Here is a 144,179-nt window from a genome sequence, read left to right as displayed (position 1 = left end):
TGACCAGAACCAAACTGTGTTCATCCACAGATGAAAATAGCCAAACAACTACGTCTAGTATAAAGCCACTCACTCAAAAGCTCCTTGCTATTTGAGACCTAGATGGTAGCAAATATATACTGGCATTTCAAAAAGATTACCAATGGACATCTAAGAAACTACAGTCTACTATGCCTTATAGCTCTACCAGCTAAATTGTTTTCAATAATAGAATCTGTAGGTATGCAACTAAATATGATATCATGCAGAAAAATCAACACCCTTATTGAAGTTATGCCTCACAACTGCATTGGGAGTTCTTCAGAAGAAAGAACAAGCACACGGACAAGGGAGGTCAAGGTGATACAGTTTACCTGGATTTCCAAAATGCTTGTAAACAAGCTCTCTCATCAAAAGCTCTTAAAGACACTAAGCTGCCTTGAAATAAGGGGGAAATTCTTCACAAGTCTTCTTCACTAATTAAAAGAACATAAAAAGAGAAAGTAGGAAAAATGGACAGTTCATAGTGGAGGGGAGCTATATGTGAAATCCTGTCCTGGGGTCCATGCTGTTCAACCTTTTCCTAAATGACCTGGAAAAAGGGTGAACAGAAAGAGTACAAAGTTTATGGATGATATTAAGCTGTGTGGAGTAATAACAAAACTCCTGACTGCCGAGTATTACAGAAGGACCTTACAGTACTGAGCAATCAGATGAAATCAATGGTAATTAATTCAGGATTGGTAAAATAATGCATCTGAGGAAAAAAAAAAGTATACATGAAGATATAAGCTCTGAGTTTATTGCTATTATTAGGGAATGAGGTTTTGGGATGACAGCACTTTCAAAACATCAGCTCAGCATTGGTAGAGGTCAAAAATCAAATCTTCAAGGAAGGAGACAAAATAAAACAGAAAATATTATGCCACTGTATAAATGAACGGGTCAACTACATTTTGGAAACTGGGTGAAATTCTGGTCCTCCAGTCCCTAAAACTATAGAACTAAAAAAGATACGGAGAGGACAGATGAGGGTAATTGAAGTCATAGGATGGTTTTCATATAATGAATAGGCTAAAACTGGTCAGTGTGGAAAAGAGAGCTGATATGTGAAGTAACAGATGCCTACAGTACATGAGCTACACAAAGAAGGTAAGTAGAGAACAGGATGAAGATGTGGGAGGTAATACAACAGTTTGGGAGCATCAAAAGGAAACTATAGTATGACAGTTCAAAGCAAACAAAAGAAAGTAGTTCTTCACAAAATATGTCATCAAGCTGTGAAAGTCCTTGCTGCAGTTACATATTCTAGAAGTTCACATGAGTTCAAAAGACAACTAGAGAAATTCATGGGGATAACAAAATATATCATGGTCTATTAAATACAAAGGATCACAGTATAACTTAGGTTGGAGGGAACCCCTGGAGGTCATCTAGATCATCCCCTTGCTCAAAGCAGGTTCAATTAGATCAAGTTGCTCAAGGCCTTGTAAAGTCAAGTTCCGAATATCTCCAAGGATCATATTCCACAACCTCTCTTGGCAACCCGTTCCAATATTTGATCATATTTGATCATATCTAATTGGAATTTCCTGTATTCCAAATTCTGTCCATTGCCTCTTGTCTTTGCCCTGTGCACCTTTGAGATGAGTCTGGCTTCATCTTCTCTATATATTCCCATTATATAGTTGACACAGAAATAATATCTCCTCTTAGCCTTCTATTCTTTAGGTTGAACAAGCCCATTTGTCTCAGCCTCTCCTTGTAGGCCACATGCTCCAACCTCTTAATCATCATGGTGGCCTCTCCGCTGGACTTGGGCCAGTATGTCAATATCTTTCTTGTAATGGGGAGCCTGAAACTGAACACAGTACTCCAGATGTGATCTCACAAGTGCCAAATAGAGAGGAAGAATTACTTACCTACACCTGCTGGCTACACTCTTCATAATGCAGTCTGGTATGCAGTTGGACTTCTTCACAACAAGGGTACACTGATGATTCATGTTCAACTTGCTGTCCACCAGGATACTCGGGTCCTTTTCTGCAAAGCTGAGTTTTAGCCAGTCAGTCCACAGCCTCTACTGCTGTACAGGATTATTTCATCCCAGGTGCAGGATGCTGCATCTGCCTTTGTCGGCCTTCATGAGGTTCCTATCAGCCCATTTCTCCAGCCTGTCAAGGTCGCTCTGAACAGCAGCTCTACCCTCCAACATATCAACCAAACTGGCATCATCCATTAACTCGCTAGGAGTGTTCTCTGAACCATTGTCAAGGTTGTTATTAAAGACATTAAACAGTATTGGCCATCGTAGTGATCCTTGAGGAACACTTCTAGTAACTGACTGCCAGTTGGATGTCATACACTGCTAATCACAACCCTTAGAACCTGATGGTCCAGTCAATTTTCCACCTGCCTTATTGTCCACTTACCCAATCCACATCTCAATAATCTGGCTACAAAGATGCTACAGGAGACTAGGTCAAAAGCCTTGCAAAGTCAAGATACACCATGTCCACTCCTCTCCACTTGTCCACACAGCTAGTCATCTCATCACAGAAGGCAATCAGGCCAGTCAGGCATGATTTGCCCTTGGTAAATCTGTGCTTGCTGTTCCCAGTCACCTTACCGTACTTCATGTGCTTGGCTTCCAGGAGGATTTGCTCCACAACCTTGCCAGGGACTGAGGTTAAGCTGACTGACCTGTAGTTCCCCAGATAGTCCTTCATAGTTCTCTTGGATGGGCAAGATGTTTGCCTTTTTTCAGTCACCAAACACCTCCTGCAGTTGCCACGACCTTTCTACGATGACAGAGCGCAGCCTCATAACAAACTGCACAGCTCCCTCAACACCCTCATTTAAATCCCATCTGGTCCCAAGAACTTTTGCATCTCCACTTGGCTTAAGTGCTCCATAATTCTGTCTTCCTTTGTTGTGGGCAATGCTTCACTCAGTCAGATTGCTGGTAGACTCATGGATCTGGGAGGCCTAAGGACAGACCTTACCATAAAAAAAAGCCTCTGGCTCAGGAAGTCCTTGAATCGTAAATCAATGGAGAGTGGAAAAGTGATTTATTCTAGTGTTTTTCCCTAGACATCCACTTTGGCCAGAGTGTGAAACTATTTCCTGGACTGGTTTCCCCGTCTTATCTTTACTCTAACTTCCTACAGTTATTCTTACATTCTTATCCCACTGACATAGTAGCCATTCAAGACTGTCTATCTCTAAATGCATTGTCCTTATAGTAATATTCTTCACACCAAATTCTCTATTTTATATTCAAATATTCACAGTCAGTAATTTTTAAACCTACACTGTCTTAACATAATACTTCAGAAATTTATGGAAACTTCTGCTAAAAAATATTCACCCAGCAATATTAATCATTTTCATTCCAACTCTCTGATGATGAGATGCAGGTAATAGAGACCACAACAATTTGTGGATTTGGCAACATGGCCAAGTAACATCTTAAAAATCCATTTGTTTGTAATCTTAATCACAATTTTTAAAAGTTTCAGATTGTATGTATTAAATCTTGCAGGAAAAACACATACATGTTAATAAATACAACTGTATAGTAAGGTATGCTAACACTATTAAAATAAAAATACTCCAGAGGGATTCAAAAAAAGTCTAAGAAATGACCAATAGTTGAGCAAAATCAAAGCTCTAGAGGCCAGGTCCTTTCCTCAAATGTACATTACCTAAGATGCAGATAATTTAACTATTTACAGATCCTTTCATTCAAAGAGTTCTTGTGGATTAACCAAGCCTGGATATCGGCTTAATGGGAAATAATCTTATTTATTGCTGTAACTTGAAATGGGTTTCAGACCACAGCTAAAGAGCAAAATCAATCTACAAATCAATCACTATTGGGGGCCAGCAGAACTTCCGGAAGTTTAGTAAAAGTGAGAAGTATGAACAGCAGCTGTTAAAAATGTCAGAGGAGTTTTTTTTTTTTTACCTCATTACTGCAAAGTTGACATTTTGTCTGTAGAATTAAACAGATATTTTTTCTTGGAAAATTTTATTCAGCTCTGTGGGGCTTTTTACCTGTATTTTTTTTAGTGTTTGGCGCTTGATTAAAAATATTCACACATTATTGCATTAATTTTGTCTTAAGACCTTATATTTTAACTTATTATATCTCCTGAAAATACTTTTTAGATACACTTGATCAGTGGTGATTCTAAGCCAATCTTTCATGTTAGTAAAAAGAAGTTACCTCTGAGAAGTGTGTTTTACCAACTGAGAGGCTGACAGAGCTATTAACATTCGTCACAGTTTGCACATGTTGCACTATGTTCCAGTGGTACACACATTATCTGCTGGTTTTGTGAAAAGAAGTCATTTGTCATCTCTATATTTTGACAATCAAAATGTCAAGAAGCAATTGGACAGAACAGGAAGGGAAGTGTTAGTCAAACTGAGATAAAACAAAGATGAAAGCAGGATATTCAGATTACTTCTGGGTTGGTTTTGTTTGTTTGGGGGATAATGGAGTGCTCAGATTTAACCTTTGATCCAGCAACCATATCAATTAAAATACAGCGTCTCTGTAGCCCTCCAGGACACTCCTCAGCGTGTGCTCTATCCACTAAATTATGTTGTCATTTTTTCTGTTTTTTTTCTGTCTGTTCCATATATCACATATTCTTGCTACACAGTGACCCAGCTGCATTAGGAGAAATAGTAAATACTCTCCCAGTCCTTCCCACAAAGAAAAGGCTGATAAATCTACTGGGACATTCTCTCAAGAAGTGGGAGATAAATATTTGAATGCCTTCAGGCCAAAGATGGAATCAAATCAGATCTCCTGTCTTCTACTCATAATGTTATTACTTTGCACTTTAAAAAGAAAGCAGCAATGCCAGCATTCTTCTTGTGCCAGTTACTATACCATTAAGCATGTCCTAAGGCCTTCCAGAACCTAAACACTGTACAAAGCTGGATTCAAGATCCCAGGGTGGCTTACAGTTGGGACAGGTATTTTAATTCTTCAGGTGGAAACAATTCTGGGCACACAACACACAACACTAATCACTTAAAGATCTTTTAGGTTAAAGGATGATAGAGCATGGAGAATTCAGGTATTTCAACCATTATCAGCCACAGCGAAGCTGCTCTATAATTCTTTCAATGTTTTCAAATTTCTACCACATCCATCCCTTGTCTTATGGTCCACATTACAGAAATACCAGTCTGTTACATGTGTTTGCATATGGATTTGATTGAAACTACTTGCGACTGCAGAGTCTCTACCAGAATCTGTATTCATACTGTGCAACAGAGATACTCTTCTTCATTTCACATTCTTCAAACACCTGCTTTTCTGAAACCATTTTGTGTTACTGCCTTTCATGCAGGTCTTCATTTATATATTGCTAGTGTTGCTGGTACTCCCAGCTTTAAATCCTTTTTATTTGTCTAAATAGCATTTAGCTTTTTTGTTCAGCTTTTTAACTCAGTTCAAATACTGCATGTTCTCTGCTATGCCAGTCAGAACACCAACAGCTTCAGTTAATATTAGAACATTCCCTCCTATCCTTAATTTTGCTTTTTCCTTCTTCTATTAGAGTGTCCATACTGTCTGTAAACACAAAAACAAGATAACCTAAAAGCTGAACTTGCAACATGCTAGCCCGATCACTCCCCAAAGACTTCAGTGAGTCAAGGGATTTCATCAGCATCTCACAAGCTCAGGTCACAAAAGCAAATGTGGACCTTTTTACTGCCCTTCTGGGCAATCACTGACATTATAAGGTTGAGTTTTCTATTATGTTGAAGCCTCCATTTCTGCAGAATGCAAGGTACTTAAATCGGTGTCTAAGTATGTACCATAAGTGGTCCCCTTTAAATCAATGTTTCTCATTAATAAAATCTTTATCATTAAAATTATCACAATTCCATCTCCATGAGTACTTCTCCATGTAATGTAATGTAAACCTATTAATATATATGTACCATATATATATTTACTAACTCACAATAATCCTATTGCTGCCTTAACAGAAGGCTATGCAATGTGTTTTATTCTTTCCAAATTCTCTCTCTGGACACTCTTTTTAATCTGTTCACTGATATTTTTCAACAATAAGAGGCACATTTAATCTTTACTTCATTTCAGGGTTTTAAATTACTGTATGCCTTTCAAATAAACAATAAAGTGCAAGTTTCAGGTGTCATATACTTCATATAGCTTCTGATTTTTTCCCCTTTCAGAGTAAAAATTCCTTGATTTGGTTGTTCTGTTAGTTACCATTTTATATATGGTGTCCTACTTCTTTTCTCCTTTCCTTCCCTTCTTCCTTCATTCCACTCCCCTATCCCACTCAAAACCCCTCAAATTCACATATTCTTGCTCTGATTTTTGAAAGAGAATTTCAGAAGAGTAGGGGAAGGTTTTGCACTGTTTCCTAACAACAGACAGACTCTTAATTTCTTTACAGTGCCTGGCTTGCTTTATGCAGATGGATCTTTTGGTCAAAAAATGCTTTACTAGGTAATACCATCCTAATTAAGCAGCTGCCATTGCCACCTGTTAAAATTTGCTTCCTAGTAGATATCAATTTAACCACAATTAGGTAACACAACATATTCAACATAAGAATACTCTGTAAATAAGTATTTAAATTTTCATCTGAAAGTACTTTTCCAATGTTTTCACAAGTCATGACTTCAAAAGAGGTAATTTACTTCATATTTTATTCTAAAACCATCCCTTTTGGCACATCTTGAGCATTCACTGGTATACTGTAAGTATCTTCTTTCTCCCTCCCTTTCTTTTTCGACTGTTGTTTTGTGTGTGTGCATGTGTCTCCATACAAAAAATATCTTTGCCAAACATTCTTTCCCCATCCCTCATGTTCTAGTAATTATACATCCAGAGAATCTCTCAGGAGAGATTTTTTCCATGCTATCTGGCTTGTGTGTGAGACAATAAGTCTAGGCCATGAGGAAGAAACTTTGTTCTCCCCTTTGGAGCGCTCACTATTCCTTCACGCTTTCCAGCAGCAGATAAATACAGTAATTTATTTTCTTAGAGCTGAATATTTCCAAAAAACATTACAAAACATCCCTCATTATAGCTCTCAAACTCTCAAATGTGGGAAATGAATGGCAATGTTTCTATTTTACTATGAGTTGGACAGAATAGCTTCCCCAACATCATGCAGCGTACTAGTATCAGATATAGGTAAATAGCCCCTGCACTTTGATTAGCAGATCAGAGTTTAACCCATGCCTCCACAGCGCTTCTCCAGCATCTTGTGATTTCTTCCTGAACTGTGACAGTAGTTTCTCAAATTCTCTTAAGCACAAGAAAGGTGAAAATCAAGAGAATCTACTTTGATTTCAACATTCCTAGCACTAGCAATGCTTAAAGCTACTCTAAGCATTGGACTACAAAGAAGTAGGACTACTTCTAACTCCTCTACTAGCAGAGCAAGAAGAAAGTCTATTATACTTCTACCCTGTTCACAAACATTTTTCCCACAGCAAAGGAACACTCTCCTGGGAATTTTCAGAGATAATACAACCTTATTTATTTCCTGCACAGTGCAAGTGGTCTACAGGTTCTAGCCTACTATCTTTTTATTTACACAGCACTTTTCTTCTTATCTCTACAATATGTGACAAAAGCAAACATATGTGTTTTCTGTTTAGAAGTAAGCAGATGTTAAGATCTGGAGCATTCTTCCTGAAAATCACTGACATTTTTGGATTCCAAGACTTGTTTAAGATATTTTGGTTCTGCTCTTTTATCATCACAAATTTTCCATGACTGGGCAAATCCCTAAAGTTCTCGTACCCAAGGCTGTCTTGCTAGCAATTAAAAGTGACAATATTTGCAGGTTAAGAAAATGTTTCAAACCTTCACAGACTATGATTGTAGAGAACTAAGGTCTGAAAAAAGAAATGATGAGAAGAAAATTCTCAGTCCTGTGTTAATTCCACCTAAAAAGGGCATTACTTGAAAATATAATCGCATTTACTTGATCCTAATTTTTGAGCAATTAACAGATACTGGCCAGCTGGAAATAATTCAAGAGACTGTAAAGTTTATCAGCATATTAGAATTACATGGACATATGCAGCACAAGGTTATGTAGATGAGGGATTTTTCAGCTTCACAAAAAGCTGATAAAAACTGAATGCCCCAAATGAAAAGCTGAGAAGTTCATAAATCTATCAGAACAACAATGTAACAATCAAAGACAGCTTTCATTTGGAACGTCTATCCTACACTACAGAAATTCTGTTCAATACCTGGCTAAAAACAATACTGAACAATTTCAAATAATACATACGATTTTTTCCTGTCCAGCTTGCCCTGTTACCGAGAAAGGACTACTAGATGTCCAATTTCAGAGTGTACACACAATACCACTTAGGAAGAGAATAAATCTGAAAAGTTTTAACCTCAAAAGTTTCAGGAAACTGAAAGACCAAATGAAAAAATGTAAAAGCTGATACATAACAGTAATTATATAATACCCTATGATGAAGGCCCCTCTGAAAGTCTCAGTTTAGAAATGTGTCATAGATTACTGAAGCCTGAACACATTATCAAGGTGGTATGCCATATAATTTGAACATAACATAAAAAATTGACAGTAACTAGTACAGATAATTATGTTATGAGATCATGAATGAATAATTCTTTCTACTTATGGAACATCTTAAAGTGTTTTCAGAAGAAAGTGAAACAGAATTATCTCCATTTGGCATTAGAGGAAAGTGAGAGACTTGTTCAAAAATATACAGCTAGTCAGTAACAGAACTAAGAACAGTATCCAAGAATTCCAACTCTGTTTTTATATCCACTGTTAAGAACAAATATCTTGCTAGAGATATTCTAGGTTTCTAGATTTGGAAAATAAAGCACCTAGTGTAAGACAGATCTGGTCAGAAAGCTACTGAAATCAACTGAAATTACTGCCAAGGCCTTCAAAATGTTTATGATGTCCTTTTCCAGTTCCAAATAGATCATCTATCTTTATATGTCACAGGACAATACTACTTCAATGCATTTAAGGAAATTTGCTGCCTGCTTCTTTAAATTTACACTGTCTTTTTATAGTTCATAGCCTCTACTCTTTCAAATTCTGTCTCTGCCAATCAAGAATTTAACCTCTGTAGTAAAATATATACATAAAGTCAACCCAGACTTCACAGAGTTACTTCCAAAGAAAAACTAAGCCATTACATTTATTTGAACATGGTGTTATATTAACACATTACACTAACACATGGGAATATATTTATCCCACGTTTAACACACAAGTCCTACAAAAAAAAACAGATACAAGTTTCTACAGTGTAAACACTTACATGTGGCTCTTTGGATTGCAATCTAGTCTATATATAGTAATTCTAAGGGATAAAATTTATTATTATTCCATCAAAATATAGTGTCATTGCTCTCCTAGAAAAACATACATGAGAATTCAGCTGCTGGAAGAGATTGTAAAAGGTTTTGGTATCTCTGTCTAATTACTTCTTGAGACATTAATACCTAGATGGGATAAAAACAAGAATGTACATAACATAAGCAGCAATGTAATATTGAATTAGGAAAAATCAGCAACTGCTACATTCTTTCTTAACACTTGCTCTGTCAATTGGGCTGCACTACATATATTACCCTCAGGCAAAGGGTAGAAGCTTCAGAAAAGACAAAAAGAAAAAACTAGCTAATTCAAGAAGATAACAAACTAACTCTTTTTAATCATTGTTAATAGAGATCCCCTTTTTTACCACTAAGTGCTTGGTAAAATTTAAGAGTATTACAATATATTTATGAGGGAAACAAGAGAAGATTGCAGCAGCCAAACAAGCTGTAATGTAATAATGTGCATTAATTTACCAGCTGTTTAAAGTTTTCAACTTTCATTGAGAAAGGTTTTTAAAAAATTCTCAGTGTGAAAATAATTCCTTCAGTCTCTGGAGAGCAAAATCAAATTCATATAAGAGAAAAGACTAACAGGCAATTTAATAACTACTTAACAGAAAACAAATGCAGACAAACTGAACATACATCAACACTTCTAATGACATCCACAGTGTTATTTTTACACTTAATCAAATGAGATTCAGACACTTTTTGAATATGGAAAAGACGATACACTGAATTCACATGCCAATTACTTGTCATGCCTTTGCTCAGAAAAGGACTAAGATTTTGATCACTTTAAACACTTGGCAATGACATCTCTGTTTACATAACTGTGTCATGGAGAAAACAGTGGGAGGATGTAAGCATCTCATTATTGATTGAAGAAAAATATTCATCTCACATTAAATTCAAGATCCAAAGAAGATCAGATACCTAAGAAACTATAGTACCTCTTCTGATTAAAAAAAAAAAAAAGACTCCACCCCAAATTTATATTTGCAAAATACAGAACAGAACATTTCAACAATTTAAATGCCATTCAAAAAAATATTTTGATACAGAAGATTATGTGTGCAGTTTATGTACTGACAAATCAGCATTTTCAGGTGAAAAAGTTTGTTTAAAAATTCTCATTCTGATGTCCTAGAGCATGCAGAAGAGCTAATCCACAGTAAGGAACTGAAGAGGAATACCAGCTGATCCAGGTACACGTCGAAAAGCCAAGTTACATCCTTTAGATAAAAGTACTAATTTTGGTCATCCATATTACCAAATGCAGGCCTACATCTGGATACATCATAGGAGACTGAACAAGTCATTTGATTTCTATATTAGGATTCATTTCTACTAACTTTAATTTCTAACTTTATGTTAGCATCTACTTGACTCACTAAAGAGAAAATGGAGAGAGAGGAATTTCCAAAGAATTTCCATCCTTCTCCACTGTGGATTTGAACTCATTCATCACACCTACTTGTAGCCATTGAAAAGTTTAGTTTCCAGGCCTCCTCTACAGGCAATGGAGAAAGTTGTCCTCTGAAAGCATCATCATTTTGTCTAGCCAAACAGAGGATGAAATATCCCACAGAGTTTCCTCCTTCCAATGCCCACAGAAGTAGCCTAGACATCTAACTGGCTACAAGTACAACAAATCTATTTAAATTCACAACATAAGCACAGAATGAGACTGTCATTCGTTTTTAGCTGTTGATGATAAATATTTACCAGTCTTTTTATACATCTAGCCAGCAATAGGGTTTATCCTGTTAAATTCCTCTCTTCTGTGAATCTCACAGGATCATGACCTGCCACTATCTCATTGCGTACTTACAATTCTACTGATTCCAGATTTACAACACCCTCACTTGATCACATGTCCTCTGGTACTCAGGAGAAACAGAATAAAAAGTTCTCATTATGCTCTCCATAACTTTGAGTAGATACTTAGTATTTTAAATGTTGATGAACCTTTCTATTACCACAAATTCTAGGATGAAAAAATCGTGACAAGCCTTCTCATGTAACAATTTAAAACGCCTTATTACTCATGTAACATGATGCTAGGGATCTAAAATTACAGTCCCTGCACTGAGGTCTAGAAAATGTGACATGAAAGGAAACATGAAAGATTAAGATTTACTTTGTCTTAAAAAGAGATGGCAGAGTAGATAAAGCACATAAAAAGCTTGCTGCATTTCATTAACTGCATTGTCCAACAGGTAAGTGATATTAATGAATATTAACCAAAATATTAAACATTTATCAGAATGTTAAAGAAATATATAATTGAGTTAAAAATGTGTATTCTGCATGTTTCTTCTTAATTCTACTGAGCGGATGTTAAAATCTGTTTTTACCATGAAATCTTAAACTCAGTATACACACACCATTCTGACAAAGCTACCTCATTTGTTGAAAAATATAAATGACATACCAACAGCTATGGATCAACTATTGTTGCTATCTTCAATGCTTTAAAAAAAAGGCTTTCCTCTAAATCTGACATATATGTGACATATTAAGTCTTATATCTGACAAACAAGGAACTATTTACTTTGTGCGGAAGCTGTAGCTGAAATTCAAAACGGTAGCAGACTACAGATTCATTCCATATCCTTTTTGTGGCTAGCATTGTTTTGGGTCCTACCTCTGGCGCAGATTCTTAGGAGGTGCTCAAAGATATGTTCAGCATGCAAAACATTTTGCTCTGTAAAAACTTTTTTTAAACACAATTTTGATGTCTTCCTATCTTTCAATAACAAAGAAATCATGGAAAGTCTATTTCATAGCAATGGAAATCCTGAAAGTTTATACAAACACACTTATTACAGTGCCAGCGTGAAAATATTCACAGCTAGCAGGGCTCTTTGCTGTTCCACTGACTGGGAAAAAAATCATCTAATTTCTCCCTTTGGAATCATATATATGTGAAGCAGCCAAAAGCTTTTTAATTTTTGCATAACAGAGAATTAAGGATAATTGGAGAGGGAAAGAAAGTCAAAGAAGCCAATGGAGTGGGAACCAATATATTAGAAAGTGTCAGGCTACTATGAGCAAGATTAACAGTAGTATCATGGAGAAAAGAGCTTAAGAAGATGGTGAGTAGAGAAAGTATACTAAGGATGACTGACTAGACTACCTCTGCGAAAGCTTAAGCACTGCTCATTTGGTTCCTCTCCTCATTTATTTTCACAAATCTTTATTTGCTTGCTTGCTTTCAGTCCTGCCTTCTCATTTTGCCCCCTTCAGATTTGCTCTGCAGCTTCACTTCTCTAACATGTTGTAGCACTTGTAGCCTCAATATATTCAGTCTTGTGAGTTTCAGTGAATTTGGTACTCACCTGATTGTCTAACATGACAGACACAGAACCCTTAGAGGATTTTGAGAGGAGTTAGAGCTTTCTGGCTTCAGTATAGCTGAATGTATGACAGCTCAAATGTGATGCAAGGCTGACTAACAGAATAATACCACCCATACATGCTATGTGCAGTGAGTGACAGCAGCTCTGAATATTTCAACTATACATTTCTTATATTAGAAAATTAAAAATAGTTTAGCTATGGGCCTGCCTAAGAGCCCTATCCAAATTCTATATATGATAAATGGGAACCTTTCCTTTGATATTAATGAGACTATGGAATATTTTTAGGTTGGCTGGAGTTTTTGTTTGTTATACAAGAAAGAGAGAAAGCATGCCTATTTTGCAAAGCAAGCATTTTTTAGTGCACCAGCCTTAAAATAGGTAAGCAAAAATAAAGGTGGAAGAAAAATCAACTAAAATCATTCTGAATGTATTCATGTCTTTCATTTCAGAGAGAAAAATCAAGCCTCTTAGTTTTGGCTTTTTGTTTAAACATTGATTATCTCAACAGTTTATTGCTCTGTGTACGTTACCAAACAGAGGTTCAACTTCCACATGTGACAACTGATCAAGCCACTGAGATGAGAAAAATCCTATAAGTCTGCACACAAGAATAAACTGAAAACTCATCCTTCCTGACATTATTAAAAACACACTCATGATATGGCAATGGGCTTTAGAGGGCTAAAATTCCAAGGCTCATGCACCAAGCAACGCTACTGTCAGACAATTTTATGTGCCAGATGTCTTAGAGGAAATGAGATCCTGGAAAGGAAAACCAGTAGAAAAGGGAAAAAAATAGTAGCTTTAGTTCGTGAAAATATGATCATGTTATTTAGAACAGAAAAAACTACAGGCCAAATGCTGCAGGTCTTAATTTGAGCAAAACTCCCACTGCAGTTAAGAGTTTTGATTGATTGGAAATCACATATTTTGGCTCAATGCAACGGGGGCAAGAAAGATCTGAAGCATTGTGTTGTTGCCTAAGAATTTTATATGCATAATACTACCACCACATTCCTCACAATAAGAAAGCTCATAAATACATTGAGAAGGGGAAAAGGAAAAAAAATAGTGAGTTTACTATTAGCTTTAGGGGGGTTCTAAAATAAAGCTGTATTTGACAAATGAAAGTGCTCTCAAAAAATTACTATGAAGAAGCAAAGCACATGGCAGAAACCAAGAATTAAAAAAAAAAAAAATCCATCCCTAAGTTTGTTTAATTAAAAAGAAAAATTGTTTACCTTTTTTAGAAAACTATGAATTAAGAAAAGTAAGGACAGGAAAGTCCACCACAGGGATGGAAACATGTTTAAACAGACTTGGCAAAAAAGAACTGTTTTGTATGTTTCCAAGCAGTAGTCAAGGACTTCCTGTGCTTCAGCACGAGAAAGAGTGCAATCACTGCAAAAAATTAGAGGAAAAAAGAGAATAAATTCTAACTATCTGGTAAATATTTTACAGTTAATTCAAGAATCAGAAAAAGAAAGTTATTATTGTTAATATCCCTGTTCTGTCCCCTGACAACATATGAAGGGGATATGCTTTACTGACCTCATTTCAGATTCTGTCAGAATACTGGGGAATGTACCAACAGCAAAAAGAAATGGAGTTCATATATCTTCGTTTTCAAATAAACAAGAAATAAAGTAAGGATGCAGTATCCCTAATCCTGAATGTTTAAGAAACCACAATACCTTGACTGATTTCATAATCATTTTATTTTTCACTTTTATCCCCTGCAATTTGCATAAAAGGATATTCAAATGATTCTTCTAAAGCACACTTCAATGGAAAAAATGTGTTTTCCTATTGATTTTCTTATGTTTTCATTTGTGTGTGTAAAGATTTGCAAGAAATAGACTGAAAGCCTCTTACCAATTTCTGTAAGACAAGATTCTAAGATGTTTGACCTGAATGAGACATTTCTCGAGTAAAAACCTGAATTAGAGACAAATTAAAGACAGAGTAAATATCTTAAGATTTAGCCTTTGCTGCCATATTGAGCCCCCAGTTTAATGCTTTTTGTCTGGTCCTTTCATTTGCAGTTCACATTTATTGTCCCTCACTGACTTTTATCTGTTGAAAGATAGTGCTGAGAGGACAGTTGTTAAGAACACAAACTTACAGTGTTTAATATGATAGGGAAATATTTATCCTAAGAAGATATAGATAATTCAGGGGCCAGCAATTTTGAAGAAGGGAAGTTAATTAAAAATATAATATAGTATCACTGGAAAAAAGGAAATAAATTAGGGAAAAACATAGATAGGTTCTGTCAATGGTTGAGCTGGAATTTTAAAACACTTGAATAAAAAAGCAATTCCATAAATATTCACTAACGGTGACAAATTTTAAGGGCCAAGGGAAAAGAACGTGATATAGTTACAATCAGCTGTGGCATAACTATAATAAAGTTATTTGCAATAAGACAAAATGTATCAATAAGGGAGTTAGAATAAACTTTAGAATGGTATTAGAAAAAATATAAACAACGGAGAAGTTTCCTCACCCTTCAAAAACAATTTCCAATTTCCAGTTACCTGACATATGGGGTGTGGCTAAAAGAGCTGGGAGTGTTTAACCTTGAGAAGAGAAGGCTCAAGGGAATCTTACCAGTGTGTATAAATAGCTCACGTGTGGGAGTAAAGAAGATCGAGTCAGACTCTTCTCAGTGGTATCCTGTGAAAGGACAAAAGTCAGTGGGCACAAATTTAAATACAGGAAATTCCACTCAAACAAACAAAAAAGTACTATGAGGGTGGTCAAACACTGGAACAGGATGACAAGAGAGGTTGTGAAATCTCCATCCTTGGAGAGGAGATACTCAAAATCTGACTGGACATGGCCCTGAGCAACCTGCCCTAGCTAAACCTGCTCGGAGCAGGGCTGGACTAGAGGATCTCCAGAGGACCCTTCCAACACTTTGGTAACTCTATGTTTCTATGACAACAGAACAAAATAAATGAGGTTCTCTGGGGAAAACTGGAGTTGCTAATTAAAGTATTTTCTCAAATTTCTATTTCCAAAAGGAAGGGCAATGAAATTACAGACACTTGAATGTTATGTTGATAAACGGAAAAAATCTTAACAGCAGAGTTTGCTGTCTCTTTCCAAAATCAGTCTCAGCCATTCTAAAAGAATTTTGAAAGCAAGAATCAGTTTGCATTTCTAGGTGTAATAAGTAGCACACAGATGTCAGTTTAAACCATTATCAAAGCAATTCAGGTGTATATTTGATTTCATCAGACTGTAGCAATTGTTAACATTATTTGCAAAGGGTTTGCCCTAAGTAAATGAAGAATGTGACAGAGCACTGAGATGATCTAGTAGTCTCATGTGCCATAGTGCCTGTACCACCATTTTTTACTTATTTTGAAATATTTAAGTTTATCATTTTGGATCTTTTATTCCCAAATTTTATGTTGAATTGTTATTAAAAAGAAGTTGATGAGTAGCTAACAGAATAGCTGTCTCTTCCTGATATTGAAATTTATTGATAAGCTTGCTGTAAAAATGGAATACCACTTATACATAGGAACAAACAAGCAAAGGACACACATATGGCATGATGCCTTCTAAACGGAAATGTCCACAACTTCTCACTTTTGATGCCAAGTTTCACATAAGTGTAGGCTGGTGGCTATCAAGTAACTCCAGCTTGTCCATCCTTTAGTATTGCAGAAGAATTAGAGGTAGCTAGAATGTGCCTGGATTTCTGTTTGAAGGTGACTTGTGTTATAACTGTGTAATTCTGGAGCGAAGTGTATTAAATGCAGACATTTCATGTCAGAAACCAAGATTTGAAGCAGGCAGTCGCACTTCTGGTAGCCCTATCAAAATCAAAATTATAAGAAAAACATTCTGTTGCTTCCAAGATTTTTCCCATTTGATCAACACAGACATTTCCATGGTGGATGAATCTTCCCACAATTTTTTAATATCTTACTTGACCTACATTTGAAAACAACATTGAAATACTCATATTTCTATGTTTTGAAAATTAAAAAAATTCTCTTGGAAGAAGTTTCTGGCCCAATGTCCTTGAAAGCACTTTGATGATGAAGAAAGCAGTAACCAGCTGCTGCTTCACAGATGCTGAAAAGCATGGAACAAATGATGCTGATTGTAATGATATGTTGCAAAAGCGAGAGCAGTGGAGCATTTCTGTTGAAGACAGCCTTCCTGTTAAACAGAAGACCAAGTACAGACTCTTCCTCTTGTTCTGTACAATATTACTGCTACAGATTGCAAATCTCAAAATGCCAACAGGGTTTCTGACTAAAACTGAAAAGAAATTAGAAGAAATCTAGCTAAGGACCAAACAATAAGAGCTGAGACTCCTGTGCTAGTGGAAATTACACAAAGCTTTAAGTTAACTAGTAGGAAATGGAAATAGGAACTGCAATCAGACAGCATCCAAGTACAGATTTCTTAAATTTAAATTATTTTACAAAAGTTATTTTATTTTCCTTAACTTCTGCTGCTTGAGACAAACTTCCAGTCACAGTAACAGAGCTTACTTTTAAATAAAGCTAACTTCCTCAGTTCTAGCAGGACTACCAATTCTGTTTAAAATATGAAAATACATTTGATTGAAAATTGGAGGTTTCCTCCTCTCCTCCATTGAAAATGTCAACAACAAAAAAGGAAAAACATCCAGGTAAAAGAAAAAAAATATATCAGTTCAACTTTCCAGGAATATAGCAATCTAGTCAAGAATCCATATTTCCATTAGAGAAAAGAAGAATGCAGATAAAAATGTTTGCTGGCCTAGACTGGAAGTGTAATTCTTCATGGCATTGAATAAACTCACACTAATCTTGGAGGAAATAGAGGATATTTATTCATCTCAGGAGAAATAAGTAATTTTAAGATTGAATCTCAGAGTTAAAATTTATCTATATGGGAACACTAACATTGATAGCAACCCTTTTAAAAAACTTTGAAAAGTTTAAACTTTTTTTTAACTTTAAAAAAAGATTAGTTGAATTGAACTAAACAGCTTTATGGCATCTCAAAATTCATCACTGTTTCATGTAGTGGTGATAAGTGCAGACAAATATTAACACTGCTGCTTTATGTGACAATTTTCTGAAGAAGCCTATAACCTATAGACTTGGAACAATGAAACAGATATGTTTCCAAACATTGATCTTATATTCTGTACAAAGCAAAACAAAGTTTTGAAGTGAACAACTGGCTAGGTGAATAGCTTTTTAAAAAAATTATTTTATTTTATTAAAACTATGACGCACCAGTTATTCCATGCATTCTTCTTAAATCCTACATGACTAGTCATTCTTGTTTCTTTCTTTTGGACTCTTTGGTCCACATTTTTCTTGAAAGGTACATCAAAAAGGTACATACACAAAAAAGCTGGCAGATACTATGAGAATAGAAGTTGAGCCTAAAGGCAATCTTAGAAATTAATTTCAGAGCTACACTTCCTTCTCATTCTTTAGAAATATTTGCAGACTTCAAAAATCCACCTCAAGGAGCTAAAAAATAGTCTTATGAAATCTATTTGCTATATTTTATCAGTACTACAAAACCATAATTTTTTGATGCTTAAGTAATAACAGAATGAGTTCCTTTGGTTCTGGAAATCCTTTCCCAAACTTTTAGAAACATATGCCTAAAATTAGATTCTCAAGTCTATGTTCAGGTACTTGTATGCATCCCTACACTAAAAAATTTTTACATGTTTGTATATACCAGAGTGGACCCATTGAAAAACTGCTCAGAAGCACCAGTGTAATTACATATATCAAATATAGCATATGGATTTAGAAGCTTCTGACCTTACCCAACTTATTGTATCTACTGTAATGAAAAAAGCAAGTATTTTAAAAGTGGACTCCTACTGCACTGGGTGAACAACAGAAAAGGGAATAGCTAGCCTGGGCAAGATTCAAGAAAAAATTTCAGGATATACATGAACTTAAACCTTCCTGAATAGCAGTACTTCCTTGAGTTAAGAAGTATAGTCCATCCATTACAGAAATACTGCCTAGAACCTATTTTTCATACCCATTCCTTCACAACACTTTTTGCATCACACTCAGAGAGGAACCCAGAAAATTCCATGAAAACAGGTAAGTTATTCCACTAATTACAAAATAACCAGACACAGTGCAAAGCTCTTCTGACTAGCTCCTCAGCGTTACATAAAAACAAAGAAAGATCTCACAAAAACTTGGAAAAAAGAAATTTCTCCTACTTCTAATTACCAAATTAAAAAATAAAAAAAAGTACTCATTTTTGTTACTATCAAAATGAGAATGCCTTTCATCATGCAAAGCAAACTTAAATAATCAGAAGGGAAAAATTCTGCCCTGCAGAAAAAGAGATTCATCACCTAGATCAAGTAGACTCACAGTCATGTAAGTCTTAGCTGGAACTTTCAAAACAGAGCTGGTTGGGATTTTCCATTTAGACAGCTGAAACTACAGCTGAGTTTTTCTAAGGAATAAGTATTGGGTTTTTGTGCTCAGTCTTCTAATAGTCTTTTAGACTTCTGACAGTCTTCCAGATTCACTAGAAGAAAGCAGCAAACAGCTACAGAGAAGTAAAATCCCTTCTTGCAGAGCAATGTGTTTAAAAATCTTGGTAACTATAGTAGGAATATTTATGCTTTCAAGTGCTATGAGTTTAACAAAGTTCCAAAGGCAGTTTTCTGGACTACAATTAAACATTCAAGAGATTTGGACCTCAGTTTAGATCCAGTCTAAATTTATATTTACACTGCTCTGGCCTTCCCAAAGTACACTAGTTCGAGCTGATTTAGTCAGGGTTGGGGGTTTTTGTGGGTTTTATGGTTTTGCTTGGTTTCAGTGTTTTAACCAATCAAAATGTATTTTAAAATGAAATCAGCACATGAACATGTTGTAAAAAATGTTACAATATTATAAATTCTTAAGGTTTTTTTTTTTAAGTGTTTATGCTAAGAATAGATTTGCCAGGTGTTAGGACCTTGTACAAATATACAAAGCTATCCTGTTGTCTCCACTTGGCAGCTAGATCAGTTGGTCCTAAAAGTTCTCTCTCAGACAGAAGAATTCTGCATGAAAAACTCTAGCAATATGTATGGTGAGGGACAAGTTTACGCTAAGCTTTATTCTGCACTGCAATTTGCCTCTGACAAAAGTTGCTCTCTGGTATGTTACTTTTGTTATATAGAAGATGGAAATCCCACCCTAAAAAGCATCGTAACATCTTGAATTGTACTAAAACGATGTTCTTTAATAAAATCTAATTAAGAACTCATCTAATAACCTTTGACAGAAGGATATGCAAAGGAATCAATAGCATAATAAGCAAGAAACTTTGTTTGTGATATTTTTTGTAAAACACTAATGAATCTAATAAATGACTGCATTTTCCTTATTAAAATATGTTTATTCTTGTTTCATACAGAAATAAATCTTCTGCAGTTATGCTCTTTGGCTACATGAAACAGTGCATCTGTCTCTTCCTAAAAACTTTGAAGTGGCTGCAAGTTTCAAGAAATTTGTTAAGGTGCAAAGGTATCAGAGACACTAAGTTCCTACAAGCTTTATGTAATCAATAGCTAGGTAGAAGAATGAGAGCCTCTTAACCCTCCCACAGGAAGAAGGGCTGTATTATGAATTCTTATTTGACATCAGACAGCCCAAATCAGAGATGGCCCTCAAGAAATATGCATGGGGAAAGGATTCAGTCATTCCCTGCTCAAATAAAAGCTTTTTTAGTAGTATGTTTCACAAGCATAGCTGGGAATAAGGAATTTCTCCTATTTCTGGGATTTTTTTTTTTTAATAAAATGTTAGTAAAAAGAAACATCAAATTTCTTATTATCAGATCACATATTTAAACATAAATTTCTATAGGGATCTATAGGGAATATTACTACTAATCCTTCAAATTGAACTTTAATATATTTATGAGATACAAGGGAAAAGGACTATATGTACCAGTAATAGAAAGCTATAAAAGTCAGGAAAAAAAATAATCAGAGCAACATGAAATTTTAACATGACTAGAAAACCATTATTCTATGCAGCAGACTTTGGAAGCAAACAGTTGTGAACAAGTGTCTCTTTTCCTGAACTTCCATTGTGGTAAGATTTATACTGCATTTCAAGCTCCCCTAAACTGCTTTTAACCAAGAGAAAGGTTCTATATACACTACACGTGGCCCAGACATTCGTGGTTAAACAATACCACTTACTGTTAGTTTTGTTGTGGCATTCATTTTGGTTTTGCAGCTTTTTAGACAGAAGTGACATTACAATTGAACAAGATTCACAATAGTCTAAAAGGCTCATATCTAGCAATTACTAGACACCAAATATCTTTCCCATTACAAACAAAATGAAGTAACCACACCTATTATCTCAACCTCTACCATTATTTTGCAACAATGGTATTCGAAAACAATAATCAGAGAGTATGCCTATATCTTAAATAGATTTGCTTTGTACTTGAATTAGAACTACACAGAGAATCAAGACCGGTTCAAATGGTATGATTTAACATTTAAATGAATTAACAGCCATGCATAATTCTTTGGTGCTATCCAGTATAGAGGGAAAGTTTTTACAGAGCAATTTTTTTTCCTGCATAGTCTACAATATTGATGAGTCATCATGATATTATTGTTAAAATACAAAGTAGGCACCAGTATCTTTTTTTATTCTAGACTGCTAAATTTAAATTTTTAAATATCTGTCTTTTAAAGGACACATGCTTTCCCAGCATTACATCTTTTTTCTTCAAAAGCATTTAAGGTACAGGTTTTAAACTGGAGGTATGGCTAGTATTTCTTTATTTGAATTTTAGGAGTGTCTATGTACCCTCCAGCCATGTGTGCTTTCTGGCAAAAAAATTAAATAAAGCTGTCCAAATGTACTTTCTCCTTCTACCAAATGCTTATGAAGTGCTTATGCCTAAGAAAAATATCACATCAGTCAAAAATCAGTGTAAAATACATAGTAACATCATTATAAGCAGTATCATTGTATATCACAACTGTAGAATACAAAAGCCTGAGCAAATATGTAGATCCAGTGATGTTATCACCACTGAATCCACAAAGTCAATGCTGGACTCTAACAGTGCTAGTTCTAGTAGACAGAGCCTCCCAGCAGGAGGGTTCGATAGCAGCCTCTCCCATTACTGTGCAGCCTGATGAACCTGTGCTAAAAAAGTTGGTACTACTCCCTCCGTTTCATGCTCCATATGACTATAAACACAAGCAGTCTCCAGGTGTAGCAGGAAAAAAAAGGACAGGGTTAAAAAGGGTTAAAATTGTGGCAAGTGGGGGGATTTCCTCAAAGCTTTTCCACAAGAGGTGGAACACTGAAAAACCCCACCATGTAAATAAAACTTCTACCACTCAGAAGGATTGTGTTAATTTTACTGTAGGGTAATCAAACCCTATGACCCTGCCAAAAGAAGTTATTTTATCTGTATATTCACCTAATTAGTCAATTAACAGAATCTATATTTCCATTAGATAAACACTAAATTAAGTGATTTTCTCCCAGAAAATGAAATCACATCATCTCTTCCACTTCTTCAGCTCTGAATTACAGCTTTTTTTTTTCTTTGAAATATTCCTACATGAAGAAACTATATAGGTAGTAAATTCTGAAGAAAGATCTGCTGTGGCTTACAAAGCAGTAGAAGTTACACTTTTTATATTCCAAGTTAAGACAGCCTAAGAAGCAAACAGTAAGTCAGAAATAAAAATATGCCCAGTCTCCTTAAAGTTGCTATCTGGCCTCTTAAAGTCACTAGGGGTTAATGATGACTAACTTTTTTTGATCGCCTGCTAAAATTCCCCTCCTCAGCTATTCAGCTACCAGTCCCTTTCACATAATCAATAGCCCATTAAGAGCAACAGAACTCAGGCCTATAAGCGTAACACCAGTAAAGGTGTCAAATGCCAATTCTGTGTGTGACATTGACAAGAGAATCACATTCCAATTTTGACATGCAAGCCAGAAGTTTGCACCACTGCTCTACAGTCATATTTAAGGCACACAGTTGAATCGTGGGGAAGATCACACTGCTGCTGTCTGTGCTGTGTCTGCTCAAAGACAGAGAGTAATCTCTTCAAAAGTCTCTGTTAGCATCAACACTAAATTCATATTTTGATAAAACAAACTATAAAAAGGCAATTCAAATCTCTGATCAGAATATGCTCATTCAGATGCAGTACTCTAGGCAAACTATTTTTTTTCCCCTTCAGGCTGTAATTCCTTCTGTCGCTAAGTTTTTAGTGACTCACACCATCATGTTGTACCAACAAAGTTCTCAAAATGCAAATTGATAATGACTTTTCTTAGGCCTGTATAAATCTGGGAAACGTGCAGTTCAGTGCAGCATTTCCAGGAGCAGCATAAATATCTTTCCACATATGTCTAAAATAATGGCAATCAAAGCTTTATTTCATGCCTAAAGCTACTGCAATACTGAATAGACATGAAGCAACATTTGGAAAATACTGGCATTCTTGCATATGGCACACTACTTCACAGAGTTAACGTACCTGTTATGTGTTTGAATGGGTATCAACAGAACATCGATTTTTTCTTTTTGTTATACTCTTTCTAGTATTTTTCGGACGTTAGTGTTCTGTAATACTGACCTTACTAATTGTGTCATGTATTAATTGTGCAACAACAAAAATCATATTTGAATTTTCAGGTTCAAAGTTTCAGATATATTAAGCCCCCCCCCCCCACTAATAAACCAAGTAACAGCATAGCAATGAAATACACAATGTGAAAGAATTCCCTAAGTTTATAACGACAAGCTGTATTTTGGTACAAGGTTTTGAAGTTTAAACTTCTATGCTTAGCACAAAGGACATAAAATTGCTGTTTTGCAGGCTATGTTATGACATTAATATATGTAATTTATGTAGTTAATTATAGATTTTACATTAGATACTGAACTATATAAACCTAACCAATTTAGTTCAACAAAGGAGGTTAATAGGTGACTTATTTTTTTCCCAGGTAGAAAGATTGAGTTTTAATACTAGTTTTTTTTGTTTGTTTTTTTTTTCCAACAAGCAGCCAACAGACATTAAAACTGATGATCAGAAACAGAAACTAGCTAACTTCAGATGAGAAATAAGGAGCACAGTTTCAGACAGAGGGAGGCTTCTCCTTTAATTTAAATCTTCAAACTAGAATATAGATGATTTTTAAGACACTTATTGGAGGTCAACTGTAGATGTATCTGGCACATAAATCTCTACATGAAGTTCTATAGGCTAGGATATCTATGAACTATTGTGGCTTTAAATATTTATGAATAATTAAGAAATTGCCACTGAAAGCATAATTATTTTATCTGTTAAACTCTCCTCTCCCTAGTCTTCCATATATAGATATATGAAAACTCAATAAATATGACAAGAATGATTGTTGTATGTCAACCACTGACAAATATATCTAACTAGCTACCTATTAGTGCATAAATGACATATCAAATAAAATTAAGATTTTTGGAAATAAGTGAGATTATAACTTTTACTTGGGTAAAACTTTCAAAAGTATCTAAGCAATACAGAAAACTAAGAACCATTTTCAGAAGCGACTCAAGCTCCTAGCTCTCAGGAGAAATTGGATACAAGAGTCAAAGACAGTTTTATAAATGGGCTGGAAAGTAAAATTTTCAAGAGTACCTAGACCTAGGTCTTCTTGTTTTATTTAAAACTTCAAGAGCTAGGAAAGAGGGAAAAAAAAAAAAAGACCTAAAGCTTTTCAGTTCTCCTCCCACTTCTTGTGCAACAACTATGAAATATATATTAATACACATATTACATGCATATTTTCATGAGAATTTCAGATTTCACAGCATTGTCATTTGAACACAGTTCATAGGATTTTTTCCTCTTAAAACATGCAGACTTTGTTTCTTTAACATGACAGGGTATATTTTTTACACAACAAAACTACCCAATGCACAACATTTCTCTGTTTCTTTGATTCCAAATATATAAGCATATTGACCAAATAAATACCTACATTTTATGTTTTGGTAGCCCCTGTAAACTGAAATAGATCATTTGTCAAAAGTTCATATACTACTCATATTTGTTAATTTTAAAACTTCTGAGACAAACCCTCATTTATAACTTCTTGGAACTGCTCAAACACAATATAAAGGACAAAAACAACAACATTCAGCCTGGACAATGACAAGAGCAGCTTACCACACAAGAATAATCTCATCCTTTTGCTCAGCTGACCTCCCAAAAACAGACCTCCAAAATATAAATCAAGTGGGGAAAAACTTTATAAATACAGTTAGTTAACAATAAAGCTTAACATATTTTACTATTCCAAAAACATTAGTGTATGCAAACCTACCACATTCCTATAAAGTAGATGCAGTTACTTCTGTGAAAAGAAAAATAGTATTTATGAACATATATCAGACAGTGGCAAACAAGAGATAACACAAATTCCATTAATATTTTAGATTGTACATCAGATACTCCATTATGAGAGCTGCTAGCAAAAGCTCATTTTGATGTTGGTGACTATAATCATTCCTGTCTTAAGCTTAAGCTGGGGGCGGGAAGGGGGGAAGAGTCAGGAAAAGTAACTGTCCAGTGTCGTAGAGTAAACCATTGGGAGAGCTGGGATACTCATTTTTCTAAATCCTGCTGCATCAACTGGTACTCGGTTTCAACCTACACAAATAGTTCCATGACTATTTGAACTAACGCAGCTTGGTTTCCTTCAAACTTTTGTCATGGGCTCCAGTTGAAGCTTTTCCTATATTTGGGACTCTCATCCACATCAATTCTCTGGAGTCTAAAAAAGTCTGAACCCAGACACAGAAGCTTGTCCTTCACTTGGGAAACTTAATGAGTTCCCCTTCTCCTAGACACTTATTTTAATGAAACTTACAGGGATTTATTTATCTCTAACAACCTTACTTCTCCCCACTCCCAGCAAATTTAGCTGAAATTGGCAGAGTTAGTAAATTACTAAGACAGAAGAGGCAAAAGCCGACAAGACGCTCTCACAAAATCTACACACAATGTGATTTTCTAAGTCTCATTTCTTTAAGAAATCAGGCTTAGAAAATCATTAGGTATATGTGTGGGAACAAGAGAGAATTCAGGGAGAAAGATAAGGGGGCACACGGGAAAAACAGTACGTGGCAGCCAAAGCACACCACCCTTTTGCAACATGAGTAACGAACTAGCTGGTGAAGGCCAGACAGTTTGTTCCAGCTGCACCGCGGAGGAGGGAGCGATACGGAGGTATCACGGTCCACCCCTGACCACAAAGGGTTGCATCCCAAAAAATAATTGCTGCTCACAGACTAACTGTTGACCTATAGTACCCCCAGCCTCATTTTCCCTGCTTACCATATTAGAAATCACGCCCTTTGCTGCATAATGATATGTAAATAAGGGGGGCATACCCCCAACAACCGTGCAAATGGCAATCTGGCCAATGAAGTATGTCTGCCGCGCTTCCACATCCCACCTTCAGCAACTATAAAACAGCAGATAGCTCACTAAAGTTTTTGGAAGGGAAGAAAATTGAACCGCTGACCTGTTCACCGGAGATTGCTGACGAGCGAGCCTCCTTCTCCCCTCCCCCAAACAGGGACGCCTCTTTGGTAAGACTTGCGCCTCCGACAAACGTCGGACGTTACCCGGGAAAATGTATTGTTATTGAAAGCGCTTAATTGTTAGTTTGAGCTCATAGAAAGAAAATTTGTAGCAGCCAGTGCATTTATCAACGGCAATTCCGAACCTGTTGTATCTGTCGCTTTAATAAAATCTTATTCTTTTTACTTTGCGAAACTGACCCAGGGAAAGTCCTCAAACAGGGGTGCTCTGGCAGGCAAACATAAATTATAAAGATAAGGAAGGGCCTTCCGTCCCTCCCTTTCACATGACAATATGTCAGAAGTTTTAACATTCCTTATTGGGTCAGAAGACAGTGAATTTCTTGTGGAACGTGCTTCTTGCGCTCTGTCAACACCAAGTTTGTTTCATTCCACCACTATATACATGGATCTTGAGGGGAGAATGGGAGAAGCCAAAGTCAGCTGTACTACTTCAGTCAGTGAAAAATAAAGATGCTCTGTCAGCAACACACTGCACGCAGTTTGCCTGACCATTGGGCCGTGGATAGGAGGATTGCATCATAGTAGTTTGGGGAATTTTGCCCCGTATTCCCAAATCAGCTGAGGTTATTTAATAAATTTAGCCTTTACTCAGAAACAATACTAAGCCACAAGCATATTTCTCAGTGAATAATTTACAGGTGAAAAAAATTATATATACCTAGGGAGGCACATGTAAAATATGCAGTGCAAATGCTCTTCCTTCTCATCAATTTATGGAGCTGCCCAAATATAAAACTAAGAATTGAATGGGATGGTATATCGTGTCAGAGATAAGCATACAGCGCTTGTTCCCCAGCACGCTGCTAAAGAATAATTCTTTAGAAACCAGTGTAGGATTATATTATAGTTGAATTACACTGATACAATTGTCTCATTTGGGGGTAAAATTAAATGACAGTAACCAGAGCTGATACTCCTCATCATCTTAGTAAATTTCCCTAATCGCGCGGGATATCACCAAACTGGAACTGGGAAAGAGCTATTATAATGCTACCAGCAATCCTCCGGTAGTGCACTAACCGCACCAGTTATGCAACAGCAGTTGATGAATAGATATGCAGTGTTGTTAAAAATATTTTAGAAGCATGGATGGCAACAGAACAGTGTGATCATTTAGACAATAACACAGGGCCAGTGCTGCAAAGTGAAAGTTGCCTAAATTAATCATTGGCGATATACTGCTGACATGCTTCAATTAGACATGGGTTTAAGTGCTGTGTTGATATAAGGCCATTTTTCTTTTTATTCTCGGAGCAGGATGAAGCATTATTTATGAAGTCTTATTTGCAGCAGGGGGTTGTCACCCCTTCCTTGAATAGTATTGCTGCTACCAGGAGTCTCTCACTTTCAGAAGCACTTAGCACAAACATACTTCCCCAGAAAAAATTCGTAACAAAAGGTATTTTTGTGGCTGCATGTACATGTATTTTACATAAGAGGTCACAGTATAACAACTGTTCTTGTTAAAATGTGATAATTGTATACCTGTGAAAGTTTCACACAAGCACTTCTATGTGCTTACCTAACACATTTCACTTCTGAAAGTGATGAATAAAACCCATGAATAAATTGTACAAAATCCAGTTATATTATGTACCCAACATAGATCCAAAATCACCATACAGAGAAGTGATACTTAAAGGATGAGGTTATAGGATTTGGCTCAAAACTTGTCTCATTAGCTAATGCTAGCTCCAGCTTCTCTTTTCCATTTATCACTTAAACTGCAACATTGCCTCATGATTTTAACTACTATCCATTGCCTCATGATTTTAAAAGGCCAAATTCTCCTAGTCACCAGTGTTGCAAAGCTGGATCATTTTTAAGGACTACAGAAGAGTTATTTAGATAAGCTCTAATTAACAAAGAATAGAATGTGCTCCATAATTTCCTAATTTTTTTTTTGTCAAAGGACCCTCCAAACTCTCTTTATATCTGTTGCAATTACTCTTTAAAAATGATCTTAATATTTTTAACCTTTGTTCCTTAAAACTTAAAAACAGATATAATATAAATAGGCAACTATAGAAAACCTGCATTTTACCATTAACCTATAGCTAAAAAGAATCTAATCTATATTTTAAGAATTTTGAAAGTGACTTTGAAGTGCACTGATTAAATAGTAAGTTACTAGAGCAGATACACAAATTGCTTAGAGAATTATGCAGCCTCTGTTATAGGCAAAAAGCCAGAAATTATCAGGAACCCTTAAAAGCACAATGCTTCTTATAATAAGTGCAAGGATATTGTATTGGTGGATGGAGAGGGCGCCCTAATTTTAAGTTATACAGGAATGGCAGAGCATTTTACACGAATGGAGGAGGGATAACACATATTAAAGAAAGATCAAACTGCAAAAGTTAATGAATGGTTCATAACATCTGAAAGCTTATTTATGAATGTTATATGCCTGAAAAAGATATGCAAAAATTCTGTGGAAAATCCTGTGGAAAAATAATACTTTTTGCAAACTCACCTGTGGCAGCAGACAACATTAAAAACAGGATACAGGTTGTTACCGTTACGATTAAAAATATAGCTTCCTTTCTCTTTACTCCAAAGTTTCTTAGTTATATAGAAGATCAAATACTGGCCTCAGTCACACTCACAGGTCTGTGTGCAGGGACCTACTTAACAGCACACATTTTTCGAAGGCTGAATGTATACAGTCAGTCATGCTTAAATATGATTGTTCAGGCAACTATGGTACAGTTGCAGTTTCCTGATCTTAATACAGCCCTGCAGATAGTGCATACGGAACTGCAGAGACTGAAGAAGAATGGTCTTTCATTAAAGTTTTGTAACTGTCATAAACACCATATACATAACTGTATATAACATACTCCAGGATGACCCAAGCTTTGTACAGCAAAAGAGAGGAAAGATTTGTATTCCTTTGTGTACATTTTTAATTTTAGGCATTGCAACTGATTCATTATTTATTTACACATTAAACTTCCTTCCTGATTTGAAAACTTAAAGGAACAGGAGGTTCACAATTTGTCACAGTTGTCTGTATGAACTTGTGATTAAACTGTGACTTATCTACCAAGGAAAGAACTGATATCTCACCTATTCCCCAAAGCATGGAGCTTTAATTCATCTTCCATTTTCAATTCAATGTCACTTCACACAATGCTTTCTTTTTACAGGTTCTGCAAACAGAATATGATTAAACAAAATATAGTTTCATTGATACTGGTGCTAATAAACATGCTTAATTTTAATTTCCAGACTGACCATGCATTTTAAGAAAGGATGCGCAATTTAAAAACAAGTTATGCTTATATAAAAATAAAAATATTTCAGGAAAGTGAATGAGGATGATAATTTTTGAGACAGTGAAAAAAGAGGAGTCATGGTCCTCTTTTCAACTGCTAGAATGATGTTAGGATTAAAGGCAGGTAAAAGTTACTACTGGTAGACAGAGTTACTTCTATATGTCCAGCATATAAGGGTCACATCAAGAAAGGAACAGTAGCCACAAAAGAACATAAAAATTTAGTGGTAATGAAAGAAATTACTTCTACTCAAATAAGCAAAACATAAGCACTCTTCTCCACATAGGATACAGCACACAATCAGCTTGAAATGGAAAAAGCTACATGTAGCTCAGAACATGCCCTTTCCTCATCAGTAAGACCTACAAATCCCTGTAAATCACACCACAGTCATACACTCTTTTGACTTGTCACTCTCCTCCTCTGCCAGCTGGCTGTAGTGAACTTCTAGCCTCCAAGGGTGTATGTTCTTCTGCCCAGGGCAGCATATGTACCCCTCTTCTCTTTTGCACAGTAGAGCTCTCACTGTTAGGATTAATATACACATATACACCTGGCTTTCTTACTCTTCTCTTCTTATAAAAGTAGACAGCTGTTTCCAAGATCCAGTATTGCCAGGCATTTCAAGGTGATGCCATATCACAAAACTGACCTTTGACTGCATTACCTGCCCTTCGTAACCATCTTTCCAAGACTAACATGCATAGCATTTGGAGATGTCAACAAGATGCCTTTTATTATTAGTGTCATTAGTATTATAAATAACCTGACAGAGAAATATTTACATTTCTCCATTTGAATTTCCCCCTGCAAATACCAGACTGATGCTTAGGCTGAGTTTTAAGCAGTCTTATGCCAACAACAACTTTTTAAGTTTGTGACATTTTAACATGCAAGATCATGCAAAAATCTCACTAAGACCCATTTCCTAGTCCCAGAACATTCAAAGATAACTATGCTTTTGTTTATGTCTACATTTACACAGATAAATCTACTTTAATGAAAAGCTATTGTAGGTCAGCATGTCATAAATTCATCATTCCTGGGAGCATAAAACCTCAAACTCCCACTTATGAAAGTCCTATATAATAGAACCATTATGTTTTCAAATTATTGCATATCCATGCTCACACACACAGGTAACAAAACATTTCATTTTCATTTGCAAGGGGATTTCAATATATATGATGATGTGTTTCATTATTTATTTTGAAAAGTAAGATATATAAACTGCTTTTCTCTTTATATTAAAAACTATAATTAACAAACACTTTTGATATGTAATGACCTGCTTTCCATTTTACTACAGTTTCACTATTCTGGTTCTTTAGGTGATAGTCAAATTCTGCTATTTCTTAAAACAAGTAAATGCATGTCTAATTATATGATTAACTTCAGAGATCACCTCTGGTTGCTAAAATGTTTTATGATTTAACAAGTCATCTCTAAATGACTACAACACAGAGAAGAAGTTGCAAGTTCATGTTTAAATGGGAAAGAAATGTAATATGAGCTTCTTTTGATAATTAAAAACTGATTTTTCATTAAGCACAACAGCTCTCTCAAAAATATATAAAGCTAATGACAGTACCTAGCAAACTATAGAGCTTTCCTATATCTACTGAAAAAAATATTTAAAGGACTTCAATTAAATACATCATTGGAAGCAAGATCTTGCACCATCATCATTTGGCAAATACTGCAGGGACAATCTTATTCAATATAATCAATGTCATATAAAACTATTTAGCTTTTGTATGCATTTTGGTATGCTGAGGATAAACAGCTTTCTTACCATTCTAGAAATGTTTGCCTGTTGATGAATGAAAGTTCAGCACAGGAAAAAAATTCAGATGATTGCAATTTGTATGTTTTTCTTATATCAAAACACTGTTGGCTGTTAAGACCATCTATGCCTTCATCTACAAAAATATTTCAAAAGATTGTGTAATCAGAGAGGATGGGGCAAGGAGAGTTCCAAACAGGGACAAATACATTGAGTGTCCAGTACACAAGTGCTCTTATGCACCAGTTTACTATAACAATACCATAATAATTGCATGAAACTTTTCTTTTCTTAGAACTAATTTTTATTTGCATTTACATACATGGGGAGAAGCGAATGAACCAACTGGGCATCTGTCCTAGATATCTTAATATCTTACCACATAGTTCTTCATATATTATTCTGTGCTTTCTAAAGCACACATATCCAGTTTGAAGCCAGTGTTAGGTATTATACATGTATCAGACATTAAGCCTTATTCGGAAGGTTTTTTTGCACCATGTTGTCAAAAAGGATGAAATTATATCACCTGGCTGATTTCTCTGTATTTTTCTCAGACTTTTGTTTCTATTCATGCTTAATGATCCTATAGCAAATAACATGCATGTGTTGCTCATTGATTAAATATGAACAAGACAATGGCTGTCCATCACTTGCCACTAGTGAACAATAAATATAAAGTTTCCATAATCAAAAGTCATGTACCACATTTTCTGGAATGTTCTATGGCTCTATTTAATATATTAACACATTAATGTAACTTTTATTTTAAAATAAAAGTCATGATAAATGTGTACTGATTTAGAAGTCATGCATATCAACATTTAGAAAAGTTAATGATTAGAAGTTGTGATATCCTGAAAGACAGAAAGAACAATCAAGTACATCACTTGCAGTTAAAAATATTTATAGTAAATGTTAAGCACCAATTCATTTATTAAGCAAAAGCAAGTTGAAGAACAACTTTCACTAGAAGAAGTAAGAAAGAAAAATGAGTTCACTCTGAACTAACAGATCATGCTGTTATTAAATACATTTCCACTCAAATTTATATCCTGAAGAAAGCGTTTCTATTTATCATCCAGATTTTTTGGTAGATGAACAATAAATCAGGTAGACAATTCAACGTTAAATATACATCTGCTGGAGCACAGGAGATATTAATTACGCATAAAAAAACCGCAAGATAATATCATACCGATGTTTAGGAAAATACTAACAAATTTAACAAACATGAGACTTCACTGTGAGGTAAAAATGAATTCAGAATTATAAATCATGGAGTCATTGAGGCTGGAAGGGACTGTGGAGACAGTTGAGTCCAACACCCCTGCTCAAACCAGGGTCAAGTACAGCCAGTTGCTCAGTGCCATGTCCAGTCTGGTTACGGGTATCTTCAGGGACGGAGACTCCACAGTGTCCGCAATGCCTCTGGGCAACCTGTTCCAATGTTTGACCACCCCTCACAGTAAGAGAGCCTTCTCTTATATTTAAATCAATTTTTTTGTGTTCCAATTTGTGCCCATTGCCTCTTGTCCTTTCACTGGATACCACCGAGAAGAGTCTGGCTCCATCTTCTTTATTCCCTCCCACTGGTACTTACACAAATTGATAAGATTCCTCCCCTACCCCCCGAGGCTTCTCTTCTCAAGGCTAAACAGTCCCAGCTCTTTCAGACTCTCCTTGTCTAAGAGATGTTCCAGTTCTTTAATCATCTTGTGGCCCTTCACTGGGCTTGCTCCAATATGTCCATGTCTCTTTTGTACCAGGGAATCCAGAACTGGACACAGCACTCCACATGTGGTCTCACCAGTGCTGAGTAGAGGGGAAGGATCACCTCCCTTGACCTGCTGGCAACACTCTGCCTCGCAGTGCAGCCCAGGATGCCACTGGCCTACTTTGCTGCAAGGGCACATTCCTGACCCATGGCCAACTTGTTGTCCGCTAGGACCCCCAGGGCCTTCCCTGCAAAGCTGCTTTCCAGCTGGTCAGCCCCTGCCTGTACTGGTGCCTGAGGTTATTCCTTCCCAGGTGCAGGACTTTGCATTTCCCTGTGTTGAACTTCATGAGGTTCCTGTCAGCCCATTTCTCCAGCCTCTTGAGGTCCCTCTGAACATCAGCACAACCATCTGGTGTACCAGCTGCTCCTCCCAGTTTTGCATCCTCTGCAAACTTGCTGAGGGCACACTCTGTCCCATCACCTAGGTCATTAACGAAGATGTTAAACAGTATTAGCCCCAGTATCAACCCCTGGAGTACACCACTAATGACTGGCCTCCAGCAAGACTTCATGCTGCTGATCACAGCCCTTTGAGGCCAGCTGTTCAGCTAGTTTTCAGTCCATCTCACTGCCCACTTATCTAGTCCATACTTCATCAGTTTGTCTATGAGAACATTATGGGACACAGGTTCAAAAGCCTTGCTACAATCAAGTATCAACTGTTCTCCCTTCATCCACTGAGCAACTCATCTCACTGTAGAAGGCTGTTAGGTTGGTCAGGAACAATTTCCCCCTTGTATATCCAGGCTGACTGCTCCCAGTCATTTTCTTGTCCGCCATATGTTTGAAAAAGGTTTCCAGGACAATCTGCTTCATCACTTTCTCAGGGATAGACGTGAGATTGACCATCCTATAGTTCCCTGGATCTTCCTCCTTGCCCTTCTTGAATATAGGGGTGACATTTGCTCTCTCCCAGTCCTCTGCAACCTTTCCCATTTGCCATGACCTTTCAAAGACAATCGAGAGGGGCCCCACAATGACACTGGCCAGCTACCTCGGCACTAGAGGTTGCATGTCATCAGGTCCCATTGACATGTGCATGCCAGTTTGTTTAAACATTCCCTAACCTGATCCTTCTCTACTGAAGGTAAGCTTGTATTGCTGTAGACTCTTCATCTGGTCTCAGGGCCCTGGGATTCCTGAAGGCAAATCCAAATAGTAGAGACAGATGCAAAGAAGGCATCAAGTACCTGAACCTTATTCATATCCTGTCACCAGGTCCTCCATCCCATACAGCAGTGGGCCCACAATTTCCCTAGACTTCCTTTTGCTTCTGATATACCTGTAAAAGCTCTTGTTACCCTTCACATACTTCACCAGATTCAATTCCAGGTGGACTTTGGTTTTCCTAACCCAGTCTTGGCATTCTCAGACAGTGTGTCTGTATTCCTCCCAGGAATGTTAACTGAATCCAGAATTTCAAGAGGACTGTCTCTTAATTTATAAGCTCAGTCAAGGCTGGACAAACAGAAAACATTGTTGAAAGGATCAAACCATTATTGACCTATGAGTAAACTATGTGTAACAGAATACAGAAAGTCAGGGATTAATACGTGCAAGAAAGTAAATATCTTCCTTGAATAGCTGTATTTACATGTACATTTTCAGATTTAATGAATTTCTCTTCTTTCATAACATTATTAACGGAACCTCAGAACAACTGCTGGTCCACTTCTATTTGCGTATCAGTCTGCTAATTAACTTTTTTATGGCATCACTGTATGCATTCACAGTAATTCTGAACATGTAAGAGACATTACTCTTCCTTTATGCAGAAAAGGCAAGACAAGGAGAAAACACTCAGTCATATCCTTTGAAAAGGTCAGAGAGAATTACTGGCCAGAGAATTAGTTTTGTGAATCCTTTCTCACCAGGTCATCTTCCCTCATTCTTCATTTTATACATCTGTGAGACACTGAAGAAGAAACAACTATTGTTTTAAAATGACTGTGACTTTCAAATATATTTCCCATAGGTATATTACAGTGTTGATGCATTCATGTTCCAAACACAACATACGGATTTGGGGAAGGAGTAGGAGGAGGGGAAACAACAAAGAACAAGCGATTCCACATCAAAGTTTCAATGAGGGTAAGTCCCACTTATTACAGTATACACCCAACTCAAGTTTTTTTCCCCTACATAATTTTGCCCTGCGTTCACTTCTCAAAGTTAAGACCTGTTGGGGTCTGATCTGGATAAACAAATAACACAGCCAACCCTAAAAGAGGTTAGAAGACAGAATATCTTCAACACTTTTGAAGCACAAAGCTTAGTTTCCAAAAATTTGGAATTAAGCTTGGGTTAAGTGATAGGTAGATGTAATCTCCATCTTCTGTTTTGGTCAAGAAAAACACCCACCAAAAACCTAGATGAGGGCCCAAGATTGTATCATCATTATAATACTAAATAAGATAGTGCTGGGGACTTTGAATGCACTGTTACCTGTTACCTGTACTATGCATTGAATGCATCGGAAGGTTACTTTGAAGGGCAAGCTGCTTTGAAAAGAATACTGTACACAGGTTCAACAGATAGTCTGGAACAAACAGTCTTATCACTGAATTCAGATCCCCAGTAGAACAACACTACCAAACCACTATACATCCAAAAAGAATCAATTACAGTTGAAGCTGTAATCTATGTTGGTTCTATCGTATGTTCACATGTAACATTTTCATTTTAGAAAAAGTAACATCGTGTACATAAGTAACCTGTGCAGTCTGCTGCCTCATACCCACAACATATGGCATAAAGGGCAAGTGTACCTTTGTTCCCTTCGATTTCATTTACAATTCAATATTCAGAGCAGACAAAGCCAGCAAAAAATGAAAACAAAATATGTTATGGGATACAGGCTGACAACATTTCAAAGAATCAAATGCACTGTTGGACATGTAATTATTCTTTGAATGTGAATCAATGTGGATTAATTACAAATGGCAGACAGTATCCCCCCAAATGGTGAGACTGAGAAGTTTCAGCCACAAACAGTACTTTTATCCAAAACTTGACATCTAAATAAATAGCCAAGTCAAAAATCAATATTTGGCAAAGGTTATTGTGGCAGTACATCTCCTCTTGTTTTCCCAAAGAAGATAGATGATGTTGTCTGCCCACTGGCAAAATGACCCTCTATGTTCAAAACATGAGGTATACCAAACAAATGCCAAACACAAGGATATACTAGGCTAACCATTTTTATTTCTTGCTGCCAAATGAACCGACTCTTACAAAATATGTCTGTCTAAAAAGAGGCAGAGAGGGCCAAACCTTTCACAATTCCATATCAATATAAATAATTCTCCTTGATGATTCACTGACAACAATTCTAAATTCCACGAGAAAACACTGCTGTTCAAAACAGCACTAGTTCACAGCTAAAATCAGATAATTTTAAATTAAGCTGTTTGATAAGCAGTATCTACATGAAATTAACTGAAGTTTGGTTTAATTCTTTATCTTGTGGCATTGATCTTTGTAGACCTTGATGCTCGCTTGTCCGATGGCCTGCTGCCACAGTTAACAATACCGGCGCCAGTGCTTATAGACTTGTTAAAAGCTTGCTGAAAGCACTGGATAACAACAATCCACCCATTTGGATTGTCAACACTATGGAAGCAGACGTCTGCCAGAGTAATTTGGCTGACTCCAAAAGGCTCTCATTTATGGGAATTACAAGGCATCCTGGCATAGAGTTACATAATATGTCCAGAAACTTATGTGATTTCTCCTGGACAGTTTCCACTGGAGTCTCCAGTGTGACTGCCATTATGTGCAGTAACTCTTGAAAGCTCTTACAAATATCTGGCTGTACTTTTGAATATTCGTGGTAGCACAGTCTCATCTGCAGACAAAGCTAATACAGTGCAGAAACTGCATGATTAACAGCCTGCAACTCCTCTTCCTCAAAGCCTGTGAGACAGATGTTTTAATCACCTACAAAGTTCACTTGTTTGGGATGAAAAAAAGACCTGACTGTAACTGACATAACAGAAGCAGATGCAACATGACTAGGTTGCTGGCAGAGATAATGTTCAAGAGAAAGTGTTGCAACAATACAATAATCACTAAGTCATAATGTCACTCCTGAATCTTGAATAACAATCATGAGCATTGGAATTTGTTTCTGAGCAACAGGGATCAAAAGGTCCAAGAAGCGATCTTAGAACAAAGAATCATTTTCTACTGTTTGAACAAGGAAAGAGAAGGAATGCAAGCAGTTCCAATCAGGTGTTAAGGCAAACCTTCAGCATATCTTAATACTGTAACACAGATATGCTCTATGCTCTGTACTAAAGAGGGAATAACAGTTGGTACTTCCAGAAAAGCTTGATAATAACCTACTGCTCTAATTAAGGGGTCACAAACACTGTGATCTCAAAGCCTTTGTAAGCTTTGAGTTTCACTTCACAGTAACAAAATGAAAAGATACCTGCTTCCTAGTGCTAGGAACCAGAAGAGACTCAGACCTATGCCTTAGGTGTATGACTCAGCCTGCCACATGGAGTTTACTAGAGCATTTCTGTGTTCTCTTTCAGCATCACAGCTTCTTGTAAACACCTCTGATCTTTGTGTTCATTTCAAGAATGACTTACAAAATAGCGCATCTCAGGAATGTATGTCATGTCCAAAGCACTGTAAAAATACTTTGTGGAATCATCATAATGCAATGTTATTGCTTCACAGGAAGAAAGGTTCTTAAAACTTGAGGTTTATACTCTGTCATAAGAATAAAATCTTAGCAGAAAAAAAAACTCAGAGGAAAAAGCTATTCTTTATTAAAGGAAATGAAATAAAAAGAGAACTAAATCAAAAAATTTAACATTACTGATAAAATTTTCATGTAACAAACCGTGTTTGGATTCTTACAAAGTGCTGGTATACTATATGCCTGGTTGTGAAAAAAAATTGTGGTAGAGCTGGATTCATTTATCTTTTAACCCCATGTGGGCAATATGTCAATTCTCATAGTGTAAACATTCAGAAGATTCATCTCACTAAAAGAATGCAAACTCAAGCACATGGAACATGGAAGTACTCCTTCAGTAGAATTTAAGGATAAATGAAAGAACTGTGAAAATACTGGTAATAATATTCCTTCACCTTAATCAGAACTGCTGCTGCTCTCAAATCAAAGCCATGATCAGTCTTAAGATATATCAACTTATATATCAGCAACAGTTTTCACTGCCCTTTATAGCACTTTAGCCGCTAATGGTTCCAGTAACATGGGTCCAGACCACTGCCTTCAAGAGGCAAAATTTCTGAAGAATTTCTCCTACCTCAGTGGCAGTTGTCCAAGACAAATGACTTACTTCAGCACTACCAAAACTGTACAAATGGTGAAGAGTAGAAATCATAGGAATCCTAACAGACTTGTACAGGATAGCCAATTTCACAGCCTCTCCCAGATATCATGTATTCAAAGGTAGTCCAGAATCTCAGTTGCATTGCTTGCTTTTTCCTGTATTTTCTTCCTAGCTGAAGTTCTCCCATCTCCCTACAAGGAAAAAGGAGCCTCAGTCTTGCTTAGCCTTTTTAGCTAGCTAGCCTATAAGGAACCTCTTGCTGTTGCTTTCACACAAACTGACTATGGCTCGCTCATCCAAAGTAATTGTGTGCACTTGGGACTTCTCTCAAATCCTCACCTAACAGACTAATTCAACTTTTAACAGAACAAAAACAAAAGAGCAAAGATGGGTATATAAAATATAGTTTGCTTGATGAGGTACAGCTGACTGAAGAGAAGCCAAATTGACTAAAAAGCTATGAAGACACACCCAAAACCCAGGGATTCTGGCAGACATAACAAATCCTTCTAAAGACAGACTGAGGTTAACAAAGTTGAAAAAAGAAAGAAAGAAAAAAGACATATGGATTTCATCTACACCCTCAAGTCTAAAGCTCCTCCTTGGATTAGGAGACTAACAAGCTCCTCCGCTTACAGATTTATCTTAAATCTAACAGCAGATAAAAGCTTATTTCAATCTGTTGTAATCAACAGCTCAATATTTATAATTCTGCCATTCAATCTTTGCCTAGTAGTCTAGCTTTTATACAGCATGTTCATCATCATAGAACAGAAAATAGACCATATTAAACTGAATCCTTACTCATTTTTTGTCTAGGAAGAAGCCAATATTCATTGAGGAAAACTCCTCTTTTTGCATTCATTCAGAGTCCCTTAAAAGAGAGGGACTATTTTGCAAAAGGTCTTTCAGAATAAAAAGCTTAGTGTTTTGTTTTGTTTAACCAACAGTGAAAAGAATAATTCACTTAATTTTAAGCATAGTGCATTGGCAAATTATTCACTAGAGTCCACACCATTTTATTAGTTGGGAAGAATCCTAAAAAAGAAAGGACACAAAGTAACAAGTGTGTCTTTCATTATAACCTGAAAAATTCAAAGTCTAATTACTCTTTATGTGAAGTTGCCTAAGCCTTTAACATAGAGTATACATTAAATAAAGACTTATCTATTTTCTATTTACTCTCCAAATTGCAATTTCAGAAGGTAGAATATATCTGACATATGCTTAGTCTACTCATCTGTTAAATCATCCTCCAAAATCTATGTTTTAACATTTAGTAAGAGACAGATTATCAGCTTTATTAAGACTTGACCAGACCGTTCTTGCCACAGAGTAAGGCTTTTAAAAATAAGGTAGGTTTATTTCATCTTTTAAGAATCATTATGCTAAATCTCTAAATGTTAAAACTGCAAAGAAAATCTTCAAAGACAGCTTAATCATTTTAAGAACTTTTCAGTCTTATTTGAGCAGCACCTCACTTTGGCCCTACAAATGGGCAGCAATTGTGGAACATACCACTGAATTTTATCACCACATATAGTCAAAAAGCTGTCTCAGCAGGCATAAAGCTTCTTTAGCATTTTATATATAAGAACATATAATACGAATTTATACAAACAACTAGTAATTTTAGCTTTTACATGAATATTTTTTATTCAAATCCTCCGATTTCAGAATGTGGAAATTGCTGCTATGCACCCATACACTTGTCCTGGCACATCTCTAAAGTTATTGTCATCCAAAAATCTTAATTCTCATAGTAAAGACTTGTCAAGAAAATGTAAAAATATGAACAGAACATTAACTCCTACAGAGAAGGATCTGCAAGTCCTGCACAATGGCTTTGAAAGGTTTAAACTGGGTCATTGGTCTCAGTGAGGTACTACTTATTCAAGGATAATTTAAGCGTCAACATTTAAATAACCTCATTACTATAGAATAAAGGCAAGGAAGGATGACTGACTTGAATTTAGTGTGACATATCAGATTGTAATTAAGTTCCAGAAGTGGAAACAGTTTACATCAAGTCTGTCAATTAAAAAGAAACTAAATCCGTATGACCTTGCTGAGCAGGCAAGGTTGGTAACTAAAGGTAAAATTTGATTTTGGAAACTCAGAAGGACAGAGATTAATTGTGGACAAAAAAAGAATCAGTACTGCTGAAAGAAATACTGGAAAGAGTAATCAAATTAACCATCTGAAGGCACATGGATGAAAACATGAACAATATTCCACATGGATTTGTCAACAACAAATCAAGTCAACCTGAGTAATTTCCTATTCTGATAGGGTTATATCTTTTGAATAGTGAAAAGCAATACATATACTTCTAGACTTCAGCAAGGTATTCACATTTTCATGCAACACATAGCATAAACTAGACAGTAAAATAATGGTCAATACAGGAGAAAATATTTGCTGGGTATAAAACACGTTGGAGAAAACAGACTAATTATCAACAGTTCACTGACAAATTGGAGTGATGCAGAAGGCAAGGTTAAGAACCTGTCCTGGGTCAGGCACTATTTAAACTTTTTGATAATGATCACAATAGGATAGAGAATATGCTTATTACACTTACAGATGACATAACATTACAAAATGATGCTTGGAACTCTTTGGAAAAAGAGGATTTAAATTCAGTCCAAAATGATCTTGACTGCTCTGGAAAAATAAGTCTAAATAGGGTGCCAGGCTGTACAGCTAAACAGAAAAGTAATTGCATAAATACAAGATGGGAAACTACAGGCTTCATAGCAGGTATGTACAAAAATGATCTGGAAGTCCGAGTAGATCACAAGTTAGATGTGAGTCAAGAAATGTCAGCCTATTGGGGAAATAAAGACAATCATCATAGTAGGGCATATAAGCAAAAAACACAGACTGTAAGAATTACAAATCAATTCTTGCAGCCTTCAGCATTAGTAAGGCCTAAGCTAGAATATGCTAGCCTTGGGCACTGAACATCAAGAAACAGATGGAACAAAGTCCAGATGTAAGCAAAAAAAAAAAAAAAATTAGATGTGTAGAAAATACAACCTATGAGAAAAGACTGAAAGTACTAGGAGTAGTTATTCCAGATTCTTCTGCAAGTTTTCTTCTTACGATAACAATCATCAAATACGCAATATGCCTGTTGCAAAGAAAAGAATAATCTTTTTTCCTTAGTCTGTTTTCTATGATCATGTATGAAACGAAAAATAGTAACGTACTTAAATTACAGAAAAAGATTCAGATCCAATAGTATGAAAACACTTTTTTTTAAGCAATAAGAGTAGTTAAGCACTGTAACAGACTGCCCATGGAGGTAATGGAATCTATCATGGAAATGAAGAACAGGTTAGAAAATATCTGTCAGGAATAACACAGGCATAAATGATCAGGCCATCCAAAGTATTTCTTGCTCAGTGAATATCAAGGTCCCTTCCGGCTGTATTTTCTATGATTCTATGATTTTATACCTATTTAACAAAAATGTGCAAAAGTGTGGGGGGGGGTTGTTTGTTTTGTTTTGTTTTTTAAATCATGCTTGGCTGAACTAGACTCCATAAGAGCTGTTTATGGCAAGAGATCTGACTACCTTTTAGGTTTCTATGATGTGATAATCGTGAAGGGTGGGGGTTTTCTGCTTTTGTTTTGTTTTCCATAGAATATGGAGACCATCTCTCAAATAAGACAAACAAAAAGCTGCCAAAACCATGTAGAAGTATACACCACCCAATTGTTTTCAATAATTATGCATTGAATAAGCACTATTGAAAAGTGACAGGTTAATTTGTATAACAGAAGGAATCTTGACTGGATCAGAGAAGAATACATAATAACATGAGCATATATGCATAGACATGGACAAAACAAGATTTAGACCAAGCAGACCTATGTGTAATCATTTGCAGCAAACTATTGCCACTCCCAGAAACAGTCATCTAGCCTGGATAACAATAAATCTATTTAGAAAGGAAAGAGAGACTTCAGTATGAAGATCACTTATGGAAAAAGAAAAAGCTCTCACTGAAGGCTCAGATGCATTCGAGTAAGGGGGACATAGGTAATGGTCTAAAATAATTCATGCTAAGTAGGGAGTTACCCGAGCAGTAACACTAGGAAAAGAGTATATATATCAGTCAGACTAAAAGTAGTACCAGACCCTTTTGACTTGGCTCTGTTTGCAAACTTTCTGATCTAAGCAGATTCACAGCAAGATGGCTTAAATTTCCATGAAGTTCTGAAACAAGAGGTCCATCAAACCTAGCAGTAAGGAAAATAGCAAACAACAGTGAGAAGGCAGACAAGTAGAAAGTCTTGCAAGGCCTACTTGCATTGGATTTCTTTCAAAACTAAGAGATTAAAAAAATTTTCCTTTGCTTGAAACTTCCTGCATTCTTCAGCAGCTGTGAAGATTCTCCATTAGTAACTACACCAGACAAAAATCAGTAGAAGAAACTCTACATATGGTATACCTTACTTCTTCTGTTATACAATTTCCTTCTTATGAAATACATGTATTTATCTGCAGTTCCTCCAAACGAAATTCTGAAACTCCTTTCAAAATAACAAACAGCACAAAAAATTTGAAAGTTTTCCCAACAGTGAAACCTCTACTTGTAACACGAACAAATGCAACATTTCATTCAATAAAGACATAGGTTATAATTCAACAGTGGACTGAAAAGGCCATTCTGGATCTTGAACAGAAATTCAGTAAAAGTCCCCCAGTTTGGGAACTGACTCATCCTCATCCTCTCCCTCAACACTCACCTGTCACTCACCTGTCACATAAGCAGAAGGCGGCTCTAAGTTCTCTAAATAATTAGTGCTGTGCTCCTGCACAAATCCAGATCTGTTCCATCACAAGCAGCACAGTGTCTACATCATGCTAAGTCAACTTATCCATTCTAGGTGACTACTGATTCAACAGGGAGGAACAAGGAATCAACACTAGACAGAAATATTATTTTCCTATGCAATCAGCAATGAAGAGTGTTAACTGCCTCTCTTATGCCCTACGAACTGCTGCTCAGAAGTTCTTTCCATTAACAAACAGTACAAGGAATCTACACTTCCAGCACCTGCTTGGTGTTTTTTTTTTTTTTTTTGGGGGGGGGGGAGGAGGAGGGCAGAGCAAGCTGGCACTAAAATACTTATGTTAGGTATTTAAGATAGACTGTCTATGTAGTGAGCTGCTAAGACAGCAAAAGAAACAGTGAGTGTCTACCTTCAAGAGAAAGTTCCAGGCTCTGGATCCAAAATAAACAAATGCAAGGGTGAGTGCAAGTGATGCAGCTAATCCCAAGGAAGGCGTTGAGATTTCAGATACAGCTCATCCTCATCACGTCCTTCTGTCGAGCTGTAGCCAGCTTCTTGACAAAAGTGCTTGCGAGATCTGATTTACATTCTGCTTTGAAGGGAAAGAACTGGCGACCCCCAAAACCATATAGAAATTCTAGGATTCTTTTTCACAGATTAAGTGGAAAGTAGGAACTGCTGTTTTTAAGCAACTAAATCCTTTCTGACATTTTTTTGACCTACACTTTGCATTTGTATCAGCACTAAATAAGCCACAAATCAATTAAGAATACCAGCCTATTCTTTTCAATCTGTCCAAGATTACAAGAAAAAAGATCATGAAAAAAATCCATGTCTGAGAAATTAAAACAGATTCAGCTAAATGCTTAACACAGTGCTCAATGTATACTGTTTAAAATGCATCGTCCAACAGAATAAATACCAGAGATTTCATTTTTTAAAAATATCTAATATATTTAGTTAGTTATCAAGGTAAGAAAATGTCATTTTGTTACTTAAAACTACCCAAATGTATTGCATGGCCTCAAGATACTTGTCTCATGCACACAGCTCCATGCTTTCACATTCTCTAAGGCTAAGACAGACAGTCTGTTATCGCCTCTGCTATTAGACAATCACACAGACGAACAAGTGCATTATGAAGGGTTTGATTTCATTTTTAAAGCAGTCTTCCAAGCCTCAAGATGTGCAACTCAGTTCAACTGACAGCTTCTATGTGTGCTTGAATAGGACTGAACTACAGCTATCTGTATAAAATTTACAAAAAAAAAAAAAAAAGCACCACATTTTAAAACCAGAACTAGTATGCTACTGGGGAAATCATCACCAACCATGTACTTTTGTGCTCTTCTAATATTTAGTAAAAATGATCTACAGTTCTTTCAATACTCCCTCTTGCATTGTGAAGTACTTCCACTCTGTTAATACTACAAAAATCTAGCTTTATATACAAGATATACCTATTTATTTATTGCTCAACAGCCAACACTAAACATTAGGTTCAAAGGTCAGACATGAAAATTACAGTAGTAACCAAGCTAAGTAAAACTGCTATAACTGTTTAGCAACCCATTTCTAGAAGAATTCAAAATGAGCAGAAGACATTCCATGCATATTAAGTATCACCACCTAGATTTTATTTACCTATACATATCACATCAGATTTCAGGTGTTAATAGTTCATATTTCATGGTAACAAGGTTTCATGCAGAAGCAAGAAGAGTTTCTTAAAATAACTGATTGCTCTGTAATCAGCACTATTACTTATTATATAAATAGCCAATTTTATAAACAATGCAAAAATGTAGATGCTAGTATATTAATAATAAGGTGACTACCGTAAAACATTTTTTTTTCTCCACTAAAACTCAAAACTGTCAAGAGGAAAATAAAAAAATGCAGACATCTTATTAGACTATTAGGATTCCCAGAGACATTGCAAAGAGGTGTGCACAATGCATTGTAAATCTGCATTATCTGCTGCTCTGAACAAGCAAAAAAGCCGAATCCACTCTCTCCAGAATCTGCAATAACCAGTTCATTATTCTACATGACTTTACAGAAATACTGTGCTACTGATTTCTTAGCAGCTTCATCAGGAGGTTTTCTACCAGTTATCGCTAGAGCCACCTCAGATCTTCAACAATTATAACAATTAACAGCCAGTTAAAGAAGCACCAGAAGCTACTGGAGAGAGTATCATGTTTGCCTTGTTCTTACATTCTTCCACGGGCATCAGTTTACAGATGCAGCAGATGACTACACAGACACTGTAGATGGACTTTTCAATTGATCCAGGTCAGTCACTCCTATTTTAACTCTTTTGTATACAAAATGAAACAGAAGCATTTGAGAGCAATAGCATATATTTGTAATATATGCTGCATACCTGTGGGTACTAACTCCAAATAAGCAGATCTCCTCACAGACAGAATTACTGGGTGGATAGCATGTTCCTCAACTCCTAAATCATATACCAACATACAGACAAAAAAGTTTGCTGCCAATGGCAGCTCCAGACCAGTCCTCCTGATTTACCCAGGCTGAGCTAAATGAAAAGCTATACCATTTCAGTTCGAAAATGGTTTTTTGCTTTATTAATTGAACAAAACTGTACAAACACTGAATGTAGAGGGAAGTGTACAAATTAACAAAAGGAGGTTGGCTGAGAAAGTACAAAACTATGCACACTTGGCTTTCAAAATTGTTTCCTCCGTAGCCAAGCAATTACAGTCAAAGAAAGTAAACCACTTCAGTTGCCCTGTGGCCAGTACATAGGAGGAAAATGAAAACAATGAGAAGTTATAAACCTGTTTTTGAGAGATGATCTCTCTTGAAAGGATTAATGCACTTTCCTCATCTGGGGAAGACTATTCATACCAAAATGTCTCCTAGACACAATCTGCTCAGTCCAGTAGGGTATACTCTCTCATGAAAGGCCTTACCAGTAAGTTACTTTAGCAAGGCAGCCTGTTTTTCCAGGAAGTTTAGCAGTGAGCACTGCTTAAAAATACCACAATTCCAGCAACTCTGTTCAGTTCTTCCACGTGACATTCTCAATCTGTGGAAAAGTGCTGTAACACTGCCCACTTTCAGCGGGAAGAGTTATTCTTCTTACTGCATTTCCCTACAAATACGCAACATTTCTCAGCAACACCCATATTTCCTTTTTGTACTTCTTTTTACACCTCCAAGAGTGCCCAAAGAAAGGTGTTGATTTTTAAGAGCAGCAAGCAAAAACCAAGTTAGGATAGGGTGGATCTAAGCTAATTTGAAGCTTATGTAGGGTAGAAAGGAGGAAAGAAACACCTGAAGCAGTGTTTCTCAATTATTGAAGCTAAGAAAAGTGAAAAGAAAAGTGAAAGCAGCAAAGCAAGGTAGGCTACAACTTGGAAGAATCAACACACGTATCGGGTAGGAGAACAGACAGACAAACCCAGCACCAGTCTAACATTTTAACTTGTATCTGTTTGGGGTTTGTGGGTTTTTTGTTGTTGTTGTTGTTTCCCTCCCACCCCCCAGTCCTAAAGTGCCAAGGAAATGATTATGACACTTTTTGGATTTGTGTCACATACCCAGAAAAATTTTGATCCAAAATAAAATTTGATTGAAAAATCCAAATATACACAGAAGAGTTCCAGTAAGTCAGTCTGTCCCTCTAGGAAAATGCTGCTGTAACAACAATAATATAGCATCAAATAATAATGCCTATTCTTTGGTGTAAATTAAATTAACAAGGAGCAAAACAGCAAACAAGCTTCAACATTATGTTTTTAGGTAACATACTAAAAATACAGTGCTCTTCCATCCCTGAGCAGTCCTGCACAGATTGCCCCTCAGCCACTTGTGAGCCAAATAAATACTCTGATGCCTCTGTGTACAGAGAAATATGCACAGAATCTTGCAGAAATGTGCCAGGCTAGATGCTAGCCAGTCTCCAGAGCATAGATATTCAGTGAATTATAAGTTGATTACTTTTTGTTTGTTTAAAAGGCAATATTGCTCAATTCCCTCATTTTCTCCTTTCCCAAAGTTCTTTGTTCTATACTCCCTTGTTATTCCTTTCTTTCCACTGTTGCAAGTGCAAATAAACTCCATGAAGATTGTGCTTTTAGGCATTAACAGATATGATTACATAATTCAGACCAAGAAGAGACATCTGTAATTTTGAAGCATGCCTGAACCTAAATAGCTGGACTGGCACTCAAACACATAAATCAGAGTTTTCATTTTTCAGGATTGTAATGGATATAAAGACAAAATGCATACTTGCTGTCTGAGACTACCATTGATGTCTAGACTATTAAATATTAGTTTAGTTTTCTCCATCATACCACATCAGCAGTAGGTGTCAGTGAAGACCTTGAGAAGATAAGTACAAAAAAGAGAACCAGTGCAAGAAACCATTACTACTACTAAAAAAAAAAAAAAGAAAAAAAAAAGAAAAGTTTCTAGTGGATGAAAGTACAGAGGAAAATCAGGAAATGCAAAAAAGAAAGCAAGAGGTAGGGAAGCAAGGGGGACAGCTGCTCTTTCTGCCTAGTCAGTTTCTTGGTCAGTTTCCAAGAGGTTTGCCCTCACTAGCAGGATGCTTGGTCTTGATTCTGTGCATTAATCCCAATGGTTGAAATAAACATGAGTTTAGGGATTGGAACCAGCTCAGAGGCACACAATCACTGAATAAGGTGGCGTGCATCACTGACATTAAGAGATTAGCTAGATTTGAATTGGTCTCATTTGCTTTCCTGATGAAGTAAAAAAGCATGTTATGCAGAAACTCTACATTTCTTTCCACAAGATAATAGGTAAGCCTTCAGAGCCTTTTCTAATGAAAAGCTGAAGTTTCATTTTCTTTCTACATTCTTAGCAAACATATCTGACTATATAATATTTGTAGCTGGGTAACGTTTTACTTTCAGAAAGAAAATGCTGACAAATATAATTATTTGGGTGTTAATAAGGATTTCTAGAGATGGGCTCTTTGCACAAGGTAACCTGACAGAATGGACACAGATATAAAAATTAATGACTTCGGCTCTAACACAGTAGTACTCCAAGCCACTGTTATGTTTCAAGTATTTCAACTCTTCGCTAAATCCATTTTGTTTAAGTACTATAATAAGTTAAGATTGACACCTTTACAACAGTCTTGCTTACTTAGGTAAATTAGTTCTTTTTCTCAAATTGCCTTAAACGGAAATGAAGCTTTATAAAGAACACAAACGGACATTACTATTTCTTGTGAACTTTGCTATACTGATCCATCAGAAGGAACTATTAATCTGTACTGTTCTAAAAACATACAAAGAAACAAATTATCCATGCTGAAGAAACATTTAAGTAGTTCTAAACAATATATGGGATTAAAAGGATTATACAAAAGGTTACTCTCTTTAATATGAGTCATTTAAAAAGAGTGAACTCATCAGCCATTGAAGTAGTTTCCATTCACTCTGTAAAATATATAAAGCAGGTACAGATGTACAGCATGTTAGTTTACAGCTGAAGCTCTTAAAATTTGAAAACTGCTTAACTTCTATGCAAACATTAAGTAACCAAGAATGTGTATCTCATCATACATGTTAATACTCTGTCTTTTTTCTCAAGGTTTTCTAATCTCAGTGTCAAAATCTCTGCAAAAGGTAGAAGATAAAGATATGTTGCTGAACACATTTAGTCTAGGAAGAACTCTTCGAAATGGAGATAGAAGAGAAAACAGAGGAGCTACACCTTTGCTCAAGCATTATAAGACTGAAGACAGTAGCTTTTTGGATGAAGAGGAAGACAGAAACTCAAAGTTCTTTGTGAGTTTTCAGTTTTACATGCTTGGCTTAATTGTAAAATGGAAGTTTTCTTTATAGTCCTTTAGAAGACAAGTGCAATAATTGAAAGCGATAACCTGGTGAAAACATACAAAATTCAATTCAGCATAATATATTCAAGGATGAAATTTTCAACTACAAGTATCTAATCCCAAAATTTGAAATAAGTAATTTAGGCACTTGAATAAAAGAAATCTGATTTTAAATCAGAACTATAGGTAGTCAAAACCTGTGGGGGGAAAAAGGCCTATGTTTGTGTTTGTTTCTGCATGTCACTATATGCAACGACAGGTTTTCAACTTTACCAAATAAGAGATGCATATTATATTAACAGGTGCTTTACTGTAAAACCATTTTAGCCAAAGATGTAATGCAGGGCATTGCTTACATTTAAATGGTTATGTTCAATCCCAATACTTCCATTGATAATTTAAAAAGTCAACACAATTAATTAAAATTTTTAAAGATTAACTGCTACTCTTCCTTAAAACAGGACATGGGCTCCAGACTTGATTTCCTAAACCAAGGCATGGCAATCAACTTAGGTGCAAAGCAGCTACCTTATCTTGCACTGAAGGAAGCCATGGCTTTTCCAGCTGACACTGAAATTCAGAATATTGAATCAGTACAGGAAAGAAGAGATACTGGGGATGAAGAAAATTCAGCTAAATTCCCTATAGGAAGAAGAGATTTTGACAGTAAGTATACTTTCATTCTTACACACAAATGATTTCATTCTTGTAAAGTGTAATGCAATATCTATACAGCCATTTGATAAAGGTTCTCTTAGAAACTACATGTCATATTTAGGATTTGCTAGGGCTGATGAAATGCTCTATTTTCAGTTTACATTTAATGTAATTTTTTTTTCCAGTTAACAGTATTTCCAGAGGCAATAAAGAATCCTAGTTCTTTTATGATTTAAACTTTCAGAATTTTTTTCCTTTAGTGCTCAGGTGTATGTTGGGAAGAGTCTATCGACCTTGTTGGCAAATCTGAAAACTACTGGTCTACACCACCTTCTTTGAAGAAGATCAAACGTTTCATTATGAATTTAATGTAACTTGAAGTTACTGTGTATTGCTACAAACTGTGTACTGCTACAAACATGCATCTACAAATACTTTCACATTGCAATGTAGAGGGAAACATGATTCACTGCCAAAAATAACTTAGCTGTAATTACTAATGATGTATTGTTACCAAAAATAAAGACATCTGCATAATCCAGATTTGTAAATATTTGTCTAATTCTACACAAGCAACTTTCACTTAGAGTATGAAGGGAAGCAATTCATGAATCTCACCTTTTTCTTGAAAAACTACAACTTCTGAAAAAAGTCAACATACCATGTATTTGAAAATAAAAACAAGACTTATAGTCGAAAAAAGTGAGTTAATTTTGCCTGACCAGCAATCAATTTATTCTTGACTGCAGTTCTGCTGCTTTTTCCTGCCCCACCAACTTTGCTGTCCAGTTTCTTCTGTGGATTGTTTGAAACCTTAGGTCTTTTAGCATTTTTTGGCAGAGATAGATCACTTTCCTTATCACAGATTATTTTGTCATTATTCAAATCCGTCTGTTCATTCTTGGAGTTTTTGTTTCTTGGCTGACAACTCAGTTTTCCCATTTCTGTTTTACTTCTATTCCGGTGAACATTTTCAGAAATAGTTCCAAGCGCTGGTATGTCAAGACATGAATTCATACCTTGTCATGTAAAAATATCAAAAAAATATGGGAAGAAATAAAAAGTTACCTGGGATTGTTTGTCCTTTTTCTATCACAGGACTGTCATGTGATTTTTATCACAACTAGTGCTTTGTAAATAAAACAAAACTACTCTGGTCATTACAGTTACATTTGCTGTTTGTTAATCAGTTAATCAGTGTACTGTTATTTTCAAGTGACATTGCTCAAAAACATACAATACCAAATACCTTACAGAAGTAGATTATTAACCGTAAGATGTTGGGAAGGTTGCTTAAATTGTTTAAAAATTATATATATGATACAGCTTACAGTGGATAGGTAAAACAAATGATTTTTTTGAATGATAAAAAATAAATTTCACTTAACTTTTGTGGAATAAGAAAAAATTGCACAAATATAAAGTTTTCTTTTTAACCTTATGATGACATCAATGCACCTTTCAAATGGAATTATGTTTTCAAAGCATTAGCATTAAAATTATAATGCAAAGACATTTGACTGATCATAGGATATTCAAAGCAATGAAACATGCCTGTTTTTTTCTTGAAAAACATTTATATTTGAGTTTTACTAAAGTTTACTGCGATAACATCTGAAATATTAGCTATGACATTCACTTATTCAATCCTAGCACAGCTTACCTGCAAGAGATTCATCTTTTAAAAGTTGCTTTGGTGCAGGATGTATGCTACTTTTGAGGAAGTGCTGACCCTTCCTTTCACTCAACGCATCTTTATATGTACATGCAAACTGGGATTTGATTGAAGGTTGCTTCATCTGCAAGTAGTGATTGGTATCAGCTTTAATTATTTACAAGAATTAAAACAGAATGTCTGTCAGATTAGTGAAATAAGTTTCCTTTCTTCTGTCTCATGTTTATAAATCATCTAAAATACCAGAAAAATAAATACACTCACATCAAGTATTTAAATAAATTGTTCATACATTTACAAAGGATAAAGGCTTTCTAGAAATAATTACAGAAGAATTCTAAAATAAATTTTTAAATATATTTTCATCTCTTGTAGAAAGTTGCATATAAATTTTTAAAGTTTCATCCACCTAAGATTTTCTGTCAAAGTTATCTCCCTCTTTTGATATACTGTAGACACTACCATTTTGAACAGCTGTCATAGCTACTACAGTTATCATATTTCTACAGGCCATCATCTTTGAAATGTCTGTTCATAAATGCCAATTATAGGATAAGTCTCCCAATCCAATCAATGTATATACAGAGGAAAGCATACTATCAACACAAAGAAATGATAAATAGTATAAATTAAGCTTCAATATACCTAAATCTAAAACTGAAATATAAAAATATTATTTCAGCTCTCAGGTAAATTTTGGATTTCTCATTTGTTCAGAAAATAAAGCCAGCTCCATACTGAATGCAAAGGTCAGGAGAAAAATTCTCTACATGTACTGTTCTGCACATTTTTCAAAATATATCCATATAGCCTAAGTTACCAGAAGTCTACAGTATTGGAGAGCACTACTATATCTAGTTCTGCATGCTCATCTCCACCTACTAGTCTCTGAAGGAAGAAGCCTAGCCCCATATCACAGCTTAAACAAAATGTGTAGATCAGCTACAAAAATTAAACAAAAGTTATAATATAGCTTTTATATCCATAGTTCCTGGAATCAATGGTTCCAGGTTCAAATTTCTGCAGTCTACACTTAAGTTACAGTTTCTCCAACTATTACATCATAGAATTTGAGGGTCAAGCTTTGTCTTTTCTCACTAATTTATCACAAATACAGCAGATTATGTGAAATAAGTTCTGCACTCCATTTCATTTGAAAGTCTACTAAATTATACAAAAGAGATTGAGAGGTATGGTGTAGAACAGAATACCATGTATTAGAATTTCTAGCTAATAACTCTATTAAATGTCACAAGTAAATTCAAATAAGTTTGAGCTAAACTGGTGCCTCAGTACTAATACTAGGAAAAACAAAATGTAAGAAATGTTGTTATTAGAGAAATACTGCTTTTTAAATATACAAAGGGACTAGCTTTGTGGAATAAGAGGATTACTGCCACTTTCCAGATTAAAAAATTTGCAGTTTGCAGTATACCAGTCAACTCTTCTTAACAGAAGCCTGTTTAAATCTTATAGTTCAGGCTTGACCCTTATAGATTTTTTTGTTCCAGAAAAATCTCAGGTTTAGACAGAATGACAGAAGACAACACATTCCCAAAAGTCTGCTTTCACAGGGGTCTTCACCCACCAAATTCACTGTCACAGCTTATGCCACTTTCATCAGATACTGCTTTCATCCATATAAGCCAACAGACTCTAGCTTTTTATCATTAAGATGCAACCTGAGTATCTCTGCATGGCGCTGCAGTTGGCCAGTGAACAAACCTACAATCTTTTCAGGGGGAAAAAGAAAAAAAAAAAAAAGATTTATTCACAAAAATGTAGTTCTTTTCTCTATGACTTAATATGCCTGTACAAAACAGTCTTACTTAAAGCTCAGTATGACCTTCAAGAATTAGAAAGGCCCAATTTTCCCAACTGTCAATCACTCCCAAACTAATTTCTCTGTGCTAGGCAACAGCCTGAGAAAGGCAGAATCCATAGAGAGAACTGGTCAGCATTCTTCTTAACAATGCTATTGTTCTCTAAGGGTTAATCTCCTACGCATTGACCACATTTATCATAAAGTAAGACCATATATAGACATTTATTAAGTTTTGTATGCTGCAAGTTTGTATCTAATCTCTCTGAGTCATTAACTGTGTTTATACTCTTTTCAGAAAAATGTTTTGAAGGATAAATAAGCTATACCCAGAGAACCATAAAAGTAATTCAGATTAAGCGCAACTCAAACCTAGTTTAAATAAACTTCATCAACATCCTAGGTATACAATTACAATATGCAGAATACAAGGGGCTTTAATTTCTTTAGCTTAAGGCCACAGTAATACTAAATAAAAATATTTTCCAATATTTTCTATGTTCCTTCAATTCTTTATCTTGATCCTTTAAAATTCACTCAATTCTTAACTATTGTTCAGCAAATGTCACACATTAAAAAAAACTATGCAACAATAACTTGCACACAGATCTATCACATGTTCTTCATATTGTATAAGGCAAATAAACTATAATTTGTGCTGAACTGATAAAGATACAATAAACAAAGAATATCAAATCTGGGCAAGTAAGCCTGTTCATTACCATTTTATAACCAACAAAAGCATTCAGTTGTGTTTTGGGGCATCAGGATTTCTTTTCACCCAAGGTCACTTCACTAAGTCAGTTTGCAGAGATTAGAGTATGTGGAGTCAGAGGACAGAACTCAAGCTCAAGCACTGAAAAGCTTGCAGCACAACAAACACATCTGTCTTAAGTTCCACTTCACTGAAGCTTGAAATATGCCTCAAAACTTAACTCTCCATTGCATCACATGCCATTTAGTCATTTACAAACAACATGCAAAGCTGTAGCTGTTAATACAGCTGTTTCAACTGATGCTAGTACTAATCTAAAGGGCATACGTGAATGCAGAGTGCAAGACTATGTAAATTTGTTGAAGCAGTCAAACTTCCCAGCTGCTCTTGGAATGTATTTGTTAGTAAGACAATTATATTACATTGAGTGAGTTAACAATAAGAAAATCTAAATAGCCTGAAAGCAGAAAGAGAACACAAGGCCAGTGCTGAATTAAAAAGTAAAGTTCTCTGTATTGTTTTTAAAGAAAAAAAGAACAACTTCAAATGTGATTGAAGCACATATAATGAAGCCTGTCAACAACTTGAAATAGCTCTTAAACACCAATTCCCTGAACTCTGCTGATTTGAGGGCCTCACCACCAACATCCCAATGACCCACAGCTCCGGGAAAGGGAAATGATGTTGGGAGCTCAACTTGCTAATCAAATAGTTGCATACAAATGGTGTAAAACAAAGTCAGGCTTGCTGCCCCCTCTCCTCTTCACAAGAGAGTGTCATTGCTGTTATTCCTATGTAAAGAAAGAGTTTCTCCTGCGTTTCAGACAAAGGGGTTCACTGTTAACACTCTCCAGCTGGGAGAAAGTACAATAGAATAAAAGACATCTTGTGTTTCAGTGCATGTAGGTCAGTTAGTGGACCTAATGAGTAGATTAAGTAGCACATTCTCCCATCCTGACTTTTTTTTTTAATCTAAAAAGTTTCAGTTGTTTGAAATGTGAATATAAAACATTCGCATTTGTATGAAATATTAATGGTGCATGCTCTATTTATTTCTAAAAGTTAGTTGATAATCTATTCCAGATCTCCTTCCAGCATCTGCATACAGACAGTACTGCCAACATTTAGTCAGTAAGAATGCTCAGATTGGGTTTTTATACACTGGAATGGCATAATAGAATTTGAAAACCTACATCAGTAACAACAAACATATGTTTTTATTTTCCAGCCAAATAATTAGAGTACTATTTGGAAGAGGAAAAGAGAGATAAAAAGGAAGAGAAAACTTCTCTTCTCCACCCTTACCCCTGTTCTTTTGGAAAAAATAGGAAGGGTAAACTGAAAGAGAAATTTTAAAAAAAGGGAAGGGAGCAGAGAGGGAAGAGAAAGAAAACAATAAGTGGTAAATGTCATTGCCAAACCAAAGTATCACGTTGTTCAAACACAAAAAATTTTCTGGCTAATAGCTCAGGTAAGAGTGAGCTTTTACTGTACCAAATCTATCAAAATTTTTAGCATGACATTGTACCAGTCTCTCTATATCCTAAATTAACCTACTACTGTTTCAAGAATATTCAGCCTCGAATCACCTCATTATTTGGTTTTGAGCGCAATCAAAACTCACAGCTAGAGATCCTAGGAAAATAGGTTAGAGGTTGTGTAGAAACAGAAATGGTATTTTCCACACAAGCATGGTTTATCAATTAACTGGCATTTTTAAAAAGCAATAAAGTCTGTCTCCAGATTTTGTGCTGAACTTTTTCTCCCATCCCCCTTTCTCATCCAGCTAGTCATTTTTTTTGGCACGCTCCATAAACTTTGAAACAAGCAATCAGTTTCGTGTTCTCCATAATTCTATTCCACTTCGAAATAAACATTTCTTGCTACAGTAGACAAGACTACTACCCGAGGAAGATTGCTTTCTCTATTACTGTGAAGCTTCTCTTCACAAGTATAGTGGTCATACAGAAAAATCTTGTTAACTTCCTGTTGATAGTTTTCCAACTCACAATTTATTTGTACTGGAATCACAAATAGGCAAAACAATTCTCTCAAGCAACAGCATTTTGGGAACTAAACAATGAAGAATAACAGCAGTGCACAAAGCTAGATATTAAGTCATTTTATATAGGCATGATCAAGTCACATGAGAAAGGCAGACTGGAATTTTCTGCTTTGTGGACCTTTTTTCTTGGAAGAATTTCCATACACAGTAAAATTACAATGAACTTCAAACTTGCCAAGATTTGGTAGAGCTCCTTAGCCATAAATTCTTTAAAAAGTAAAACTACAGTTATGTTCCCAATTGGAGGAAAATAGTACCATATAGGAAAGGTTTTCTCCAGGTATATTAAGAAAAAATATATACGCCAAACTACTGAAAAGTCCTTACAGCTGTTGTGGGACAAATATGTTAACAATGCAGCACAACTTTGAAAATAATATTACATTTCAATGCATCAAAAGGCCAAAACAATCCTAAATTAAAAAAAAAACAAAAAACAGTTACTGTCTCATACACTGTACGCTCACAGTCTAATAGCTTTTGTTCCTTCCTTCTCTACTCCTAAATATTCTGTTTCACTCAACCCCACTAGCTCAGTTACAGTATTTCACCTACAACTAGACACTTCAATTAAATCTTTTCTGGTGCAACATCCAAAGAAGAGATAAGATGATCTTTACTACACAAAGTGTTTGTTGTCTTAAGCTGCTCTAGCACCTAATCAAAGCAGGTGACTGCAACAGCCCTCCATCCATTCCCCTCTCACACCAATAAACAAATATTTATATACCCCACTGACATCAGCAAAAATAAGTCAAATAATGGGGTACCTACCCACTTCAAATTAACAGAAATAGGATTCAAAGTATCAGACATAAGGTTGGATTAATCCTTTTTAGGTAAAAATACCTCTCCTGCCCAGTTAAGCTTTCTATATTTTTATAAATCAGAAAGGAGCAAAGAGGACAACTGGCAACAAATAGAGGCTTAAGTTAATAGATGTCCTGTAGACCTTTCTAAATTAAAGATCCCTTCCACAAAATACCATTCACCAGAAAAGGCTTCCCTATAACTATATATAGCAAATTGAAACATGACCCATTTCTAATTTTCCTCTCAAAGGAAGATGAAATGAAATTGAGTTTCTCTTTATTACTCTTACCTGCTTTTGCTGGAGGGGATGAAAAGGTGGAACATGCTAGTTCCCCAAACTTCTTCCTCTTCAAGGGATAAAGAACGATAGCTTTGCCTCCTAACAAATGCCTTTATAGTTGGGTGGTCTTTCTGCATATCTCTTCCAATATTTAACGAGCAATGAAAGATGAAATATTTCTTTCTGTGTCTTTCACCCTTGCCCTGAATTTCAAAGCAGCTATGGGGCTGACATTTTCCAGAAAGTACTACATTATTCATCATGCTTTCACTCATACTTTACTGGCTCATTAATCTGAAGTTTGTTTTGGCACAATGGAAATACCCACAGATTTATTTTATTTTTAAACATGAATTCCAATTCATAGTTACCTGTTTATTTTGTCCACTCTCCATATTTTTAAGTTAGATATTAAACACACAGGCATGACATTGTGCCCTAGGTTTAAATATTATCAATCTGCAGTCCTCCACATAACACTGTGGATGCGAGAGATCAGTTCCTGTCATGGAAGGTGGAAGCATAATGATTTTTTAATATAGTGAAGTGCCCCATTCTCCTTTTACTTCCTAGATTTTCCTAGATTTCTGTATTCAACACATCCTCTTGATGGGACTCAGCATAGAATCAAACTAATCATCATTACTGTGTTCCCTCCCACCTCCCCAAATATCATGGAAAAGGAGACTTTTCCAGGACAAGTTCTAATGAGAGATCACGACTTTTTCCTACAGGCTACCATCTAACCATACATCAATCCATACATCATACTGCAGACTACCATCTAACCATATCAGGCAGCAGGAAAAAAGGTCCTTAGGACAATTTTATGGAACTTACATCACATACTGTATCAGAAACTTCTCAGAAGAATCACTGATGTTGAGAAAAAACATCAAGCCACTACTGACTTATTTGAAATTTATGTATGGTATCTCTTCCCAGACAACGATACTAAGAATTGTTTAAAAATCATGCATAACATAACTTAGAAGCGTGAATTTTATGAGAAACCTTTACACATTTTAAGCCAGTTGTCTGAAAAAAACAGGGAAGACTAGTGCTGTGTGTAAGAAGGTGATAAACATTACTATAGCACTTGAGAGCTATGGTCACAGACAAGGAATTCATTGTGCTAGATGCTGCACATTAAAGACAGAACAAAACCAAATGATTTCTACCAAGCGACATTACAATCTAAGACAGGAAATATATGGATTCATAGAGAAAGTAACCCAAATTAGTCATTATAATGAGCATCTGTCTCAATATATAAAGCACATAAGTTGGGTTGTTTTTTTTTTTTGGGGGGGGGGGTGCCAGGTTGATTTAAAGGCATTGAAAAAAGTTTTAAAGGAGGATAATGTGTTCTGCAGGTGTCTATGGGAAATCTCTTCAACCATAACAAACAGGATCAAATGGACAAAGCTGAAAGAGCTAGTCTGAAAATTAACAAATGAACAATGAAAACTGGTATTGCAGGCTGAATGTGAGTAAGGACAGATATCTCAAAGCTGCAAATCAGATGTAATCAATGGAGTTGGGATGGATTAAAACAAATAGCTAATATCTGCTACAGCTTAAAGAAACAGATTGATATACAAACAGAAGAGTGACATTTAATATGTAATCACTTGGAAAATAACCTTTTGCACAGCTATCTTGGTGAAGAAAGACAGGCCAGAGTTGCATCTATCAAGTCCATGAGAAATATAAGGCAGTAATCAAAAAGCAAGATGAACCTTTAACAAGTTATAGCTGAGTGGACAAATGGATAGAGAATACATTCCAGTGGTGCTATGCAGCAACTGTGTCATATTATATAACCTTAATACAACGAAGGAAAAAAAATAAGATAGGATACCATCCTCAATGCTAAATGTACCAAGAAAGATGGAACTAGGAACTCAAATTTAACCATACCAGCTCAAGATCAAGAGTTGGCCATTCACAGGAAAGTATAGAAAAAGTCATTAAAGATGTTAGTTTGGACAGAAGAGACATTTAGGTTAGGTGTAGATTTGTGAACTGTTCATATAAAGATAATAGCTGAATTTGTGGATGTATTTATACACAAAGAAGGTACAGAAAGAGAAAAAGAAGGGAAACAAAGACAAGGTCCTATAAAGTCTTCATAAGAAAAAGAAAGAAAAAAACAGAGGAGAATCACGCAACCGACTGTAGAGATTATTGGAAAGGTATAAAGACAACCAGGAAAGGACAAAATCATGAAAGTCAAAGACAGTCAATGTTTCAAGAAGAAAAGCAGGGTTTTCTATGAGAGTGGAGATCAAAGATGAATATTCAGAGTACTAGCTCTGAGTTTCAGTTAGAAAACATTTACTAGTTATTTGGCAACAGCAATTTTAGTGGACTGCAGGAAAAGCAAGACTAAAGTACGCATGGGAACACCAGAAGAATAACTCCAGACTAACAGGACTACAGTTTAGTTTAGATTGCAATGTTTGGCTTAAACACAGGAAAAGAGAATTAAAGACTATGTGAAACATTCAGGCATCATATCCTGGGTAAGAGGACTTTCTATGCTGACATATCATTGAAGACCATTTACACTGTGAACTGTATGAATTTTCTTTTCACTTTTTAATATGAGGCCAAAACATCTCAAGATGTTTTTCCAATTCCATGATGTTCTTTGTCTCTCTAGTACAATAGGGTGTGCTGGAAGAAAGCCATGAAGAAGAGTGATGATTACAAGAGGCAGTTCAGCCTCAATATTGCTCTAAGATATATCAGATATGTAGCTCCAAGAAGTCTTTCACAGTTTAACACATTAGTCACACATAATTTACCATTCCCTTTGCTAAAGTAAGAGAAGAGTCAGCCATCACAGATTTAATCTACAAGAGATAACACTTTAGACAAGCTTTACAGTCTAAGATGCCAAAGAAAGTTTAGAAGGGCCAACAGAAGTCTTTAGACCTGTTGCTTGTTCACTCTGAATTTTGGTTTTCATAAAATGTCTTTGTATTAGGCACCAGACAAGCATCAAAGTCAGTTTTAGAAGTTGTTTGAAAGACCTCAGAAATTATTGTCTAAAAAACCCTAGATGTTTCATTCTATTTTGCTACAGCCCCATTTTGTTTCAACAATCTTGGTGAAACAAGGCTAGGATGAGAGTTCCACAAAAGATAAGCTCTTGTACTGTGTTAACAAGGCACACAGGAGTCACAGCACCCTTATCAGAGTCCAGCTCTACAAAAACAGCACAGGAAAGCACCACCATGAATCTTGGCATTACAGTACAACAGTTCCTGCTCCTGAAGTAGAACTCATTCAATTATTCAGACCCTTTGACAAGAACTACCATAAATGCAGAAATTTTCTATGGGAGGTAATCTCATATTTTTGATTAGCAAAGAAGTGCTTTCCAAACGAGTAAAAATGGTTTCATAACATGAATCAGCCTCAAGATTTGTATTTTTGATAGTTTGTGCTGGAAACCTAATTCCTAGCCACCTTTGTAAGTTTCCAGAAAAGGTCTCGAATGTGGCAGAGATAATAAATTCTTTGTACTTTGATATTAACATAGTTTTCTTATCCAAATAGAGTCTCTGTAACTGGATTCATGAACAGCTATCTATTTCAATGTATTATACAAACAGTACATCACATTTGTGCTATTTGATGAATACAGCTGCAATTTAAATGCACTGTTTATAGCAAAACTAATGTCATGAAGGTCATTTGTTAGCTCCCATCTTTTCATAATTTGCATAGTAGTTTAAAGCTAAATTTTGCTCCGGTATTTACCATAACTAGTAACCCCCATCACAATGTTAATGAAACTGGAGTATATTTTAAAATATATTCTGGAAACAATGATAGAGCAATTCATTTTAATTCCCTTTAATGACTTTCTACTTCTCAGATACATAACATGTTAAAATTCCCTTCACCTTCAGTGGCAGAAAGACACTTTTCATTGTGCTGTTCTAGGATTAACTCTGATGACTTACAACACCTCTGCTCTCTTCCTCATATATTAATCATGTTTGTGTTTTTAACCTGTTATCAGAACTAAGTTTGCAAAAACTAGTAAATAAGCACTTTTATGTAACTCTCTGTTGAAAAGCTGTGGAAGATACAACTTCTCTCTTTCTATAGTCCCAACACAATACTGAAATTTGACTATTAAAAAAAAAAAAGAAAAGCCTTATGTGAAATGCAGTACAAGACACTGCAATTTTCAGGAATATTAAAGATGTTCCTTTAATAAAAGTGTAGTGTCACTTACAATCCCAACATGCTGCTGCAATGTTCTATTTCTTCTAAAAAGTAACAAGCATCTGCACTAACATGCTTTATTTTCTTGTTCACTGAGAAATGTTACGGAAATGTCTTAGGTGTGTGACAAATAAAAAAACCTGAAAAAATACATTAAAAAAAATCATTATTGCACTTTGAGAATGCCAATATTATCTGAACTAAAATTAGATGCCTGTATTCAGGGTTTGTTTTTTTTGTTTGTTTTTTTGCTTTCACATAACATCAATTTTATTTTTACAGTTCTGAAATACACAAATTGTTATAGATTAACTCAGTGTCTTCATTAAGATACCTTCATTAGTAAATACTTTTGAGTAAGTTTAAAGCCTTTTTTGGGGGGGTATTAGATATTTTCATTCATATTACATCAATGTGAGTTTAATCACAACTACACTTTATCTATGGAGTAGCTTTTAGCGAAGTATTTGAGAATTTTAGCATTATTATTTCAGTATATCCATAAACACGTATCAATTTCCATTCAGTACCTTAATTTTTTTTTCATCCATCAATTTCTGAATACGCTGTCTAAGAGGTTTTGGAGATGTTCCCCTGGATTGTACTGGAGATCTATATTAAAAAGAAGTAATTAAATCACGTGAATGCAATTAGTTAAGAAAAATAAGTGCCATATCAAGCTCTTCAGAAACAGGAAGGAAAGGAAGCTAAATTCATCTCCCTCCAGCCTTACTTTTTCTCCCCTCCTAAGTAACCACATGTACTTTGACAACTGAGGACAGCATAATGAAACCAGACTTACAGTTTCAATTACTGGTATCATTTTACAGTTTATGTTTACAATATTGTAATTGTGCAACCACAGTGTTATTCTTTGCAATGCTGGTGGTGAGTTACCAAGTCACCATTCTACCTCCACCCCCTTGAATAGCATCTGGTTGACATCCAGAATAATTTTCCTCCTATTTACATACTTTTCAATAGAAGTATTCATACAACCAACTGAATGCTTCCACTTTCCTATATTTCAGTATGTGAATAGTTGCATACATTGATGAAAAAATCTGATGCATATAAAAGGGCTTTTTTGCTCTTGAAATAAAAAGATCTAATCTGTGTTTCTGTAAACAACAACTTCCAAGTTTATCCTCACAGTAGGCCAGTGTGCATATGAACACAGTTGCTTCATTTCAAAAGAAACTTTGTAGGTGCCTCAGTAAAAAGTTTGTTCTTTATTTTATTTACTTCCATTTTTCTGTGGTGCGAAATTTCTGTAGCACCTTACAAAGCTTTTGCCATTTAAATTGACAAATATGTAACTTCTCTAGTTCATCATGCTTCCTTCTGTTTTTCTCTCATGAGTCCTCTTTGAAACCCATAACAACAGAATCCTCTGCATCCCATTTTTTCAACATCTGATTTACCCAATCTAAAAGTTTATTAAGACAAATGAGAGTTAAAAACAAGTAAAAAATTCTCTGAACTGCCAAATTTTAGGAGAAGAGATGCTCTAATTTAACCTCAGTCTTCATCTGAAAAGTAACAATGACTCTCTCAAAATGACCAGATCCCAGACAAAACTGGCCACAAACTTTAAGCATATCTTGGGATTCTCAGTAATTAACTCTCTAGAGACAACAGATAGTAGTTATTGTTTTATGGTTTTTGATCACATGGTAGTTACTTTACTGTTTGTGGATTTTTCACAATACTATGTGATGTGATCAACTATCTGATACACAAAACCTTAAATTAGCAAAAAAAATTTGAAAAACACTGTGAAGTTTACTGCCAAATGTACTGCCATTTATCCTGTAAACTGTTCCAGATTTATTATTAACAATATAGATCGTCCAAAGATGGAAAGCTTTGTAGATCAAGTATTTGAGAGAGAAGCATTAATAAAAAAAAGTGCTGTACTTCAGAGGTGCCTGTACTTCGGGGAAAAACAAAGCAACACCTCAAACACCATTCTATATAATATTAAGACGTTCAGCACATGCAAAGCAATTGGAGCCACGGAGTAAGTCTGCTATAGACATGTAGAACATTAAAATATTTGACAAAAATTAAGAAAAGATATTAAGTTTGCAAATTTCCTTATTTCATCTCAGTTTTTGCAAAGTTTTTGTTTCTCCTAAAACAATTATTTAGGATCATAAATTCAAAACTTTGAATAAATTACTTCTAAATTGATATTTTTAATTGCAATCACACAAACCATATTAAATATATGATATACTGGAAAATAAAAACTAAAATCAAATTGACCACTAAGATATATTAAGGAAAACACATGAATTTGTTTAAATTATAATATAAATTCCCAGATATCAGTACCTCCTTACATCTAAAAGGAGAAGATTTTAAATGAAACAAACAATTTATCCATATGGGGAAAATTCAAGAAAACTAATTCAACTGAAAAATAAAATGAGTTAAGTAATACTAAAACACTCAGTGGGCACTCTTATTCAAAGATAAGTCATTTTAAATCCATTTCAAATTAAAAAGAGCTGCTTAAGAAGACAAATCAAGATCTCTAGCTCTAAATAATAGCTGTGCTTAATTCAGAAAAAAAACTCCCACAAACTCAGGTGGGCCTTGAGTCCTTTCACATAGTACATTAATCTAAATTGATAAAGCTTTTTTTCATTCTGATAAAAACACATCCAGAGCATGGTTTATTAAAGAAAAAATTTTAAAAGTAATTTGAAATTAATTTTCCTGAAACTCAAATAATGGAAGAATAAGAGAGACTGAAAGCATGGTTATTTTAATCTTGTTACATAATGAAATAGAAATGCATAGCTACAGCTATCCATAAATATTTGGGACATGAAAAAGCATTCCTCAATTAAAAAAAAAAATTAAAGGGTTATCTAGAATTCTTATTAGTAAAATTAATTGTCTTCAATTTTATTAGAATGTGCTTGTTCCTTTGGTTTCATGAAAAATGAAGAACTGTAAGTAGTATGGAATCCCTAAGTTCTTCTACTTTTGGGGTCCTCCATCTTCTAGCTTAGGACCCATACACACAGGTGATAACATTCTTTTAAAAAAAAAAAAGAAAAAAAAAAAGAGTAATCTACTATTGCACAGTAGCTTAGGTGCTTTAATCTTCTGTATTGCTAAAGGCCTTATAGCTGCAACCCTCTTGCCTGCTCTCCACTCACAGTTCTCTATCTTTTCACCCAAGCTGCTGGGGCAGTGTTTTCAGAGATTCTGGGGCAGTATTTTCCCCTACTGCTTTCACTCCTCCTTCCCCACTTTTCCAGTCCTCTGGTTGTAGCCTTTGGTTTATGTTAGGGAACCCAGTAAGGTGTGTGCACAGAGCTCAAAATGCACCTGGTCATGCAGCCCCTGCCCTGTTCAAAGCATGCTCCAATCAGCACTAACAGCACAGTAAACAGGGAGAACCAAGAGCAGGTTTGAGCAAGCCCTGAGGAAAACTGTATAGTTACTCTGAGAAAAGTATTATTGGGGAACCAACTGCTGCAGTGCAGAGGATGCCCAGGAGAGGATACTTGTCTGGTTGCAACTCTGGTTGCTTCTCTTCCCACCTGGTCCCAGGAAGAGCTCTCCTCCTCTCCTCTCGCTCTCCTCTCTCTCCTTCTCTCTCCTCCCCTCCCATCCCTCCTCTCTCATATCAATGGTTTGTCAGTCATTCAGTACAAGGCCCTTTCCAAAAAAACAAAACCAAAATACCTTCCAGTACTCACCTGAAGAGTGTCAAAACAGAGGTAATTCCAAACAAACTTAAGTTTTCATCATCATATAACAGTTCTGTTTTATTTTGGGTAGGAGGATTGGCAGCTTCTTCATCCAGAAGAACTAGTAAGACCTTTACAGTATCTCTGCCACAATATACAGTGCCATGGTTTATGGAATGTAATTTTGGCTGAAAATAAATAAAATTAAAAGGAACATACAAGAGGAAAAGTCAATAAGCCAGACTCACCTCCAGAAGCAACCTATACCACCAGAAGGTGCAAGAATCCCCTCCTCCCTTTTCCCAGTAAACATTTATGGAGTAATTTGCTCATAGGGAAGTTTCTTCCTCATCTCAAGCAATTAGAGTTCAGATGATTGCCAGCTGGAGGCATAAACTCATTGCCAGCTGGAGGCATACACTGAAGAGCAAGTCACACAGATAAATATTCAAATCTGTGATGAAATCATGCTGCAGAAATTAATGTATTATTTCCTCACAACAAATTTGAGCGCTGGGGGGCACACAAGCACATTACAGTGAAGTCCAACTCCTCTGACTAACTGAATCTCCAAAAACAACTGGTTAAAAGTGAGATTTCCACCAAGATTTGACAAGAGAGGTACTTGGCACAACCACCTCGTGGTGGAACAGAATGAATTCCTCACGATTTTCCACAAGAATAAAGAAGTCCTTAAAGAAAATAATAATCCACATCTGGAAATGCTCAATGCTACAGTGAGCAGCACAGATGTAGAACTTCATAGCCACTGTGGGACTGCAAGATTTGCAGAAGTTTGCTACATTTTTCTTTAAAAGTACTAGAAGTTCTGTAGAGCAATTTAGTCCTTAATATACAGTAGTAGATTAAAAACTACAGGCTGTCTTATTTACCCATACACAAAAACATTCAGTAGCCTAAATTTGTTCAGAAGGACAAGACAAGCAACAATCTACATTTAACTAATCAGTTAACTGCTTTTAAACATAGTCTTGAAAAGATCAAATTCTATTTTTCTCTCTATTAGATTACATCAATTAGCGTATGTAGCTTTCAAGAAACCATAGCAACATGTCACTCAGATACTATAAGTTATAATCAATAGCTAGAAATAGCAATTACAGAAATGGTTGTTACATAGTTTTACAGAATTGGCCTATTTCAGTACCATTTAATTTCCTCAAAATTTATTCTGAACCATTTCAGTCATTACATCACCACATTATAGACTTCTATAAAATGTCGTGTGTGTCATGGTAAATTTTTGTCTTAATGAAAAAAAAAAAAGAAATATGGCATTATCTTCACTGATTAAGTACAAAGCAAAAAAAACAAAAAAAACAAAAACAAAAACAACACACGCAGGAAAACACACACATAGAAAAACCAAACCCCCCAAACTTTAGAATACAACATACCCTCTTAATTGCCAAAAGATGACCAGAAACCTCACAACAGTGGCTTGGTATGCTGATCATGAAGCAAAACCCTATTGTCCAAGGCACCACAAAAACTTTGGATAAAATGACAATTCCTGCCACAAAAAGGTTGCTGCTTAAACTTAACTTCATGTTTCAAAATATTTTTTCAGGAAAACTGTTGATTAGTCTTTCAAGCGTAGTGACCATTAGCTACTCCAGACTATTCTGGTCAATTCCAGAAACGCTGACCAGATTTCATTTACAATAATAAGTTTCTCAGGAAGAAATTAATCACAATTCCTATTAGTCATTCATGCAGGCTTCACCAAAATGTAGTCCCTCCTCCTACATAATATAATTATTTTTTTCTAGAGCTCTGGATTCCTATGAGATAGATACTTGCAGAAAAACTGAGCAATGGTGGAAGATAAGTGCCAGAAGAAAAGAAAATATTTTTCCAACAAAGAAACTGTTTTCAGGTACATTGTATGAGGAAGCAGCCCTCTCAGTAGCTAGTGGAGGCATCATTTTCAGCTCTATAATTAAGATCAAATTTTAAATTTGCATTTAAAGAAATTATTCAATCTCTTACATATGAAAAAATATAACATCCTGTCAAAAACATAACTTATTCTGAGTACAGAATGATTTTTCTGAAAAATTACAGCATCAGAGTTTGGGGGGGGGGGGTTTAAAGAAAAAAAAGCACCAAATTCTATACAAAAGTCGGCTCGGAACATTAGATTTTTGCTGTCCTATGGGATCTTAACAGAATAATACAGATGCTCCAAATTTCCTACATAGCTCAAATTCATTCTTAAAAACTTATGGAAAAAATATTTTGAAAATCATTAAGGGAAACCTATCTCTCTATATGCTTAGTAAAATCTTCCTCTACAGAAAGCTCCACCAAAATCTGTAAATTGATATCTAACATTTGTCTATATTCTGTCTTTGAGTGAGCATTAGCTATCTCAAGCCAACCAGCACACCAGTCACATCCAGACTGTAAGCATCTCTGATGGCACTCAGTTACATCCATACTGTGGCAGATATGGTGGGTATGGACAAGTTTTTAAAAGTTTCCTAGACAAAAGATATACATGACATTAGCCGACATAATTTTATATATTGACAAATAATGTAAAACAAAATACTTAACCTCATTGGTGTTTTATCACAAAAAAAGGTCGTAATGCAAACCTGAGTAGACTGAAAGTACAGAAATCGGAAATAAAAAGCATGCATTCTGCTCTCCACTCCTGACTCTTAAAGAATTTAAAACTTTGATTCCTTCCCTAGTAGTAAAAGCATTAATTACAATAGTTTCATTGCTGTCTTGAAACACAAAAGAGAAACCTAAACTGATTTTTTAATATTATTACATCTTCCCCCCATATTTTATCATGTGTTGGACTTTTTTCACATTTAACTTTACTTTGAATTTCTTACCTTTAGATATCTGATTCTGAGTTAAAACCAATCTAAATTACCAATACACATTCTCAAATCCTAATTCCACTTTCACGGGGTTTTTTGTTCAGAAATTTGTTACAGTTCTACTGTCTTCAAAGTAGTGGCAAACCAGACAGTTATAAGTATTTACATCTAGAACAGCTGCAAGAACAAATTACATTCTGAAGAGTATATTATTTACAATTTTGATGTACTAAGTTTAGTTTAAATAAATCAGCTTTTTGAAATCCACACTATAATCCTCAAGTATCCAAGTCTTTCAACAAGTTAAAAACCACAGTGTAGAGGAAATAACACTGCTCGGAATTATTAGGAAAATACTATACTCCATTTAAAGTCCTTTAAGAAAAGAAAAATAAAACAACAATACAAAAGAAAGACATTTGCTTTCTTGTAAAGCTAAGTAGTAAAAAGAACAAAAGAAATCCCCATTACCCGTGCTGGACTAACTCCAGTGGTGCTGGCAGTCAAGACGTCATATTGTGAATCGATAATATTTTTAATCTTCAAATCCCAATCTTGTACAACTTCCTCTACCGCTCGACAGAAAGGATCCCCATTGCTTCGGCCTTTTATCAAATGCATCTTCACTGTTGACAGAATTCGCTCCCCTGCGATTCTGAAAATAGGCATGGGGTCATCTCCACATTAATCTTGGCACTACTTTAGTATACCCTATTAGCGTTGAACATAGCCTGTCTTCACAGTTAATCAAAACTCTTCAGAGAATAGCTTTGATCTTTTAAATTAAACAGCAGTGTAGAAGTATTGTCCAACATAATAGTTTACTAAAAAAATAAAGATTATGAAAAAGGTAATGAATTCAGCATTTAGTAATACTCTGAGCTACAAAATAAAATCAACTCTTCCATAAGAGTTGAAAGAAAAGTTCCTCCTTTAAACCTGTATGTTACTGTGTTGCTCATAAGCCATGAGTGTGAATGAAAGGTTTTGGCAGAACTCAGATTCTAATTTAACAACCTAGTAGTTTTTTTCAAGTCTTTTGTGCTTCAAAGTGCTTCAAAATATCAATCTGCTTTCAATTTTATTAAAATAGATAGCAATTAGACTAAATGAACCATTGCTATTTGCCATAAAGGCATATAGTATTAATCTCTTTTTTCATCAACTAGAAGAAATACCTACAGAAAAGATCATATACAAATGTACTAGTTTAATTATGAAATGTTCATATAGTCTGACATCAAAATTATGCAGAATTGAATTTAATTGATACAGGGGCTCTATTTTAACTGTTCTAATGGAAAGATGAGAAGGCATTTATGAATGCAGCTAAACTATCAGTTTGGACTGTTCATTTCTTTTCATGGTCCTGTACCTTGGATCATCCGCATTATGTGCATCATAGATTACTTTTGGGATTGCTTGTGGATTAAAACTACCAAGTCTCTCCCCAGCATAGCCCTGGAGCAACCAGCAGTTGTAGTAGTACAGAGGATGCTCCAATAGGTAATACAGAGAGAACTATATCATGTCTCATTCCCTCAGACTTGTAAGTCTCATATCATCTATAAAAATGAAATATGGTAGGCTGTCATGTAGACCTCTCATTATCCTGGGCATGTAAAAACATATCCATTCTTGAAGAATCACAAGAAAAACCAAAGTTCTTAGGCCCAAAGAATGGCCACAGGAGACCAAAATGAGCCCAAGGCCCATATGACAGTGTGCATTAAAATACCCCAGACCTGGAAAACAGGGAGAAGCAGTTTAATTCCAAACATTTTGCTGGCATCTTTCCACTCAGGGGCTGAAAATGCTGCCTTGAGCAATGCTACTCAAAATAAATAAAATAACTTAAAGCTTATAATGACAGTTAGCATGGTCACATCACAAGAAAGGAGAAAATAAGTGTTATGAGTGAATAATGTGTGGAAACAAACAAAACTAAAATATTAAATGAAGGCTTAAAAGAATCTAGAAGATATCTCCAGAGGGCAAAAGATTGAAATTAAGTAAGAGACTGTTTTACCACTACTTGTGTCTGGGCAAATAAGAAAGCATTACAAGGACACATTTTTTAGAAAACAATTTGTACAGAAAACTTATCCCTCCCCACCTCCCAAAAAAGGCAGAACTCCACATGTTGAGAAAATATACCCAACCGAAATTAGGAGACTGAGACAACACTTGGGAGAAGTATCATATAACATTTGCTATGTTGTTATAGGGCACCTATTTATTGCCAGTGCCGGAGACAAGATGCTTTGTTCGACAAGCACTTTTTCACAATTTTTTAAAAAAATGTAGATTCTATGCAAGAACAGTAGAGACTCGCAAAAAACAAAACAAAACCAGTTTTCCAGTCACCACTTTCTTGACAAAAAATCTCCAATGCAGGCCTTTTAAACTTGTGATGCTAAGTTCAGCTAAGACATTGATTTCCTGTCAGAGCTGCTTGCCTTTTTTTTTTTTTTTTTTTTTTTTTTTTTTTTTTTAAGCCCTTGTGTATGTGATTCCTTGCTAGGTGCAAAAGCAGTTGCTGTTTTCCTGACTCAGGACAGGATTGCCACCTCGTACACAACTCTTTCAAGTTACAGTTTTATAAAGCATAAGTATAATGTCAGCAAAAGCAATTCTGTTCATCTAGAGCTCCTGCTCTAAGAATTCTTCCTCTACAGTCATCCCACTTCAAGATCTGTTGCAATAATTTATCTTCCTTCTCTAATTAACCTACAGTTTCTTTCTCAGACTTGAGGAAACACTACCCATGTTCCTGCAACAAATAGTCATTGTACAGGATGGCCAAACTTAAATCCCATCATCTGAAAAGAAAGAAGTAGCCTGTTAAATCTTGCATGTAACTTCAGAATTACTGATGTTTTACTTTGTTTTTCTACAGTTAGGTTTATAATCCAAATAAAAGCAGAAATGCAGCATTTTAAGTATAGCCTAACTCCAATCTATCTAGTTCAGACACCAATAGTATTGGTGTTACTGTACCACAGACTAAAAAACCACTCCGTATTTGTTCACACATCCTGAAGTCTGAGTTGCTATTGGCACTTAAGGAAGAAATTTCAGGTGAGTCTATGATGCTGCAAATCACACCTCTGCCAAACAAAACAAAACAAAAGCACTCAACAGTGCTAATGCCGTTGATGCTTTAGGTGACATAGGCAAGAGTGAGATGATTGCTAGTATTTCAACTTCCTCCATGCTCAGTAGCTCTTGCCTGCTACTTCTAAAAGGATATCACGTGAACTCAAAGACAACTATGTTTTGTACATATTAAAACCTGAAGAGGATTTCTAGAATTCCAGCTACAACTGTCTCCATCAAATGGAACTCTGCCTATCTAGATTCATACCCCAAAATGTAAAATAAAGGGGCAGGGCAAGGGAAGGACAGGGACTGAGTCAATATAGGAAAACTGGTTTGTTTATACTGTTTTCTGTTAAATTACATGGAGGGAATGAGGCCAGAGATCTTGCTGTTTTGGGTTATTCTGGCTGAACAAAACTCCTGTAAATAAATTAGAAACTCCGAAGCTAACTTGAAACTTCTTTGGCTTTTTCCAGGTACTCAGACCCAACTATTGCCACACAATTCTCAGTTTCATCTTTTAAAGATTATTCATTTAATAATAGTAAAATACAATCCAATTCACATTAGATTTGTGGGATCAGTTAAATAGAAAAAGATTCTGTTTTGCAAAAGTTTAAGCATAATGCATGCAGTTAGCCAAAAGAACAGTTGCTATGTGAAGTCTCTCTGCACGCAGGTCAAGAACTATCTCATCTTAGAAAGGATAGTATTAAAAAAAAAAAAAGAAGAAGAAAAAAAAAAAGAAAAAGAAGTGATGCTGGTGTGCCACTGCTCCAAAAAACACAGTTCAGTCTAACCACAAGAGAATGAAAAGTTCAAGGGGGGAAAAAAAGCATGCAGTGCAAGCTGTCAAGAGGTAAGAAGAGAGTATTGCTGAAGAAATTTCTGAAGAAATTTGTCTCAGAGATACACACAGGAACTGTAGCCAAGGCTCCTGATACTTCTTGCCAAACTGCTTTATTTCCCTCTGCCCTTAACTGACACTTTCCAAAATAATACCCTCAAATAAGAGAAGTATTGTATTAACTAAGCAGCATCTGCTCCACAAAAACTGCATTAAACCTAGAACTCAGCAAGGCAAACAAGCAGGTGAAGGGATTGACTGAAGGTAACTAATTTTGCAAGCCAGTCCTTTCTGTCTACAGAAATCGGGAACTTATGCACATTATAATTTCCACACATTTTTATATAAGTAGCCTAGAAGAATACAGATTATTCTATACACTGCTGGGCATTAGTTAATTCATGTAAACATGCCCTTAATTTAAGCACTATGTAGCATATGCAATTTTTGATTACACTGTAGCTTTTCACCAAGGAAAAAATCTTGATAAAAACACATTCTCTATGTTTATTTTTTTGCCTCTACTACCCAATGCCAACTGAGGATATTTGCTATTAGAAGTAAAGTTCATTTAATCTCTTTCTTCCCATATTCCTTCTTCTTTTCCAGGAAAGAGTTCCAGTTGCCCATCAGATATACACAGTACTAGCTGGAGCAAAGAAAAGGAAAAGTTTATTCATACTTCAGCTAGAATTCATATAAACAGGCCAAGGCATAAAATGCTGATCTAATGTGTGTGTGGATTAGTATTGAAACACTGTGCCATTTTACACCAGGATATAACAGAATATGCTATGATGTGAGATTTGATTTTATTAAAGGCTTGAATATATTTATAAAAATGTTGAATCCACTTCATTTGTGTTATGTCGTAAATATTTCAAAGCTCTTTTAGAAAACCCTAACTAATCAGTCTTATAGTTTGAAAACGTACAGTCAATCCAGTCTGAATAGGAGAGGTATTCAACAGTTATATATGCCATCTACAGCACACAAGGAGATGGCTAGGGCACTGTCCAAGTTCATATTGTCCTTTCTGTGGCAGCGGAATATCATGTGTTTCCCAGAAAAGACAATTCACTGCATCAAAAAACTTAAGAAATAAGTACCTTAAAGATGGAATTAAACTAATTCAACAGTAAAAATAATAGTTATATTTAAAATAATAAGTGACCTGAGCAACTACCAATCCACTTGTAGGACCTCATCGTTAGTGAGGTTTAAAGGAAGATCAACTAAAAGCATAGAGATGAAAGGAAAATGTGATTAAAAAAATGCAACTCGTATTTAATAAAAGTAGACATTATGCCAGATTACTCTGATACATTGCTCTTTTATATGTTTACATTACCTAGACAATCAGTTAATCAGCTGAATTTAACTGGACTGTAAATATTTGACATAGTGCTATATAGTAATTTTTTATATGAACTGAAGAAGGTGGAAAACTTATCCACCTTACAATTCCTAACAGCTATGAGAGCAGCAAAGATTTATTCTGAATATGGAATTACATGGATGAAGTTATCTGCCTTTAGATTGATCTGACTATTTTCATCAGTCAGACTGATGCAAAAATTAAGAATTTTAATTCTTCTTAATTCTGAAAAAGGAGCAAGAAACAATTGAATTCAAGAACCAACTTGGTACATTAATAGAAGCAGTGACGTTTGTCTAAGGCAATAGAGAACGGGCTGCTGACATGAAATATTCTAGGAGAAAGTGCTTCATTCTCACCTCCTTGGGCTTTTGAGGCATACAGAAGGAGGACTCCTATCAAATCCAGTTAGCAGTAAATATCTGTCAGTTACCAATATAACAGATGTTATAAGATAGCAGGGGTTTTTTGTTTGTTTGTTTTTAAACACCAGGAAATGTTCTTCTCTTTTGAATCATGTGCAAGAATATTTCCTTGTTCAAGAGGTATGAACTGAAAGAAGCCTCAACTGGAAAACCCACAGCTATCCTTATCTATGATAGAAATAACCAAAGAACCTGCTTTAGAATAATTATAAAGCTTACCAACAAAACAAAACAAAACACACTTTAAAGTTACCATCTGCCACCTACTGGCAAGGAATGTTCAGACCCAAAGCCTGGATCTGACAGCACAGTGGTTATCTTCCACTGAGTGGACTCAACCAAGTCCAACAGTGGCCAGCAGTGGCTCATCCAGGATTGCCCAGTAAATCTGTGGCAGAAGAGCTAGAACCAAGTACTCCTCCCCTTTTGCAATGCCACAATCCAACTCCTGAAACAAATGAAGAAAGGGTCCAACAAACACCACTGTCCATTACACAATCCTGATTTATTCTTCATTTATTTTATTATATTTATTTTCCATCCCATTTTGCATTGTATTTATTTTCCATTACTTTCCTGATTTATTCTCTTATTTTCTATCCACAAAATAAGGCAGGACTGCTGGGTGGGTCAGGTGAAGGGGTGACATGTGACCACACAATTCAAGACTATTTTAATGCATGGTTCTCAGGAGACTGAAATAAGACTTCACAGACAGTCTCCAAGTGTTTAACTTTACAGACTTAATGTTCTGTTAACTTTTTTTTTAATTAATCATTCCCAAATATTTTAGACCAGCTGATCACTGTCACCCATTGGCCACTTTTGGCCATCACTGACCCTTACCATCAATTTTTTTTTTTTTTTTTTAAACTGGAAAGACCTATAGAAATAACCTAAATGACACATTTGTTTGACTCATTCTTATGAACAGCTCCAGATCATAATTTGGGAAATACTAAATTAACAAGTCACACTTCTGTAGCTTTTGACAGCAGAGAGGACAGCATACACCAAAAACTTACTAAGTTTCCCTATTCCCTTGTAAGCATCCTCATGCCATCCTTCTCTCACTGATTTTCTGCAACCTCTCTCAGACTGAGGAACCTCTGTGCCATCTCTCTTCTACCCTGCCAGGGTGACTGTTTGGAAAGTCTGTTTAGGAACAATTATCCAAGAACGAGGCTCTGAAATAAGACACTTCTTACCTTCCGGATTCTATCTCTTTTAAGTATCCTTGTTTTTCAGTGAAGTTAAATCTAAAAGACTTACGACATTTAAGCTTTGATAAGAATTGACTGAAGGAATGGCTAACTATCCTCAGAGTGAACCAGCACTAAAAGAAGAGTAGACAGTTCAGGTGGGATTCATCTCACTGTCCTCCAGCCAGAGAAAAACAGATGCCTACATTAAGATAAAATCACATCCTAGAAATACCTTGTTTTCACCATTGATTCTAATGGGAGTTTAAAAAACTAGTTCAATGTAAAACTCTACCTAATATTAAGCATTATAAGTCATAAGTCATCTTCTGTCACTGAGTGCCTCTATTAAAAAACAAAGAAACAAAAAAACCTCAGAGCTCATGCCTGTTTGCGCTCTTTTACCTTACAGCATTTGTGTTCCAGTTTTCCTTATCAACCTAGCCTGTTTCTTATGTTAAGGGCCACTGATTTATATAAGAGATTAACTGCATGCCTTGTAGATCTTGCTCTTACTGAGATTATCACATAAACAAGCTCTTCTGTCTACCTAGAATCTAACCGACATCATCAAGAACTCTTCTTACAGACTGGGGCCTAAGTGTGCAATGTTAATATGAGGCAGAAGCATTTTTACTTATTTTCTGGGAATAAATCTTTTGTGAAAAAATACTAAAGTAGCATATAGAAAAAGAGCTGAGAATGTGGACAATATTCAAAACCTGATAAAAAGCAGAACAGACTCCTGAAGCCCATTCCAAGAACAGAAAAGAATATATCAAAATTCTATTATACTAGGGTCAGCATTTTTATTTTTTCATTCCAATTTCTCCAACAGAGGGGAAAAAATATATGACATATAGTTATGTAAGCTATGCAGTGGGAAAAAGTGTCTTAAAACAGATTATAAACATCAAGTCATCACATTAGCTACATCTGTCACAGGCAAAAAACCCACAGCTTTCTTCTTCATTATAGATTTGGTAAGCAGTTTATTTTAGAACCTAATAAGAACTGAACTGGACAGATACCCAGTTTTTTAATTTGGAATTATATGAAGAGATTAGCAGTCTAATTCTATTCTCAAATAGAAAGTCTTCTTAAAACAACTCCAGTCTCAGAATGCTCTGAATCACAAACCCTTGATCTCACCGGGGACTTTATTCTCCCTGACATTTGTTGGAAGAGCATCATGGTGGGATGCAAGCAGTCCAGTTAATTTCAGACGGTGCGAAGGATAACTTCTTGGTACAGGTACTGAATGGGCCAACCAGGGTGACATGCAGCTGGGTCTGCTAGTCACTAATAAGAAGGAAGTGTTTGGGTATGTGAAAAATCAATGGTAGACTTGGCTGCAGTGGCCATGAAATAGTAGAGTTCAAGATCCTAGGGGAGTGAGGAAGGCAAAGCAGCAGAGTATAGACCATGGACTTCAGGAGAGCGACTTCAGCTTATTCAGCGAACTGGCAAGTGGGATCCCATGGGAGGCATCTCTGAAGGGCAAAGGAGCTCAGGAAAGCCAGCATATCTTTAAGGACAGCATATCACAAGCACAAGAACAGTTTGTTGTAATACTCAAGAAAATGTGTAGACATACAAGGACACCAGCTTGGTTAAACATGGAATGGATGATGAAGCTCCAATGCAAAAAGGTAATATACAGGACAGGGAAACAGGGAAACAGGGACAGGCTACAAAGGAAGAATTCAGAAACACTGCTCAGGCATGGAAGGATGGTGTCAGGAAAGCCAAAGCTCACTTAGAGTTGAGATTTATGGGAAATGGTAAAGGCAAGAGCTTCTATTGCTATGTCAGCGTTACAAGGCTGAAGAAGGAAAATGAGGGGCTGTTGTTGAATGAAGCAAGTGATTTAATGACAGTGGACAGATAAAACTGAGGCACTTGATACCTCAGTCTTCTCCAGCAAAGCCTCCCAGGCCTCTATGCTTACAGAAAGATTTCACAAAGGAGAAGAACTACCAGCAGTAGATGACGATCAAGTCAGAGATTACTGAGAAAACACATACAAGTCCATGGGACCAGACAGGCTGCATCCAAGAGTGCTAATAAAACTGGCTGATGTCCTTGTAAGGCCACACTCTATCATCTTTCAAAGGTCATGCAGATTAGGGGAGGTCTCCAACAACTGGAGAAAAGCAGATGTTGCACCCATCTTCAAAAATGGCAAAAAGGACAATCTGGGAAACAACAAATCTGTCAAGCCTCACTTCAGTCCCTGGCAAAATCATGGAGCAAGTTCCCTTAGAAGACATTCCTGGGAATGTAAAGAAGAAGATAGTGACTGGTAACAGCATGGATTTATCGAGCTTCAATCATGCCCAACTAACCTGTTTGCCTTCTATAACAAAATGATTGGATTTGGGGACACAGGAAGGACAGCAGATGACATAGACTTTAAGCAAGCCTTTCAGCACCTTTCAACATCTCAAACAGTATTCTCACATCCAAGTTCAGATGCTACAGTCTGGCTGGATGGACAACTAGATGAGTAAAATCTGGTTGTACAAACAGATTCAGAGGGTAGCAGTTAACATGTTGTACTGTATTGGGTGGCTGATAAATGGAGTACCGCAGGGGTCTATCCTGGGACCTGTCCCATTTAATAACTTTATTAGTGACCTGAAAGCAGTGACCAAGTGCATGCTCATCAAGTTTGCAGATGACACCAACTTGGGTGGAACAGTTAATATGCTCGAGGGCTGCCATTCAGTGGGACCTGGACAGACTGGAGGAATGGACTGACAGGAACTATATGAAATTCAACAGGACATGCAAAGTCTTGCACTCAGAAATGGATCTTTTAAGTGGTACAGGCTGGGGACTAACTCTGTAGAAAAGGACCTGGGGGTCTTGGTGAACAGCAAGCCGAATGTGAGCTAGCAGTGTTTCTCTGGCAGCAAAGCAAGCCAACAGTATCCTTGCCTGCATTGACAGCAGCACAGCCAGTAGTTTGAGGAGTGTGATAATCCCTCTCTAATCACAGAATTTAGACAATTTAGAATACTGCATCCAGTTTGGGGCCCCCCAGTCTGGGAAAGACACTGATAAACTGGAGCAAGTGAACAGAGGGCCACCAAAAGGGTCAGGGGACTGATGCACATGCCCTGTGAGGGGAGGCTAAGGGATCAGCTTGTTCAGCTTGGAGAAGAAAAGGCTTGGGGGGGGGGGGCCAGAGACAGACACACGCACACACCTACTAGCAGCCTTCCAGTAGAGGATGGATGGATGGATATAGGCTCTTTAGGAAGGACAGAACAGGAAGCTGAGGAAGGGGAGTTGCCCTTTATGAGAGAGACCAGCTGGAATTCATGGAGCTCTGCCTGCAGATAAAGCATGAGCCATCTGAGAACTGATGGGTCAGGATTAGGAGGCAGACCAACATGGCTAAAGTTGTGCTATAGACTTCCTCATCAGGAAAAAGAAGTAGAGGAGGCCATCTTCAGACAACTGGAAGAAGCTGCATGTTCATAGGCCCTGGTCCTCATAGGGGACTTTAACCACCCTGCTATTTACTGGACAGACAACACAGCAGGGCACAAGCAATCTAAGAGGTTTCCAGAGTGCACTGATGACAACTTCCTAACACAGGTGTTTAAGGCACCAGCAAGGAAAGGTGCTCTGCTGGACCTCAGGCTTACAAAGGAAGGACGGACTGGTTGGGGATATGAAAGTCAAGGGCAGCCTTGGCTGCAGGGACCATGAGACAGTGGAGTTCAGGATCCTGAAAGGAGGGAGCAGGAAAAAAAGCAGGATCATAACCACGGATTTTGGCCTCTTCAGGGAGCTGCTTGGAAGAATTCTGTGGGATACAGCCCTGGAGACAAGGGTGGGGGCAGTCCAGGAGAGCTGGTTGACATTTCAAAGATTACCTCCTTCAAGCTCAAGAACTGTCCAGCCCAATCAGCAGAAAATCAAGCAAAGGCAGCAGGAGGCCTGCATAGATGAAAGAAGCTCCTGACAAAACTTAAACAAAGAGGAAGCACACAAGAGGTGGAAGGAGGGGCAGGTGACCTGGAGAGAAATAGAGAGACACTGTCCAAGTGTGCAGGTACCAGGTTAGGAAAGCCAAAGCCCACCTGGAGTTGAATCTGGCAAGGAACACGAAGGGCAACAAGAGCTTCTACAAGCACATAAGTAACAAAAGCAAAACTAGGGAAAATGTGGGCCTGCTGCTGAATGGGGTAGAGGATTGGGTAACAAAGGACATGAAAAAGGAAAAGGTACTCAATGTCTTCTACACCTCAGTCTTTACTGGTAAGACTGACCTTCAGGAATCCCAGGCCCCTGAGAACAGAGGGAAAGTACGGAGGAAGAGAGACTTGCCCTCAGTTGAGGAGCATGAGGTTAGGGAACATTTGAACTAATTGGACATACAGAAATCCATGATTTGTACATGCTGATGGGATGCATCCACAGGTGCTAAGGAAGTTGGCTGATGTCATTGCAAGGCCACTCTTGATCATCTTTGAAAGGTCATGTCAATGAGGAAAGGACCCAGAGGCCTGGGAGAAAGCAAAAGTCACTTCTATCTTCCAGAAAGGCAAGGAGGAGGATCTGGGGAATTATAGGTAAGTCAGGCTCACCTTGACCCCTGGGAAGGTGTGGAGTAACTCATCCTGGGAATCATTTCCAGACACATGAGGACAAGAAGGTGATTGCGAGTAGTCAACATTGATTTACACAGGGAAAAATCATACTTCACCAGCCTAATAGTCTTCCATGAAGAAATGACTGACTTGGTAGATGAGGAGAGAGCAGGAGATGCTGTTTATCTTGAGTTTACTAAGGATTTTGACACTGTCTCCCATAACATTCTCAGACAAACTGATGAAGTACAAGCTAAATATGGGGATGGTGAGGTAGCTTGAAAACTGGCTGAACTGCCGGACTCAGAAGGTTGCGATCAGTGGCAAAAAGTCTTGCTGGAGTCCAGTCACTAGTGGGGTATCATAGGTGTGGATTCTGGGGCTAATACTGTTTAACCTCTTCATTAATGACCTGGGTGATGGGACAGAGTGCACCCTCAGCAAGTTTGCAGAGGATGCAAAACTGGGAGGAGCAGCTGGTACACCAGATGGTTGTGCTGATGTTCAGAGGGACCTCAAGAGGCTGGAGAAATGGGCTGACAGGAACCTCATGAAGTTCAACACAGGGAAATGCAAAGTCCTGCACCTGGGAAGGAATAACCTCAGGCACCAGTACAGGCAGGGGCTGACCAGCTGGAAAGCAGCTTTGCAGGGAAGGCCCTGGGGGTCCTAGCGGACAACAAGTTGACCATGGGTCAGGAATGTGCCCTTGCAGCAAAGTAGGCCAACAACATCCAGGTTAAGGGAGGCAATCCTTCCCCTCTACTCAACACTAGTGAGACCACATGTGAAGTGCTCTGTCAAGCTCTGGGCTCCCCAGTACAAGACAGACATGGACCTACTGGCACAGGTCCAGCGAAGGGCCACAAAGACAGTTAGGGACCTGGAGGATCTCCCATATGAGGAGAAGCTGAGAGAGCTGGGATGGTTTATCCTGGAGAAGGCAGCTTGGGGGGGGGGGGGAGGGGACAGAATCCAATCAGTGTGTATAAATATCTGATAGACAGGAGTAAAGATGACAGACTTTTCTCAGTAATATCCAGTAACTGAACAAGAAGTAGTGAGCACAAATTGAAACACAGGAAATTCCATCTGAACATAAGAAAACATTTCTTTACTGTTAGTGCCGCTGAATGCTGGAACAGGTTGCCCAGAGACGTTATGGAGTCTCCATCCCTGGACACTATTCAGAACCGACCAGACACAGTCCTGGAGACACAGGAGCACACTCCTGCTCTAGTTGACACTGCTTTGAGCAGGGCAGGGGGGTTGGGCTAGACAATATCCAGATGTCCCTTCCTACCTCAACTATTGTATGATTCTGTAAATACCTACAAGGAAGTAATCAAGATGATGGAGCCAGGCTCCTCACAGTGGTGCTTGGTGGGAGGACAAGAGATAACAGGCATAAATTGAAACAAGAGAGGTCCCAGCTGGATATAAGGAAAACTTTTTACCATGAGGACATGCAAGCAGTGGAACAGGTTGCCCAAAAGAGATTATGCAGTCTCCATTCTTGGCGGTTTGCAAGACTCAACCAGATAAAGCCCTGAGTAACCTAGTCTGACCTCATAACTGACGCTGCTGCAAAGATGTTCGACTTGAGACTTCCTGAGGTCCCTCCCAGCCTGAATTATTCTATGATCCTAAATTCAAAGAGTGCTATCTATATACACTGCTTTGCACGTGCACATATCCAGAGTTACAGCTTCAGGATGCAAGACTAAGGCTTTGTGAATGTTATCCAATTAACCCAAACATTCAGCACAAGACCATATAAAGTCTCATATGCTTTCTTTCCCAAAGCAGTATTATATCTTCGGATGTAATCACAACTTCACAAAGGCAAAACACAAGAAAAATGTCATTTCCCCTATCAGAGAAAGCTCAATGCACTAATCCACGTGAATGCCCAAGTCAAACTGTATAACTTCTAAAACTAACTGTGAAAGACTGCTCACGGGCCTGACATGAAGACCCACTCCAAAGCGTCATACTCACTCCTTTAGGCTTAAACTGCTACTAATGTGAGCTGTGCAATAGTGTCACCTAGCGGTTAGTGCTTACAACGAAGTCAGAGCCCAAATCGGGGTGGGGCGGGGGGGGGGGAGTACCAAAGTACCCACAAGTGCAGCCACCAATAGGACAAATGCCTTTCCATCACTTTGTTTTAAATCATATATAGATTTTGCAAACTTCACAGAAATGCCATTCCAGAAGAGTTCTTTCTGGATGCAAGAAGCATTACTATCTGGTCTGAAAGAGAAGGACTTCCAGAATGATGGATGAATACTGCACTTTTTCATTTATACCATTAGAAATGTCCAGATCCTAAGGTGTATGACAATCATCCACTTCATTGACAATGCAATATCGATATGTTTCTTGTCAAGAAACAGGTACAAAAAGTAGATTATACAAGCTCTCCATTTATTACATAAAGCTTGTCCAAGCAAGTCTACTTAGAATCTGTAAATAGCTGCAGGGTTACAAGTCTTATAACACCCCAAAACTTCAAGGAACACTCATGCTACTGACTCTTGAAATTTTATCTCTTTCTTCAAAACTTACACATCTGTAGAGTGAGGTGAGGCAAACTTCAGCTAGCTCAAAATTCCAGAGAATTGTAAATATATGTGTTCTGCTCAGTGAATACTCCCTGAAACTACTGAAGTTTGTTGTACCTTTGTAAGCAAACTTTGAAGTAGGAGAAGTGCACTTTGTGCCACATTTGAATCAAATCATTGTACTTTCATTAAATTTCCACTCTTTACTACAGCTTTCACTCATCTACTGTTCAGTTTCTTCTTTAGGCAAATGACTGGAGGACAATAAAAAAATCTTTTTACTCTCAGCAGATCAGCACACACTTGGTTGCATTATATCTGTTATGTTCAAACTATTCTTAAGCATAGTCCATCATTGTCCAATATCCTCAATTAAATTTCTAAGTTTTTAAAGCAAAAGAACATGATTCAAGTAGATGAAGGAAAGCGTCTTTTTGACATACAGACCATTCCCACTCATGTGGCTTACTAAACACTTCAGAGGGAAAAATGTAGTGGTTTATTTTTGTTCATCAGTGTCATGATTCCTTAAGGTTTCTAAGCCATATCCTAGTCCTACAGTCTTTGAGAACTTCAGCATACTAATGAAGATTCTTTCAAGAAAGACAAAGACAGTCAACTGAATGCTGTATTACTCTAACCACTGAGCTACTACATATAAAATAAAAAAATAATACAGCATTTCACATCTTGCGGTTATAAAACCTGTACAGAGCCCAGCAACAGATACTAGAAACAGCACAGAAGTTCAGCTGACTTCTGTTCTTGGTCAGTGATGCAACCAATGACAACTAAACATACATGTGCAACCTAATGAATGTGCCAGAATCTGATGCTGAAAAGATTTATATCCCAAAGGGAGACAGACTGTTGTACTATCTAAATCAAATGACAATAGGAACTAGGACTTTGAAGAAAAGGACAGCAGGTACAGCAACAGAAATAAAAAAAGGAAGCAGCAGAATAAATAGCTCAATGCTTAAAAGAATTTCCAAACTCTAGACAATTCTCCCAATTCAAAACTGATAATTACCAACAACTATCTTACTCTGATTTTCTTCACATGCCTTAAACAGAAGGGTAGTTAACAAGATATAGCATTATATGTTATCCTTTGTTTAACTGTAGGTGCCTGGAAAAAAAATGGTCTTCCTGCCCCAAAAAAGATAAATTGATGCACATAGATGTTTTTCTATTTCTTATCTTTATAAATGTATAGTGTGCGAGACATGATTTAAACAAAGAAAAAGCATACATCAGATGTTGGGTCAAAAAATTTCTTTAATCACAAACACAGACAGCACATCTCTAGCATCCAGGAGGTTCGAATGAAAGAACAAAAAAGCAGAAGGAAAAAAAAATGAAAAAAAATAAGAAAATACTTCCCACTTACAGCTTCAGAGCAAGCTAAACAGTAATTTATGTAATGCTTATGGTTTGCTTATAACATTTGGTTTTGAACTGCATGTGGATTAGACTCAGTTCAAGCTAAAAAAAATTCTTTAGGATTGAGGACAGGACTATTACAGCTCATTCTCTATAGTGCTTAAGAAAAATTCGTCTTTCTTTTTGTCCTAATGCCAATGCCAGCACTTACTATTTGGAATGACTATCCTGTACTCATGCTTCTCTTTGTAATTAATGTAACATTTATGAGGCATCCTAAAAGACTAACCTCAGGTCTTCAAAAATACTCAAAACCAGTAATTTCACCACAGCCTTCCCAAGAAAATTCTTATACTTGGTATATGTAGTTAAAAATAAAAGGGAAAAAAGGCTAGATAACAAATATAATTGTCAGTTCTTAATATCAAGGAAAGAGGAGCAGCAAAGACGACCCCTTTGTATAAGTACAGCGAGATTACGAAAAGGAGTCAATTATGTGTAAGTAACAAACATATCAATTTATGTATTTATCTAACCCATAAGTCTGATATCTTTTGGAGGTTCATTTACAATTAGGGAATGAAGCAAATACAGGCACTGATTTGCTAAACATTTAAGATAAAGAATAACCTAAAAAATCTAAAAGTTTACACCAATTGATCCTCAAAATATTTATATTTTCTAATAAGAAGGTTTAAGATGTAGAAAGTTACTGTGAAATAGTCTGTAAGTAAATAATTAGATTTTACTCTCTTTCTCCTCACCCAGACATATGCACACGGGAAAAAAAAAGGTAAATAAAGCACTCAACAGGACAGACAAATTCTATTACCTTGGATCCAAGACTTCACCAACAACTTCTTCCAACTTGTCAATAAAATTAACAAAGTCTGTAAGCCCCTTTACATGGCTTCTTAAAGGATCAAATAATGAAGTTACATAGCCTTTTCCTCCAAGTTCTACAGTTCTGATAAAAGATGTTGCCATCTGTCAACAGAAAAATATGTAGAAATATGAAACAGTAGTCCTACCCAAAACATATGTATTTTGAAAAAGTGATCCTCTCCTGTGAATGTACAAATAATGTATGAGAGCTAGTTGACAGCAGAGGTAATCTGAAACCAATAGAACGTCTCTTAGTGATAAGTTTTGTACATCTCACCATAAATAGTTGCAAGATTAATACTTATTAGTGCAGCAGTACACAAAACCCACAAAACAAAATGAAAATGACCCAACCAATTTGATATTTTACATTGGCCTTTTGCCAATTCAGAGAAAACTTTATTAGTACAGGGTATAATTTTTATTTTGCTGTTTAAATGCACATGCTGACCTCACAAAAGCTATTCTCACATTCAGAGGATAGCCCATGGCCTGAGAATGTTTTTCAAGGTGAGCATATAGAAGTTGACATCAGTAGTGTAGGGGTTTTTTTGTTTTGTTTTTTAGAGGTGCAAATAAAATTAATATATACTCAAAACTTCTGAAAAATTAGGACAGTTAAGGCTCCTATCATCACAGGTACTCAGTTCTGAAAGCTTCCATACATTTTATATAGTATTACAACCCTGAAAACAAGAGACCTCCCCAAACCAGAATAACTTAAAGCATACCACTTCAAATTTTAAGGCAACAGTCAGAATAGCCAGCTTAGTGTTTCTCTAGAAAAATGAAAGTAGAGGTAATAATCCATTTTGCTTGACACAGATGCAGTAATATCAATTCTGCAAATAAATTTTACTTTCCGACTATACAGCTAAATTACAAAGCTCTTAGGACTGGAAAGAGTACAACTGGAATTACTCTAGCAAAGAAAGTAAACCTGCCAGTATTCCTGCCTTGTGTTAAAGATTTCCTGTGGATAAAGTACAGTTCATAGGATCTTGCTTTCCCAATGGAAAATATTTTGGCTTTGCAAGACTCTCCATGATACAGATGCCAGAAAAGAAGGCTTTTTTACACGGTAGAGAAGCTTCCCCTTTGGCAGCTCTGAGGAAGAGGTAAGAAATCCAGTCCAAACACAAACCTTCTTTTACACAACATTAATAGAGCATCAGGAGCTAAAACAATTAATCCTGGAATTGAGATTTCACAAATTTTCCATATTTATTCAACCACAAAATCTGAGAATGCAGTTGCTTCAGCAACAGTTACATATCTGAACTTTTTTCCTTGGACTGCTGTTGTCTATTACACACAGCCCACTGTGCATGCAAAATTTGATTCTTTTGAATATCAGAGACTACATGGGTTCTTTGAGAATTCTTACTCATCTAATTCTGACTATTTTTGAGATAGCACTGTGCTGACTCCAACTACTTTAAGTACAAATGCCCCTCATGCCAAACTAGATTCTTCTAGCAAGTTTCATTTGATACACATACCAGAAAAATGGACATTTTTCTCTTCCGTGAAGCGTGCTTCAGGTTAGTGAAGGCTTCTCTACCAAGTACTCTATCAGGAACATTTAGAATATGAGCCAATGCCAGATCATTCTTAGAATTCACCAACAAGCTTAAATATGAATAAACAAACTTCTTCGCCAAGTGTGTCACCTGCATAACAAAGCATCACACTAATTAGTCCTCACACTGCTAAATTATGTTCTTTTTTTTAAAAAAAAGCTAATTAAATACATACTAATAAGACTTTTGGAAAAGTAAGAATTTCACCTTGCTTAATTTCAAATTAATTCTCTATGTATGAGGATTCTAGAAACATTGATCAAAGCAAGCATGATGAATATGTGTTAAAAATTACATATACTATACTTGAGTATTCACAAAGTATTTGGATGATCTCTAACTACTAAAATTGGCTGTCAATTTCTATTTTGAATTTTCTACTTAGAACAATCTTCACAGATATTCCTTTTCTATCCTAAGGCAAAATATTAGCACCATTAAACCACATAAGGATTTGCCATTAACTTCAACTAGGACAAGATTTTAAACATTCCTCCAGCTACACCTCAGATTCACTATTTTTCTTTCCCCTCAACACCCATGGGATTTTAATCACAAAACCTCCACTAACTGAGGATTTGTCAGAAATCGTAACCCAGCTCCACCCACAAAACTCCACTCCACCAAACATAACATTAAAATTACTTTTGTTGTACAGGGTGCAAAACATTGTCAAACAACAGTCCCAGAACTGAAGAATTACAGTTTTGTCACACACACACACACGACCATTTATGAAAGGAAAGATAATCCGAAAACCTATGTCTCACTCAACAGAGAATATAGGTCAAAAGTGTAGACAGTCAAAAATATGTTGGTATGAGGTCTGAGAAAACAGAGTCAAGAGAAGGAAAAAAGGGCAAGAAATATTTTTACCACACATGGCAAAGTTCTATCACTAAGGAAACCATATATTGGTGGTAGAATGGCTATCTAGGGAAGAACCATAGTAACAAATGTGTAAGCACCAAAGGGCATTTCACTTTGAAACATTCTTTCAACCTGGTGTCAGACACTTGGGGAGACTTTTGCTTGCTTATTCAGACCTATTTTCTGAATTATACTCAAGCACCCTGTTGAAACTGCCTCTTATCATGAGGAAAACAAGTTTGGAAATGACAAGAGCTCTAGTATTTCAGGCACCTGTCATATAGTTTTCTGAGATTCTTGTTTTAGGGTGCTGAAGGAATCAGAGAAGAGAATCCAGTATTCCCAGGCAGTCCTCAGTCCTCTACTGGGAGAGGCAGATCTTGTTTGCTTTGCTCCAGCTACCAATGCTGTTGCTGTTAAGATTCCTTCTGTATGTAAAGGAATATAAGCTAACAAAATCCAGCCCAAGAAGTTTACCTCACCTCTCACCTCAGTTTGCAGCTCTGGGCAAATCATTTGACTCTTAGTAAAGGCAGCATTTGAAAGACAAGTATACTTGCAAAAAAATGTATTCCCTGGTATTTCAAGATTGAATAAGTCTACATCAAGTGGCTACCATTAAAGGACTAGTTTCTACAGTGCAAGTTTGTGCACTTAGCCCTGTGCACGCATCTGCAATACACACAAGTAATAAGAGTTTGAATACACACACCCTATTTTAAGCCAGCAATTCTACTAGCATTAATTGAAAAAGGAAACTATGTTATATTTCACCTTGTATTAACTTTTGCTTATATACAGAACAGTACAAAAGAGACAGTTTTTACCTTCACATTCTCCTGGTCCTGTCTGTTGACTGGTGTAGGAGGAGTAGAGAGAATTGAACCATTATTTTCTGGTACATTTATTACACCAGAAATAAATTCCAACAGTTGAACCTTTAATAAAACGGATTGAATAAACTTAAATCTGAAAATCAGTGAAAAGCAAAAGTAGTATTAAAAGCTAGTAAAACTACAACTTCCTCCAGTCTGCTAGTGTTTTGAGTTTAGAGCAGACTCCACAAGCTACTTTTTCTTTCAGCTTTGAAAGTACAACTGTTTTAGGAGAGAAATGAGGTACAGTACTGAAATTAACTTCAAAAAGATATCTCATATAGGAATTTAAGACATTCACACTAAAAGCAGCTGCTTATCTTTGGGCAGAACATTTAACATGCTACACTCTGTTTAGGAAGATCTCATTGATCTTCCCAAGTCCTCTATCTTTCACACAACAATAGCAAAAAATTTCAGCTTCCCTGCCCCACCTGAACTTTAGTCCTTCTGATAATTTCTTTTATGTCTAATAATTATAGGATTGATTGGGTATAGGCTCACTGAAGCAGGCAAGCTTGCTAAAAGCATACTCGTCATATGATCATACAATAATTTAGGTAGAAGGGACCTCTGCAGGTCATCTACTCAAACTCCAGAGATGACATTCCACATGCTCTCTGGGCAGCCTGTTCCAATATTTGACCACTTTCATGGTGAAAACGTTTTTTTCTTACGAGGGCTCGAAGGTAAACTCTGTGTTTTAATCATGGTGTAAATAATAATTCATGGTATGTTCATAATTAATAGTTAAGTGCAACTAATGTTCAGTGTTCAGTTACTTAAATAGCTTCCCTCATATTAAAACAACCATCTAATTGAACACCATACAAATTTAGAAGATGAAAGAATAGTAATTTGGTTAAGTCTACAAATGCTAAGAGAGTGGACAGTAAAAGAAGAGAACAGAATCAAATAAAATAATGTGGAATACCTGTGTTTCTCTCAAACATATCTTAAATTGATACTTGCATACATTTTGATCTGATAGCATACAGATTAAACAAATTCATCTTACTTTCACAGCCTAAGGGTGGAATACAAACTACAATTTATCTAGCCTAGAGCATGGCCTCACATGCAGTGCTATCAGAACATTTAAGTGACAATAAACTACAAAGATGTTTGACTGAGAGGCTGAAGAACAACCTCTTCTGGTGACTGGAAAAATGTAACATGGGACTACATGTAGCATAGGCATTTTTGTTTAAGAGTGTGGTACTTTTAAAGTGGCAACTATTACACATATTTTGACTGAATATCAATACACATATTGCACATATTAATCACTAAGTGTTGTTCTACTTGTATCAAATCTCTACAGTCCATTTTTCAGTTCTGTTTCTGAAAGAGAGAGATATTCTTAAAGAGGAGCAGTGAGATCCATCCATCACACTGATACAGAGAAATAATTTTTGAATGGATTTAAGAACCCTTTAAAAGATTTAGCAATTTAAACTCATTTGTTTTCTGCATAGAAAGGAGAATAACATATGAATAATTCAGTGCTTTTATATGTATTTTAGAAGTATTATAAATCCATATAGACATATGTCAAAACAATATTGGAGAACAAACAAAATACTTACAGGGGTTATGCTTTCATTTTCAGACACAAGTGCAAGTTCATAACACTTCTGGCATACATCTATTAGATCTAACATATTGCTACTTGCTAAGAAGGTATCATAGGCTTTCTTTTGGTCAGCATAATTTTCAGGTTCTTCCATGTTATATGATAATCCCAGTTTGTCATGTAACAAGTATTTCCAAGTTTCCACCACATCACTAAGTGATACTGTGAAATCTCCATGGTGCTAATATAACAGGAAAAAAAGCAAAAGCATTGTTTTGTATTCAACATAGCTTTAAAAGTAACTTTAAAACAAGCATGTATATATTTTTAATATATTTTAAATGCCTGGTATAATCTAAATACGTAATTTACTGCAATTAATTTACTGTAATCTTACTTGTAATTGAAGTTCTTCCACTGCCTTGGCTTTACAGTTGTCTTTTGGAATATGTAGTCTTTGTTCCTGATCTTTAAATAATAGGTACATATATTGAACTTTACTCATAAGAAAATACATATCAACTTTAGCATGACTAATGCATACATAAAGTTAAGTATTTGCAGAAATAGTTTACAGCATGGCTGGCATTTATAACCCAAAGGCAGCAAATTACCTCTATTAACCTGTTTCCAGCAGTACATCTGGGAAAACATATGTCCAAGAAAAATGAAGGTGAATATCCTAGCTGAATATACTTATACTTTAGCATGAAGTAGTTAGTGTTGCTATACATATCTAACAAATACTCTAAAGCAATAAAATGAAAAGTGAAAAGATCTATCAATATACACCTAAGTACAACCCTTATTAGTACCATAATCAACTATACAGCATATGCTGCAATCTTATATCTAGCTTCTGGCCCACTCTCCCTGCCCAAATGATTAGATTATATTCCTTTGTACCTCCCCAACACACCCATCCCAGAAAGGAAAAAGAATTACAGCTTGGCAGTAAATTAGGAGCTTAAAAAACAACAGCAACAACAACAAAAACAACACCCCACAACCTTGAGAGGGGAAAGCTCTGTTGATATTTGGTGGACGGAAGAATAACATACCAACAGAAAGACCTAAAATCATGTTGAATTTATGTATCAGTTTATCATATATTTTCAAAGAAGATATGTCAAAGAAGAGTTATAACAGATGCCTCCACTATTTAACAAGTAAAAGTTTGTCAAGCAATTATGCCTACACATTCCTGAGATAGCAAACACTTAATTGTAAGCAACAGCTTGCAGTTATGTTGCGCAGAAGTTCTAAACTAGAAGAAAGGCAAGAAACTTTAAAAAGTCTTCTCTAAGTGGGAGAACAGAAGAGACCAAGAACAAGAGAGATTTTATGTAATCTATAATGCTACACGTAATCTTGCTTAGGAAGCAGAAATAAGTAAAGAACTGAAGTTGCTAGCAAAGATGGATTGGCTAGGGGGTTAGAAGAGTGACCGCAGGGCAGGACTAGCAAACAAAGTAAGGTGAAAAAACTACAGCAGGCAGGAACATATAGTGGAGCTGGGATTCACAGAAGTTTAAATCAAAGTAAGCAACTGAGCCATATGATTTAAGCCACAATCTGAGTGATGTGTTACTGAAAGAAGTGGGAAGCAAGCCAGCTACAAGCAGTCACCCACCAAGAAGCCAGAGGAGAGGACTTTAGTTATTGTTATACTATAAGAAGTAATTAGGTATACTATATAGACCTATTTCACTCCTGAATTGTCTTTTCTTCTTTCAGTAAAGTACTATTTTTTAAAACAAATGATTCACAATTGTGAGTGGGAAAAATCAGCTCATTGAACATCAGACATTTTAATTTAAGTTTTCCAGTTCTGGGGTAGGGTCTAAGGCAGCATTTACTAGGAACTGAAAGATATCTGAACCTGTCCCTTGTTGCTGCCAGTAGAAGAGATAGGTGTGATGCCAATATTTAAAGGCTGCAACACTGGAGAAGTCAGAAAATCAATTTCAGTCTCTAAGCTATATAAACTATATACAATTATATATAAGCTATACAAAGCTTATACAGCTATATAGTGTATATATATAGTATATAGCTGTATAAGATATACAAGAAGAAAGAAAGGCATTAAGATGCTGCCTATATTATATAAAAGAAAATAAGTGGTAGCAGAGACTTTTGACTGAAGCCCTATATGAAGGATACAGTTCTTAGGGATTGAACCAAAGTAGCAGACAAAAGATAAGATTTAGGATGCAGGATTACTTATACGCTCCTAGCCTTTGCATTCAGAATTTGTCCTTTATTCAGCAATTACTGGTAACCTACTCTTCATCTCTGGCCCCTGACCTTCCCTCCTGTACTGTCATCTGCCTTTCCAATTACTAGCGATTACTAATCTCCCTCCACACACATACTTCAGTATATTCTGTATCTGCTTTCCGCTCGCTCCCAAATCTTGGCATCTTGTCTATTCTCCATCATAATCCCCAATTTCACACCCATATCTTTATTGCAGACCTTTCTATACTGTTTTCTACATCATCCCCATGCCAACTTCACCATTACTTCCTCTGTCCTCCAAAATCTATTGCTTCTTTCCTACCTGTTCTTACTCCTTTTTCTTTCACAGCTGTGCTCCTCATTTTCCTCTGCACCCTGCTCTTTGATTTATCCATCAGTCCTCACTTCATGATGTTAAACCTTTTCCACTAAGGTTATTCTATTTGTATGAGACCACTAGAATGCACACAACAAGTAATTTTGTAATTGTAGCAAGTTTTCCAGTTTTCACCAAGAAACAAGATTGACGCTCCTGATATTTAAAGCATTGCCCACTATATGGCATTAAAAACCAGGCCCTGGTTCTCATGGAGGACTTCAACCACCCCAATATCTGCTGGAAAGACAACACAGCTAGGCACAAACAGTCCTGGAGGTTCCTGCAGAGCATTGGTGACAACTTCTTGACACAGGTGGTGGAGGAGCCAACAAGGAGAGGTGTGCTGCTGGACCTCGTACTAACAAACAAAGAAGGACTGGTGGAAGATGTGAAGGTCAGGGGCAGCCTTGGCTGCAGTGACCATGAGATGGTGGAGTTCAGGATCCTGCAAGGAGGCAGGGCACTAAGTAGGATCGCAACCCTGGACTTCAGGAGAGCAAACTTTGGCCTCTTCAGGGACCTACTTGGAGGAATCCCATGGGTTAGGGCCCTAGAAGGAAGGGGCGTTCAAGAGAGCTGGTTAATATTCAAACATCACCTCCTCCAGGCTCAAAAGCGGTGCATCCCTATGAGTAGGAAGTCAAGCAAAGGAGGTAGGAGACCTGCATGGATGAGCAAGAAGCTCCTGGCAAAACTCAACCAGAAGAAGGAAGTATACAGAAAGTGGAAAGGGGGACAGGCCACTTGGGATGAATATAGGAACGTTGTCAGAGTATGCAGGGATGTGACGAGGAAGGCTAAGGCCCATTTGGAATTAAATCTGGCTAGAGATGTCAAGGACAACAAGAAGGGCTTCTTCAAATACATCAGTAGCAAGAGGAAGACTAGGGAAAATGTGGGCCCTTTGCTGAATGGGGTGGGTGCCCTGGTGACAAAGGATGCGGAGAAGGCAGAGTTACTGAATGCCTTCTTTGCTTCAGTCTTTACTGCTCAGGCCAGCCCTCAGGAACCCCAGACCCTGGAGACAAGAGAGAAAGTCTGGAGAAAGGAAGACTTTCCCTTGGTCGAGGAGGATCGGGTAAGAGATCATTTAAGCAAACTTGACACCCACAAATCCATGGGCCCCGATGGGATGCACCCACGAGTGCTGAGGGAGCTGGCGGATGTTATTGCTAGGCCACTCTCCATCATCTTTGAAAGGTCATGGAGGACAGGAGAGGTGCCTGAGGACTGGAAGAAAGCCAATGTCACCCCAGTCTTCAAAAAGGGCAAAAAGGAAGACCCAGGGAACTACAGGCCAGTCAGCCTCACCTGCATCCCTGGAAAGGTGATGGAGCAGCTCATCCTGGAGGCCATCTCCAAGCATGTGGAGGACAAGAAAGTGATCAGGAGTAGTCAGCATGGCTTCACCAAGGGGAAATCATGCCTAACCAATCTGATAGCCTTCTATGCTGGAATGACTGGCTGGGTAGATGAGGGGAGAGCAGTGGATGTTGTCTACCTTGAGTTCAGCAAGGCTTTTGACACTGTCTCCCATAACATCCTCATAGACAAGCTCAGGAAGTGTGGGCTAGATGAGTGGACCGTAAAGTGGATTGAGAACTGGCTGAATGGCAGAGCTCAGAGGGTTGTGATCAGTGGTGCAGTCTAGTTGGAGGCCTGTAGCTAGCAGTGTCCCCCAGGGGTCAATACTGGGTCCAGCCCTGTTCAACCTCTTCATCAATGACCTGGATGAAGGAACAGAGTGCACCCTCAGCCAGTTTGCTGACGATACAAAACTGGGAGGAGTGGCGGATACAACACAGGGCTGTGCTGCCATTCAGAGGGGCCTCGACAGGCTGGAGAGTTGTGTGGAGAGGAACCTCATGAGGTTCAACAAAGGCAAGTGCAGGGTCCTGCACCTAGGGAGGAATAACCCCCAGCACCAGGACAGGCTGGGGGTTGACCTGCTGGAAAGCATCTCTGCAGAGAAGGACCTGGGAGTGCTGGTGGACACCAAGTTAAGCATGAGGCAGCAATGTGCCCTTGTGGCCAAGAAGGCCAATGGTCTCCTGGGGTGCATCCGGAAGAGTGTTGTCAGCAGGTGGAGGGAGGTGATCCTCCCCCTCTACTCAGCCCTGGTGAGGCCACATCTGGAGTACTACATCCAGTTCTGGGCTCCCCAGTACAAGAGGGATGTGACACTACTGGAGCAAGTCCAGCGAAGGGCTACAAAGATGATTAGGGGACTGGAGCATCTCTCTTATGAGGAAAGGCTGAGAGAGTTGGGCCTGTTTAGCTTGGAGAAGAGAAGGCTGAGAGGAGATCTTATCAATGTATACAAATATCTGAAGGGAGGGTGTCGAGAGGATGGGACCAGACTCTTTTCAGTGGTGCCCAGCGACAGGACGCGAGGCAACGGGCACAAACTGAAACACAGACAACTCCATCTGAACATGAGGAAATACTTTTTCACTGTGAGGGTGACAGAGCACTGGAAGAGGTTGCCCAGAGAGGTTGTGGAGTCTCCTTCTCTGGAGATATTCAAAACACGCTTGGATGCAATCCTGTGCAGTGTGCTCTAGGTGACCCTGCTTGAGCAGGGGGGTTGGACTAGATGATCTCCAGAGGTCCCTTCCAACCTCAGCGATTCTGTGATTATGTTACGGGATACAAATGCCTCGGTATTGAGTGACAGGCCTTGTTTTGCTAGGCCAATAATGGCAGATAACTCTGGTCTAGGGTGAAGGTTTAATTTGATTTCAAGAAGTTTTCACATTAAGCAGCTTTAATCTGGTTAAAATAATTACACACAAACAGCATTAGCAACTAAGTAAATGAACAGACCAAGAGCAATTCTAATCATTTTATTTTATTATTAATTAATTATAATTTATTGTTTTAATTAATATTATTTTGTTATTAATTTATTAATCACTAAGTTGCTCTAGCCCAAAAGATCTCTCCTGTACAACTAACCACTCAGCTGTAACCAAAAGACTTGGTTAAATATATGATTCCAGCCACTTGCCACATTTCCTGAAAGTCAACCATTTTGATATTGCTTAGATCAAGAGCTAGGAGTGAAAATTCCTATGAGCAGTCATAAATACTACTTTCAGGGCACTTTATTAAATGTATTTATTTGCCATTTAAACTGTGCCTGGATTAGAACAGCTCAGCACTATGAACATGCATGCTATTCCACAGATTACATGAGAGTATTTCAGAAAATATATTACTTTAATATTCTTGTAATCAGACATGAAATCATAGACATTTCATGTCTAATATATAATCATATTGTAACCCAATTTAAATAGATCAAAACAGCAGTAGGTTGCAGGGGGAAGAAAAGAAGAAAAAAAAGTTGTTTTTCTCATTTTGTTTTGAAACAAATTCCTCCAGGAGTACCAAGTTAAAATACTATTTTAATACAATATTAATAAATCAAAATCTTTCCTCATATGACCAAGGACCTGCAGAGATTAGCAAAATTTAGATTAGTGCTACAAAAATATTTTATATCCAAATAAAATTGCACTCCAGATATCAGCTTTCATGATCAGGTGATTGGGTGCTCACTGTGACAGTGTATTCTATTACTTATGCAGTCAATTGTCAAGAGTCTCTGTTTTAAGGGGGGAGGGAAGAAGGGAAGTGGTTTTGCAATAAGCATTAGCCAAATCTTCAGTGTTTTCATTCCATGATAGACATCAGAAGGATTCAGTTTCATAGGCATGGAAACGATAAAGTATTATAAAGCATCTTCACTTCTTGTGCTTCTTGACAGTGTGGTATATTAAGTCTCCTTATTCTTTTGTTCTAGTGTTCGAAATCCAGCAGAAATGTTTCATGTCTAAAGACACTATTCTTTATATTTTGTAGGTTTTGCAAGCTTTCCAGAGCTAACTCCATAACAAAGCAGCTTCTACTTTGCTAGAAAGTTGTTCTAAAACAGAAAGTGATATGTATTTTAGAGTACTGTGTTCTCTCCTACCTTCCCCAAACAAGTGGTCACTAATCATTTTCAGAATCTGTGCTTTCAAGACTGCTGTGTTTAACCAGCATCCAGAAGTTGTCTCTAGTTCTAGTTTTTCAGGCACCCTTCTAGACTGCAGTATTCTTGTTTGGCACTGTTCTTGAGTTGTGAGATTCTGCAATCTAGCAATCTCTGGTCCTACTGAGCCCTTCTTACATGCATATGCTCTCTTATTACTAGCAGGAGGGTTCCCAAGCTATGGTATATAAAGCACATTAAAGTAGTACAAAGCATTTTTTGGAATAAGTTTCCAATTCCAGTGAGAGCTGATAATGCTGCAGGCAGGTTTAAAAGTTGGCTTACAAACACAAGTGCATAGACTTCTGACATTTGCTACATTGATATTTCCCAGAACCCAAGCCAGTGAAATTCTGGGCCAAGATCCCAGAGTTAGAGAAATGCCAGTATACCTTGCATGGGTAATTGTCTGGGACTGAATACCTTTTTAGGGGAGAGGGAGGGCAAGTGGGAAAAGTACTCGAGTCAAAGAGAGAGGAGGTATGGAGTTGTATTGCCTTGTTCAAGGAGGACTGGAAGCTACAATATGTACAGAACAGTAGAACAGTAAATACTTGCAAGAATATGATCCTGAAACAGGCAGTTAGAAAGTAAAAATTGTACCCAGCTAAGCAATAAACTCTATTATTCCCAATAGTGCTGATTGTTGATTTCAACAAAAACTCTATCAACTTTTGTGATAATAAAAACAAGATAGGAATTTTAGCATGCTCTGCTTAGTAGCAAAACATTCTTGTTTCCCCCTCCAACCCTCAAAACAGAAATCTAAAATACTACAGAAAACAGGGAGGGGAGAGGGAGTGGGAATTCTATTGATAAGCCAGGCAGAAGTGTTCTTTAAGATTTAAGCGGAGAAAGTAGTGAGAGTTTTAACACTGTTAAAACAACCCCAGCTGATAAGCAACACAAGAATACAAGAAGCATTATCTCAGCTATTTATGATTTGGTTTCACTGGCAAAGACAGTAAAACAGTCTCAGTATAGTAGTTTCAAGAAACATTCATTGCTTCAATCTTTGAATCATTGAAACAGCATCTCTCTTTAGCATTACTGCAAGATGTTACAAGCAATATATCGTATCAACAGTTGGTAGGATTCTCATATTACAAAAAGATAGAAGATGCAACAGTTTAAGGGACTAATGCTGGAAAGCAACTTTGTATTATTTCTTTATTTGCCAATATGGAATCAAGAAGATTTGGGAAACCATTTCAAAAAAGGCTGGATTTTGAGCAGAACTTAATGTTCTTCAGACAATGCACCAAATGCACTCATGGAAGCACAGAGCCCTGGAACTAAACCACACACCAAAACTGATTTTACACAGAATCAGCAAGAGACAAACACAAGTTACTACAGGGAGAACATATTTATAAGAACACTACCACCTTTTTCTCCAGTCTGACAGCCCTAATCCCAGAAAACAAGAATTAGAAAACACTTAAGACTGGGAATTAAGATTCACATACTCATGACAAATAGTGTTTTTATAAGATGTTTAGATTGTCCCCACTACTAGCTAAAGCATCTGTGGTCTGGAAGTGACAAGTAATTATTTGTCCTGAAGGTTCCAATAACCTATCATGCATGCATAATCAACTGAAAACGATTGCTGTCAACCTGAACTTCACCTTGAAAATTGTTACTTCTATTTCAAACTCTCAAGAAAGTTTATTCTTCTTGAACGTTTGCCTACCTTTTATACCTATACTAATCAGTCTATTAAAAGGTATTAACTTTCGCCACAAACTATATCCCACTCATGTCCTTATTCTGTACAGCCACAACTGTGCCGTGCAACAGAGTATTTTCAGAGGAAGTCAAACTGTAGCTATGTCTTTTCTTTCATTATCACTATCTGGTTAACATTTATCACAGTGTTTTATCCTTATTTTTAAGGAAATTTAAGACAAAGAAGGTAGGAAACATAAAATTTTCTGGAGCCCTCAAAAAAGCTTGGTTATTTGATACTTCAACTGGAGATAAAGATTACAGTTGAAGACACCGCATCCATTAAAACTGTCTATGCTTCTAAAAGAACAGTTTTTGTTGTTGTTGTTGTTGTTTTAACCCAGCCAATCACTAGACAGTTATTTTTCTTACAGTTTCTGCCATTATCATAAGAGACATATTCTACAACTGCTATCTTAAGAATATAAAATTGTTTTACTTAACGAGTCAGAGACCTATAAGGCATATATTTACAAATTGTCATACTCCGTTATCTTAACTTTAAGTTTTAGTGCTGAATAAAATACAACGCCTGTACTTCACTCTAACATGACAAAACCAACATCAAAATGAACAGCCAATTGAAAAAGCTGAACTTCACTTCAGAGGCTGTACATGCCATTCCTAAAATAGTTTTAATCCATGTATGCAAGACAAAGGTTATACATTATACATACAGGTAATCTCTCTTATTGGACTTATAAGTCTTAATAGACTTAATGTATATATAATAAGTCTTAATAGGCTTATTACAGAATAGTTGGAAAAAAATTTTCAGCACATGGTCTTTCTTCAGATTTGAAATAAAAGCAGCAGATTTCAAAATTAAAGTTGAAAGTGATCACTTTAACTTTGTTATATCATCTCTGAAAGGAAAGATGCTTGCAAAGGAGAGAAATCTTTGTTGAAAAAGAAAAAAAGGAGGAAAGTGGATTAAAGTAGTTCTCTGGGGAAGGAAAATGCTAATTTATAACTTCCTAGGGAAAGAAATAATAATGTGCCATAAAGAGATCATCTTTATCAGATCTGTTATTTTGGCATCCAACAGAATAATGCTTTTTATGTCCCAGAGTTGTCTTTGGAAAATGTTTAGTAGTTTTCCCTTGAGAATCACAGACACGAGAAATAAAGTAATTGCCTCCACAGGTAGTTTTGTATTCTGATTTATCAGTTCTCTGTGTGAGTTCATTGTGATGCACAATCATTTTCTAGTTTTACCTACATAGGCATGATGAGAGCACAGGGGCTCTGGCTGAAATATATTACACTCTGGGAAACGCAAACATAGAATCCTGGAATTCTAATATTTCTGTTGTAGTTAATGTTTATTACAATGGGGAGGGGTTGGCCAGTTTTATAGTTATTGTTTAGACAAGAGATGTATCCATTCCCTGCATTTTAGACTAGAAGGATTTTTCTGATGATGAATTCAGTTAGGTTAAAGAGCGGTCTTGGAAACACTTCTTTCAAGATAGCTTCTTCCAGTATAAGTTATAACTTTTTTTCAGTGATATGTTGCAACCAGAGGTACACAAACTGAAGAAATTTCTCTGTCTCAAGAGATATCTTCACCTAGGTGAAGAGGTACTAAAGATTCATATTTCTTGTTGCATTTATTATGCAATAATTAGGTAAGTCTTCCAACAATGGTGATTAGTTTTCATAGAGACATAGCTTACTGACCTAAAAAGGTATCTTTAAATTATTAAAATGGTTCTCATTAGGCCTGACTGTAGGTTACAGTATTTTTTGGTGTTTCAGATGCCTGCTAATGCCCAACCTTCCAGCTGTGACAAGCTTCTTAGGGCAGTACTCAAGAGTCACATCTCCTCTCCATCATTTGACATCTTATGCATGTGTAGAGAAGGTCATACGCTTCCTAGTAGTAGTGAGTACACATTCACAGCATATACGTAGAGGTCTTGGTCTACATCTGAGGATCTTCAGGAAAGAATGCAGCCAAGAATACACCGCTGCAAACATTACTCCTCGAGCTATATCTAATTAGCCTTACACTCATTCTTCTCATGCCACGCCCATAGATTTTTGGGGACCCTCAGCAAAAAGATAAAAAGGACAGCCTTGAACTGGGCAATGGGCCAAATTAATTTTCCTGATGAGACAAATGCATCCAAAACTGCCATAATTTTCCCACCCTGATCTACCACAGAGAAGAAATATTTGATTGAAATGAACTGAAGTTATATGATCAAGCAAAATATAATAGCATTTAATATTAAAGTTTAGAAATCAAGCATACTCTTACAAACACTTCCCCTCTTGTCGCGGTCCGCGGGAGTGACGGGAATGAATCATACGCATTCACAAAATGCAGGTTCAATTCCATCTTTATTCAGCAATTTGCCTATTTTATAAGTACAAGTATTCGGCGCTCTGGCCCTTGATTTGTGGTTCATACAGATTATGTCACAGGTAGCCAATCATTGCACCGATCACGCACACAGCGGTCATGCCTCGTACCTTGCTACTTGTTTGGCAAAGCTGTCTAGCCCTTAACCTTGGTTCCCACTGGCTTCTGCTAGTTTATCTGTACTTTCTCAGGATGTATCATTCCCAGCTGCACCAGTGTCCTTGGTAAACTACTTCAAAGCACATAGCAGCAGCTACAGTCTGAGGCCTAAGGCTTCAGCAAATTTAGCTACTTATGCTAAGCAAGTTGTGCTAAGCAACTAATCCTAAACAGTGTAGTTCCATACTCTATATTTCATATAGATTATTGTTCTGAAGTACCGCAAGGGCCCCAACACCTCCCCCTCTTCTTTCAAATAATAGATCAACCATTTTCTGTACCCGAGCTAGGATACATTGTAGTATACAAGGCCCACAAATCAATAGGAACATACCCACGATACCTATGGTAATCAGTTGTTTTAATCCTGCTGCCAACCAGGGCCCGATCCCCAGCCCCCGAAGCCACCCGTCAATCCCAAGGCCATTCTCCTGCTTCAGCTTATATAGCCCATTCTGAATGTTTCGTATACGCGCGTGGATTGATTGTGAATGGTCGGTAAGATTGAGACAACACATCCCCTCAAACTCGTCACACCCATGTCCATGAGCTAAGAGCAAGAAATCTATAGCGGCCCTATTTTGTAACACAGCGTGGTTTATGCTCAGTGCATCCTGAGACATCTCATCTAGTACTCGTGATGTAATAGTTAACTCATTTTTGGTCCAACAAGCCAATTGCTCTGCCAATTTCATCGCCTTAAGCCCAGCGGCTCCCGGCAGTAGCGTAGCAGTCGCCAGCTGCCGGAAGCCTGACCAAAATACGGGATCGCCAATGTCCTTGCACTTTAGCTCATGCACACTCCTTCTGCCCCGCCCGCGCTTCATCAAGACCAAGTTCTGCAGTTGGGTGAGATTGGGGTGGAACAGACTCAATCTCCCCAGGTAGCACGGGCCTCCACGCAGGATGCGTGGCACGCCGTTCCAGGCCCTATCCCCGCATATCAGAAATATACCAGGCGGCAGTGCTTTCGCTGTTATGTGGCTTGTTGCGTTGCAGTTCGTATACACCTGGCCATGCACGTCACCGCTGCTTAAGGCGGAATTCAAGGTTACCCATTTTGATGACTGCTCAGTGAGCATCCCCACAGGGGGAAGGAAGTTGACATACCCGCCCGTATCTTTTTCTGAGGCGCTGGCGGCCATACAGCCGAAGAGATCCAACTCCTCAGGGTCTGAATTTAGGGTTTTGTTTAAGGCCAGGATAATACGACACTGCCACCTTCCATTACGTTGCCACTTATTTAACTCTGGGGCCATTCTGGTCTTATCGACGGCCGTGAAATTCAAGGTTGTCTTATTACCAACATATGCCTTGAATTCCTCTGCCCTCCAGGTGGGGACACCGATTAAACATGTCCTAAAAGGGTCACCCACCTTGCCCATAGACAGACAGAACGATGTCTGGCCGGTCCTGTTTGCGATCGTAAGCCACACATTCTTCCTTGGAGTATGAAATGGGGGTAATACCGCACTCATGCTACTCAAACTAATTATGCTGCCTATAAGTGTGACTAGGACCGCTCTTCCACCAACCCCCCCAACACTCTTTTGTCCGTGCCCAGTCATTGCAGCACGCTCACAATCACAATCCCGTTCGTTCCGGGTGAGGCTGGTGCTTTGTTTTCGTCCTCTGTCAAGAGCTTCCAGTTCCTGCCGCTGGTCTTCAAGCGCAGGTAGTAGCTGACTCACGGGCTGTTTCCAGTGGGCAGTCGTCCGCAGGTCCAACGTTACTCTTCTTCAACCACGGTCGAACCCACTTCGCGGGTATCCACTCCGTACCAGTACCTGCAATGACACAAGCATACCCTCGGCCCCAAGTGAGTAATTCCACAGGCCCCTGCCATGAATGTGTTTGTGGTACCCATCGGGACACGAGCGTCTTAATAGGTCTCGTAGTTTGTGCATGGCGTGCCCCTGGGCTGATCAACTCCCCTTGGTCTATTTCAATGAGGTTGCGCCAATTTAACACATAACAGCTTTTTGCTACGATGTCATGGACGGGGAGAGATACCTCCCCCTCCTTTTTCAAAATAGCAAAAAGGCGTTTTAAATCCTGATGACGGCGCTCCACTATGGCCTGGCCAGTGGAATTATAGGGGACCCCCGTGGAATGTGTAATGTCCCAAGCTCTCATAAACTCAGCGCACGCGGCGCTCGTATAGGCAGGTCCATTGTCGGTTTTTATCTGAGCCGGCTTCCCCAGCGCGGCAAAGGCTTGCAGCCAATGCAGGCGGCAGGCAGTAAAGCGTGTGGAGGTTGCAGCAGTGGCCCAGGTCATTTTACTGAATGTATCGACTGATACATGGACAAAGCGCAGTCGCCCAAAGGCAGGGACTTCTGTGACATCGGTCTGCCATAACTGGCGAGGTTCTAACCCGCGTGGGTTTGTCCCTTTATCCTGCAGCGGGGGAATGTGTGCACAATCAGGGCACGCGGCCACTATGGCCCTGCTTTCTGCCCGGGATAAGTTGAACTCCTTTTGCAAAGATCTAGCTGACTGGTGAAAAAACGCATGAGATCGTTGTGCCAGCTGTAACCTAGTTTTTTCTTCACCAGCGGCTGAGACTTGGGCATCTATGCGCTGGTTGCCCTCCGCCAATATTCCCGGCAGTCCTGAATGACTACGGACATGTGTGCACCAGAATGGCTGAACGCGAGAATTTAAATGGCCGCTTGCTTGTATCAACAACGCCTGAATCTTGGGGTTAGCGGTCTGCCCAATAAGAGCAGAGTGTAGTCGTTGTAACACACCCGCCACATATAGTGAATCAACTATAAGATTAAGAGGTTCTTCTGCAAAGTCCTTCAACGCGAGTACAGCTGCCATGAGTTCTAAAATTTGCACGGAGTGCTCGGGGGCACCTTGCATGATCTTTCGAGCCCATTCTCCTCGTACATTCACGTATTCGTATCCGTACTTCTTTGTTTTGCCGCTAGCGTCCGTAAAGACGGACTTCGCGTTGTGGATGGGGCCATCTGCCATTACCTTCCTTTCTTCAAGCATCAATTGCGTGTGCAGTAGTGGGTGCTTTGGATAATGATTGTCGAGGGGAACCCCACACGTCGCCAGGGCGAATGAAATGCTCTGTTGGGTCCATTCGGATACGAGATCCAAAGAAACCAGGGGCAGAATGATGCGTGAGGGCTCCTTCCCTGATATGATGCGGACGCGCTGTCTTGTTTTTAGTAACAGTTCTCCCACAGCATCTTTCCTGGGCATAATCACTGTGCGTGGCCGGACTGGCGAAAACACCCACTCCAGGATCGTGAGCTGATTTGTCTCGTTTGTTTGACCAATTATGCCAACCACCTCCTGTTGTTTATTGTAGCACACTATGTCAATGGGTTTCATGGGGTCATAGCGATAGGCTTGTACATTTCCAAGCTTCCTCTCTATGTTAGCCATAACTTCCTGCTCTGGAGGAGACAACGTTCTTGCTTCTCTGGGGTTCTTGCTATTCTTAAGTAAATTCACCAGCGGTTGAATTTCCTCATTGGTAATGCCGCAGTAAGTACGGATCCATTGAATGTCCCCAAGAAGTTTCTGTACATCGTTCACTGTTGCGATCTTCCGCGTGATCGAGGTTTTCATTGGGTAGACTCGGGTCTCGGTTATGACCATACCAAGATAGTTCCACGGTGCGTGTTGCTGGATCTTCTCAGGGGCGATGGTAAGACCCCAGGCCTGGAGTTGTTGACTCAATTCCCGTTGACTCTCTTCTAGCAGCGGGGTTTCTGTTGCGACTAATATGTCGTCCATGTAGTGGTATACTATAGCCTCGGGATGTCTCTGCCTCCAGGGTTCTAAGGCTCGGTCTACATACCATTGACATATCGTGGGGGAGTTTTTCATACCTTGGGGTAGAACGACCCACTGATAGCGTCTCGAAGGACCAGATCGATTTATCGTTGGCACTGAGAATGCAAAGCGTTTGGAGTCCTCCAGATGTAAGGGGATACTAAAGAAACAGTCTTTCAGATCAATTACTAGCAGACTCCATTCCCGCGGGAGCATGGTAGGTGATGGCAGTCCTGGTTGTAACGCTCCCATATCTTCCATTGTTGCGTTCACAGCTCGCAGATCGTGTAGCAGTCTCCATTTTCCTGACCTTTTCTGTATGGTAAAGATAGGTGTGTTCCATGGGCTGGTTGAAGGTTGAATATGTCCCAATTGTAGCTGTTCTTCTACCAATTTGTTAAGTTCCCTTAGCTTCTCCTTTTGCAGCGGCCACTGCTCGACCCACACTGGTTCGTCAGTCTTCCATGTAATTTTCAGCGTGGGTGGAGAAGTGTCAGCAGCGGCCATTACTAAAAAGGGCACGAGAGAACTAGGCCCCACTGAGACAGAAGGTCCCGGCCTAAGATCCAGAGAGGGGTATTCATTACGTATGGTGTTACCACGCCCAAATGACCTTCTTCGTCGCAGATCTTCACGGGTCTCGCACTTCTCCAGGTGGGGGCTGAACCACCAATCCCCTGTACTGCAGTGGTGCTATCCACTAGCGCCCAAGCGGCAGGCCAGGAGTCGCGAGGTACTATGGTGACGTCGGAACCGGTATCCATCATCATCTCGGCTTTTAGGTGATTCATTCCGTCTGGAGAGGTAATGATGACCCTTCGAATGGGTCTAGTCGAGGACACAACAGTCGAGAACAAGGCCAGGGGCGTCCCCGTAGAGCCGAAACCTCCTCTTCTATCATCTCCGCTGGCCAGGGGGACCGCAGACTTGAAAGGGATCAATTGGGCAATTTTGCTTTTTGCTGGTATTGTAACTGGGGGACAGAAGACCTTCAGCATGATTTTTATAGGTCCACGGTAGTCGGCGTCGATGCATCCAGGGAGAACAAAAATTCCCTGTCTAGAGGCAGATGATCGTCCTATCAGTAAGGCCGACAGCCCCCCCCCCAAGGGGCCACAAACGTCTGAATTTACCAAGTGGACCTGCTCAGTGGTAATGCTTACTGATTCTGCCAGGGCCAGATCGATTCCGGCGCTCCCTCTTGTGGCTGCATGGTGTTCGAAGAGGCAACCATGGGATATTTCTTCGCCGCGTCCCAGGCGCGGCTGTTCCAGTTTCCCGACAACGGGGTGCCGCTTTTCTTGCATTTTGAACGGCACTCACTTGTCCGATGCCCAAACTTGTCACAACGCTGGCAGATACGGTTGTCTTTAGCCAGTCGTCTGAGGGGGCAATGTTTCTTCCAGTGCCCAGGTTGTCCGCAGATGTAGCAGTTCTCTGTTTTGCGGCCGCCCCCTCCTTGTGTAGGGCCCTGTTTCATAGCTACAGCTAATGCAGTAGCATGGATCTTCGCTTTTTGTTTTTCTAGCTCCATGGGTGCTCGGGAGCAAATTTCCACCATTTGGAGCAAAGTTGCTCCTGAAGGCAAGGTGGCGAGCAGTTTTGTGCAGGTTGGATTGGCATTCTGCGTAGCGATCTCCTTAACCATGATTGTTTTCATATCCTGTGGCACGTTCGGGGCTGCATCAACGGCTTCCTTAAGTTTGTCCACGAACTGCAGGAACGGTTGGTCTTCCGCCTGCCTTATTGACAGGTAAGGCGGATTAGCTTTCCCTATTTGGGGCAGTGCAGCGAATGCCTCTAAGGCAGCGTTTTTTGACTGCATCAGGACTCGGGGATGCAGTGCCGCCTGTCGAGCGGGGTCTCTAAAAGCTCCGTTGCCCATCAGCATGTCCAAAGATGTCATACGTAACGGGTCATCTGCCGGTAAGTCCAAATTAGATAATTGGCATAGACCAAGCAGTTCCTGCCACTTATTCAGAAACACCAGCAAAGAGGTGGGCCCCAAAATCAGTTCGGCAAGGGCGCGGATGTCGCTCGGCACCAGGTTCTGATATTTTACCAGTGCTCTCAGCTGCGCTTGCACTTGATGGTTATTTATCCCGTACTGCATTACCAGCTGTTGCAGCTTTGTTACCACTTGCCAATCCAGAGGCTCCCACCTCGTCTGTCCCTGACCCGTGGTCACGACCGGGGCTACTATAGGGAAAAACTGCATGTCCCCAACCAGTTCAGCATTCTGAATGATCCCGCGCCACCTTTTTGCCATATCAAAGTCAGGGTCCCTAGGTGGTAGGGCTTTCTCCGGTGCTCTCGGTAAACGGTCCAAAATCATTCGATACTCTTTCTGTGTTAAAGGGGTTTTTTTCCAGGCTTGCAGATGTTGCTCCGCCTCCTCAAGGGACCACGTCCCTTTGAGTACGTTGGTAATCACCCAGTCTCTGGGGGCGATCTCTTGGTTCTCCTGGGATCCGCTAGCAGGATCCCCGGAGAACCGTTCCTCAACCGCCTTCAGGCCGTCCACAATAGCCTGATGTGCCTTGTTATACGCCTCCCTCACATGCGCCTTTTTCGACCCCCTATCCAACCTCCTCATTTCCTCCAACAATTCCTCCATTTTCTTTGAATATTCAGTCAGATCAACGCTTTTCTCCTCAGGTAAAGGCACAGTGGCCGGATCCACTTCCATAGGGGGAGCGGACGGCTGCGGGGGGGCGGCAAAGGCATCAGCAACGTCCCCTTTCTTGTACGGTGGCAAGTCCTCATATCCTGTGCCAGTCCCCCAAGCCTCCCGCTCTAGCTTAGTGAGAGGTGCCGCACACGGCAGGGAGGGCTCATCTGTCACCGAGGGCCCCCCCGCGGATGGTGTATCAAAGACAGGCACCGCACACTCCGCTCCGGGCACCGCGCACTCCGCTCCGGGCACCGCGCACTCCGCTCCGGGCACCGCGCACTCCGCTCCTTCCGTGCACTCACTCCCCGGCGAAAGTGCCGCCGCAGAGGGCTCCGCCTGCAGCGCCCTCCGTATGGCAGCAGTCGCCTGTGCCTCCCCGTGCAGCTGTTCGATCATGAGCCGCACGTCTCGATATATTTTGGCCAGACGCCTGGCCTCTTTTTCTCCGTTCTGGATGGATTCCCACAGTTCTTTTCCGACCTTCTTCCAGGTTACCGCGCTAAAGACCTGGCTGGACTCCCGTAACAAACCGCGCCGCCTTCCCCACAACAGCAAGTCCACCAGCGCCTGGCGCTCCACCTGGCGCTCTGTTTGTGCTGCCACTTGTAACAATTTTTCTAACGTGGCCTTTTCTACTGCTGATACAGCGTTTCCCATACCGCCCGCCGCCTCACAAGGGCGCCTGACTCACCGGTCAGAAGAGTTGCGTAGCTACGACTTTTCTTTTCCCGTCTTCTTTCAGACGGCCAGGCTCGTTTTCCCCGGGCACGAGCCTCCCGGGCGGTATCCACTCCCGTTACTCGAACTCTTAGCAAAGCCAGCTTCTCCTCCGCAGTATCACGTCGGGGTCGCCAGATGTCGCGGTCCGCGGGAGTGACGGGAATGAATCATACGCATTCACAAAATGCAGGTTCAATTCCATCTTTATTCAGCAATTTGCCTATTTTATAAGTACAAGTATTCGGCGCTCTGGCCCTTGATTTGTGGTTCATACAGATTATGTCACAGGTAGCCAATCATTGCACCGATCACGCACACAGCGGTCATGCCTCGTACCTTGCTACTTGTTTGGCAAAGCTGTCTAGCCCTTAACCTTGGTTCCCACTGGCTTCTGCTAGTTTATCTGTACTTTCTCAGGATGTATCATTCCCAGCTGCACCAGTGTCCTTGGTAAACTACTTCAAAGCACATAGCAGCAGCTACAGTCTGAGGCCTAAGGCTTCAGCAAATTTAGCTACTTATGCTAAGCAAGTTGTGCTAAGCAACTAATCCTAAACAGTGTAGTTCCATACTCTATATTTCATATAGATTATTGTTCTGAAGTACCGCAAGGGCCCCAACACCCTCTCCCATCTCACTTTTTTCCTCTTTCAAGCCCTGATTGTACAGGGTGCCTAAATCGTATTAATTTTATAGTGCCTTGCTAACCCTCAGTTAAAACGAAATTGAAGAGTCCAACATAACTGATTCAAGTAGCTGCATAAATAAAAAGCCCAGTAAGTGAGCCAACTCTGAGCTGCACTAATCACCAAGAATGTACTGAAAGAACACTAACCTGTTTATTGACTTCAGCCACTGACAGTTGTAATGTCATCAGCATGCAATCTGCTCCACATACAGTAGTCCTTTCTGAGTTTGAAAATAAGTGCCATTGTCTTCTGAAACACTTGATCAAGTTTAAAATCTTCTGCTGGAAAGCAATCATTTTCTAGAGTAGAACATAGAAAATTAAGATAAATAAAAATGAATATAACTTTGCAAGTAAGGTTTATATTTGTGTTTATATATGACATGCCTTCATGAATACCCCATGTTCCCCTTGCACATCACACTACTGTAAAAGATTTGTCTCACACAAGACAGTCTTTTGTCTCCGAAAGCAGCCAATCTAAATGCCCCAGGGAAAGATACAAACCTCCCTGGAGATAATCTGCTTTCTGTACTATCTGCATCCACTATACTTTCAGACCAATCTCTATCAGCATGCTTTAAGCCAGGAAACGTGAGATTTAATAGTGTTTCCAAAAATTACTAAGAAAGACACTGTTAAATACTTTCATTGCTACATTAAAAAAAAAAATCATAATTTGTTGGGGTTTGTTTTAGCCTTTTTTTTCCCCCCTCCAGAATGAGTCATGACCTCTCCTATTCCCCTTAGGAACGAGTTCAGTATCAGTTTTGAATTTGACTGCTTTGTGCTTTGGTCTCCCCCCACCCCCTTTTTTTTTCTTGAAGACGAAGGTACCTGAGACTCTTGTCCTGCTGCCTTTAAACCTGTTCTTTCCTGAAACATGGTGTCCAATACTGCATGCAGTACCCAGCAAGAACCGTGTCACTTACTTATAGAACACAAAGCTAACAGCAGATGATTTATTTTCCAGGATGTTTGTGGGGGACGACTTGCTTTATTTTATTTCCGTTAACATGAACGAGTCATGCAGGCAATAAGGGACAGAACAGCTGAGCAGGTGCAAGTCGGTGTGGGGCAGATAATCTCTCCTGAGGCGTTTCTCCATCCCTTCCCCTCACCACCCCCCAACGTGAGAGGTTCCCGAGGAACAAGCCGAGTCACTCAGAGCAAGCGCTCAGTGAAGCATCTCGAACAAGCCAAAAAAAAAAGGTGAAGCAAGCCCCAAGTCCTATCCTATCGCCGTCCCCATCACCGCTCCCCCCAGCTTGAGGCTCCCGGCCGCCCCTCACCGCGACCCAGCCTCACGCCGCTCCTCCGCGAGCGCCTCAGGTACAGCACGAAGCCGGGACACCCCGCTCCTCGCCGGGAGCGGGACCACAGCTCCTATATCCCCCCGGGCTTTAGGGCCCCTTCCCTCCCCCCAGCCAGCTGAGCCCTCCTGCTCTTCTAGAGGAAGCTACCTGCGTGACTAGAAGGACAGGGCCGCCAGCGCAGCTCAGGCGCAAGGCGGTTAGAACCCGTAACTGCCCTCCCTGGCGGTTTAAATTTAAATCCTCCGCAGCTGCCTAATGAGGGCGCGCGAGCCGTTGACCCGGAAGCAGAGGGCTGCCGGCACCGGGGGTGGGAGGTGCCGCCAGCGGTTGGCGGGAGAGGAGGTTGTGGTGCCGTTGGGCGCTGTGGGGCCGGAGAGGTGTGTGCGGGGCCTCGGCGCTTCGGCGAGCCGGGGGTGGCCGGCCCTGGGCGGGGGGCGGCTTGGGGTCTCCCCCGGCCCGGGAGCGGGGCTGGGGCGGGCGCGGCCCGGGCTCTCGGGCGGGAGCAGGTAGCGTCGTGGGACGCGCCTGGCAGCCTCGCTCGGTGTTGGCCGCTGGGCCCCGGCGAGGAGAGGAGAGGAGGGAGCAGCGGGCGGCTGGGGGGGCACCCACACGGCTCAGTTGCCGGAGCTGTGTTTCCTTAAGGAGCTAAGTTTGATAACATCGAGGAGACTTTGAATTAAACTGGTCTGGCGGTCTATGTTGGTGCGATATCTTAAAGGCAGAAAGCTGCAGCTGAGGTTAAAATTTGGTCTCAGGAGAAATACAGCTGTATAAATGACCTGGCTACAGTATCAGTATGGTGGCTTGTCGTCTTGCTGAATGACAAAAAGATTGCAACTACTAAGAGCTCTTTTGTGTCTTGGTGATGCCCGTGAAAAACCTGGGTGGTTCCCAAGCAAAAAAATCAGTCTTTCGTGCTGAGACCTTCAGACTGCTTACTCAGCAAAACCTGTCAGGGATCTCAAATATAAAGCTGTTTCTACACACTGTATAATTAAAGGTGTGGTTTCCCTAAAGGCTAGAACTAATGGAAGTCTGTCCTGGGGCTGGAAGGGATGATTCTGTGTTCAGTCGTGTATCTCGGCTCCTCTTGTACTAGCCCAGGAACCCAATTTGCTTGAAAACTGGTTGAATACATTAAAGCAGTAAGTTGTAGACAGGCAGACTTTTCTTCTAGCTGATAACTAACTTTTTCTGTTAGAGAGGAAGTACAGAGGCTCTGTCTGCAGTTGGGTTGGTTTAAGTCATGAAACCATATTTTTAATGCTCTGCATCACAGTATTCTCATTTACAGTTGTGCAACTCTGATTAACTCTGCTTTTAATTAGACACATACTGTCCTTTAAAGGATGAACTATAGAATAGAGTTTGAAGGTAGTGATGCATCATTTGTTGTCCTTCAGTTGAAAACTGAGCAGTTCTATGTGTGACTTTTCTCGTCTGTGCAGTGACTTAATCTCCCAGTGCTTTGTTTTAGTGCTGATTGTCAATAATAGCAGAAAAATTGCCATTATTGCTTCTGAAGTCTGTAGAGACAGCTTTGAATGTATGTAAGTGGGTTAGTTAATCTCTTGATTGATGGAATTACCTGCTAAATCTAAATATACTGAGCTTAAATACGGCTTTTGTTCTTTTTAAATATGGTATTACAGGGAAATTTGATTTGTGCCACAAATACTTTTGTCTTTCTTTATGCAAATGTGTAATGCTTGCCTTTTCAAACTTTATATGTAGGTATATAGGTCTTCATCCTGTAAAAGACATCGATATCCTGATTTAGTCCACTGAAAATGAAGCAAGATTCAATTAGAAATGCTGCTTACACTGTGGATTGTGAAGATTATGTGCATGTGGTAAAATTCAATCCATTTGATAGTGGAGACACATGTTCCCTAATTGCATATGGTGGCAATAATTACGTAGTTGTTGGGACTTGCAGATTTCAGGTCAGTTTGTGTTATTGCTGAGATTTTTATTAGTTGCTTCCTGAAACTCTACTTTTCCAGCACATCTGGTGCACGAAGACCCAAGCTGCTTTCCTGTTTCCCCCCACTTCATTTTGCCAGGCAGTCTATTACCTTAATGAGCCTAGACTATTTGTTTTCTGAGAAAATATGTATTTTGTTTATATGTATTTTATACAAGTTGGTATAATTGAATAATGGACAGTACACTGTGAGATTACCATTCTGCTGGTATAAAGTTGTTTTTGAATAGATTGCAATGAAACAGTAGTATGCAATCCCATCTGTATTGTCTCTCGGAAATGTTAATGACTGCTACCTGGTAACTTAGGCAGACAGCTTTGAAATATATAGCTTAACATTGGCTGTTCATTGTGCAAACCATTCTTTTTTTGTCACCATCAGCTCCTTTTTTTGCACACTTAATATTATTCTCTGTATGTATGCTATTTAGTTTTAACTCTCTTCTAAGACTTTCAGCTTGCCTGAAAAACAGCAAAGATTATGACTGTTTTGAAGCTATAATTAAAATTGCTGTATCTTTTTTTTTTTTGTTTAAGGAAAGACTGTAGAAAGTAATTGCTTAGAATATATTTATCTTCCAGACCTGTTTTGCTTTTGTTTTCCTTTGGATCTCTAACAGATTGTTAGAAACCAAGATATGTTTTCTTACCTCATAATTTTTTTAGAAACATGTCATGGAAGCTTTTAAAATTAATACTGTGTACTGTATATTTTTATCCTGTATAAGATTTTTTTTTAATGAGTTTTTTGTGACCTAGGTGCTTGAAAATCAATAGGAGAACATTCTTGTCTTTGGAATCTACTTCTAAGATTTTTTCTTTTTCTTGAACTCACTTCTCTATTGTACAATATTATTTTTGCACTTAAATATCTGACATAACAGTATAGCTGGTCTTTTATTGTTATTCCTCAAAGTGTTATGGTTAGAAATTTTCTGAAAGGTACCTAATGCTATACAAAAAACCCTGTGCTCTGTATTGCCCTCTGTCATGTTTTTGGTGTAGGTCTTGAAAGGGGACATAATCTAAAACTTTGACAACCACTGGTACAAGGTATTTTTTCTGTAGTTCTCATATCCTCTCTTTCCTTCCACATTTGGAGTTATTGTGTTTTGAAGGAATATAAGCTTTTTTTTTAGAGGTCACCTGCTTCACTGAGTCCCAACTCTTGTCTCTTCTTTACCACCATCCAGTGTGCTCACCTCTGGGGAGAATAGACAAGGCAGTAGGTATGGACAAATTAGATGTAGTTAGATGTGTTTCTAGTACTTGCTGTTTGAAAAATGTTGTTCTGGAAGGGACAGAATTATTCCATATTGCAAAGTGAACTTGGAGAGAGGACAGCCTAAATGACATGCTTGCTTTTGTTCTCATTGTTTCTTTCAATTGCAGTGTGTATTTTCTTATCACTCTGTTATCAATGGCTTTAATTATATCTAAGTAGGTATTACTTACCCAAAGAATGGGCTCAGTGTCTTTGTAGCTTGATTCTCTGACTTCTGTGCTCTGCATTGTACTGGGGCCTGAGACCAGCAATCATTTCATGTTGTTTGGTTGGGTTTTGGGGTGTTTTTTGTGTTTTAAGTATTTACATATTTTCAAGTAAATTCTTTCTTTATGTTCCAAGTTTTCACTGTGAAGGGGTTACAATCTTACAATCTCTCTCTCTTTTTTTTTTTTCCTTTTTTAAGTAAATCTAGCTTATAAGCCTTTCAATTTTTTATCAGTCTGAATTGTTAACAATCACAAAGGCACTGTTTTGGATGAGCTAACTTTAATATATCCTATAGGAGGAGGATGCTGAAGTGGAAGGGATGCAGTATAAGACACTAAGAACATTTCATCATGGAATCCGAGTTGATGCCATAGCATGGAGTCCAGAAACTAGACTTGATGCTTTACCTCCCCAGTTAAGGTATTTAAACTAGATGAGTACCATAAATCCTCATCTCCTGTTTGCCCTAATTCCTTAATATTGAACTAAGTTTAAAGCTTTTGGGTGAAATCTAGCTCTGTAGAAATCACTGGCACAGTCTCTGATCACTTCACTAGAACAACGATTTCATTCTTAAGGTAATCCTTGTTTTGTGTCCTATCCCCTCGCCCCCCGCAATTGAACCAGTGGTAAATACTTTTTTTTTTCCTCTCTCTGAATTCATTATTTTAATGGTGTTTAAAATATAGTTAGTCCTTCATATGTCTGTCAAGAACTTAGGAACTTTGCTGTGGATGAAACTAATGTAATGTCCTGTCCCTTATAAAGTGGCATGTAATGTTCTGTGTAGTACAGGCTGTGTTTAGGAGCAAGGCTGATGCAATTTGTGAGACCAGTTGAGGTGTAAGTCTAGAAAGGGGGCAAACTGTTAAATATGTGCTTGACAAGAATTCAAGTGTTCTCAATAGCTTGTAAGCATCATCAAAATTCTCATAGTTGTTTATTGTAGCAAGCTATATGTTTGTATAGTCTTTTGTTTAAAATATATTAAAAAATGGCTTATGGACTTATGTTTAGGAATCTTAAAACACTGATAATGAGGTGAAACTACCTCCAAGGTAAGTTTCAGTGGCAGTTATGAGACCTTTCAGTTAATTAATAGTTGGTTCAGATTTAGCTTTGTATTAAAAAAAAAAAAAAAAGGCTTGTGTTTCCTTCCATTTAAAAAGCATTCTTGCCATTCATACATCCTGTGCTATAGATAAGCTCCAATTACAATTTTGAATGCTTGCTGCCAAACAATTAGATAAATCAAAAGATAAATTAGAAATTTTATCAAAATATTAATTTCCTCTTGAATGTCAGTTTTCATCTTTAACTTGGTGTGGAAGTCTGATAAAGAGGCTACCGTATCAGTGCTAGGTGACAAAAGAGCTTTTCTGTGTGCAATGGTTCTAGATTTTGTACTGCGGCTTCTGATAGGAAGTTAAGGCTATTTACTTCAGACCTGCAGGACAAGAATGAATATAAGGTAAGGTGATTTTAAACTACTTAAACAACTGTTGTTGTTGTTTATTCTTTTACTGTTTATGTTAAGCAACTAAGCTGATTTTAAATGTTTTTTCAGTCTTTAGTGGACTGTAATCTTTAACTGCCCATCTGTCCCATTTCAGCTAATATCCTGCATGAGATAGATCATGAAAGTGTTACAGATCCTATATCTGTCATCTCCAGGGAAGATCACTGTGTTGTATATACTTTTCTTTCTTTAAAAGTGGGAATAACATTAATAATCTGCTATACAGTCTTTTGATTTAAAAAGTATTTATGTAACAATTTAACCCAATTTTAGAAAAGCAAGTAGAGGCTTATGCATGGTCTAAAATATGCTCATAAATAGAATATTTTACAAGTGAATTTCAAGCACCATGATGGAAAAGGTTCTGTTGCATATGGAGACTGTAAAATTTCATGTACTCTTTTTAACAGCAAGGTTTGCTTATAGGAATCCTCTGTGAGGAAAAAATATTTAGTAAGTTATTTTTGTCAGCAGGGATCTGAAAAGTTGCAACAAAAATCTTTCATACAGTAGCAAATTTAAAGAAGGAATATTGAATTTAACTCGTAATTAAAGCCAGCTACAGAAAACGTGCCCATAGGCTGTCACTTGTTTATTTCTGAAACAGAAATAAAGTAAATGTCTAGTTGAAATACAGTTTTCTTTTCCTTTTCTTTCAGTATGGATGGTAGTGTTCTTAAACTAGTGATATAAATGATATCAGGTCTAGATACTACCTCCGTTCTATAAACTGAAGATTTGTTTTGTTTTGAAGCATCTACATCTTTTTAACCCCTACATCACTCTCATCAATGACTTGGACATGTACATATTCTTCAAAAATCTGCCTTTGAAACAATATCCTAGTCCAAGTACTAATATTAATTATATACTCATGCTAACCAGTTTGAATTTTTGTTGAGGTCTCAGCCAGGAACCAACAAGGATAGTTACTAATTAAAAAAAATAACTAAAAAAAAGTTGGGAGAGCTCCTTCTCGCTTAGTGCTTTGGGATATGATAGAGCCTCTGTCAGTGAGAGTTTTGTATGTAGTATAAAGGGGAAGAGAATTGACATTCCATTGTGTTTTGGTAATGTGTGTTAGTAAGACAATAATATCCATCATACAGAAAGTAAAGGAGCCACAGATGTCACTGTGCGGCCATACTAATAATGGAGTGAATACATAAAGCCATGGCCTAAAAAGTAAAGATGGATATAACTGGAAAATATAACATCTTTTCTTTAGAGAAAACACTTTCTTTGTTACTGCATATGTTTCCCCTACCCATTTCCTTCTTTCATGCTTGATCCATCATCTAGCTGGCTCTCGCCTGGCTTTGCCATCCAGGCGATGGGATAACTGACATAGTTGCAAACAACTTTGGCACTTCTAGCAAAATATTTCTGTAAGTTTTTAAAGTTGTTTGCTTGTGAATTTATGTTTAAATCACTCCTTACCAAAGTGATCTATTTATAGGTATTTATATAATATCTGCAAGTCTCTTTTGATACTGCAGACAACAGGTTTTGATATACAGTTGTGACTTAAAATATTTTAACTTTTTAAAATGTGTATCAAGAAACTTAATATTCCTGTTATGTCTATGGCAATTTGAGAAATTTATATAACTATCTGTAAGCTTACAGAAGAAAAAGAATGAATGGAGTCATTAATGAAAGTGCAAGGGGATGGTTGGATAATGAGTGGAAATAATGTGCAAGAACTTCATGGTACAGGCTCTAGCTGTCAAGTTCTTTCTTTTTTTTTTTTTTTTGGGGGGGGGGGGGTGGATTCACAAGGAACCTGACTGATTTTAGCAGACATTCTGTGAGCAGTCTCTTGACTTCAGTGGACCATGATGCCATGGATGAGTGTTGTTTTTCCCTATTTGCAATAAACATCAAAGCTGTTAATTATTTTTATGAGGTGTTAATTAATGATCAACAAATTCGTGTGATTTTGCATAAAACTGAAAGTGATAGCCATGACAGTTTATAGCTTCCATACCTCTTACTGACCTTCCCGCCCTCCCCAGTTATCTGGTCCATAGGAGAAGGTACTCTTCCGCACCTTTCAGAGCAGACTTCTCTTCATGGCTATACCAGCTTTCAGACTCTTGCACATCGGCGTGAGAAACAGCCCAAGGCTAGAAATTCCCAAGAAATCTGCCTCAATAGGAACTTGTTGCTTCCAGAGAAATAATTAGTATTAAAACTTCACACAAGCATACCTTCGATAATTCATGAGCTTAAGCTTTTAAAATACAAGTTCAAAGATGCAAGCTTATTCTGATGAAGAAATCTAGTAAGATGTTTATTATTAAATTAGAATTCAATTACAAACAACAGACACTTAAAATAATAATCATTTTGAATATACCTGATGAGACAGTTCTTTTCTAGTTTATTTTCAATATATGATCCAGAAGAGTAAACAGGGCAACTCAGCAGCACAGTCTACTGAATGCTGTTTTTTCATAATGGAATTTCTGTGATGGGTTACTATTTTCCCAGTTCTGGCAAGGTTTTCCTGACTTCTGGCCAACACAAATGAAACTTGCATTTCTAATTCAGGGGAATTTATTATGCAGTAGCTTTGATTGGATACCTAGAAACAAGTCTGAAATGCTGCTTTCCCTTTAGGGTGACAATTATTTTTCATGTAAAAAGGTTCTTCAGCAAATAGATTCTTCCACCTTTAGGACTTCTTCCTGTATGAAACGCTATTACTTGCTTTTGCAATAGAAGTTTATAATTGTAAGTTCATTGCATAACACTTCAGAATATTTTTTTTATGATAGGGAGCATGTGTTGAATTGCTATATCATCTGCGGTCTCTGCACACATTGGACACAAGAATGTGGTATTTAGGCTGAGCAGCCCCAGCTTTATTTACTAGCAATTTAGGAGTTATTTTGCCCCAGAAGGAAACAAGCAATCACAGTATCTTAATTAATCAACTCCTGTTCATATGAATAAGCTACTGAAGTGTCTATTGAAGCAGAAAAAAGGATCATAGAGTTTGATTTTTGTCAACTGAAGATATAGAGGAGCAGTGCTTCTTCATTTTTGACACTAAGGAAGACTAAAGATCATTTGGCTCTTAGGCAATACTGAAAAGAAGTTTTGGCTATTAGCTTTGTTCATGCCAAGTCTATCACTGGACTTAGTCTATGAACTTCATTCAGAATGTACTGAGACTAAGGAAAGAGTAAAAATTCTTACTGTTAATGCATCAGGTTTAGTCTAATGTTAAAAATAATCAGAAAACAGCTAGAAAATATATACTTTTACCTAATAGTAAGGATCTCATTAGTGAAAGGGAAGAATGTGAACTAGTGTGTTTATATTGATGAAGATGATGGGGGTTTTTGTTTGTTTTTTCAAAAAATGGGGAAAATAATTTCTCAGGGTAGTCATCTTAAATTTCTTAGAGCTGATGATTATTGTCCTGTATGCTTTTTGACAAGAAAAAAGTAACACCTAACTCGGGTCTAAAGTATTTGCAAATCTCAGATGTTCACAAATTCTCAATTAGCTGTATTCGAATTGATTTAATAAATAAGCTTGATATACTAGTTTCCTAGTAACATGCAATTGGAACCTCAAGAAAAACTGTTTCATAAACCTGGGCTTGAAATTCATGATGAACACATGGGAGACTCTGGTCCATTGTGTAGTGAATACTTTACACATGGGATTTTCAGAAGAGGTACAAAAATGTTCAAATACAACTGAAGGAGGTATGTGATTACAGTTAAAATGGAATCTCCGAATGTTTTGTCTTTTATAGTAAACAATTAGTATGTTACTTCTGGAGGGATATACAGAGTAATCTTACTCTGGTTTCTCAGTGGAAAAACTGTCTTGATGTAATTATCATCAATGAACTTCAAGCATACTGAGTTTTTCATTACTTTGTCAGCATTACTAATCCAAAATTCATGGGTTGGATCAAGCCCAGAACAACAAACACAAGGTAAAATATGACCAATAGATCTTCCTGAAATCTTTTCTTCTTTTTGAGGTTTTCATTTCATTTCATTTGAGGGAAATGTATTGTGACTTCTTTCTCCCTTTTCCTGCTTCAAATTTTGTTTAATAGAAAGCATATTTCATCAGAACTGTGGAAGTAAAATGAGGCAAGAATTTCAGAATGCTGAAAACTTTCAGAAGGCTTGCGTTTCTGTCTGAGTAATTTAGTATTGTTTAAGGATGGATTAGTTTTAGTATAATCCACTATGTTTTATTAAAATAGTAGCTATTGGAAAAAATTTCTCTGGCCGCTGAAAATGTTTCTCTAGTCAATTGACTAGGCTGTCATAAAATTTTTGGAGAAGGGACTTAACTATTGTGCATGAATTACAAATTAGTTTTGGTCAGTTGTGTAGCTCTTTTGAGGAGCAAATATTCTTAGACAGCAGATAGCTTGTTTGCCTTTCAGAAAGCTGTGGAAATGGTGGGTTTCATTCCACCTTGTTTTTCTCTGCAACCTCTCCATGTCATGCTGTTATCCAGATGATGTTTTTCGTTTCTTTTTCTGGTACCTTGCTGGTAAAACAAGAGCAGCCATACCTTGAGACTTAATCTGTGGGGCTGAAGGGGATAGAACAGTAGCAGATATAACAGTTACACATGCATATTTGGTTTTCTATCATAAAGTCCATACATGTTGTTAATGAGAAAAAACATGTATAGATCCTCAGATTCAACAACTGATATCTTAACTAGATACAAATTTTCTGATGTGACCAGAGATGATTTAATCTTACCTAGACTTCACATGAACAAATTTTGAAGTATTTCAAACTTTGACAAGACCCTAAATGAGAAGAGTTTTGCGTGCTTACTTAATGCTGAATGTGTATAAGTTCTATAACTCGGTTTTAGTATTTTAAGTTATTTTAAGCCTTTAAAGATTACTGATATCTGGAGATAAATATAAAGCACTGACATGGAATTGATACTAAAAATACATCTTGCTATTTTGGGCAAGATAGCTGAAAAGTCTTAAATATATATTTTAAAAAAATTATCCAACTTTTAATTTTGACTAAAAAACTGTGGGATTTGTATTTATTCAGGAAAGCTATGCTGTTAAGTTGGTTTTCATTATGGATAAATTTCAGTATTTTGAAACAAAAAATATCATCATTAATGAATTTCAATCCAGAACAGTAATGTTCACTTTGAGGTGACTCCGTGTTTACTGATACAACTGTAAAGGTTTGCTTTTGACTGGCCATTCGCATGTATAGTCACACTATGGGTGCTTATATCCTATTATTTGAGAATGGATTATCTTAATTTCCCAGTAAGAAAAGTGTTCGCTGTACTTCATTTTCCATCATCTTCAGCACAAGAGCATATAAAGCAGAGAGCACAAAGCACAGTGTCTGTTCCTCTCAAATCCTTAATAGAAATTGTGCTTGATTACTGAAGAGAAGCATGTTGTATGGCTTACTTGTTGTTTACCTACTGTTGCTTTCTCAGTTTTCATTTTTTTAAAGCCTTTAGCATGCATCATCCTCTGTGTTTCCTCTCCTTTCATTGAGACTTTTTTCACTGCTTTTTCTAAAGGCAGCCTTTCAGTCCTTTGCTATCTTTAATGAACATTTCTTAAGCAATGTGTGTGCTGACTGCTTGGGGAAAAGGCATATACCAGACAAGTGACTGGTTTATTGCTCCCTCAGGAAAAAACACTCCTGTGGCTTGCAGTAATTCCCAGTAAGAACATACATCAAGACTATCATTCAGAGATAAGAGTTACTAATCAGTAATCAGAGTTCTTTAGAACTGCGTAGACCACGTGCACATTCACTTCCTGCCCATTCTCCTGTTTCTTTCTGTGATTTATCATCTACCTTCAAAATTCAATGGCTGAAAGGAAGACAGAACAGCTCTGGTGCCATCCACTTATCTCTGTCAAGCAAGAACATCAGTCTAAGCTCTATGGTAATTACAAGGAATAGCAGGTCTGTTCACCTACAGTATGAATGTTCCCATGAATTAGGCCTCTTAAAGAACGTCAGTTACTGATAAATAACATGTTTGGCTTTTTTTTTTTCCCCCCTCACTTGTAAAATGATAGCTTCATTTTACTCTCATACATCTTTCCTTTAGTGGGTCTATTAAATACATTGCAGACTGTTGGAACAGTCAGCTCTGTTACTTTTATCTTAATGTTACAATTTTTTTATTTCTTTTTTCTGGTCGATAGGCATTTGATGGCCACTCAGATTACATTAATGATCTGGTGTTTGCTCCCAAAGAAGGTCAGGAAGTTGCAAGTGTGAGTGATGATCATACCTGCAGGTATGTATTTTGTTCAAAATATCACTGAAATAGTGCTGTGGGTTTTTTATGTTCTCTTCTGTCTTGGAATTACATACAATATCATTTCCCCCTGATTGGGACAGAAATAAGAGGCCCAAGAATAGGAGACGCAGGACACAGCTCAGCACTGTGGACTGTACAGACTTTCCATTCTGTAATCAGATGAGTCAAGTTTAAAACCAGTATACCCATGTGAACTTGTTAGCTTACCCAAATTTATTAGCCTTGCTAGTAGATTACATAGCCTAAGGACAGTACCATACTAATACAATGGTGTACTGGTAGTTCGTAATACTGTATAATTTTGGTTGTTCCAAAGCAACATATTTAAGTTCTGTTTGCAACTGAAAGTAAAGGGGAAACATGGTTAAATACTTTGAAAAACACTGATTAAGGTTTTGTAGGACAGGAGGTTGTTTTTTCTTGTCAAAAGGTTCCACCATACTCTTCTTGTAGTGCATATGAATCCACAGAGCTGCTATTCTTCATCCCTCCAATGCAGCTCACCGTTGGGGAGAGCAGGGGAGCTGCTGTGCAGTGTTAGCAAGTCATTGTAATAGTGGTAAGAGACTTTTGAAAAAGCGTCATCTTTGACTTTTCTTTGGGATAGCTTGGCTCAATTAAGGAACTGTTTTAGTTTTTCTGCGATTATATGGGTTATCTATTTGCTCTTTGAAGTTACCAGCTTATAAATTCCTATATAAATAAACAGGTAATGCTTAGAAAAAAAAACTTCATTGTTTTTTAGATGAGCTTAAAAAAAAAAAAGGAAAAGCTCTTCTGTTTGAAGCAAACTTCTACCTGCCAAGAGAGAAGGGAATAGCTTAGAGATGGTTATTCTGTGTATGAGATTTTCTAAAAGGAAGATCATCAGCTGGTATAAATCAGTGTAGTGGCTTTAGCTGAGTTACTTTATCTTAAATGAATTGAAAATCTGAAAGGCCTGTGGATTTTTTTTTTTTTTTTTTTTTAAATACTCCTAGGGAACTCAGAAATATTACTTTGACAAGTAGGCAAACTTTCTATAGCTGTCCTGTCTCTCTTCCCAACAAAATCATTAGGAATGAGTAATAGAAATGTATGATTTATTCCAAGTTCATTCTGATTTATTTCCTATCCTTGATTTTTTTCATTAAATCTAAACTAATACTGTATGTTTCTTTAGCAAAGAGCTGTTTGAATGTTTTTTTAATGAAATGCTCAGTGTTCCTGGGATGAAAGAGATCTGTTTTAAAGCAATAGTCTACTTGATACTAAATTAAAAGGAAATAAAAATGATACAATTAATGTATGCTATCAAGATTTGAACTTAGTAATTTTGAGTAACTTTGAAAGACATTTTATGCAGTAAACCATGAAGTCTTTGGTTAAAAGACATGGGAAATAAGTAGGATTTTTTTTGGCTACTTGAGTTCTTATTTTTTCCATTCATGCATGTGGAGCATGAAGACTTTTTTTATTGAATTTAAAGGTTACACTTTCAAAGGTAATGGAAAATGCATTCCCTGGGACTTACCAAAATCATTCCTTACTGTGTAATTTGCTTCAGCAATAACGTAAGAAGAGGAATAATTTTTCTGTCTGTACTGAATTTCTGTCCTGAATTTTTTTTTTCTCAGACTACATCATCTGTTAATTCCTTTGGAATGAAGTACTTGAACAATTAGTACAGGAACACACATTTTTCAGTATTTGCATATTGCTCTGTTAGAGTTTCATTTTTAGGTCTTAGTAATGACATAGTTAATGTTTCAGCATACAGATATCGCAGAATATACACAAACTTCCTTAGATCTTTCCTGGCTTTCACTCAGCAGTAAGGTTCCTTTAGATATCTCCACTAACCTTACATAACATCTCAGACATGGGTTTGGTTGTTTCTTGGATGGAAGACAGTCAGTGCAAGTTGGATACTGCATGAAGAGACCATGGTAATATATTCAAAGATGTTTTTCCATTTAAAATGTTACTATGGAGTTCAGCAATTCTTGCTGTTTCTTGCATGTAGTCTTTGTAGATCTAGTTGGTCTTGCAACACCAGACTCTTCTTCCCAGCTGCAAAGTAGAACTGAACTAAAAAAACCCTTTTGTATAAGAATAATTACAGTAGCCATCTGTGTTAGGTAGCTGAAATAGATGTGCTATGTATATTCATAGACAAGAGGAGAGGTGTTCGTGTATAACTCCTGTGATTCTCTACTCCTAGAATCTTAAAATTGATAAACTTAGAAATACTGTTTGTCTGAAAGAAGGCACCTTTAGAAGATGCGTAAAACCCATCATCTTGCAGTTATTCACAATTATATTTATATTAAAGATCAAAATTCCTCTAGCTAAAACTGTATTTGCAAAGTCAATTGAAAAATTCAAATTCTGTGTCTTAAATATTGTATCTTACTTTCTTAATTTTGTCCCAAGGATGGCTGTATTCCAAGATGGATGAAGCTGTTCATAAGCATATAGTTAATACATCTTTGGCAGGATACTGTCCATTCAAAATTTGCTTTTTTTTATACTAGAATATAAAGTAAACTGATGTTGATGGATAGCTGCCTATATTTCACTTTTTTATGCATTTCATAATTGCTTTAATCTTTCATAAAAATTGTAAAGAATTTTTAAAGTTTGATTGCAAAATTTAAAGAAGGTAAAAACTACTGTTAAATTATTAGTTTAACAGAATTTTAGTCATGTCATGCATGTACAAGATAGAGTACAATTTCAATACATATAAATAAAACTAAACATCTTGTGTTGTGCATAAAGAATTCAGATCTGGGATATTTATACATTTCTGCTGAGAGCCAGATGTGGTCATAGCAGTAAACAAAAGTAAACTTGCTCTTGAATCTAAATCTAATTGTTTTGTTTCAAATTGACTTGTTTTTTCATGATATAACTCTTAATTTTTTTATTTGTTTCAGTTGCACATAAATACTTTATAGATTTTTTGAAACTGAAGTCATTTGCTTGTCTGCTTCCTGGTATATTAAGAGCATGTTTAATGAATAGGAAAAGATCTTTTACAGTAGCTTAAAGGAATATTTCATTTAATTTCTTAATGTTGTTGCAGCATTATACACGTCTTTGAATGTTTGCCTTAAGTGTAGGAACACACACAAACCACTTTGCTAATGAGAACTATATTTGCAACTCCCTGTGCGCCACTCTTTCTTTTTTTTAAAAAAAAATTTGTTGTTGGCTCTCTTCATTATGATTTGGAAGCACAATATAGGAGGCTGCAGGGATTCAGAAGTACAAATCATTTTGTTCTGATACTTAATAAAGCCTCTGCAAAAAGAACATAGAAAATGTTTGGAAAACAGCATGAGCTTAACAGACCACCCCTCGGCTGTTAGTAGTTCTTGCCACTATCTAATGTTTCTTGAATTATTTCCGGCTAAATACCCTGTTAAAAATCACTACTTTCCCACTCGTGCTAAAAATTAAGCTCTGGCTGCTAAGATGCTGGCTGTCCTGACCAGACTGCTGAGATGGGACTTGAACCTGATTGATGCTACCTCATACCCCATCCTCATATTGAACTAAAATTTTTTTACTGTCAGTGTCAGGCCCTTAACAGCGGCAGCATGTGACTCTGTCATGGTCTTCAAGTCATCAAGTGCTGGATTGGCTTCTGTGTTGTTTTTTTGTTTTTTGTTTTTTGTGTTTTTTTTTGTTTTTTTTCGTTTTTTTTTTTTAGGATTCACCTTTGTTTTTATTATTATTAATTTTTATTTTTTGAACTACAACATCTTGCTCTCACTTTCTCTCCTTTTTGTGTAACAAAAGAATACACAGTTGGCACATTTGCTGCTTCATCTGAATGTAGTCACTATTTGACTCCTTTGAGTTCAGTTAACGACTGTTCAGTTACTTATGCCGTGGCTCGTGAAGCTTCATTTTAAAAAAAGGACTTTGAATTTATTTATCAGTCACTGACAAGTTCAGTCTTCTATGTTTCACGTATCACAAATGCCTGTCCATCAAAAGGTTAGATTTTTCTCCCTGGACAGAGTTGATATCCCTGGAAATTAAAATTAGAGCCCCAAAATTTACTGCAGTGTGTTTTGTCTTTTTCGTAGGGATTTTTTGTGTTATTTTTGTCTTGGTTATTTTGCTTACAACTTTTTTTTTTTTTTTTTAGACAATATGAATAAAAGCAAATGGTGACTCTTGTTCTTTTTTTTTTTTTTTTTTTGTCATATATTCTTTAATCTAGTGCTAGCATATGTTGCTTTTGGATGTTACCTTGATAGTTCAATGAATGTTTCAGTCTTTGGCTGTGTAGACAAGTTGCCATTCTCGTTTATTGCTGCCTCCAAAATTCTATTTTATTAGTATCTTTCCCTTCTTAGGGATTTTTGCCAAGATTTCCACCACCACCCCCCCAAAAAAAACCCTGTATCTTATTTCATGTTATTTTATCTTTAATCTGATTGTTGTGATATAATTCCCCAGTGTCTCTTCATGTAAGAAATGTCATACAAAAATATTTATCCTTTCTAAGGAATGCTGATAAACATTTATCAAGCTAGCTATGCATTGTAATTGATTAAAGTAAAGGAGGGCTTTGGATTATTTTTAGAATCCAGTCTTTGACTTTGCATGCTTTGTGTATGCATCCTTGTATGTCCCCTGAATGCAGTCTTATACAGCTTCTGTTATACTCTATTGTCACTAGGCAAGTATTAACCAGTCTCCTGCTACGGTATCCAGTAAACCTTAAAAAAAGAAATAAAAAAATCACTTCCTGCATCAAATGTTTGGATTGTTATTTCAGTCTGGTCTTAAGTGTGGATGAAAAGGACTTTAATTAGGAAGTCTTCAAAATATTCAAAGAAATTTGTGAAACAGTAGCTGTTTCCTGTGCGGCACAAACTGAAACACAGGCAGTTCCATCTTAATATGAGGAAAAACTTCTTCACTGTGAGGGTGACAGAGGACTGGAACAGGTTGCCCAGAGAGGTTGTGGAGTCTCCTTCTCTGGAGATATTCAAAACCTGCCTGGACGCGATCCTGTGCAATGTGCTCTAGGTGACCCTGCTTGAGCAGGGGGGTTGGACTAGGTGATCTCCAGAGGTCCCTTCCAACCTCAACCATTCTGTGATTCTGTGACACATTATGACTTATGTTGATGATCATGCAATCCTAGAAATTAGTCTAGCCTATAAATTGAAATCATTTCATTAGATTTGTGTGGCAGTTACCTTATATTTTAGAAGCCCACTGGTGGAATTGGAGTTGACTTAGTAATGGTCATCTCAGAAACATTTAGCTTTAGGTCTACATTAGAAACAGCAAGCTGACAGATACCTCAAGCAGCTATTTTTTTCCTTGGTTGAAAGGCTACAACTGAAGTTTTACATTGCATTTTTTACATTTTGTGTAAATGTTTTACATTTACATGTTGCAAAAAAAACCCAAAAAAACAAAAAACTGTTTAGTCACTGGCTTTGTTTCAGATAACTTTAAGGATATTTCAGTGGTAGTAGTATTCATGTATCTCATTCATTTCTGAGTTGCGCCTGTCCCTGCAGTGCATATTAATGACAAACAGCTGAAACGCTTGAGATAATACACATGTAATTTCCTTACCTCTCCCACTTCTACTATCGTGGCAGGTGATAATCACAATCGCAACCCACAGTTTTAGTGAAAAACAGATTGTTACTTGAATATCAAAGTAGGTATCATAAGACGCAAGAGGGAAGATACATGGGTTTTAATGTCAAAAGTTTCTAATGACTACTTCTTTAACATTGACATTTCTTTTGGCCACCAAAAGAAAATGGTGAACATGGGTCAGCTTTCTGAAAGAAGAGTATTTACACATCTCCTATAAGGAGAAGGCTTTTATTTTAATGGTTCAAAAGTATGTGAAGGCAATACCACACAGGCACAAATTTAGAAGCCTATATGCTGAGTCTGGAGCTGGTTTAAGGTAGGTGTGTCTAGTGGGCTAGCGCTAGGCAGCTCAGATAAATTTCCTCTTTTTCTCCAGGTAACTGTTCTTGTGACACCTCTTTTGCAAAGTGCACTAATAGGGAGTTCTGATGCCTGAGTCTGCTCTAGATTCTGCAGTGGGGAACTGTTAGCAGGGAAGCGCGCTCTGATTTATGTATACTTAAATTCTTTATTTTAGTCAGTAAAAGAAAATAAACGGCTAGTAATTACAGTTTATTTTATCTTTAGCATTACATCTCTCTCTCTGTATGAACACTTACAATCTCTTTCCACAGACTGTTTATTAAATAGCCCTGTATATTTACAGTAGGAAAGCAAACAGACTTCAGAAAAGTCCTTCCCTAGGCAGCCTTGTATGTTGTTTCATTAGTTCTTCACAACCTACTCCCATGCTTAAAGAAAACCCTTGTAGAATCCAGGCACTTGCCCTTTTTCCTGAAGGTCACAAAAGTATTCTTAGTGTTAACAGTAGGGTAAAAGGTTTGGATTTTTTTTCTTCTTTAATTCAGTGCACTGCCTTTTTTGGGGAAGTTCACCAGAATATATAGCAGTGTTCATCTCTACAAAACTGAGTTTTTTAAAAACATATATTTTTTGAATCAGTTTTCCCATTACCAAAAAAATAGAGAACAAACTGCAGGAATATGATAGTGTAAACTGAAACAATATAGAACTTTTCATACAAATGCAGTTATTCCATTGGAATTTCTTTCCTCTTGCAAAAGGCAGTCTGGGATTTTTGCAAACCTGAATGGCTAGCACCTGTGCTCAGATGTAATGCAGAACACCATGGACATCTTATACGTTGCCGTTATCATTACTTGGGCATCAATCCATTAACTAGGAGGGGAAAGTGCTGCTTTCTGCCACCCTTTGGCGGGACCAGAATTTTTTTTTGGATATATTTCATCCATGTACCTAGCAGCCTAATTTTGATTGGCTTAGAAAATTTGAGAAGAGTATGCTCTAAAGTGATACTGCTGAAAGCTACTTGCTGTATCATTGATTTATCATTAATAACAATCTTCTCTTTATACCTTAACAAGTAAAACAACTCTTTTCTTATTAATTCTTTTGTTGAGCTGTATACACTTGTTATTATCTGTCCTTTTGCAAGTAATCACCTTGTAGCTGTTCTGGAGCACTGCCTTTGAGTAAAACCAAGATGTTGCAGAATTTGTCTCATTCTTCCTCACTCCCTTTCATCTGAGTTATCACTTGGCTTTTTAATTATGTTGTCACTCCTGCTCTCTTCCTGAGGAGCACTGGTGCAACTTGCAAGCTGGATTTCTACAGTTCCACTTCATCCCGCTGTTCTTTCACGTCCCACCCCATATCCTCTTCAGATCTTTGGTAACCACCTCCATATGGACTTGGCAGAAGATCTGAGACATGATCAGTGTTGGTTGTATTCTCCACGGTATTAACCAATCTCTGCATTTCTATTTTCATTTTGTGAGCTCTTCCTCTCCTTGATCCTTGTGCTCAATGAGGGATGAATTTGTTCTTTATCATGTGATCGCTGTAACTGGACTCTTCCTTCTCCTTAGTCCTTTAAGCTTTTCAGGGGAGATAGGACTTTTTCATGGTTGATTTTTTGCTTTCCTCCTAATTCTCTGCAGTCATGCAATCTGATATGTAGAAAAGCACGTGTTCATGCCTTCTTACCTTGTCTTGTATTGCTTTGGCTAAAAATATCTTCACTATAATTGTTTTGTATGTTCATTTGCAATGTTTGAAGGTGCATGAACACAACATCTCTCAAATAACTTTGTTAATCTTCCTTTCTCCATGTCTGGTGGAGATACAAGGAAATTTCACAATGGAATAGTTAAGTCAGATATTATAAGAAAGCTTGTTGGACATTTTTAAGAATAGGTCAGACAGTAATTGTGAGTAATGGCTTAAGTATAGTTGTTCCTGCTTTGTGGTAGGGAATTGTATTAGTCAAGGTTTCTTCTAGTTCACAACTCTGCTCCACTTTCCCCCCCACCCCCCCTTAAGGAGTGTTGCAAATCTTATGCTGAAAGAATTCTTTTTTTCACTTCTGACTTATGGGGATTTGAGAAGTCTCTGAAGGTTACAATATGTTTTTGTTCTTATATTGTTCCCGATTATGATTTTTTTTTTTTTGTTAGAATAATTCAGTATTCAGAAAGTTAGAATATAAAATAAGGGTAATCTCTGCTGTCACAAGACAGATTTTCAGATAGTCTAATGAATACTTTGCCAACTCTAATAGAAGTCATTGTGTGAAAAAATCACTGTACATGTGCAGCATGTCATCATCCATATTTATGCAGCCTACATAAAATGTAGTTGTTCCAATGTAATTAGAATATTTCTGTACTTTGAGATAACTGTAGTTGTCATTTATTTGTTAATCATAGGATGCAAATAATGAAATATTGATACATTTCTTCAATGGCATTTGCACGTGTCCGTAATTTTGTATTAGTTTAAAGGTTGAGTACTGCAGCATCTAATTTCTCATTCCTTAGTTATCTAGAAATTAATGAATTCACTGAGCAGATTACTTATTATTTCTGAGGTTTTCATTATTCAAACTTTGACCTTTATTTGAACTTTGGTTATTCAGACTTTATTTCTTAAAATTTATTGTGGCAGCTTTTTTAAGCCCAATAACAACTCTGTACAACAACTTTTGGGAGGAGGAGGGGGAGAGGAAAGAGTGTGACACTGTGCAGGGTGACAAAAAATTAAGGAAATTGGAGAAAAGTGGACTTTAGTTTGCTTTGGTATAAAATCATAATCATGTTAGTAGAGCTTCATAAGCGTGCATGTTCTGCAATATTGGAGTAGGAAAATAGAAGGATAAGAAAAAAGGAGAATGGGAGACAAGGAGCTCAAACTTAATAGATTGATTTACATAAAAGGAATGTGGAGAAAATGGGAGATTTTATTTTTCAACATCTGCAACTGAATTGGTTAAGATTTCTGAGTAATTGAGTAACTGAAATCCAGTTTGGCTAAAATTTTGGTTTTTGCACATTTGTTACTTGTGTTAGTCACAGTAATACTAAAAAAGAGTTAATTGAATACGTATGTAACTATAAACTGCCATAATAACATGGACTTCATGCATTCAGTCAAGGATCTATTTTGATATATATTGCCTGTTTATTTGCAAAACTAATTGATGTTATGTCAATATGATGTTATATCAATAAAGGAAGTAAGAAAATACAAAAGAGCGGTATTTATACCTTTTTTTTCCTCTCCTATAGGGTTCATTACTAACAATCTTACCATTCTGGCAAAATAAGAGATACAAACTTGGAATTTTATAAACAACAAAGTTAGGGAGAAAGCATGCATTTCTGTCTTAACACCTAATAACCTCCTTCACTTCAGGGAAGGAAACATGATGGCATGCTCCCTTGGTCAGAATGATTCACCGTCTTCTATTATATCGTAATTTTCTCCCTGCACTGTAAATACACATGGAAAGTGTTGATTTGACTTGGACAAATCTACAAGGCAAAATTTCTGGCAGTAGAAGAAAGTATTGTATGTTTCTAAATTACCTAATCAAATAGATATTTCATTTTTTAAACACTTGTCAGTTTTTTGTTTTGCTTCTTTTTTAATAGGGACACAGATCCTTCAAGATTAGAGACCCTGTGAGTTCTACAGGGAAAACAAATATTTGATCTGTTGTGGTTTGGCATAAGAAAATAACATTGTTCATTAAATATTTTTACTTTATTCGGGCATATTTTGTCTAGACTTGTGATTTATTATTTAAGAGTTTTTTGAAATCTCTTTAATATAAAGCTGTAAGCACCCTGGTGAGATATAAACTGGAAAAGTCTGTAGGAAGTCAGCAAAAATGCTCTAGAATAAACAATAATAGTGTGTAGCCCCTCAACTAACTCTAAAAATGAAGAGGAACATTATACTTAAATTTGGCCATTTCTAAGGCTTTGCATGTCTGTGAGGGAGGACAGATATATATATTTCTGTATGAACATGTATATACATACTATACAGACTTGCAGTTGGGGTTGCTGTTCACAACTGTGATATCCTTGTCCTACAACTGAGCTACTGATTTTGTAGGAAGAGAGGCCACTGAAGAGTGGCTGAGATGTAAAATAGCCTCAGTCGTGTTTTTGTTGTGTCTTATAAAATGAGCAGGTTCGTTGCTCATTAACACTCCTGTGGAATGCATCCAGAGAAAACTCACTCATCGTCATACCTAGTGCTGGTGATTCAGCATACTCCTCCCTGTCAATCAGTGTTTACCCAACACTGTTGATTTATTTTATTTATTATTTATTTTTAACTGCCTGATATGTACAGTAGGTGCTTCTAAAGGAAAAGGTTAAACCGAAACATGTGATTTATTTGTTGAAAGCTTGCCAAGGCTTTTTGTGGTCTAGTGTACCTTTGCCACAGATCCTTTTGTTTATCTTAGCTTCATTTTTAGTATCTTATGTTTCCATTACTCAATCTTATCTTTCCAGGAAAAAATGGAAATTCATGTATTTAGACCATGCACTAAAGCATTTTGCTTGTCTGTTATTCTTTTCATGGTAATGTAGATGATTTAAGTTGCTTGGTACTTCACTCTAGTTTGCTTATATCAGCCAGACAAATACTGATCTTCCTGCTTTGTGTTGTCTCACTGTTGTTCGTGGTGTAGCGCGAAGGCTGCAATATTGAGTTAGGAATAAAGTGAGCAGGTATCATCTAGGTTTCATGTCTAGACATCTAACTGGTTGAATTATTTGGATGTTACCCATTCAAACAGAGGTTTTGCCTAGTTTATCGATTTTTAAAATATTATCTTTAATAACATAAACATTAAATTTTGTATGGTATAGTAAGTTGCTGTCATGAAAGTTGTATTTATTATAAAATTTATTATTATAATTTATATTTAACATAATACATTGAAATTCTCTTTGTTCTCTTACAGCAAATGTTAAATAAATTAATACCTGTCAGTCACTTTATTGCCCTAGCAGACTACTCATAAGTACGTGGCTGTAATATCATACTAAATATGAGCTTTAATAATGGGATAACTAGGCAATCAAACCAAAGAAATATTAAACATAGAGAAGAAATACATAATTAGGATTTAACCACATGCATCTCCTGACTTCTGAAGATAATGTTTCTAGTTCTGTGCGTGGTACAGAGGAAGACATCAGCATCCACTGCTTTCATTGACTTTATTCTGAAGTATTAAGCATCTGCAAATTTCATTCTAGGTGTTTTGTTAGTCTGTTTCTTCTTGAAGTGATAAAACATAAATACCACTTTGTTAAAACTGTGAATTTATTGGAGCACTGAAAGTTAATGTATTTGTAGTCAAATACTTTACCTTTTTTTGCTTTAGGGTCTGGGATTTGGAAGGAAATGAGAAGGCCCATTTTGTTTTACGTTCTCCTGGAATGAGTGTTTGCTGGCATCCTGAGGAGGCTTTTAAGGTTGAGCTTTGCAGCTTTTTTCCTTTAAAACAACATGAGGATGTACTTCTCTAAACTGACTCTTTGATGTGATAGTAAGATTGAAGTTTGAGGAACCAGTGTACCTTGTAGCTGCACATTGGTTGGATCTGCTAATGTGAAGTCACTGTAAATGAATTCTCATTTACTCCCATTCTCCTCATCTTACCCTCAATCCCTCACTCCTCCCTTCAAAAATATTCCTTCTTGATTCATGTATCAGTTGTTGATAACTGATCTACTGATTGCGTATTAATTTACAGTTACCAGAGAAAAGTTCAAGTTTTTCTCAGTCTTGATAATAAGGTTCACCAATAACATAAGCTCCTCTAAAGCAAACCAAGTTTTCAAAAGTATCTGTTTTGAAGTTAGCAAGGGATTTTGTTTTGCTCTTGCTTGAAATATGAGAAATATATGCTGAAAAATGAAAAGAAATCAATAGACTGTGATTTTATATTTGTCTGCTGTCCTGGGAAGAATTAATCAGCTGATATATATCAAAGTACTTAGCTTTGTTAATGGTCTAGCCCTTGCAGTCTTGGATTTATTCCTTCTGTTGTACCAATCAATAACTGCCTTAAGCAGCTACAGAAACCACAAATTACCACAAAAACACCCATTTTAACATAGAAAAGCAGTCAAAAAAGTATGAAAATATTTGGTAGCAACAGGGAAGAAGGATCAGTATTCTTATCACACTTGCCACCAATATCCAGTCTTCACTAAGAAAACTGTTGATTCAGGTGGCATCAAATTGAATGTGTTTGCTACTGGGCGACTTAGTTAACACAGTGAACTTACTAGATCAGCCCTAAACTTAACCGCAAAATCTTGAAATATTATACAGATCTACACATATTAGCTTGTCTTTTCCTTGACCCTTATCAGACAGCAGTCACAGTTTTCTTTTAAAGGAAGTCCCCTTCAGAAAGCTAAAGCAATGAGCCTGTAAAGTTGTACTAAAGGTTATTGCAGGTCGAAATGCTTTACTGCACCATGTCCATTAGATTGAAAAGCAGAATGTTTCTGTGACAGCTTTCTTTTTTGAAACAAACTTGGATGTTATTTGGGAGGGTATTTGTTTTGATGCTTCTTTGCCTTCCTTAAGTATTCTTAATGGCCTTCTGAGAGCATCATTAAGAAAAGCTCTTTCATCATTTAATCAGGAAGCTCTTTCTACAAACTACTTGAATATATTATATGGTTGACCCAAAAGATGCTATACAAAATCACTAAGCGTGAATCCAGAGTCTACAGTTACACTGATCAGTATTGTTGTTTTCTTGTACAGCACTCTCTGTCTGTCAGTTCTTTGTACTTGGAAGAGGAGCTTCTTATTTTTAAAAGCATAACCTTTTTTTTATGATTCTGAAAGTACAGTATATCTGTGGTTGAGAACTGGGGTTTCCGGGTGCCAAAATTATATACAAAGATATACTGAAGATGTATATATTGAGATAAAATCATGTAATTATCATATATACTAATTATGTAACAAGTATAGATTAAAATGTGTATATATATATATGTACACACACACATATATATAATTGGAAGGGCATTCAGGAGAATATTTTCTGGTACAATGTGAAAAATTATACTCATTTTAAGTCCAAATATTAATACTTGCTTGCAGATATACTAGGTTTGCTATTAGAGTAGAAAAGCTATTAAGATTCAGTACATGCTAAGAAGTTTACAAAGTTTTATGAGAATGCACTTCTTAATTTCTCTTACAGCTGATGGTAGCAGAGAAGAATGGAACAATCCGATTCTATGACCTGATAACCCAGCAGGCCATTCTGTCTCTGGAGTGTGAACAAACGCCACTGATGTCAGCAGACTGGTGTTTAAAGAATACTCTTAAAATTGGAGCAGTTGCTGGAAGTGATTGGCTAATCTGGGACGTCGCTCGCTCCAGGTATTAGAATAACCAGGAGAGATTTCTCTATTCTCTCCTTAAGTAGTACATGAGGAGATGTGGCCACTTTGTTAATCGCTTAAGTGATAGTGCACTATGTATTGCATCACCTACTCAGTAAATAAATGAAAACTCATCAGGATTTATGAAATCAATACAGACCATTCACTGACATTCCTCATGTTTCATGTTTATTTCTACCAATACACATCTGTAAAAAAAAGTGGTGTTTCTTTTTGTCTTTTTGAGACAGCATCTCTACCGTTTGCATATCACTGTAAGTTTTGTGCATCTGTCTAATTTAATTTTAACTTCTAAATCATACACACAATTACTGAGCCATAAGAAACAGAAAAACTACTTCAGTTTTCCTACACCTAATTGAGAGGTTAGCCACAGGAATGCTCAAGTTTTCTCTCAGCGTTTTCATGAGCAATTTGCCCCTTCGCTGTTTAAATGATATGCCTTTGGTACTTACAGTATAAACTATGGTTGTATGCAGAACAGTTTTTTACCCAAAACATCTGTTTTAGTTATCCACAGGATAAGAGACCTGTCCATGTGGATCGAGCCAGATTATTCAGGTATAAGTGTTGCCTCTATTTTGTATTTTCTCTCTATATAAATATACCTATATGCATTTAGTTGTGAATTTAGGGACCCGGTTCTGTCTCATTTGAATCATTTTTAGGGGGACCCAGTCTATAAGCTTAGTGAAACTTGTGGATGACCAACATTCAGAATGTATGAATAATATTTGCATGAATTTATTCTGTTTCAACAATGTGTATATGGGACTGAGGGTGGTGCATGGTTTAAAACGAGCCATTTCTCTATATTTAATTATCTGGTGTCAGTGGAATATCTGGTGACTTCACACAGATAACGACAAGGGAGAGAACTCAGGTTTGTGTGTGCTTCTGTTAGTCTAATGGTGATATTTGAAAGACACATTTATTTTATTCCTAGGTGGTCCCGAGTGAATGAAAATCTGTTTGCAACCACTGGATATCCAGGAAAGACAACTACTCAACTACTGGTTCATCATTTAGGACATCCCCAGGTAAATTTTTGAATTCAGCTATTTGGATGTAGTTGCATCTGTTCACTTTAAATCAAGCTGGTAAATAGTTACAAGGTACAATTAAAAACTAGGCAAAGCCATCCAGAAATGCTGCTTGGTTTATTTGTGTTGTTTTCTCATCTGTGCTGATGGGAAAAAAAAAGCACACTGCATTTAACCTGTTATTTAACGCATTTTTTTGGTATTTCTAATTCTGAAGAGGCTAAATTAGCTGTTCATGTATTTTTCAGGTTTGAACTAAGTATATTTTAAATTTTTAATGAAACTATATCCAGAGACAATGCATGTGAAGCATAGAAAATGTTTTATTTTTGCTAAAGTAAGCATGCATTTGTAAAAGTCACAGTAAAAATATTATCTCCAAAAATGCTAGTTGTGAGTAAACATAACAGGAAGTAATTTCATTTAAAAAGATTTCTAAGTTTGAAAGTATGCATTTGAAATAATGATAATTGAAATAATTTTTTTATTATGGAATATTTTGGTGTATCTCATTTAATATGTAGCAAGTAGCTGCTGGAACTAGGTAGCAGATAATCAGATTTTTCAGCTTGGATTCCTGTTGTATTTTAACTATATTTGTGAAGGAGTATTAAATCTATTGGGTTTATTTGTTTATGCAATTTGGTATATGTGGTATAGTAATCATTTATATGGTATATTTTATTTATATTTCTTTGTCTGCCTATCTTCTTTTTAAGCCCATTCTTATTGGCACTGCAGCTGTAGGATCTGGTTTGACATGGCACAGAACTCTTCCATTATGTGCAGTTGGAGGAGATCATAAAATTTTCTTTTGGGTGACTGAAATGTAAAATAAACATTTGTTTTGATTATTAAATTTCACACCATAATATTCTTTCTGTAGTAAAACATAAAGGAATTTACTTTGTACTGATATTTATTCACTAAGAGAATAAAAGAACAAAAAGTACAAAAGCTTTTATGTTTGATTTTAGGTTGCAAATATAACAGTTTTCATAAAAACAAATATCATGCACCTGATCCTTGCTTATTTTTCCTTCAAATAAAATGTACAAGGCTCTTTTTAACTTTGTACTTGGCATGAGATGAATTTTTAAGAGAGGTTTTGGTGTTGTTTGGTGTGGGGGGGGTGGTTTTGTTTGTTTTTAAGAAATTATGTATCTGGCCATCTGAGTTGTGTCTCCGCTAAAGCTCAGTTAACACAGTATAAATACTTTGCAATTGTCCATATAGTACCTACAGCAAGCACACCTGCCTTTGCCAAACTTTCCTAGCCACCACCATCTTATAAAAAAGAAATGCAGTAATCTTCTATCATAAAATGTTGTCTGTGAGTCTATTTGCTGAATTAAAATAGTTATCACTAAAAGTGAAGTAGCTAATGGTGTTAGTAATCAGAATCGTAATTTTAAGCAGTGTTATTTCTCTTGAGATGCCAGAGGGCCTCACTTCAAGTATACCAAACAGCCTGTGGGTTTTCTGTTTACAGCACTTTTGTTTCCAGCCTTTTACAGGGAAATTCAAAAATGGTCAGCTTTCTGGAAGCATACTCTTCTTGTCCCTCCAGTATGAGACCCAGAAATGAAATGAAAGAGGGCAGAGTAAAAGACAACTCTTGTTTTCAGTATCCCTTTTGCACACTTTCACAAGTGAAGTGATATCTAGATCTTCAGCTAGTTTAACAGCTTACCACATCATCCTTATTAGCAGCAGATATATTTTAAAATACCCTTTAGTTTGTCCTCATTTATGCTGAACACAGACAACCAATTCAGAATCAGGACAGCAAAAAGTGAGATTACAGTCACTCAAAAAGTAAGACCATTTTTACTTCTCATATTTGAGAAACTGCTTTCAGACTCCCACCAAAATTTACTTAAAAGATGAATATAAAATTCCTCATAGATTATTTATTTTCAGCAGTGTCTCTGGAATCTCATCCTTTGTAGGAGAGACAACTTCCTGAACATTCTGTTTATTTCATTCACAAAGATGTTCTCCTGGCTGCTTATCTTAAAAAGTCAAATTTATATAGTAGTCATCTAATCCTTCTTTTTTCTGGGAAAAGTCACCTTCTGCTTTTCTGGTATTAATGTAAAATACTTGGAAAAATTCTGTACTAGTTCAATTGATATTGCTACAAAACTGGAAGATCCTTTTAGCCTTAGGGTTGTCATATGTACTTCAAACTGAATTTGCTGCTTCTTAACAGGAAAGGCATTTTGTGTATTACTTTCTTCTGCCTTAAAATTCTTACTATTCTTGTTTAATATATTGCCACAAAAACAAAACAGCTGTAGTAATAATAATAAATATGCAGTAATTAGCACAGATGAGGAGTTTTCATTTATGTAGCTGACAGTTTCGCTTCCTGCATAAACTCTGATATAATTAGGCAATTCTAAACTATTTTGAAGACCCTTTTTTGCTTTCCCCAGTAGGGTTACAATCTGCTGCAAGCTTGATGTCTGGTTATCCTTAGTAAGGAAACAGCACCTGCTAGAGATCATTTAGGCAAACTTGACACCCACAAATCCATGGGCCTTGATGGGATGCACCCACGAGTGCTGAGAGAGCTGATGGATGTTATTGCTAGGCCTCTCTCCATCTTTGAAAGGTCACAGAGAACAGGAGAGGTACCTGAGGACTGGAAGAAAGCCAGTGTCACCCCAGCCTTCAAAAAGGGCAAGAAGGAGGACCCAGGGAACTACAGGCCAGTCAGCCTCACCTGCATCCCTGGAAAGGTGATGGAGCAGCTCATCCTGGAGGCCATCTCCAAGCATGTGGAGGACAAGAAAGTGATCAGGAGTAGTCAGCATGGCTTCACCAAGGGGAAATCATGCCTAACCAATCTGATAGCCTTCTATGCTGGAATGACTGGCTGGGTAGATGAGGGGAGAGCAGTGGATGTTGTCTACCTTGAGTTCAGCAAGGCTTTTGACACTGTCTCCCATAACATCCTCATAGACAAGCTCAGGAAGTGTGGGCTAGATGAGTGGACCGTAAAGTGGATTGAGAGCTGGCTGAATGGCAGAGCTCAGAGGGTTGTGATCAGTGGCGCAGAGTCTAGTTGGAGGCCTGTAGCTAGCAGTGTCCCCCAGGGGTCAATACTGGGTCCAGCCCTGTTCAACCTCTTCATCAATGACCTGGATGAAGGAACAGAGTGCACCCTCAGCCAGTTTGCTGACGATACAAAACTGGGAGGAGTGGTGGATACACCAGAGGGCTGTGCTGCCATTCAGAGGGACCTGGACAGGCTGGAGAGTTGTGTGGAGAGGAACCTCATGAAGTTCAACAAAGGCAAGTGCAGGGTCCTGCACCTGGGGAGGAATAACCCCATGCACCAGTACAGGTTGGGGGTTGACCTGCTGGAAAGCATCTCTGCAGAGAAGGACCTGGGAGTGCTGGTGGACACCAAGTTAAGCATGAGGCAGCAATGTGCCCTTGTGGCCAAGAAGGCCAATGGTCTCCTGGGGTGCATCCGGAAGAGTGTTGTCAGCAGGTGGAGGGAGGTGATCCTCCCCCTCTACTCAGCCCTGGTGAGGCCACATCTAGAGTACTGTGTCCAGTTCTGGGCTCCCCAGTACAAGAGGGATGTGACACTACTGGAGCAAGTCCAGCGAAGGGCTACAAAGATGATTAGGGGACTGGAGCATCTCTCTTATGAGGAAAGGCTGAGAGAGCTGGGCCTGTTTAGCCTGGAGAAGAGAAGACTGAGAGGGGATCTTATCAATGTATACAAATATCTAAAGGGAGGGTGTTAAGAGGATGGAGCCAGACTCTTTTCAGTGGTGCCCAGCGACAGGACGCGAGGCAACGGGCACAAACTGAAACACAGGCAGTTCCATCTGAACATGAGGAAAAACTTCTTCACTGTGAGGGTGACAGAGCACTGGAAGAGGTTGCCCAGAGAGGTTGTGGAGTCTCCTTCTCTGGAGATATTCAAAGCCCGCCTGGATGCAATCCTGTGCAATGTGCTCTAGGTGACCCTGCTTGAGCAGGGGTGTTGGACTAGATGATCTCCGGAGGTCCCTTCCAACCTCAGCCATTCTGTGATTCTGTGAAAATCTGAACTTATCACAGAATTTCCTTCTGCTAATTTCAGAGGAGAGTAACTGCATCCTAAATTAAAGCCATTTGTATAGATAGAAATTGGAGGAGTTAAATATGCTGAAATCTGCTCATATTGGTAGGCTTTCAGTAAAAGAGATAAGTATTAAAATGATATTTGAAATCTTGTACAGAAAGCAAGGAAATTATTAAATACAACAGCTGGATGCCACAAAGGGTAAATAGAGTTGGTGTAAAGGTATCCAGCAGACTTAAACAAGGATAAATATTTTGGTATTACAGTAGTGTCCAGTCAGAATCAATTGCATGCAACCTTTTGACCCCCTTCTTTTTTTCTAAAGCATTCACCCACACACAGTGCAACCAAAACACATTTATTAGTAAAAAGAAGTATTCATATAACCTTATAAAACCATTGCGGGTATCCCAGCCAGTTACTAAAAAAAAAAAAAATGCAGAACAAGCAAAGTAGCACAGAAGAGTTGATAAAAGTTCAAAGGGGTGTCAGAAGTGAATAACTACTTAGCACTCAATCAAGAATTTTATTTGTAATGGCAGTGTTCTCTCTGCCTTTGCTGAAGTGTATTCTGTGGACAATACAGGATTGATCATACAGGATCAGACTGAGCAGCTTGCATTCGTCTGTTCCACTTCCATGACCATCTCATCACCTGTCTTATGTTAGAGTTGTCCCGTGGCTGTTGGATTTAGCATGTACTAGTTTGTTGGAGGCTGCACTTACCAGCAATGGTACTAGAGCAAAAGCTAAGAGCTGCATGTTCTCAAATAGTGTCATCATGCCTTTGGTATCATCTTCTCAACTCACCTCTGATCATGTTCCAACATAACCAAAGCATCCCTCCAGCTGACCTCTCTCCCTGTCTTCTGATTTTCCTTCTATCTCTGTCCACTTAGTCATTAATTTTAAGCCAAAATATCGCACTGCAGTTCATCTGAACTTCTTCCTTACCTGTGTGTGTCTTTTCCCCTGAGACTTCTGGGGAGATGTCATCCTCCCTCAGAACTGAAAGGGCTTTTGAAGTGAAAGAAGCAACATGTTATTTTTTTTGATCATGGAAAGAGATACAAAAACATGCATCCTTTGATGTTCGTGACAAAGCTGCATGTGAATACTTTCATCATCTAAAAATGCTTTTATTCAATCTATGTTTACTGGTCTATTTCATAAGTTTCTGATTATTTCGTTGGCCGAAATACATATACTGATACAAAGATTGCATTCTAAAAGCATCTCCGAATACTAAATTGTAAACTGGAAGAGGTGGTAGTCCCAGTGAAACTAACTGCAAAATTTTAAAATTACTTTAAGATGGAAAGCCTTGGTCTGGTACCTGCTGAAAATTTCAGAATGGTAAAAACAGCTCCTTCCTATTTTACTAAGGGACTTTTCACTACATTCAGCTCTCAGTTAGCAGATATGAATTAATCAGGCCCTCCCTTCCTCTAGCTGCTGTGCAGTAGTTGGCTGGACAAAGGATTGCTTTCATGGGAGGCCCCCAGCTGCTCATTACTCTTTGAACTTGCCCTGCTTTCTGCAGAGATCTGCTTATTAATTACAAGTGAAGGTACTAAACATGTTTTTACAGATTATTTCTAGGTGAATTGTATCATTTGTGCTTTAAACAGTTATTTCCCTCCAGAGAGCTGGCTACTTGATACAGAACCCAGATAAATGATGCACCAGCACGCAGATAAAATTTTCAGAGAATGGTAAGTTGCCTTGGTGTGGAGCGCTGCACCACCATCTTCCCTTGTAATGCAGCAAGTGCGTTGAAGTGTCTAACATGTTTCCTGCACTGAGCAGCAGTCTGACTCATTGCCATCCCTGCCTCTATCCAGGGGACCTTTTCCAGGGAAGTGCAAATCACTGGTGTTTCTGTCAGAATCCTGGTCCATGAGGTACATAATACAAAACTCTTGTATGTTCTGTTGGCCAGATGCACGCTGTCTTCCATTGGGGCTCAAATGGACAAAGAGCTGTAAAACAGTTTTTCCCTTTTTTTTTCTTGGGCAGTAGAGAGTTAAAAGCAACTGGCTGAATATATACAGCCAAAAGGAAATCCCAGTGTGTAGGAAACTAGAAGTACTGGGGCTAGAACTTACACAACTTGTTAACTGTAAGATGGTTTTGGAAGACTGTCCAATCCTGCATGGAGTAATGTGCACTTAAATTGCAGAATAAGCAGACTGGAGGACGTTTCAAAATCCAGCACTGCTTTGACCTTGTAGCTGTGGTTTAACCAGAATGCAGATTTAACAGGAGGCTTAATAGGCTCGTGGACACAGAGCTAAGGATCTGCGTGGGTGTGAAAGGACAGACTGGACTGGGCCACTGCTACCCTTCTGGATGTGTACCACAGTGAAATTTAAACAGCTTTTTTTCTCTCCACTCTCAACTTCATTACAGTGCTACACGCACTGGACACTTAGGTGTCGTTCTGGCTTCAGGAGAAACAAATTAATCCTATTTTCACTGTACTTGAAAATCAGAAATTTTATATAGCACCTAGATCTGTAGAATAGCACACAGTACACTCAATACCCATACTGACTAGTGCAAATTTACTTTAGATATGTGCAAGTGCATTTGGACTCAGACTTTGAGCATTTTGTTGTTTGGAACAGCTCACACCCCAATGAGGGGGGAGAGGGCAGAAATTTTCTCCTATTTTCTGACATTGTGTATATAATCCAGAAGCCAAGATGATTGTTTTTAATACTCTGTTTTTAAGGACTACTTAAAACTATTTACCAAGAATTGGAATGATACTGCCAAGTTCAAGGCTCTTAATGTTATTTCTTTCCTGTGTAAAATGAGTATTTAAAAAAAATTAAAATGAGCAGTATGTTTCCTGTGTTCTTCCCTACAGAACAAAATAATTAGATAATCCTTTGATGTTTCCTTAGCACAGGACTTAGAAAGAGCCATCTTCAGAGAACTACAAACCATTTACCATTTAATTTCTAATTGTGTTTTTTAAAATCAACCTATATGGTACCTGAAATTTGCTTTTGTCAGTCTGCTTAACTGTCAAGGACTGATAATTCTCTGAACCTTCTATTTGCTAACTTTGTACGTATTCTGACATACCTAAATTACTGAGATAGACTTTTTCTTTTGTTTTAGTTGGGGGGAAATCATTGAGGCAGTATCAATTTCATACGGAAAGCTTTGCCAGAATTCCCTCTGTAAGTATGGATGTTGAGGACTCCATGGGAAATCAAAAAAATGTTAATCCACACTCTGACCTTTTCAGCTGTTCATTGGACCACCTTAGTAAAAACAACTGTTGCCCCTATGGAGGATCAGGTGACACCATGTCTGGAAATTTTTTTGGATCAGCTTTTTGTTTCTGTTTAACTTACTTCTCAATTGTATAGCTATTTGAGTTCTATGCTGATTCTAACAGAATATTGTGTCTTGGGACCTGTAACAGTATATAGGCATATAAAACGCATATGAACATTTTAAGTTACAGTAGCACTTGCCAGTTTTTTCAACTTGTGCAATTTTGTTTTGCGGTTGACTAGAGGCTGATTTCGTGCAATATAAAAGTATATGTAGCAGATCACTTTCAGTGCTTTGAAACCTATGCTGTTTCCCGTACTCAGTAGTGCATGCTAATCACTAGACATTGACAATATTTTTTTACTAGTGATGGAGACAAAGCTTTGATCACTTTTCTGTACACACACTCCAAGTTAGCCCAAGCATCTCTAAGGTTAACATCTTGCCAATACTAACATTCAACTGAAATTTATTTTAATAACTACTGAACAGTCTTTAATCTTTGCTTCACTGAAAGGTGGAGCTACATAACTGTGTCTTTACATGCCTGCATATATATGTACACATGCATAGAATATATGCTGCTTTCAGTTACATACTGTACAGTGTTTATTCCTTAAATGTGATATTTATCATCCAGTATGGGTGCTGGTACAAAAATATATTTTCAAATCGTACACAATGTAAATTTGGATATTATCCCTGAATTATTTTTTATAAATCCTACCATTGGGGTTCAATCATTAACAGTTCCAGTTTAACTAGCTCAGTTAAAACATTTTAAAGAGGTTTTGGAAAAATCTGGATCATTTGCCTCTACTCTATTTGTGTTTTTCACTTTTCATACCCTGCATTTCCTAGTTCCAGCTGGGAGAAAAAGTGCTGTGTTACAGCTTTCTGTGCAGTTTTGTTGGCCAAATCAAAAGCAGGAAGTACCAGAAAGTTCACAGAAGAGACGATTCTTGTCAGATTTCTTGTCCAATTTTACAGACCAAGAGATTCAGATAAGATTTGACTAAGCATCTACACTATTAAATTTCTTTAGCTTTGCCTGGAAAAATTACATTATGGGAATTTTTTGGTAAACGAGATTCATTCTTCTTGCATATAACTTGTCCTTTAAGATAATTAAGGTGGCAAGATAATTCACTTAGATATTTTTAACAAACAGTTAGTTTCCCCCAGAATAATTTGCACAATTGCTATAGGCTATATTAAACCTATTGAATTTTGTAGGCTAATCCCGTCCTTCCTTTGAGAGATGTGAGAGATTGCCAAGTAAATGTCACTGCCCCAAAACATAGTACAAAACCCAAGTTGTTCAATAATTCAAACAGTATGAACAAAAAGACTTTGCTATGTGGTATTTTAGATAAGAGAATAATAGAGATATGAGTATGGCAAAAGGTAAGTTAAAGAAACTACTAAATACGAAATTGAAGAAAAGCAGCTTCAGTACATACATGAGTATTTGAGTAAATGAGTACTCATTAATTTCTGAGTAACATGTAGGTGCTCTAGTTATGTTCCAGCTCTCATGGATCCT

General features: G+C 37.4%; 3 protein-coding genes across 3 annotated transcripts; 2 read left to right on the top strand and 1 right to left on the bottom strand.

The window, feature by feature from the left end:
- Positions 1 to 48,811: 48,811 nt before the first annotated feature.
- PMCH (pro-melanin concentrating hormone) lies at positions 48,812 to 50,189 on the top strand. The gene is made up of 3 exons (XM_013948096.2): positions 48,812 to 49,172; positions 49,684 to 49,888; positions 50,140 to 50,189. Exons 1-3 carry the CDS (start codon positions 48,930 to 48,932, stop codon positions 50,187 to 50,189), a joined length of 498 nt encoding a protein of 165 aa, XP_013803550.1. The 5' UTR covers positions 48,812 to 48,929.
- Positions 50,190 to 50,566: 377 nt separating this feature from the next.
- PARPBP (PARP1 binding protein) lies at positions 50,567 to 108,477 on the bottom strand. Its single transcript, XM_013947260.2, has 10 exons — positions 108,328 to 108,477; positions 89,388 to 89,615; positions 87,751 to 87,861; positions 85,973 to 86,143; positions 84,418 to 84,572; positions 68,543 to 68,726; positions 65,220 to 65,398; positions 62,028 to 62,109; positions 51,543 to 51,678; positions 50,567 to 50,898 (listed from the first exon to the last, which is right to left on the bottom strand). Exons 1-10 carry the CDS (start codon positions 108,475 to 108,477, stop codon positions 50,567 to 50,569), a joined length of 1,728 nt encoding a protein of 575 aa, XP_013802714.1.
- Positions 108,478 to 109,793: 1,316 nt separating this feature from the next.
- Positions 109,794 to 136,206, top strand: NUP37 (nucleoporin 37). Its single transcript, XM_013948027.2, has 10 exons — positions 109,794 to 109,873; positions 111,231 to 111,442; positions 113,274 to 113,398; positions 114,377 to 114,449; positions 120,700 to 120,794; positions 132,154 to 132,244; positions 134,002 to 134,183; positions 134,717 to 134,767; positions 135,153 to 135,246; positions 135,969 to 136,206. Exons 2-10 carry the CDS (start codon positions 111,287 to 111,289, stop codon positions 136,080 to 136,082), a joined length of 981 nt encoding a protein of 326 aa, XP_013803481.2. The 5' UTR covers positions 109,794 to 109,873; positions 111,231 to 111,286; the 3' UTR covers positions 136,083 to 136,206.
- Positions 136,207 to 144,179: the final 7,973 nt, after the last annotated feature.

This window comes from Apteryx mantelli, chromosome 1, assembly GCF_036417845.1.
Source record: "Apteryx mantelli isolate bAptMan1 chromosome 1, bAptMan1.hap1, whole genome shotgun sequence".
Classification (NCBI taxonomy): domain Eukaryota; kingdom Metazoa; phylum Chordata; class Aves; order Apterygiformes; family Apterygidae; genus Apteryx; species Apteryx mantelli.
Note: the sequence above shows the minus strand (reverse complement) of the source record. Positions and strands in the feature narration are given on the sequence as shown.

Bases quoted from the DNA above. Each gene is read 5' to 3' on its own strand.
- PMCH (XM_013948096.2), top strand. From the start codon at position 48,930: ATGTGTATCTCATCATACATGTTAATACTCTGTCTTTTTTCTCAAGGT. The intron at 49,173-49,683 runs GTGAGTTTTCAG...TCCTTAAAACAG, and splicing joins ACAGAAACTCAAAGTTCTTT to GACATGGGCTCCAGACTTGA. The intron at 49,889-50,139 runs GTAAGTATACTT...TTTTTCCTTTAG, and splicing joins AGGAAGAAGAGATTTTGACA to TGCTCAGGTGTATGTTGGGA.
- PARPBP (XM_013947260.2), bottom strand. From the start codon at position 108,477: ATGATTGCTTTCCAGCAGAAGATTTTAAACTTGATCAAGTGTTTCAGA. The intron at 89,616-108,327 runs GTTAGTGTTCTT...CTGTTATATTAG, and splicing joins TGGCTGAAGTCAATAAACAG to CACCATGGAGATTTCACAGT. The intron at 86,144-87,750 runs GTAAAAACTGTC...TTTGTTATGCAG, and splicing joins AGGACCAGGAGAATGTGAAG to GTGACACACTTGGCGAAGAA.
- NUP37 (XM_013948027.2), top strand. From the start codon at position 111,287: ATGAAGCAAGATTCAATTAGAAATGCTGCTTACACTGTGGATTGTGAA. The intron at 120,795-132,153 runs GTATGTATTTTG...TTTTTGCTTTAG, and splicing joins AGTGATGATCATACCTGCAG to GGTCTGGGATTTGGAAGGAA. The intron at 135,247-135,968 runs GTAAATTTTTGA...CTTCTTTTTAAG, and splicing joins ATCATTTAGGACATCCCCAG to CCCATTCTTATTGGCACTGC.